This window comes from Castanea sativa, chromosome 2, assembly GCF_040712315.1.
Source record: "Castanea sativa cultivar Marrone di Chiusa Pesio chromosome 2, ASM4071231v1".
Classification (NCBI taxonomy): domain Eukaryota; kingdom Viridiplantae; phylum Streptophyta; class Magnoliopsida; order Fagales; family Fagaceae; genus Castanea; species Castanea sativa.
This window is the reverse complement of record NC_134014.1, coordinates 54444558-54561419: the sequence shown is the minus strand read 5'-3', so window position 1 is coordinate 54561419 and position 116862 is coordinate 54444558. Positions and strand designations below refer to the sequence as shown.

Sequence of the window (116862 nt, the reverse complement as noted above, 5' to 3'; positions counted from 1 at the left end):
TTTTAATTTAATTTTGTGTTTTGAATTACTAATCAGTACCCTTCTACGTGGATTGAACCTCAAACTAATCAATTTATTACTTCGCACCAGCTGCACACAACAGTAGTATTATTAAATTTGCAGTACATACAATTCCATACAATTTGCAGTACATACTAATCAAAGTCATTCAAACAAAATCAAAACACAAAACTATTGTAAGGAAAACCTAAATTCTAATTAAATTAAAGTCATAATCAAAGTCATTCAAACATATTTATATTTCTAATGAAAACCTAAATTCTAATTAAATTTAATTTGATCTTCAAAATGTAAGGAAGTTCTATAGTATAGATAAAATGAAAATTATTTAATTTTTGTTGACTTCTTCGAACATTGTCACATAATTTTAAAAGCACTTTAATTGTCCCATGACATTATAATCTGTGTGTGTGTGTGTGTGTGTGTGTGTGAGAGAGAGTTTTTTTTTTTTTAAGAATTATAGACAATATTAAATTATTTCAAGTTAAACTAAACATAATTCAATGTCATTTTGAATAAAACGACCAAACAAATTTCATCTTTTTTAAACTTCTATTTTGATTAGAACGTTTTTATTTATTTATTAAATAACCTGTATATATATTAAGTAGCTTTTCGCACCACACCAATTCACCAAACTTCAAAACACATGTTGATATTGAAACTTAACAAGACCCATCATTGGGCCATATGGCCAATGCTTTCAAGTTTCACCCACCCCTTTTCCCCTAATAAAGAGAGAAGAAAGATAGAAAGCAAAAAATAAATAAAAAGGAAAAGAGAAGGACCAACTCATTTGCAATGCCATCCCATGGCCCATGGGACTTTTAGGGCCCTGTTTGGATTGAAGGGGGAAAGAGGAGTAGTGTAGAGTTGGTTGAAAATAGATTAATTTTGGATCAACTCTACTCTCTCTCCCTCTCCCTCAATCCAAATGAACCATTAGGAAGCAACGGAATGAATGTTAGAAGAGACTTACATATAAAATTATGGTACTGCCTTCATTAATTTAAGTTTCTTTCCTTTTGTTTCTCAAAAGATAGTTTCTTTCCTTTTCTTTCTCTACCTCATTCCCACAAAGTCCAGAAAATTACCAAGCAATAAGAGGATAAAATACATCCAAGGAGAGAGCTAAAAATAGGTGTTGCAAAATACCAATCAGCAGTTGTTAGATAAATTTTGTTAAAACACTACATACTTCTGAAGATAAAAAGAAATTGAAAAGGAAATATAACAAAAATGTCACAAATTCCAATTTAATTAATAATGTGGCAAACAATTCATATGATCACATGTCGCATCTTAATATTAAGTATGTACAAGAAACTCCTGCCGACCATACCTCTAGAGAAAGAGATAAAGAGAACAGCCCAAGGATGATAACCAACACCAGCTTTTCAACTCTTGCTAACATACTTTGGACTTATTTGCAACAAATATATGAGGCTTGAATACAACTCAGGTCCAAAGCAACCAATTTCAGCAAGCCAGCAGGCAACATCATCAGATAAAATTGGATAATAACAAGAAACTACTGACCAGAGTTCCCCAACAGTCGCTCTACTGCTGCATGAACATTTCCAGCAGTGGCAATCAATGCCCGTATATTCTCTTGTGTGTCAAAGAAACCCATTTCTTGAAGCTGTGACAGCTGGGTGGCGTAGAGTTCTTCCGGTGGCGCTGGGAAGATGAACAGAATAAGTACCAAACAAATGTAAGCCACAAGATATCCATTAAGAAAAGGAATAAGAAAGAAAAGAAAAGACGGGGGAGTATAGTTACCGTTAGATCTGCTAGGAACAGCCAGGCTGCCAGCTCCGAGTCCACCAAACATGTTCATCATCATCTCCAATCCTACGTTGTTCAATGACCCTGTGAAAACATTAACAAACAACCCATTGTCAAAAATAAATAACTTGAGGGGGAAAGGGAAGAACAAATATTTTCCATCATAAATAATTTTTGCCATCTTTCCAGTGGTTTGACACAAAGGCCTTCCTCAAGAACATGACTAAAATAAAGCCCTCTATTACTGTTTTTACAATCCTCACCCACAGAAAAATCCTACAGATCCTCCAACACCCCCCCCCCCCCAACTAGCAAAAAAATGAACCAATTGCTTCTTACTATAAAGATATAGAACTTTCCACTCACTCAAGATTAATGTATAGAGATGCTTAGCTAAGAGCCACCCCATATAACTGAGAGCACCTATTGTACGCAGATGTCCCAACTCCCAAATGATGCAATCCAGCAATTATATGTTGGAGGTTTCTAACAGGAACCAACATCTAGAAGACATGCCCTTGCAGGCACTATGCTGCTAGATTTTACCAATGAAAATGATAGAAGATTGGCCAAAGAAGCAAACAGAAGTTCAAAGGTTTTTTTCTTAGACCAAATGTCAAAGATTGACTTGCATACCTGTACCTCCACCAGCAGTCTGACCCTGTTCCCTGCATTGTGCAACAAGTTAATAGAAGCTAAAGGAGAAACTAATGACAAGAACTAATCAGGAAAAGCAGTGTCACTATCACAAAGCGCAGCATGTACAATAATAGTTAATAGTTGTCAAAACGTGAATCGATTTTTGATTTTTTTTGTATCATGTATCGTAAGATACACAAACACTTGATAAAATTTATAAAAAATTATAGATATACATATATAAAGGATATATTTATTATAAATTTTGAATATATTCAACTAATACTAATTTATTCATCACCACTTATGTAATAATAAACAAGCTAACTAAATAAATCAAACTAGCATGTGTTTATAACATACACATTCAAATTGCTTAAATTCAAAAATGATAATATATTATAAATGACCCAAAAATAATAATTTATTTTCATCATATTGCCTAATCAACCCCATCTAAGTCAATACTATCATCATATTTATTATTTTGCAAACTTTTTTCTTCATTAAAATTTTCTTCATCGTCATTAACATTTACTATCTCTTCTTGTTCTTTTTATTTTAATAATTTTTTTTTAAAAAATTCTTCTTGGCATTCTAGTTTCTTGGACTAATAACAATAATGACAAAAATAAAAATAATTATATTGTCAATTAATATCTTATTCATAGTACAGAAAATAAATTGTAAGTGTGTATTGTGTAATCCAAATTTTGTAGGAGAAAGAGGAAAAAAAAAACTTATCAATTTGTTATTTTATTAGGCTAAATTAAGTAAACTAATAATTTTGTGTTAAAAACAAGTCTAACAACTTGTTAGATTCAAATATAAGTACAAATTTTAACAAAAAATCCTATTTTAAAGCATTTGTCTATGTATTGTACGATACGTACAATTTTACAATACAATACGATTCATACAATACACACACTGTATCGTACAATTCATGAGCACTTACAATACGCCGATAAAATAAGGAACTTTTTACACACGATACGATACATATCGTACAATATTGACAACTACTACAATTTTTAAAGAGAGAATCTTTAAATTCGGCAAGCTCCACAACTTTGCATAGTATGGAGCAATTAGAAAATAAAAAGAAAATTAGGAGAATTTTTCGAAGGTAATGAACTATCTATGCATATTTGAAGCACTTTTTTTTAATAAGTATATTTGAAGCACGTTTTAGAAGATCATATTCTTATGGCTTTGAGGATTGCCTTCAACTACTTTGTATCTTTTTTTCATATTTCTTAGATAATCCTAGCCATCATTGATTTTCCTTTTTAGGAGTTACCCATCTTGCACCCACCTTTTGGACTTTTTAAATGTTGTCGCTGATCTACAGAAAGGAAAACAGGCAAAGATTATGTCACCACTTACTGGGTTGACTGTTGCCGACCAAGCTGAGACATAAGAGCTTGTTGAAAAGTCAAGAGTTGCTGAGAGAGAGAGAGAGAGGCAGAGAGAGATCAACACAAATATAAGAAGAAAAAAAAAAACCAAGGAATTGACTTCAACTTATCACCAGAATGAATTTATATGCCAAATTACTGAAGTAAATAATACAAGAACTATTTCCCAAGTCAACCATCATTCATGCAAACCAAAACTTTTTATTGTAAGTAATAACTAGCAACTTTGAATGCATACCGACACTATACATAAACGTGTTCACTGTTCACAGAGATGAGCATATGACAATGTGTCTAGGAAGGGAACTGTTGGGTAGACATGTTTGCACAGCATGAGGGTGTGTGTCTGTGTATGCGTGTATGAGCAAGAAAGAAACTGTGCAAGGGCATGTGTCAACTGCTGAAGAACTTTATACTTATGTACCTGCATTGTTTCAGGAGAAGTTAACTGACGAAGAAATTCTGGGTTTTGCATCATTTCCCTTAGTTGAGAATTGGAATCAAGCATGCTGCGTAGCTGGGGATTGAGACCAAGAATCTGAAAGTTGAGTAATGTTAGAGACACAAGTTGACCTCAAGTACAACTTATACTTAATAAGTGAATTGTATAACATGCTGATGCAAATAATAATGTCTTTGGTGTTGATCTAGTAAGATCCTGAACTATATAATAATTAAATACCTGGTTCATATATTGAGGATTTGAAAGGAGGCTTTGCATCATCTGTGACATAGCTGGATTTTGCATCATCTGATTGACTAAAGTGGTATCCTGCATGGCACCAAACATGCCTTCAAGCCCTGGAAGACCAAGTCCACCTAAGCCAGCGGGTGTCTGAGATCTAGCATCCCCAGTAGGATTTGACCTCGTGGTGCTAGTTGGGGCACCTCCAGCTGCTAGTTTCACATAATCGAGTTAACTATTTATTGGTGACAATTTATTAACAATATTCTAGTTAACATCTTCAAACAGCAGAAAACAAATTAGAAGAAAGAAAAAAATCCTATTTTTAAGTCAGAAGAAGAAAAGATTTAGAGTACTTTTTATTGGTAAACTACACACGTACTGGTGGGCCACAACATGAGGGTACCCACCCTCCACCTTACTCTTACAAGGGGAAGAGATACCAATTGAGCTATAGCTCAAGGGCAACAAAAATATCTACAGTACTTTTATTTTATCAATAACCTTTAAGGGGCAGCAATTTAAATCACAAAGAAATTAGATTCTTAGAAACCATGTGACAATTCCCATTTTCCTTAGACATTGGTAACAAAATTGTCAAAGGGATAATTCAAAACAACATATTCAATTAGTACTGCGGATATTAGGGAATATCACTGAAGTTCAATTGAGCTATAGCTCAAGGGCAACAAAAATATCTACAGTACTTTTATTTTATCAATAACCTTTAAGGGGTAGCAATTTAAATCACAAAGAAATTAGATTCTTAGAAACCATGTGACAATTCCCATTTTCCTTAGACATTGGTAACAAATTTGTCAAAGGGATAATTCAAAACAACATATTCAATTAGTACTGTGGATATTAGGGAAAATCACTGAAGTTCATAGCTTTACAGAAAAGATACAAACATGTATCTTTTCCTCCTCTTTGTAGATCAGTTAAACTAAACTTCTGCATTGCATTAGGGTATGAAGTATTATCTGAAGGAAGAACAGAAGTTAATCTTATATGCTGCAACACTAAAATTACCCCAAAAGACGATAATAGCATCCAGAAGAAGAGCAGAAGTAAGAGAGTGAAATCTTACCAGCAGTAGCAGTCCAAGGATTTGGTAGTGGGTTAGTATTGGGAGCAGGAGAGCCAGTAGTTGTCTCAGAACTAGTGGTTGAGGGTGTAGTTGATGGATTTCTTGCTTGGTCCCCACCTTGGGTCCCTAAAAGAGCAGCAAATGGGTTTGCGTTATCATTTCCAGCATTCCCAGCCATTGTTGTGGCATTCAGGAATGGCTCTTGAACATTTTCATACATTCGCCTCAACATATTGAATCCCTCAGGAGAAGACTCAATATTGCTCATTGCTCTATCAGTATTGCGCATCATCTCACGCATGAGTTCTGGATTTCTTGCAGCTTCAAGTGTCTGACGAAGTGTGCTGGGATCATTAAGTATGTGTGCTAGCTCAGGGTTTCGATCAATGATTTCACGCATTTGAGGATTATTCATAATCAAGTTACGCATTACATCAGGGTTATTCATTAGGTTCTGAACAACAGGCATATTCATTATTTCTCTCATTATGTTAGGGTTCCGAGTCAACTGCTGTTGCACTTGTTCAAAATCTGGAAGCCCAGCTCCAAACAAACTGTTGCCACCAACACCACCACCATTGCCACCACCACCCATACCATTAATACCAAGTCCAGGAAATAGTGAAGCTCCAAAACCAGCTCCTCCTAACGCTTCACCTTCATTTGAACCAACACTTCTGGTATTACTTTGAGTGGTATTTGGAACTCCAGGATTGGTTCCACCAGCAGGATTGGATGCTGCAGCTGGAGAAAACCCGCGAACTAAGTGGACAGTGTGATCTGCCTCCAAACCTATAAACCACAGACAAAAAAGATGGTCAATATAACTAAACCTATCTCAAGAGCAAAAAACACTCAATGACCGGCAATTACATCTCCTTTTCATTTTAAATGGATATGATACACCTACATTTCCATTCGGGATACAATCAAATATGTCATATAAAACACCTGTGATTTACCCAAAATACTTAGCTAGCAAAGCTGAAAATCCAAACGGGCACATTTTCTTTTATTTTCTTTTCTTTTTTGAAAAAGAGAGCACTAGGAAATCTGATAAACGCCAGGTTACATGCAAGGCAGTTGCCTAAACACGGCTGAAAAAAAGCAAGCATGCTACTCCAAGGTGACAATAGGACATTGAATTCACAATCCTGAGGTTAAGTTGGTTAACCCACTGCCCAAACTAATGATCAAAACGACACCATGCTCGCTTGAGAATCATTCACATTACAAAAAAGCAACAACCAAGTCTCAGTCCCAAAATTTTGTGGATTGCTACGGAACCTCAACAGACTAATCGACACATGTATTCTTTTTTGCCATTCTATTCCATCCAAATCCATATTCTCTATTACCTCCTTAATTGACATTTTTTTTTACCACTTCTACTTATTTTTAGGTCTTCCCCCACCTTCCATCGTTCCTCGACTTTTATAGAATCATTCAACATTCTCATGAATATATAAATAAATAAACTAATATTCTAAAATAACATTTTATCTCTTTATAATCTAAACAACAAAAACATTCCATTTCCTAATGAGATCCATCTAGATGCTTCTAGAATCATCAAAAATAGCAAATTAACAATGAAGCATCGCATAATCATTCTTCGTTGCCCTAATATCATATCAAAGCTTGATTTCTACGAAACAAACCAAAAAAAAAAAAAATTTAAATCGAACCAAAAATTAACACTATTTAACTAATAAGCTAACCAAAAATAAATAAATATAAAATCTGAATTAGATATTAATAAATAAATAAAATAAATCGGAAATGAAATGAGTACCGTAGCTTCGAAGAGTTTGATCGTCCTTGAGGATCCGACCCTTGTAAATGAGCCTTTGTTGATCGGTCGGCGTATCGGATTTCTCAGCGAGAATGCTTTTGAAGGATCCAACGGAGGAATCAAGGCTAATCTGAACGGAAAACTTAGAACCGCTGGAGCAACGGATGTTGATATTGACTCCATCTCCGCCGCTGGATTCGTTCGCATCGTCCACAGCTCCATCACCTCCCATAGTTCTCTCCTCCACTCCTCACACTCTCTCTCAAATTCCAAAAAAAAAAAAATATTACAGATCTATGAGAGAGAGAAAGAGGAATTGGAAATTGAAACCCTAAAAATTGTTGTGGTATTGAATAGGAAGGAAGAGAAAGAAAGTGAAGAATGAGTAATTGTGAAAGAGAGAGAGAGAGAAGAAGTAAAAGTGGAAATGTAGGAATTTATTTTATATTCATGTGTTGTAATAAAGGTTGTGAGAATCGGAGGTGACTTGAGGCCACCTAAGCCGGGAAAGTATAAAGTGTTTGGTGTTTGTTTGAGAGAGAGAGAGAGAAAAGAATAAAGAGACCCACGAGCTGAGGGTGAGGCGCGACTTGTAACATATATATATCACAATCACACACACACTCTCCTGCTTCGGAGGGGATGTGTCTTTGAGACAAATAGGGTGGGTGCGTTGTCTTGTGAGAGAGGGTGAGAACGGTCTTCCCTATTTTTTTTTAGCTTCTGAACTTTTTAACTGTTTTTTTAGCTTCTGTGGCCTGTGGGCTTCTATTCTAGCACTCTCTTTTTGACACGTGTCACTTGTTTTTTTTTTCTCTTTCATTTTTTTTTTCATTTTTTTCTTTAAGACTAGGGTTGGCTGCACGTGCAAGTAACGTGCTGCCCCAGTAGTAAGAAAATTGATACAGATTTCGTATATGAAACCATGAATTTTGGTTCACTCAATTTAATTATATTAAAAAAGAAGTTTAAAAATACAAAAAAATATCATATTATTTTCACAATATCTTCATTTTTAAGATCTGAATAGATATTTTTTTATTTTATTTGAGAGAAATGCTACATTCATAACATTTTTAGAATAAATTCTAAATGACAAATTATTATTGGTTTTAAACTGATAACATTATTATTATTATTCTCAAAAAAATTATTTTTAGTTGTGGTTGGTCACAGTCTCATATTTTATTATTTTATTTCGACTTGTAAGAAATTGATACTTCAATATTTGTAAAAATATTGTGAAATTTGTTGTGTCGGTATAACAATATATATGCCAGCTTACATAAATATTTAAAAGGAAAAAAAAAACACTTACCGATTACTAGGGAACAAAAAACTTTAGGCATGGTAGAAATTAATGTTAAAATGTTGTGGACTTAGTATTTTTTTATTTGATCTATAAAAAACTGAGATGTCGACAATTGTGAAAATATTGTGATGATAATAAGTGTTATAGGATTTTCTCAAAATATTTATTTTCGGTTATGGTTAGTCACAGTCTCATACTTTATTATTTTATTTTGACTTGTAAAAAATTGGCACGTCAATAATTATGAAATTTGTTATGTTAGTATAACAATATATATGCCAGCTTACATAAATATTTCAAAGAAAAAAAACACAAACTGATTACTGGAAAAAATAAGAATAAAATAAAATAAAAAACTAAAAAAAACTTTAGGCACTGTAAGTTGAATAAACCAAAAGCACTATAGCTCCAGTACTATCCATCAATATTAGTTTACCTATGATTTGTTGTGAAATTAATGTTAAAATGTTGTAGATTAAGTATTTTTTTTTTATTTGATATATAAGAAATTGAGATCTCAACAATTATGAAAATATTGTGATAATAATAAGTGTTGTTATATTTTCTCAAAACATTTATTTTCAATTGTGGTCACAGTCTCATTTTTTTTTTTTCGACTTGTAAGAAATTGATACCAAAATAATTGTGAAAATATTGTGAAATTTGTTGTGTCAGTATAACAATATATATGCCAGTTTATATAAATATTTAAAAGAAAAAAAACACAAACTGATTACTGGGGAAAAAAAAACTTTAAGCACTGTAGAAATAAATGTTAAAATGTTGTGGACTTAGCATTTTTTTTATTTGATCTATAAGAAACTGAGATCTCAACAATTGTGAAAATATTGTGATAACAATAAGTGTTGTAACATTTTTTTAAACATTTGTTTTCAGTTGTGGTTGGCTATAGTCTCATATTTTATTATTTTATTTCGACTTGTAAGAAATTGACACGACAATAATTGTGAAAATATTGTAAACTTTATTGTGTCAGTATAACAATATATATGTCAGCTTACATCAATATTTTATAAAATAAAAAAAAAAAAAAACACAAACCGATTACTGGAAAAAAAAAAAAAACCAATCTCATATTTATTTTATTATTTTATTTCAACTTGTAAGAAATTGACACGTCAATAATTGTGAAAATATTGTGAAATTTGTTATGTCAATATAACAATATAAATGTCAACTCACATCAATATTTAAAAGGAAAAAAAAAACACATCGATTATTGGAAAAAAAAAAAAAACTGTTGCAGCTACAATGCTGCACAGTGTTTTGCACTAGATGCACAGTGCCAAAGCACTGCGCGCATTCGTGCTTTTATTGTATAGAAATATGATAAATAAAAACAAATCTAAGCCATGAAATTGGCAAATTCTTAGATTTGGTTAGTTTCAATATGTATTGTGCGTTTGCGAACCGATTAAAAATTAAAATTATTTTACTATTCAGCTTATTTTTTGCTACTATTCAGCTTATTTTTGCTACTATTCATTGGCTCCACTGCAATTTTTTGTATTATTCATGGGCCTCACTATACTATTTTAACTAACTTTTACCTTTATCTACGGTACTTTCAACAATAAATTTTCAGTTTTAGCAAAATAAGCGGTATCCAAACACACCTGTAATATACATTATTTGATCCCATGTATTATTTGATCCCATGTCAATGCCTACTTTGATTTTTTTTATTTTTTTATTGGTAATGGAATTCTATTCTACCTCAATCTAATTGTATATGTGTATAAAGTCATTTTTTGATATTTGAACTCCAATCCTTGTCTTCTACACCACTATGAACACTTATACTTCTAGAGTGATTATTAGACCAAGAGTGCGCGATAGGAATTTGAGCCACTTTCTAAATGTAGTATAGTTTAGCTAACACATTAATGACAAGGTATGTGCTCTTATTGAATCCCTGGACCTAGGCCTCATTGTGATCTTCTTCTTCTTCTTCTTCTTTTTTGATAAGAAAATAAAATTAAAAGATAAAAATGTAAACGCACAAAATGGCTCCGTGGACCAATGTTGTATAAGATCCAAAGGTTCCTATCAAGATGCGAAACAAGGAATCATTCATTGTGCTCTTTGGGGACATTTAACTAAACTACCCGTCCAACCCAAAATTGTCCAATACAACACAAATGGTTCCAAAAACTAATTATGTCAACAATGAATTATGAGGAGTGAAACCCAATGACATTTGGTTGAGTGTCATGTTTTTTTTTTGGTATGGAAACTCACTCTGTCCCAACTCACAAATGTTTATGCACATGACATTGCCTCACTAGTCATTGTTGTGGCATCATTCCTCTCCTAGTCATTATTATGACTATTGTCATCCCTTGTCCTCCCCTATTATGCATTGTGACCCGACTTGATATACACGAGCTTTGTTGAAGATTTTGAGATCCCAATCAAATCAAACAAAATTTTTGGTCTCCATTAGATCACATACTTGTCGACCTCGATGTCGCACCACATCAACATCATCAACGAGACAATATACAGAATCGACTAATCCAACTGTTGATTTAATCCTTATTGTGACAATTGTCGTCCCTTGTCCTCCCCTCTTATGCATTGTGGCCTGACTTTTTTTTTTTTTTTAGAATAGTTACCCGACTTGATATACAAGGGATTCAAATCCTCTAGATTTTATAGGATACTATATCAATAGATTTCTTTAAATCATAACTACACTTTAATGATTTAATGGTTTAGATTTTGTCATGTCAACATTCCACTAACAGTATTATTAAAATATAAAAATAATGGTACAAACAAAACAATTAAGATTATTGTTAGTGGAATGCTGACAAGACGGAATCTAGACCATTAAATCATTAAAGAATGGTTAAGATTTAAGGAAATCTATTTAGTAGAATACCCTAAAAAATCTAAAAGATCTGAATCTGATATACATGAGCTTTGTTGACGATTTTGAGATCCCAATCAAATCAAACAAAATTTGCAGTCTCCATTAGCTCACATACTCGTCGACCTCGATGTCACACCACATCAACATCATCAATGAGACAATATACATAATCCACTAATCCAACTGTTCATTTAACCTTTTTAGATTGATCAACAACTTGTAAGTTCTTGATTGACAATAATTGGAATTCCTTCAAATTCAATAGGATCAAATCCATTGGCAAGTGTCACTTTCTGCACCCACTAGTAGGATTGAATGCAGGGACAGACCCAGGTGGGTGCCCAAGGGGGCCCGGGCCACCCTGGGTCCAAAAAAAAAAAATTTGACTTGCCCCCCCCCCCTCGTACTTGTATCTTGGGCCCCCGTGAACCATTAACCCAGTGGACGACCCATATGAATCTTAATAAAAAAAAAGGAGTAAAACCAAAAAAATGTAAACCCAATGGCCTGAACAGAAAAATGAAAGAAAAAAATAAAATAAAATTTATAAAGGGAGAGTGCTAGACAGAGAAAGTGAGAGGCGAGAGAGACCTAGAGAGTAGAGACCAGTCGAGACTCGAGATAAAGAGAAATTGAGAGGCAAGAGAGACCCATCTTGCCATTGCCCACGCTGTGACGCTGCCACCACACAAGACCATCTCACTGCCCACGCCGCCACCACCAGACCCATCTTGCAGACTCAAACTCAAACGACCACTGGCCACAAGCCATAACACAACAAGACCTATCTACATGTTAGGAATGCTATAAGCATATGGATAATAATTGTTGTATTAAGATTTAGTTATTTAGTTAGTTAGTTAGTTAGTTAGTTACAATTCCGAGCATGTTAATCACATTTAGCATATATTGGCATTATTAATGCACATGTTAATCACATTTAACACATGTTGAAAATATTAATGCACATGGGGAATAATAGTTACAATAGGATAAAGCCATGTGGGCCAATGAGATTAGAGATAATCTCCTATAAATACATGATTGTAATCCAATATGAGATATCAATTGAAGAATAAACCAATTTCTAAGTGCATTAATGCATCTCCCTCTCTCTTTTCATCTCTCTTTCTCTATGGAGAGTGATTACCTCGAATTAAGTCAATTTCCCTACAATTCCTATCAATCCCCCTACAATTCATACACATCCCCATTAGGAACCTCTAGGTTCCTAACACTACATTTTGCCATCGGTTGCTCAATTTGCGCAGCCTAGCTTCATTGCTCTAGCCTTTACAGTTCACAGATCACACTCAATCATTTAATCTATCTTTCAAAACCTAATATAGTGTTTGTGAATCTCATAATTTGTGCTTGTAGTGTTTGTGTTTTTAGTTTTTACTGATGAGTGATGATGGTGATTGTGGATTGAATATATGAATTTGTGCTTGTGGTGTTTTTCTTTTTTGGCTTTTGGCTTTTGGCTTTGGGACTCTGTTTTTGTGAGTTGTGAGTCTTGTGATTTTCTGTGTATGTGATTCTCTCACTTATATTATATATAAAAGATCATAAGAGAGAGAGTAGAGTTTGTAGAAATTAGAAAATATATTAGTGTTTGACTGTTTGTTGTCTGGTAGTTGGGCAATAAAATTCGGACAAGTGACAGAAATAGGAATAGACTGAACAGTAATTCATCTTTCAAGGAATACAAATGGTAAAATTAGGAAAAGTATTTGTTGGTAGTGCATAATAAATTCATAGCGCATGTAGTGGGACTGGGTGAGTGACAGAAAAAAGAGATAAAGACAGACAAAAGACAAAGACAAATCATATAATATCCTAAATTGTCACACAAATTCAAGAAGATAAGAGTGATTCACTTGTATCTATTGTTAACTCATAATACTATAACTAGTAATTTGACATTAGATAAATTTATAAAATAGCGTTGAATTCCCTTTTTATAGATAATGTATTAAGAAACAACAGTATTTTGTGTCTTTTGTTTTTCTTGGTAGGTGATGATATCCTAATATATTAAGAAATAATGATTTTGATGTATTTGTCTTGGTTGATAGTTTGTTAATATTATATGGATGTGTATTTGAATTCTTTTTGAATTTTTTTTTCACTTATCTCCCACCCCAGCTTGAATCTTAATTCTGTCCCTGATTGAATGGAATATAAGAGAATATCCATTATATTTAATTATCATCATATTTATTAATGTAATGCCGATAAAATACATCTCATAAATAAAATTTTGGGTAAAATACTGATTTTATTGTATTAAAAAATGTAATGTATACGATAAAAAATGATATATTTATTTTATAAAAAGATAAACTTAATTCGTTTATAAAATCTAACCAAAATATAGTTAGGCACAAAAATAGAAAAGAAATTATTATTATTATTATTTTAAAATGGAAATTGACAGTGGGAGATGAGGTTTAAAATGCCAATGGTCACAGCCAACGGGTTGTGTAGCACTTAGGTCTTAAAGGAAGCATAGAAATGTCCCGCAATCAAACAACAGCAGTAGCACATAGCGCGCCATGATTCTCATATTCCCATGGCTATTACTCTATCCATGAGAAGCAACGTCAAAGGCAACGCCAATAGTGGCCTGTTATCTCGCCTCAAAGCTCTAATTAACGTAAGGGTCTCTCTCTCTCTGTCACTCTGCTTCTATCTTATGCATTGGTTTCTTTTACGCATTTCGTCGAACACTTGTACACCAATTGTTTCTTTCATTTTGATTGATGTTTCACTTGCAGAGATTCGACCACACGTTGGCTAAAGAGGGATTGGAAGCTCCGCTCTACCCAGAAATCGCTTCTGGTTCAGAGGCTCAACAAGGTTCATATTGTAATTCCACTTATAGAGCTTGACATGGCATGCATTTTAGTGCTAGCATTGTTTTTCACATTCTACTTTGTTTTTACTCAGATACGCAGCTTGTGATGTTTTAGTAATGCTTGGTTTCAATGATGAATTAGGCTATGTTGATATGTCGAAATGGAGAAAGGTAAATTCGAAGATATTGGGAATAACTAATTCGATGATTTCACTACCCACTTGGAATGTGTTGAACATTCTTAAGAGTAAAGGTAACTTTTTATTTCATAATTCATACTTCCATTTTTAGGTACTGCTTTTTTTACCATAAGTTTTGAGTATTGTTTCGATTCTGTATTAGATTTTAGCATTTGTGTTAGCTTCATTGGCGAATGAATAAATATCTAAATGTTAGTGATGCATTGATGCTTGACATGCGGCCTATAGACAGGAAAAATGCAATGCATAAAAGGGTAATTTCTGAGCAAAGTGGATTTTTGGACTATAAGCTTATTTTTGAAAGAACATTTATATTATTCAAAGGAAGAGTGGTTATTATATTCACTGGCCTTGGCATTGTGCTGGCCTTTTTGTCGGTGTTAGTTCGGTCAATTCCACTTCAATGTTATATAGCATGCTGCTTCTACCATATTTGTCTTGTTGTGTATGAATGTCTTTAACTAGATAGTTTCCTTATGACATGCAGGGTTTGAAACCTATCTAGTGGGAGGATGTGTGAGAGATTTACTACTAAATAGAACACCAAAAGATTTTGACGTGATCACCACAGCTAAACTTAAGCAGGTTTTGTGACACTGATTTGGTTCTTCCTGTGGTTACTATAGTAACAATGATGTGCATGTGTGATGACCTGCAAAGGTTTCTGGTGGTTTTGTAAATCTTATTACAGATCAAGAAGCAGTTTCATCGATCTTTTATTGTTGGACAACGATTTCCTATATGCATGGTACACATAAAAGGGACTGTAATTGAGGTTGGTTGGTGCATTTAGTGACTAAGTAAGATATATATATATATATATATATATATGCTTAGATATAATATTTTTCTATATGAATCTCTGATATATAATTTACTGGTGCATATATTCATTTACTGCTTTTATTTTATCTTAATGTCGTTGTTTATTTTGGGTGATTCTTTTGAAACAGGTATCCAGTTTTGATACAGTGGCAAAACATGATGAAGAAAAAGAAAATTTTCTTTCCTTGCAAATGCCAAAAGACTGTAATGAAAAAGACTTCATCCGCTGGAGAAACTCCATGTGTCGAGACTTCACTATTAACAGGCACGTTTTTTTTTAATAGAGTAATAAAATTATTTTATCTTGGTTTAAATGGATATTACCACACTAAACTATGTAATTGGATATGTACCTCAAACTTTAAAAAGATTCAATCAACACTTCACCTCCAAATCAGTGTCAAAGTTAATTAAATATGAAGGCAAATTTTGCAAAAAGATGCAAATGTTGTGTTAGTCATTGCCTCCACAAAACTATGTAATTGGATATGTACCTCAAACTTTAAAAAGTTTCAATCAACACTTCACCTCCAAATCAGTGTCAAAGTTAACTAAGAATGAAGGCAAATTTGGCAAAAAGGTGCAAATTTTGTGTTAGTCATTACCTCCACAAACCTCCATTTCCACCATGCTTATCTAGATGCATGCTAATCTAGATGTACAAGATTAGGGCTGATCAATCAACCACACCTGCACCCAACAAAACCCATCTGATATGGAGCCATCCAATCCAAAAGTGGACTTCAAAAGCTAGTTTGATTGGCGGCAGATTGGCACCAGTGAAATATGATCAGATTGGGTCAAGTATTAGGTTTCCTATATGTAAATCTGATAAACTGAACCTGGCCTGGGTGCTTTGCCTAGTACCTTGATTCGCTGGTCACTGTTGTGTTGCCACTCATCTCCTTGTCTTCACTTAGGGTGCCATAGTTCCTCACCCTCCCCTCTATGACTTGATCTTTTCATGAGCTTTGACAGGGATCTTGAGATCTCCATCTTTTTTCTTGCTTGCCCAGTGTGACACCACCCAGATCGTCAACATCAACAAGACAACCCACATGCTCGACCGATATAACCGTTGAATTAATCTTATTGGATCTGTTGACACCTGCTTGTCCATGATTGACAGGGTTTATAATATCTTCAAACCCGTGATCGGGTTGGTTGCCATGTTGACGATAAACGCAAGCCTTGCTATCATCCCTATACAAGATCTTAATTACAGACCCCCTTTCTGAAAAGAACTTAAGCATTTATGTCAAGGTTATTTAATACCATAGCATTTTTGTACTGGCATGTAAACCAGTTCATATTCCTCCTCTGAAATGTATCGGCTGTTATACTGGACAATTTTGGCTGTTTTGGCCGGTAAACATAATATGGTCCAATACAAAATTGTCAGTTTTTCGATAATTTTTTAAAACAAGGGACTGGCACTACAAGGTGCTGGCAGTTGTAATGACACTTGTGCACATCTGCAGTGGAGAGGAGAACATTTACAGCAAGCATGGGAGGGAAGAACTAAGCACAAAATTGAAAATAGCTGAACTAACACATGCAACGACCTTTTTGATAAGTTGATAGTTGGGGGAGGAGCGATTTGAACCCTAGACATTTCCGTTAAGAAATATTAGAAAGTGCCATTTGGGTTACAAAGCTCTTGGCACGCATGCAACAACCTGATCTACTAATAAATAGATGTTCAGTCAAGCAAAGATTTGAAAAAGAAAAGAAGTTAACACAGGGAAAGCCAAAGAAAGAATAGACTGAACAAACCAAGAGACAGAGAGAAATGTGAGATTTGATTGAATTTTTAAGTTTGATGGAGATGGTTACTGGTCCAAGATCTTGAAGAATTTGAAGCTATAGGTTCCAACTTCCAAACTGCACTGTCTTTATTCTTTTGAAGTTTGATGGAGATGGGAACTTAATTTAGTTTGTGGACCCGGTGAACTGAATAAATGCGTAATAAAGCCTTGGCTTTAGTTTTGGTTTATACTTTTTGGTTTTCAGCCATCATTTAAATTGAGTTCCCCCCCCCCCTAAATTGTGCTATTTCCAAAGATTATTTTTAAAACAATAAAATATAATTTTTGTTTCTAAATCAGTGCCCTTTATACCACAAAAATGAATATTCGTAATTATTATATAGATTTATATTATTTTCCTAAATTTGTTTATATTTATAATTTATGTACTAACCTAAATGTTCTTCGGTTATATAGAAATACTACTATGAGTGTGTACATATAGCAGTAATCTTGAAACAGTAAATCAGAATCAATCGGTACCAAAATATTTTGTTTTCTTGACCAAAACTTAAATAGCCTTCAGTGCGGTGTTGATAGCTTTGGTTTCCGTTGTTGTGTTGGTGACTGGACATAGCCTCACCAACACCCAGTTGGAAGCTTGGAACAACATAGATCCACAACCCAGTTGCTCATAACCACCACAAGCGTGACTCTTAAACCACACAATGATTGTCGTGCATTTAACCCAAATAGAGAAATGCCCACAGCCAAACCAAACCTGATTGCACCACACCATTATATGTATCGACAATCCTAAATCGGTACATTGATATCAACTGGTACAAAAATATTTTGTTTTCTTGACCAAACCAAAATGGCATTCGGTACAGTCTTGATAACTTTGGTTTTCATTGTTGTGTTGGTGGCTGAACACCCAGTGGGAAGCTTGGAACTACATAGATCCACAAACCAACTACTCAAAACCACCACAAGCATGACTCTTAAAGCAAAAAACAGTTGTGATGCGTTTAACTCAACCAAAACAAAGCCCACAACCAAACCAAACTTGATTCCATGCTCATCATAATATACATACTGGTAATCCTAAAATGGTACACTAGTATCAACCACTACTAAAATATTTTCTAAACCAAAACAATCTTCGATGCAGTTTTTGTCAATTTTTGTTTCTGGTGTTGTGTTGGTGACTGATCACAGCCTCACCAACATCCAACTTGAAGCTTGGAATTGCACAGATCCACGACCTAGCCACTCAAAACCACCACAGACACGACACTGAAACCATACAAAGAGCATGAGGAGTTTAACCAAGCACAACCAAGCGTAGGACCAAACTTGTTAAATTACCGATTGTCTCAAAAGCTTAAGCTATTGGGATATGGTAAATTTAATCATTTAACCACACAATTCTAATACTCCCCCTTACGTGTGGGTCGGAACTACCTTTTAATAGGTGAGAACCAACACGTAGATTTTGAATGGGAGGTAAAGTAGAGGAGACAAGGATCGAACTCACGATCTCATGCTTTAATACCATGTTAAATTACCGATTGTCCTAAAAACTTAAGCTATTAAGATATGGTTAATTTAATCATTTAACCAATATTTCTAACAAAACCAAACCCAATACACAGACATCATAATAGCCTCCCTTAAAATGCAACTTCTCCGCCCACGCTTAACAAATTGAAGACTCTAAGACTCACTAACATTCCAAATCAGTCAACCCAACGCAAATTAACTCAAAGCCCAACATCTATGTTGCCGACACAAACCCACTGCCAGTGTCGGTGTCAAAGATTTTGACTGCATTGTTTCAATGTTTGGGCACCTGGATAGATGTATGCGCAAATTTTGGCTCCAAACTGTTTGGAGCCTTAGGTTTCAACCCTAATAGGAAGATGACATGTGTCCTTGTAATCCAACCAACCAAGTGAGTCATGTGCATTGCATATGACATGGATACATTGTCTTCCTATTGGAGCTTGAAGCTCAAGGCTCCAAATATGTTTGGGGCCAAACTTTTTCCATTATGTATAGATTTGATATTGTACTTCTTGGCTTGTTCTGAGTTTAGGGTTTAGACGTTGGGTTCAAATTTTAAATTCTGGAATTGGTTATGGGTTTTTATTTAGATCCAACAATAGGGTTTCGGGCTTTGTCTTTTTTCAATTTCTTTGATTCCAAAGGGGTCTCCAGAGCTTCAACTATCAAATCTGAATCAAGATGAGGTTTCTTCTCCTTGTTCCTCTTCCTCCTCTTATTCTCAATTCACCAACAAGATTGGGGTTTTTAAAGCCAATGTCTTTTGGGCCTCTAAGAGGTTCAGATGGAGAAAATCCTATTTCTTTTGGGGAATTGGTAAAGATGGAAATGGCGAAGATTTGGAGTTAGGGTTAATGATTGGTGAGATGAGGGGATCAGTGGGGCAGTGGTGGAAATGAAGGCTTGTGAAGGCAATGGCACTGAGCTTGGGAGTGGAGGTGTGGATTTTTCTGTCTTTTTGCCAATTCTATTTTCACTTTTGACCTAGGTGGCAGGATGCTAATTGTCATAATTACTATAATTAAAATTTGGGGTGCTCATTGCAAGTACCCCCATAATTTAGGGTGGTAATATGCATTTATACCCCTTTTTTAAGTTACTTTGGTGGAAAATATTCTTTACTGTCAACTTATCAAAAAAAGAAAATGTTCTTTACGGTCCATGTGAGTAGGTTTTGGGTTCTGAAGCTTTTTCGCCCTCGTTGCTTATTTACTATGTGGCTTAAAATCTTAATTTGATATTGTGGAAGCAGCTTATTCTTTGACCCATTTGCCAAAAAAATCTATGATTACGCTAATGGAATGGTGGACTTAAGTTCCTTGAAGGTGACTCTTCTTTTGCTTTGTTAATACAAGACAAGTTTCAGTTTATATTAATTTATTTCAAAATTTTCGTTTGAATGTTACTTAGTTTTGATATTGTTGGACACAGCTGCGAACGTTGATCCCTGCTCAATTGTCATTCAGAGAGGATTGTGGTATATGTTTATTTCATTAATTTTCTGTAAACTCTTTTATCATCATGATATTTGGAGCCATTGGCTGAATCTGTTATCAAACTATATGAATCTGACCGATTATATGCAATCCATCATGCAGCAAGAATTTTGCGTGGCTTAAGAATTGCTGCTCGTTTGGGCTTGTCATTATCAAAGGACACTGAGACCGCAATTCATGATCTTTCTTCATCTGTTCAGAGTTTAGGCAAGGTAGTTGCCAAGGATTTAAATGAGATCACTTTCCTCAATGAATTATACAACAACAACAACAACAAAGCCTTTGTCCCTAATTTTTGAGGTTCGGCTATGGATTCTTAACAGATTAGGGTCGGCCACATGTATTCTAGTAAGGGACTCCCCAACAAGTATTCGTAATGGATCCATTCATAATAGAGTGATTAAAATTTATGTTGGCTGTCAATCTATTGCTACCCTCCTTTTCCTGGGCATGGGACTGGCTATGAACAAAATATATGACACTATCCCCAATGAATTATGTCATTAAAAAATTATTGGGTGTTTTTGGCATTTCTTAGTACCTTCTCCCTTTCTTGTTAACCACCTTTTATTGTTCTTATTTTTTAAATTCACTGTTTCACAAAACTTATATGTGCGTGTGTGTGTGTGTGTGGGTGGGTGTTTCTCATAAGAACTACTTTATTATTTTAGCTCTTTAGATTTCCAAGCAAATGTAATTTAAGTTATCAACTTCATCCTATTCCTTACTAAAATAACATTGTTTATATATTCAGTCAAGGATAATGATGGAGTTGAACTATATGTTTTCTTATGGAGCCGCTGAACCTTCTCTCTGCTTGCTTCAGAGATTTAATCTGCTTGAAATTCTTCTTCCATTTCATGTAAGTGATTTTCCAGTATCTGACTCACAAAATCTTAATGTTTTCATTCAGAGATTATATCTGATATGATGTTTGAATTACAGGCAGCATACCTTCAAGAGGCTAAGCAATCTTCTAAGCGTCCAATTATGTTGATGGTAAGATTACCTTTACAAGGAAGTAGTAAAGCAATCTATGCATTATTTATTATTAGTTAGTGATAAACATGCAACTATGGTATGGAATGTAGGAATGAACATGATTAAATCATGGAATTATTTAATGTCATGAAGTTAGACAGGAAGTAATGGATATACTGGGAGATTACCAAAGGCACAATATTGAGTTAAGAGGAAAGCAATGTTTGTTGAGAAATATAAAAGGATCTTCCATTCGAAATTTTTGTATTGATTCTAGAATTTTGTAAGTAATTGAAAATTCCTATCTGAGATGTAGGAATAATTTGGAACTTTTGTTAACAAGCAGAGAGAGAGAGAAAGAGAGAGATGTAACAAAAGCTGTTACAAAACTTAGGTATCAAAGAACAACAACCAAGCCTTAGAGTCTGTTTGGGATTCGCTTATTTTGCTGAAACATAAATTTTTTTGTTGAAAGTACTGTAAATAAATATAAAAGTTAGCTGAAATAGTATAATGAGACTCATGTATAGTATCAAAAAGTGTAATGGGACTCATGAATAGTAGCAAAAATAAGCTGAATAGTAAAATAAGGTGGCAAAAATAATCTTTGCCAAATAGACACTCTGTCCTAAATTCTTTAGGGTTGGCTACAAAACTTGCTTATCACCAAAAAAAAAAAAAGAAAAAAAAAGAAGAAGAATCTGTTACAAGGTCATTGTAGGAACATAGTTTGTTTTGTTAAGTGTAACTGCATCTGCTTGCAAATGATCTGTTGAGAGTACGTTTGAGCTTAAAGTGGCTTATAATATGTCAAGCCAAGGCTGGCTCTAGGCCTAAGGCTCCATCTCTCCAAAGAATTTATAAAGGGTCCTAAGGCCTCCAGTTATATAAACAATAGACCCCCAAAATTCTACAAAAAAGGCCCAAAATTGTAGAACGATTATTTTTTTTTTTTAAGAAAGAAAATATAGGTGGATTTTGCATTCTTTCTCTGCCCCGAAGAAGGCCCTCAAAATATTGAGCCAATAAAAATCTAACTCAATTTAAACCCTAAACTGTTTCACCAATAAAAATTGTTATGAATGTGCCGAATAATCATTGATAATCTATTTTCCTACCAACTTGTAAAAGAGATATTAATAAAACCTAAATACTAAAACTTAATTAGCAATTTTGCATCTCAAAGAACAATAAGAATGGTTTTCAAACCAAAAAAAATATACACAATACATAATATAGAATAAGTAAGGGCCTCACAGTGAGGGTTATTACAGGATTCTACTTGGCAATGGTGACCAATCTTTCCCTTGGAAGAGCATATGGAAATCAAAGATTCCATCTAGAGTTGCTTTCTTTAGCTGGACTGCTGCTTTGGGGAAAATCTTGACAATTCACAATTTATGGAAAAAGAAAATGTTGCTTTTGGATTGGTGCTATATGTGTGAATGAAATGGGGAATCGGTTAATCACCTTTTATTGCATTGCCCTGTTGCTACAGAATTATGGGCTCTGGTTTTGGGTTTATTTGGAGTTTATTGGGTGATGCCGAAGACTTTTGTGGATTTATTAGCTTCTTGGCCAGGTTGCTTTAGATGCTATTGGAATGGACTTTTGTGGATGGCTGCTTGACATTGTTTGATGTGGTGCATATAGAGGGAGGGGGACAATAGGAGCTTTGAGGACACGGAGAGGACTATGCCTGCCCTTAAATTATTTTTCCCTCTTATTGGATCGGGTGTCAGTCATACATAGTCATTCTTTATGTTCTGTTATTGATTTATTAGATTCATGTAATTTGCATGAGTGATTGTATGGTCCCCGCTGTATACTCTTTGTATACGGGGTGACTATTTTTTATATCAATAAAGATTGCATTACTTATAAAAAAATATAGAATAAATAATATCTAATTGATATTCAATATTAAAAACTGCACTAAAATTATCGCCTTAGGCCTCAAAATATACTGAACTGATCCTGTGTCAAGCACATATTTTTTTTTTGTTTTTCTAATTTTTCATGGTCTTACTTTCTTAATATTTTCTCTTCATTTTTTTGGACAGAAGCTTTTCTCACATTTGGATAATTTCGTTACTTGTGATCGACCTTCTGACTGCAGCCTGTGGTAAGCCAATGATTTATTTCCTCTGTTATAAGGATAAACATAATATATCATGAAAGGATCATCATAAACTTGATTAGTGGACATAGTTGCTAGACTTCTTGAGTTTTCTTTAATTTGAGGAAATTTGAATCATTGTGTTCAAATATGTTTTCAGTTCAACCTTTAAAAAGTCACAGTTAATGATACATCGAATAATGTGATTTGATTGATTCTTCAAACCCACTTAGTGGGAACATCAAAGCGAAATGAACTGATGGAGGGCTAAGTGTGGGGGTTTGGGTCTGGTAAGGAAGTAATATGTGATGGTGAAGAAGTTGATCAAGCTCTGGTAGAGATTTCAGTACCACCCTGTAGTACAATCTTTAGCTGACATTATAAGCTATATTAGTTTGGCATCAGATACTTCCTCAACATTTTGGAAACCTGTGTCCTGTAATCATATGTTACCAATAAAGGTCTTGCCTCTTCATATGTATAGCAAACATCCGACCTTCGTGAATGACTCTGCAACTGATAGGTCCACTAAGCAGATCTTTTCAAGAGGGTTTCTGGCTTCCTGTCAAATGTTTTTATTTCCCATTTCAATCATAGATGCATGATGAGAAACTCATTTATCACCTTGCTGTAGATAGCTGGAGGTTTATATGTTTTTGAATCTTTGCAATCATGGTTTTAATTTGATGTCATATTTTGTGTATGGGACAGGGTTGGACTGTTGGCTTTTCACTTGGCATTAGTAAATAATCCTCAAGAAGCTATTGTGATTTGGGCATTTGCTTCTGCTCTGTACCATGGAAACTGGGAGGAAGGTGTCAAATTTGCTAAAGAACATGCTGAAATGCATGTTGATTTTGTACCTGAGATCTTGGGGTCCTCTAACATTAAATCGGATGAAGAACTTGCTAAAGAAGTTACTTTGTTAGCATCTTTGGTCCAAGATTCCATGTCTACTTTGGCTGAGACAGAAAGTCTATTCAAATCAATGTCCAGATACCCATTCTCTCCATGCTCTGGTTTTGTAAGTACATTTCTCTTTGTAATCCACATTGCTAATAACCTTAACAGCATATTTAACCAAAGAATAAATGTTCAAAATGTTACGTCACTCATTTGTGGTTATTTTAATCAACATTGTAGGGTGCCCTTGTGGCACATCTGGGTTAAAATTTTGACTGCAGAAACTACTATATTGATCTGCCAATTCTTCAGATAAAAAGGGACAAAAACATAGGGCTGCAACCTGGGTGATCTAGTCTGTGTTATATAATGATTGCGACTCAAATCATGCTTTTCACTCTTGAAATCTAATCCAATCCAATATGACCCCAACCTTATCTGAATTATCAATATACAAACCTCATCTTGAGGTAGGTTGATATATTAGGTTAAAATTAAATCAAATTCAAATTTGAGCCTGACCTTGATAGTTTCAAATGTGCCAAATGTAATGTGCAGGGTCCACCTGTTCATCTACACAAAGCCAAAGGCCCTGTGTGTATATGGGGCTCATTTGACTGGTTTGCACTGATGTTCACAACTGTTGCTAGCAGTCCTTATGCCTTAACTCTATGCCCAGATATCATGTTATGTGAAGAACAGTGCTCAGACAAATTATTGAATGGGCAAGCTCAAACTATTAAAATACAAATTGAGTGGGCAAGCTCACAACATAGTTTGACCATGAACCTCAACCTAATCTGGCCCAAATTTTGACCTTATCTTTAATTATTGGTACACTGGAGATTTCCACTGCAGCACTGTGATTGGTTAGGCATGTTACCCAGTTATGTCTCACTATTTCCTGCTAGAGAGGATCGCTGTCCAATGATTTACTTATTCCCATGGTTTCTTGTAGTTAACATATGTATATTACTTGAATATAGTTCATATATGCACCTGATCTGATAAAAAAAGTGGTTCTTTAGGTATTTATTTCGAACAAAGTGGAGAAAGATGTTTTGGAAATTTTCCAAGTGCTCGTGGATGATATTGAGTCCTATAATAATGGAAGAGAGTTTTTTGAGATTGATTACCACTTGCTTGGGAAGGGAAATCTGCATGAGGCAAGATTTGTTCTCAGCAAGATTATTTTGGAAACTATGAGTGGTGAAGTTGTTAATGAAGAGAGGAAGGTTGTCAAGGAGGGGAGAACTGAGGTGCAGCCAGATATCTCTGAGGAGAATTGTGATCTGGAGCTTTCAGATCTCATGAAGCTTGCGTTAAAGGATAGAAATCGTAAACTTGGCCTATCGACATCTGATCCTGAAGTAAAGCAAACGGTGGTGAAGAAACAGAAGTTGGTGGAGAAACTCAGTTGTCCTGAGCAGCTGGGGGCTACAATGAATTCAGGGGTGTTTGAGAAAGTGAATTTCCATAAGATGGCTAAGAAACACAACAAAATAATTGAGACGTCTTGGTTACCCCAAGAAGAAACAAAGATGATGCAAGGCATAATTTTGGAGAAGGAAAATTATCATTTACAAGAGCAGCAGGTTAATTTGGAAATGCAAGAGGGTGTTGAGAATGACAAGTACAAGAATAATGAGAGGCATTTGAAGACATTAGAGAAGGTGAAGCATCGGTTATCACAAGATGAGGTAACTAAGAAGCATGTGAAAAATGTAGTTGATGAGTGTAGTTCCAGTCAGGAGGCAAAGCTTAAGCATAGAAAGGTGTTAGAGAAGAAAGAGTTACATTTCTCACCCCAAGAGGTGGTCAGGGAGAAACATGATGAAGAACTAGTTAAGGAGAAAGGCAGTCGACCTCTACTGTCAAGCCTTTTCAAGTGAATCGTCATTGTATGTTGTAAAATCACTTGCCAGTTTGGGACAGCATTACCAAAGCTATAATTGACAGGCACGAGGCATCCTTCCACCTCTCTCTATGATTTCTTTGCAGTTGTACATTAGAATCATTAGAGCTGATAGAAGTATGGTCTTATTTACTAAAGGTTATACTCATTGTAAGATTATGCTCAATTTTTTTTTATCGGATTAGTAATCAATTTTGATTTCTTGAGATCATGAGTAGTATCAGCATTTGGTTCAATATGTTGACTTGATTAGGTTTGTCATAATGCCGTACCTATTTTATTTCGATTATGTTTCAGGAAAGTTGGTAGCACCAATGACTGATGTAAATTAGCTCTTCAGCATCGTCGCGTGTCCTTAACTTTTCATGTTTTCTTCATCTTTTTCTTCTCTTCATATCAAGTGTAAATGAACTTTTCGCCAGGTCTATTCAGATCAATCGCATTATAATTGTTGCTAATTTTCTGAGAGAACCAAAATTTTCACCATATTAGAGGCCAAAATTAGGGATATAAATGAAAGTAATTTAGAGTTTGGGGTCATTTCTATAAGCATGCAGTTTGCCACTTTGTGTAATGATTTTGGTTTTGGCAAAAATTATTTTTGTCAATTTATTTTTCTATTTAGCTTATTTTTGTTACTATTTATGGCCCCACTGCACTTTTGGTATTGTTTATAGGTCTCACTGTACTATTTTAGCTAACTTTTACTTTTATTTACAATATTTTCGATAAAAAATTTTCAATTTTAACAAAATAAATAAATCACAAACAAACCCTTAGCATATACAAATAGAATGGTCCAGATTATTCTGACCCTTTATCTTTATCCAGATAATTTTATTTAAAAAATAAATAAGGTGTATCAGACGGAAAATGAATTAAAGTATTAAACAATTTAAACTATGGGCCATGGTCCTTGAAACTAGTCGGGCTTAAACAAATGGTTTTGACTAATAAGTCATTGACTTTCCCGAGGCTTGTGAGTGGGGCTCACAGGCTGTGAGAGGCAGGCCCGCACCATGGAGCGGGGACAGGAGACAGTTCTTGATATAAGAGGGCACGCTCCTTCAAAGTTCAAGCTAGTTCAATACCTTTTTAAGGTTCTTGGCCTTTGTCTTAGGAAAGAAAACAATTTTATCAACCTTGGTGATGTTTCATGTTTTCTTTAAGGCTCCATCAAAGGCTAAAATCACATTAGCAAATGTATGATCTGATCTCTATTGTTTTATCTCCAAAGATTAAAATCACATTAGCAGATCTATGATCTCTGTTTTCAAGTGAGCCGAGGGCCTAGTGATGAAGGAATAAAGATAAAATACTTGATTATTTAAATATTAAAAAGTTTGATTTATGTTTGTAGAGAAGAAAAATTCCTAACCTATGAGTGGGAAGGCATAATTTCTCTACACTTAGAGTATTATGCTACCCACTGGAGACTATGCTTGTACAACTTAATACATGCCTCGGGTGGCCTTATATAGAGATCTTTGGAAACTAACGGACAAAAGGAAAAAGAGGTGTAAATGGTTAAAATACCATACTTTCAAAAAATACTGCACCAAACCTTGAAAAAAAAAGGTGAAAGTGTCTATAGAAGGATCGTGTTGTTAGAAAGAAATTATTGCACTAGACCTCAGAAAGGACTTATAGGTGTGCAAAGAGTAACATGTCATCTAGAAGAAACTATTGCACTAGACCTTGAATGAAGTTCTACGCCGGCAAAAGGTAACATATTGTTCAAAGCAACTATGCCACCAACCCTAGAAATTTAGTCGTCTACAATATTATTCCATAAATCCAAGACGGGCACAAAAGGTAAATCTAGGAAATATGATAAAATTATATGGTACAAGAAAATCATAATGGTCATTGATTAGTATGATATGAATTTCTAGTATTTTTCCTGCCAAATTTCCAATTTTTTGGGAGAAAAAGAAGATAATATCAACATTCAAGGAGGAGAAGGGCATTGTTGAAGGAACTTTTATTGTTGTCCGAGAAGATATAAGGTGTAAAGTTTGTTATGAAATTAGAATTGGCTTAATTTTTTTAATGGTCCTGGACCTTTCAGTCCATACCATAAATAAGTCACATATACACCATACTACATGTTCCTTGTTGTTGAGGTCATCACCCCGGGTGAGAGATTTTGTGACATTTCTAATTGGTTATCTTGTTTGTCTAATAATATATTTAACAATTGACATTTTGACTTGTATACATAATGAGTTAATTTTTGTGAAATTATTCAATATAATTGGAATACATTTTTTCTTTCCAGAAAGGTAAATCTTACACGTGAAATTTTTATTTATGTGAGAGAAATGTGTAATCTACTGGTATACTGAACAATTTTTGTTAGTTTTGATTACCAATAACCAGCCAATCAGTCGTTTCTGGTATTTATGTGAGGGAAACAATATTTAATGTTCCTGCAATGAAGGACACTCGTTATCAAAAACTAAAATTGTATTAAAAAAAAAAACTAAAATAAAATATATATACAAGAGTAGGTGTCATCATTCATGATGGGAAGAGAAGCGTAATAGTAACTGCAAATAGTGAGAGCATGCGATCAAAATCGGGAAAGAAATGGAAGTTGTTGCGATGAAGTGGGCCCTTTCTTTTGCAAAGCTTGGTTGATGCGTTTTATATTTTGGAAGATGTAAAAACCATAGGGCCTGTTTGGTCCTTATTTTCAAAAAGTTGTTTTAAAGGTGTTACGAGAAATTGTTCTCAAAAACAAATTTTTAGCGTTTACTGTTTTCCCAACCTACAAGGTTATTTGGCATTTGTATATATATATCTTAAAAAATAAAAGAAGACAACCTAGCCAAAATTAACAATAATGAACAGTGGCTTGAAATTGAGAACAAGAACATTCAGAAAGTTATTCCATCTCCATAGTGATTTTTGGAGAAAAGTTTTCTAAAATCAATTTTTAGAAAATAGGTGCCAATTGTTTTCTTTTTATGAAATTTTTAATAAAAAACTATAGGACCCCCCCCCTTTTTTTCCTATATTTCTATATTTCTAAATAAAAAACCGTTTTAAAAAATATTATACCAAACAAGCTCATAGTGTTTGCAATGCAAAATTTAGGGTCGGTTTGGATAGAACTTATTGTTGAAAACTGAAAACTGAAAACACTGTAGCAAAATAATTTTTAAATATGTGAATAGTGATGCAGGACCCATTTTTAATAAAAAATTGATGAAAAAGTACATGAACAGTGCGCGCACAGTGCCGCACAGTGTGCGCACTGCACACATGTCCCCTCTGCAGCAGAAACAAAAAAAAAAAAAATCAAAACGTGGACGCAGCAATAAGCTGCATCCAAACGCCCTCTTAGTCTCAAACTGGCTAAGCTTGTTAAACATTATTTACTCAACTAAAAGAGAATTAAGAGGCAAGCAAAAACGAAAAATCTCACATGTAGATACCTATATTAGTTTTTTTTTTTTGGAGGGGGGGGGGGGGGGAGGGGAAGACTAATATATTTAAAGAGGCTCCAAATTTTTGGGAACCATTACTTGGTGGTTACATTACAATCTTGATAAAAATAAATTCAGAATAACTATATTTTAAATCTTACAATAGAGGAAGAGTAACGAATTAAACTTTATAGTTTCAAAAGTAACTAATTAAACGTCAATTCATTTAAGTGGATTGTTTAAATTTTAGTATGAGCTAATAGTTTAACTTCTTCATTATTTATTTTGTTACTTTGAAACTATGGGATTTAATTTGTCATGTCCTTCAACTATAATATATTTAAAACCTATATTTTCTTATAAAAAGATAAAATGTAATATTAGTAATGACAATTTCAAAAAGTCAAACTAATCATGTTTAAGAATTTCCATAAATTTAATATTCTAAAAATCACAAAGGAAAAAATTAACAAACACCCTAGGAGGATCGATCTATGAAATATTATTACAATACGAATTCAATGCCATTCCAAATTATGTTTGAAGTCATTAACATTAATATCCTTAACAAGTGTTTGCAGGCACAACTCTACAAGAACTAAATCTATAATTGAAAAGTATCCACACACTCGAAATTATTGCAAAAGTCATGCTGTAATAACCAAAAACTGCACCAAACTCCTTAATTAGCATCTCATTGCTAGACTTTTAATTTAAACAACAACAATCCAAGTTGGGGATCGTGAAATTTATTAGCAAATCCAAGTGTGGAAAAATTTAAAAAAAAACAAAAAAACAAAAATTGAAAGGAGCGCATTTTAAACTTACCGTAAAAGGCAAAGTGTAGCAAAAGGGACCAATCATTATTCAATAGAAGATAAACTCAAAAGAAAAAAAAAATTAAAAAAAAAAGTAATCTTTGTCCAATATTTGAAATCAGATGCAGCAAACTCACACCCACATGCCTATACCAGACCCAGGTGACCGTTGCTGCGACAAACTGAGAAAGTACCATTTGACAAAAACCCTCTTCATCCAACGGTCATAATTCACTAGCCGTTGCATTTGAAAAAAGTAAAAGCGCCACGAGGGCTATTCCAGACAAATACCCATTATTTTCGTGTCTTTAGCTCTCTCTTTCTCTCTCTTTCTCTTTCTATATTTCATCTACCTTTTTTTTTCGTACATACATACATATATACATTCTTGCAAAGGCTCAGGCTTTAGAGTTTTTAGATGCTCTAAAGCTTCTGATTTTTTTTTTTGTCTTAGGCTTAGTGAGGGTTTGGTGTGTGATTGTCTCTTTCTTTCAGATAATCATAAGCAAAAATGGTTATTACTGATGAGAACAATCCTACTTTGAACAAACCCACAAATTTTCAAGGTAAACCCATTTGATTATCTGCTACAAAGTCTCAGATTTTGAATGATTTAACATTGAACATGGCTATAAAACACCAAGATCTGACCTGGGTTTTTGTTTTTTGAATGATATACAGTAGGAGGAGGGTTAGAGATGGGTAATAGAAAGTTCGGGCAGGAGATTAGGCACAACAGGAGGGCTTTAAGCGTCATTAATCAGAGTTTAGTGAGCAATCAAGCATACCCCATTGTTAATAAGAGAGGCTTGTCAGAGTAACTTCTTGATGCCATAAAGTTTAAATTTTTAATTTTTTCTTTTTGTGCATGCTTGTTCCTTTTTTTTTTTTTTTTTTGGGAATTGATTTTTGTTTATATTTTTTTCTTGTTTAGAAAACATCAATTCTTTGAAAAGAAACAGGCTGATCCAGTGCACCGACCAATTACGAGGTAAGAAATTTAAAACTTGGACCTTCAGACCTTAATTTCTTCAATTTTCTTATGTGGGTTTTTGGCTCCAAACAAAAGGTGTTACTTACTAGAAAGAAAAGAAATTCAAATTTTGAATTTCAGATCTTTGTTCCCTTTTAAAGAAAACAAACCCTCCAATTATAATGAACCAATAATCAAGATGAGACAGATATATGATCCAAACTCTTTTTTTCTTCATCCTCAGTTTTCTAATCATCCAAAAGGAAATTTTTTGAATTTTTATCAAAACTTGTCTTCAAATTCTTTGTGGTTAAATTTTGATCTGCTGTGTTATTTAGGAAATTTGCTGCACAAATTGCAAACACACAGCCACCTTGTCCCCAGGTATCACTACTCTCTCTCTCTCTCTCTCTCTCTCTGAGAGAAAACATGGATCCAAATTGTATATGTGCTCTATTTTGTTTTTGGTGGTGCTGAGATTGATTTTTTGGCTCTAACTATGAATAGGAAATTAAGAAGGCAAACCCATCAGCATCAACCTCAAATGGATTTGGAGATTTCATCTTTATAGATGAGGAACACAAGGCCCCTAAAGAAGACCACCCAGTGCCCATGTTTTTAGAACAACCAGAAGCAATGCCTAGTGAAACTGATGAGATGGTATCTTTGTGTGTGTGGGTTAACAGTTAATTGAAAATTATGTTAATCAATTTATAAGATTGTTGATCCACTGGTTAAATCTTTTAGGAGGAAGTTGAAATGGAGGATATAGTCGAAGAGCCCGTCATGGATATTGATAGCTGTGATGCAAAGAATCCACTAGCAGTTGTTGACTACATTGAAGATCTCTATGCCTACTACAGGAAAATGGAGGTAAATTGAACTTGATTTTAGCTTGTTACTGTTTCACTGACTAAACTTACATGTATAATAGTTTTCATAGTGTCTATCTTCTTCAATTTATAGGTGTTGTGTGTTTAGGGATCTAAACCTTTCTTCCTTTACCCTTAAACCTAATCCTTTTGGTATAAAATGTTTTCCCTACCACACACACACACAAATCTCTCCTACAAGTTCAATTTGAAATTCACATACTTTGTGTAAAGAAGTCTTAGAATACCCATAATGAGTGGTTTTGGATTCTTCTATCAATTGTAATTTAATAAAATTAGTGAAACTATCAAAGAAAACTCATTAGGTGCACACCTCACTTATTTTCCTTTTAAATTGCTAAATTATTGAATCACGTTCAGTTTAAAATATACATTTCTTTTATGTGTGTAACCTTGTGTAACATTGAAACTATTTGAAGATCCATAATAAAACGTTTTGAAATGGTACTATTATCATAAAAATGTAAAAGTGTGATCTTCCTAAAATGTTTTTTAGTTTGAATAAGAGGTGGCGTGGTTTTTTTAAAAGTAAAAAAAGAGATGGCACCAATTGTTTGTTTTAAGAAAAAGGGTGAGGTCTATATATAAAATCAAATTTCTGCTTTTGAAAAGTTTCATATATTGTAATACAACTCAAAAGGGAAAGGTCACCATCTATAGAATGGCAGGAATATGTAGTAAATTGTATTTTGCAAGCACATTAGATATGCGTGCGCGGGTTCATTAGGTATGCTCACACAGGTTCGTTAGATACGAGCTTGCAGGTTTGTTAGATACGCGCATTTGCGCGCCAATTACATGGTGTAAGGAGACCTCAATTTAAGTAGTTACTGATATGGCCTAAGCTATTATGGTTGTAACAACTCTGGCAATTTCATCATTTATTTTTGGTATTTTGAAATTTTTTTCATACTAATTAATTATGGTTTTCCATTATATATTTACCATATAAGGTTGTGATACTTATGTATTTTGAACAAATGGCAAGAATTTTTGCTTGGCTTAAGTTTTTGGTTGTTTTTTTCTCCCCTTCCTTTTCTCTTTGGTCTCAAATACTTATATAGTTCAATTTAATAAATTAAATTAGAGTTAGCATGTTTTTTAAACAAGAAGAAAAAGGAAATGGCACATTTTGAAAAGTTTCATATATACAACTCAAAAAGGAAAAGGTTACAATCTATTGTATAATAGAGGGAATATGTAGTGTGTATTTTGCGGGTACATTAGATATGCGCACGTGGGTTTATTAGTTATGTGCATTTGTGCGCACACACGGGTTTATTAGTTACCTGTATTTGCGTGCCAAGTACACGTAAGCAGACCTCAGTCTAAATATGGCCTAAGCTATTATGGTTGTAACAACTCAGCAACTGCAGCATTTATGTTAGGTATTTTGAAAGTTTTGTCATACTAGTTATTAGTTGTTTTCCACTATCTATTTGCTAATGATACCACTATATTTTGTACAAATGGCAAGTATTTTTGCTTGGCTTAAGTTTTCTGTTGGTTTTTTTTTCTTTTTTCTAAGCCTCAAATACTTGAAGTTGATTTTAACAAAAGTTTATTGTATGCTTACAATGGCAGTAACTAACAAGGAAACCATCAATTTTTACCTATGTTTGGTTACTGAACACCAGTATTTTATGCAGTGTTTTAGCTGTGTTTCACCAGACTATATGGCACAACAATTTGACATTAATGAGAGGATGAGAGCTATACTGATCGACTGGCTTATTGAGGTATGTACAATTTTCTCCTACTGAACCAATGTCTAAAATTTGGTTTTCTGGTTCAAATTGGATTTTTTCTTATTCTAGTGTCAAATTTGAGCAAGGTATTAATTGTTTGAATTTAACAGGTCCACGATAAGTTTGAACTCATGAAAGAGACGCTGTTCCTTACGGTTAATCTAATAGACAGATTTTTATCCAAGCAATCAGTAGTAAGAAAGAAACTTCAGTTGGTTGGCTTGGTTGCCATGCTCTTAGCATGCAAGTATGAGGAAGTTTCTGTTCCTGTAGTTGGGGATTTGATTCTTATATCAGATAAAGCGTACACAAGGAAGGAGGTTCTGGAAATGGTACTTTTCTTTGGTTGTGATTATGCCAACGCTATAAGATATATCTGATAACAAATTATTGACCCCTGCTCTTCATAAATCTCCAGGAAAGCTTGATGCTCAACACACTGCAGTTCAACATGTCGGTTCCAACCCCTTATGTTTTCATGCAAAGGTTCTTCAAGGCTGCTCAATCAGATAAAAAGGTTAGTACTTGGTACTCTTTTCAGTGAAAATTGTAGAGGCATGTTATTACTGCAAATGAGTATTGTGTACTTAAATTACAACTTTATGAAACAGATTGAGCAACTGTCGTTCTTCCTGATTGAGCTTTCACTAGTGGAGTATGAGATGCTTAAATTCCAACCATCTGTATTAGCAGCTGCTGCAGTCTATACTGCTCAATGTGCCCTTTACGGATTCAAGCAGTGGAATAAGACCTGTGAATGGCACACCAGCTACTCAGAAGATCAGCTTTCGTGAGTCTTTCTTACCATTTTAACTAAATGTATCCTAAGCGCTGTTAACTTAGGCTTCCAAATTAAATTCAACCATGTGTTGCATTGACCATAAACATGGTTGAATTTAATTGTCTTTATAGAAAGATGTGCCAAATGGTTGCATTGAGAAACCCTAAAATACAACATTTAAAGAACCATACCTAAGTTCCTCCTTAATTCATACATGCATTCAATTTTTTACTAATGGAGATTCATTTTGCTTTGCTTGCTCACAGAGAATGCTCAAGACTAATGGTAGGTTTCCACCAAAGGGCAGCAACAGGAAAACTCACAGGGGTACATAGGAAATACTGTACATCTAAGTTTGGCCATACTGCAAAACAGGAACCAGCTCATTTTCTTTTGGAGACCCAACTATAGCAGGCCATGTACAGTTACTAACAACATTACATGACTTTGGGTTGTGACTGGGTGGGGAATACTCATACAAGCAACTTGGGTTGCACTGGGGAGTTAATTTTCTAGATAAGCCTTCAGCCTTGGTTGTTAATTAACTGCCAGGGTTGTTTTCCTAAGTTCTAATTGAACATAATTCATTCTTTCCCCCTTTAAAATTGTACTTCTATTGTTGTTCCCTTTCAACAATAAATGTGATGACAATTTAAATGTTTCATTTCTCAATATTTTTAACATCTGGATGGCATAAGAAATTCATATCATTTCATTCCCTCTTTGTTCTTTGTGTTTAAAGCTTTCTGACTTGGTCGCAACAATAGAAATGGAAAATGAGAGAATTCAAAGAGACCTAAGGGTTGGAAAATGCTGCATTTCCGCTGCATTTAGTATTATCTGACATTTTCCATGGGGATTTGTTGGAATCTTATATCCTCCCTTGATCCTTGAACTAATCAAGGCCTATACAGCTCCTTTAGACCAACAAGCCATCGACTGCAAGCCAATGTGCTGTTCAATGAGCCACTCCCTCTAAAGAAATTCACCACCAACCCCCCGGCCTGGGAAAAGGACTTGGATTTAAAATGTTCATCTGGCAATGTCACCATAATACCTACAAGATCTAATATATTTGCCTCATCTTTAGTGTTTTGTCCTCAATGCTCTCAAATAGAGACATGTTTTAAGGGGTTGCCGATGGGCAAAAACTATTTGGACCATGTCACTTAGCCAATGACTATTATTATTCTTCATTGCAAAAGATTTAGTTACAGCCATCCCTAGGACTTTAAAACTATCCATGAGAAATCATATGGGACATTTGCTCTTCGGCTTTTCCATGCATATAGGTATAACAACAAATAATTGAGCTGAACTTTGGGCTGTTTGCAAAGGAGTAGCTATGGTTAGGCACTTAGGATACATGCATGTTAATTTAGAAGTTTACTCAAAATGGGTTTTATCTGTACTAACATCTTAGAACCTGACACATAAGATTGGTTCACTTTTGTAAACGTTGTATTACGCATAAATATCTCATGTATAAGATAGTTATTGCTAGAAAACTTGAAGCATGAAGGGTGGGCCTATTCTCCACCAAGCCCAGTATGATTGCACTTCTAAGTTCTAACCGTACACAATTGGCGAATGGAGAGCAAGGGATTTGTGGGCCAAGGTCCTCACTCGTATGCATGCCCCTTATGCTTTAGTGGATGGCTTTGATGGACACTAGGTCCAACATTTCAAGGGCTTGGGCTGCCGTGAGGAAAGGTTGGCTCAAGAATTTGTCTGTGCTCTATCAAAATTGGCTTGGGCCTGCCGATAAAAAAACCCAATGACCCTTTTGGCAGAGAAGATCATAACCTATGGTGATGAGGCTAGATAAACTGGTGATCGCCATGGTTAAGAGTATCCACAACAGTAGAGCTAAAATTTTAACAATTTAACTTTATAAAAAGTTATTTTACCTATTTTACCTACTTATTTAACAAAACATGCTGCAATAGTGGATCTATTTTAGCTTTCAACACAATAAAATAATATAAACATCACAATAAAATAATATATCTACTACAATAAAATAATATATCTCACTACCCAAAAAATATTCAACCACAATTTAATTAGAAAGGTGAATAATTTTTTTTTTATAGCTCTCAGCTACAGTGCTCATGTATTGATACATGAGCATTGTAGCACTTTAGCTAAATTTTTTTGCTTTACCTCCACTGCTACAGGAGGATTTTTTTTGTGTTTGAGTGAAGCTAAAATAGTTATATAGGTATTTAGCTCCACTACTGCAATTGCTCTTATATGGCTAAAAATTGAAGAATATTGGACCGTATGGACGATGCCACATGATTAAACATAGGCACATGTCATCGTCTTGATGAGCTCAATACACAGAATTGGGTAAATGATTTATTATAAAATCTCATATAATTAAATGAAGATACATATTACTATCTTGACGAGTTCAGTGCACATAATTAAACATGGACACATGTTACTATAGTAAAACGGCACATAATTAAATGCAAATATATGTTACCATCCAGACGAGTTCAGTACACATAATTAGATACATGTCACTGGCCAAGTTCGAATTGGTATCTGCAAACTCAGCAAGGCTTGTGACGCGGTACTGTAGAGCTGTCAAAAACATAGGAAAAGTTCTTTTTGAGTTGTGATTTTTTTGGCCTACCAAACCTAACGTCTTTATCGACCTTATTTGAACAGCCAGCACCCTAAAAAATTAATTAACTGGGGTGCAAGACAAGTAAACAAACCAAGTAAAGAAGACCAGTGTATCCAAATCTGAGAGGACGTAGTTTCCATTCCACCAACCACCAACCACCAACATCAAACAAAACATGTACATGTGTAAACTTTCAATGTACCTTGGCACCTGGCACTTGTCACTTTCAGTTCCCCACTTGGGATATAAATAATTGAGGCTTTGTTTAATAGTGTAGAAACAACTAAAATTGTTATTTAATACTATAACGCATATTTTTATATATTTTTTCACTCATATATATTTTCATAAAACTTAAACATTGTTATTAGAAATTTCTTACCAAACAGACTTTGAATATTATTTTCAAAATCTTCTCCATTTCCTTTTAAAGGTAAAGAGGGCTGCCTATTTCTTTTAAAGTGTCACCAAAATTTGAATTTTAAATGAGTTTTATATTTTCATAAAACTTAAACATTGTTATTAGAAATTTCTTACCAAACAGACTTTGAATATTATTTTCAAAATCTTCTCCATTTCCTTTTAAAGGTAAAGAGGGCTGCCTATTTCTTTTAAAGTGTCACCAAAATTTGAATTTTAAATGATATTATAGTTAATTTCTCAAAAACAAACGATATTATAGTTAAATAATAAATTTACTCTCTAACTTCATCATATTTTTAATTTAGTTTATTTGATTTTATTTTGAGTTCTTTAATTTTCATTTCATTTATTTTGAGTTCTTTAATTTGCTTTTGCATTTAAAGACAACTATACACGTGACACGTGTAGGACCTGGAGTAAATTGTAATCTCAAAACTGTAAAAAAATCTGGTCTTGGACAGCGGACTTCAAATCTTGCAGAGTAAGACTGTGGGAGATGAACGGTTGCGGCTCAGAAATTTTTTTTCGGGGTCATTTGGAAAGTTAAATTAAACAAAATTTAATAAAAAGAAAAATTAAATATATTTTATATCAAAATAAATAAATAAATATATTTAGTTATTGATAAAAAAAAGTCGCAAATATATAAAATGATATAATATCATTATATGAATTTTCATAGTTTGAAATCATTATATGATAATTTATTATCAATTATTATTATTTATTGTCAATATGGGTAGATATAACCATTTTATATTGTTGAGTTTGTATAATACTTTTATTTTATGCAGTTGTCACTATCTATTTATTATTATTTTTATAAAAATATTTTAAACTAAATGACAAAACTCATCTCACTTGTATTGTATAAATTATTTCTCATGAATTTCATCTCATCTCTATTCTCTATTTGACTATCTCGATATCTCTAATTTTAAGAGTAAAGAGTGAGTGTTTGTTAGTTGTGTGTATGTGTCTGATATGCGCATTATTATTATTTTTTTGTTATAAAATAATTGGTGTAAATTATGATGTGTGTTAATATATGCAGGAATCATAAAATACAAAGGGCTTGATACTTGCATGTGTATTGTTATCATGTTATAACAATTTTTAGTTATAAAGTTAGTGATTTGAGGAAAAAAATAGCAAAGTTAATATGTGATTGGGGTGAGCAAGATTTAAGCCACAGTGTGCAAAAATATTTTTAATGATAAATTAAACGGGTAAAAAAATATTATATATATAATATTTTTTTAATAAAAAGTCAGGGGTTTCATTTGAACCCCTGAAATACATTTAGCGCGGTCCATAGAGATGAAGGCTGGGTTTGGATAGCGTCCCATGGTGCGTCTGCGTTTTTTTGTGTGAGTCCTGTGCATTGTTCACGGGACCTACAAGTATGAATTTCAGCAAAATCAACTTTAAAACTAGGTCTTACGGGACTATTTACACATTTAAAAATTATTTTGCTACAATGTTTTTAGTTTTCAATAATAAGCAGTATCTAAACAGATTCGAAGAATAAATCAAGAAAAAAAAAATTAAAACAGCAAACCATTGAACCAGACAAGACTCAACAAAAGAGAGAGAGAGAGTCAAAAACTCATCTATAGATGCAAATCTTTTGAGACTCATTTGTAAAGCGGTGTAATTTATTAAGGATGAAGAAGAGACATTCTCACAGTAAATTCCACAGTACGGTTTTTCAAAGAGGATTAAGTAAAAATTTGATTTTTTTCATTTTTTTGTTGTTGAGATTATTGTTAAAATAATCTTGTGTTTATCGTTAGGTTGTTGATATATACAAAATTTGTCATTAGTAGGATTTTTTTTTTTTTGGTATTGGCACTAATAGGATTGTTTTCCTATTTAAATGAATGTAAATATTTTCTTATAAAATCAAATTAATACCATTTATAAATGTATATAAACATTTAACTGGGATGGGGGCCAGAATTTATCTTCTCTTTTAAAAAAAGTTTCAAATGGTATGGATAACTCTCTTATTCAATATATATCTACTGAATTTTAAAAAAATAAAAATTGGGGGCTCTGCCACTTTCCATGAAATCCACCAAACGTCGTTAGTTTGAAAAGTAAACTAATGGCAAGATTCAATAGAATTGAGTAAAAAAACAAATTAGAATTCAAAGATTTCAATATTCAATAATAAAAAAAAACTTAAAAAACTAAATAAAAACATATCAAAACTAATTATAATTTAACCCAATAATACATACTCCAGTATATTTAATAGATACAATATACCGTACAAATACAACACATTTCATATGATTCGTATCTAATATCCCCTTTAAATATCATACCAATATTCATTATTTCCACCAACCCCCAACTCTCTCTCTCTCCCTCTCTCTCTCTTTGTCTGAGATCTCAAATTCGAAACCAAGCACCATGGCTATGGCAACATCACCCCACACCCTCCTACTCAAAAACCCCAACCTCACACCTCTCAAAAACCCAAACTTTAACAACCCCATCACCACCACCAACACCAACACCCGTTTCAACCTCACTACCAAGCCCATATCAATCAAATGCGCCGCCACATCTCAAACCCAAACCCCAATCCAAGCTCCCCCACAGACCCAATCCCACCAAGATCGAGTCTTCAACTTTGCAGCTGGACCCGCTACTCTCCCAGAGAAAGTCCTCCTCAAGGCCCAATCGGAGCTCTACAACTGGCGTGGATCTGGTATGAGTGTCATGGAAATGAGTCATAGAGGCAAAGAATTCCTCTCTATTATCCAAAAGGCTGAGTCTGATCTCAGAACTCTTTTGAATATTTCTGATGATTACTCTGTTCTATTCCTCCAAGGTGGTGCCACCACACAATTTGCAGCTATACCTCTCAACCTTGTTAACCCAAACGACACTGTTGATTTCATTGTTACCGGGTCTTGGAGTGACAAGGCATTCAAGGAGGCTCAGAAGTACTCTAAACCAAGCATTATTTGGTCTGGGAAATCTGAAAAGTACACAAAGATTCCATCTTTTCATGATTTGGAGCAAAACCCAGATGCCAAATTCTTGCATATTTGTGCTAATGAAACCATTCATGGTGTTGAATACAAGGACTACCCAAGTCCCAAAAATGGTCTCTTGGTGGCGGATATGTCTTCAAATTTCTGCTCCAAGCCAGTAGATGTTTCTAAGTTTGGTCTCATATATGCTGGGGCCCAGAAGAATGTGGGGCCATCCGGGGTCACTATTGTGATCATCAAGAAAGATCTGATCGGGAATGCACAGGAGATCACTCCTGTTATGCTTGACTATAAGATCCATGCTGACAATAACTCACTCTATAATACACCACCTTGTTATGGGATTTACATGTGTGGTTTGGTGTTTGAGGATTTGTTGGATCAAGGAGGGTTGGTTGAGGTGGAGAAGAAGAACAAGAAGAAGGCTGAGATTCTGTACAATGCTATTGATGGGAGCAACGGGTTCTATAGGTGCCCTGTGGAGAAGTCTGTGAGGTCATTGATGAATGTGCCTTTCACTTTGGAGAAGTCAGAGTTGGAGGCTGAGTTTATTAAGGAAGCAGCTAAGGAGAATATGGTTCAGCTCAAGGGGCATAGGTCAGTTGGGGGTATGCGTGCTTCTATATATAATGCCATGCCTTTGGCTGGGGTTGAGAAATTGGTTGCTTTCATGAAGGATTTCCAGGCAAGGAATGCTTGATTTATATTAAAGATTGTAGCACCCTTTTCGTTTTTTTGGTGTTTTTGTAACATGTTTGTTGTTGAAGGTGGGTGGGTGGGCTAGCTGGTAGTTTTGAATTTTGATTGTATTGCAAGAATGATGACTGATAGTATTGGTGTTGATGTCCAGCAAGAGAAGTTTATTATTTAGTGGTTTAGGCGTTTTTAGATGATTCTGTCATGCGATTTGCAAATTCATAAGTGCATGACAGTTATGATTTGGTGATTGCCAAATCGGTTATATGGATATCTAGTTTTCAAGTTTTGATGTTCATTTCAATAAAGAAAGATCCTGTTCTTCATAGCTCCATCCTTGTTTTTGTTAGCATTTCAAGAATGTGAATGACCTCATTGTTCGTTCACAGGCAACAACCTCTTTTGGCATTTCTGCCACTTTTAGGTCTTCAATGACTCAGTTGTCTCTACATGCCAAGGTATGCCACTATGCCAGAATCAAAGTGTTATACCTGTTTCATATCAAAGTTTCAGATTTTTAATTTTGTCAATTGAGGTAAAGCTTAATAATTTTATGGAAAATGTCTACACACACGTGACACAGCTTGTTGCACACAAAAAACCTTTTGAATTGAAATCATGACTTGTCAATTCATAAACTGAAATTTGTACTTTGTATGTAATAGGACTGCCCTAATTTTATTCAGGGAAAACAGAGAGAGAAGAGAATCTTACAAGACTCGAAGTTTTAATATTGAAGATAAAAAGGGTTATTACTTATGACTTCTGATTTAACAGTTATACTTGATGAATCAAGGATATGGGTTATAAATTTTGTTAGATCATGGATGGGACCAATCCTGTAGTAACTTCGAAGGCTTTTGTTAGGATAACAATCTAACATGGTCATTTAATGATTAGGCACTATCTCTATAATGTAAGAATAGCATTTGAACTTACAGCCGTATAACTTTAATTGTTAATGTCGGAAGATTCTTTTAACTAGCAAAATGCAATATGCCATTCATTTGGACCATTAATCATCAACTGAGCAGAAGTTATATTTGACAAAGAAAATGGAACAATCCCCTTTTTTTCAGGCACTCTTTTGCTGACCAATTATTGTTCGGTAAAGCGTGGAACATACAGCATCAAGTAACAAGAGTGGAACAGACAGCATCAAGTAACAAGAGGTTCACATCAAAACCTGTAATAATCAATCAGGGCAGGGACCCAAGTGGGTGTTAATTAGATCCAAGCCCCCTCATCCTCGTTTTTTTGGTCACCAGATTCACCACACTGATTAATTTATATCACCAGCTTATGGTTGAGACGGTATCTAATGCACCCGTCCAATATAGAACGTGTCTCTCACAAGCATTATGTGAGCCCTCATTTTTCCAAGCTAAGGTTCTTGACCCAGCCTGCACATCAGTTCCCACTTCCCACTCTCTTGGAAGCCATAAATCACCAGCCTCTGAATCTTGACGAATCCACCGCAGGTACCAGCCAAAATTTTCAGATGAAATTTCAAATTGAAACTTAAATTGACTCCAAATATAAAGAAACTTTGTAGTATAAAATGGCACAAGCCTACTAGCTTTTGACGAAATTGGCTAATGTCATGACGTGTATGACTTAATACCATGAGCTCCATAACTTATCTTTCACCCACCAACCCACACCAACCCACAAGGCCATTCGTTGAATGATGCAAATCACGATGATGACAACAACAAAATAAGGCTCAAATAATACCTATAAAAAAAAAAGGGAAATAAATAAGTACTAGAAATTGCTATTGACCTTATTCCATCGGTATTGACAGAAACCTCACTGGAAAATGTAAAAATTACTAGAAATTGCTATTGACCTTATTCCATCGGTATTGACAGAATCCTCATTGGAAATTACCTTCTTGTTTCTCCATGATATAATTTTCACATATACTCTACATTGAATTGTGAAAAAGAAAAAAGAGACTGGGAAAAGAAAAAACAAAAACAAAAAAGGCTTGTGTGGCTGCATGCAACTCTTTTAGGAAGAGTAACTGAATACTGCTGAAATGTTTAACACTTTAGCCTCCCCCTTGATATTGAGGTATATCATTCTCTCTTTTAATCGTTCTTTACAATATCTGAACCTTTTTGTTGGGTCGCTAGATAACTTACTATGGACATAAGACAGAGTGACGAGATCGGTCAAATCAGCTTCTTTCATACCAGGAAAGAGAAGAGGGGATGCTAACCAATGTAGCGTTTTTGCAAAAAGAATACAAGATATACTGAGACCACGCCTGCGGCAAGCAGCCAACACCATTGCTGCTGAGTTGCAGTAGCAGATAATCCTCATGCAATAAAAGAATCCTTTTGACTTGTTTTCCACTCTTAAGAAAATGAGAATCTTGAGAAAAGAGAACCTGGATCCTGGACCGTCACTTGCTGGGCTTGGTGGAACATCTGTAGAGGCGCGGTATGCTTGTTGACACTTGTGAATCTGCATTTGCATGCAAAATGCAGTAATTAACAGATGGTTGAAGATGCTGTACTGAATCTCATTGCCTCTTTTAAGGAACAGTTTCTAATATATGCTTGAACACATCCTAGAATAATGAACTGAACTGCAATGCAGCATCATAGCTTGAAACCATGTCAGAAAAGACATACATGACTTCAAAAAGGTCAACAAATAGGTACTTGCCCATCTTATCTAAACGCACTTCTGAAGTTTTATGCAAGTTTTCTTCCAAGAAAACATAGTGGATTGACACGTTTGGAATGATTACTTGTACTGCTATTTTATGGCCCTAGGCTACCATCTTTGCCTGCTAGCTAGGCATTCAAATTAACATACTATGTTAAGGGGTAGCTTACCATGACTTATATCATTATGCAGAATAAAATAGAGACCATGACTTCAATCAGAATACCCAATAAAAATGGAGCATCTAATCCAAACTGAGAATTCTACCTCTTCAGGAATAAATTGAAGCAGCATTCCAATCACGAGTAGTAGAGCCTCCACTTCACCTGTTGTGGCAAAAATCATTATAATTAAAACTACCAAGTTTTCTGGTTTCACCAACATACATACTTCATCGGCAAAAGGAAATAAAATTCAAAAATTACTTTCGTGATTATAACAGCTAATCTTCAGTAGAGATACCTGTTTCAAGAAGCTTTAAGATAACATTTTTCAATACATCATATCTACCCCTTCCCTCTTTTGCAATCTTTTCATGTTGCGAAGCTCAGTCTTTAGCATGGCTTCCTGCACTCATTATGTTCAAACTTCTATTATAAACTAATGAGAAGCTCTGCTCCCCTCACCCCACTTCCGAATAAAGAAGAAAGAAGGCAAAATTGCATACAAAGACTTATAATATGAGTAGTCCTTGGGTTTGAGGCACATAGAAAACACTTTTTTTTTTTTTTCAACTTCCCTACATATATTCATAGACATTTAATAATCCTGTGCTTCCATTTTATCAACCTCACATTTTCATTTCAGCTGCACTAGTCTCATAAAAATGTTTCTTGGTAGCCAGAATTTCTTTGCTGTCCTTTAAATACACAAACAATTGAATCTGCAAAAATTTAGACAACTGTATACCTGTTGGCTATGGAGACGATTCTCACATTCAAGCTCTTCAATTTCCTCGTTATTGAAACAAAAATCAGAAACTAAACTGGGGGAAAAAAGAAGATTTAATTTAGATTTCATCTGACATACTTGAAGTGCTAAAATATGCCGTTGTAACTGTGCTAGCTCTTCCTCTCTCTGAGCTTGCTGCCTTGCCAAAAGCTGAATTTCAAGAGAAAAATCATCATCAACCAAAATTCTACTTGCATGCAATGCATGAAACAAATTAATCTAAAGATGTACCAATTAGCAAGCATCCATTCATATTAAAGAGAACTTTGTGTAGTTGATACTGAGTTTCACAAGAATTTGTCCATCTTCATTGGAGAACTATAGTGATACAATTTTTTTGAAAATAAAGGCTATTGTGATATCCATCAATACTCCAAAGCATAAACAACGGCTACTTGAACATTATCCAAAAAATCTTCAATTAACTAATGAATACAAAAGTTCATCAAGATATAAAGCCTAGGTGGAAGCCAGAAAGTTTTGAGGGAAAAAATTAAAGAACACAAGATTAGCATACAAATTGGTGACAAAATAAATAAATATTTCTAGTTTGTGTGGTTTTTATCTACACCAGCTCACTTATTCAGGCACTTACACCCTCTTAAATTTGTCCATCAGAGCTGGTTAAAACTTGATGCTCTATGATATAAATGGCTACTTGCTAAATTGGCATAATAAATGCATTTGGAGACTCAACAAAGTACATTTTAAATGAGAACAGATTTTTTGAGAGAAATGTTTATACCAGAATCTGCTGTTCTGTTGTAGAGTTGCTTAAATTTTGTGCATCCTGCTTTTGCATGGCTGATAATACCAGTTAGAGAAGGCTGAGATTCTTTAAAATGCTATTGATGGGAGCAATGGGTTCTATATGTGCCCTGTGGAGAAGTCTGTGAGGTCATTGATGAATGTGCCTTTCACTTTGGAGAAGTCAGAGTTGGAGGCTGAGTTTATTAAGGAAGCAGATAAGGAGAATATGGTTCAGCTCAAGGGGCATAGGTAAGTTTGGGGTATGCGTGCTTCTATATATAATGCCATGCCTTTGGCTGGGGTTGACAAATTGGTTGCTTTCATGAAGGATTTCCAGGCAAGGCATGCTTGATTTATATTAAAGATTGTAGCACCCTTTTCGTTTTTTGGTGTTTTTGTAACATGTTTGTTGTTGAAGGTGGGTGGATAGGGCTAGCTGGTAGTTTTGAATTTTGATTGTTTTGCAGGAATGATGAATGATGGTATTGGTGTTGATGTCCAGCAAGGGAATTTTATTATAGTGGTTTAGGCGTTTTTAGATGAGTCTGTCATTCAATTTGCAAATTCATAAGTGTATGACAGTTATGATTTGGTGATTGCCAAATTGGTTATATGGATATCTAGTTTTCAAGTTTTGACGTTCAATTCAATAAAGAAAGATCCTGTTCTTCATAGCTCCATCCTTGTTTTTGTTAGAATTTCAAGAATGTGAATGATCTCATTGTCCTTTCACATGCAAGAAGTTTCTTGCGACAACCTCTTTTCACATTTCTGCCACTTCTTAGGTCTTCAATGACTCAGTTGTCTCTATATGCCAAAATCAAAGTGTTATACTTGTTTCATATCAAAATTTCAGATTTTTAATTGTCAATTGAGGTAAAGTTTAATAATTTTATCGAAGATGTCTCTTACACTCACACTCACACACAAAGTACACCCAAAAAACCTTTTGAATTGAAAATAGACTTGTTTGTACAAAGACTGAATCCGAAGATGTGAATGAACTTTGTGAAAGGATAGAATCTTTGAGGAGAGAACTTTTGGGGGGAAAACAGACTAGGAATGCAGCAGAGGAGGCTTAGAAGCATCTTACAGTGGCATACTCAGAGGCAGATGCAAAAGCCCAAGAGCTCTCAGCAAAGCTTGCTGAAGGTCAGATTTTTATCTGTTCAAACTCTTTCATCTGTGTTATAAGACTTGTTTAATTATATAAGTTGGCAAACTGTGGAGCAGATATATATTTACATTTTTTTTAATACTAAAAATTCGCCCTCTATTTATTTTATTTATTTTTAAGAAATCAATTTATAAAACAGAGTGTCTACAATATATCTTTGAAACCAGTTTTGCTTCTTTTTAAAAAAAAAACATTTATGGTTGTAGAGTGGAGGCTGAGGACTGGTTTATTATTTTTATTTTTATTTTTTTGTGGGCATTTCGAAGGAAAAAATTTAGTAGTTTCATCTTTACAGTCATCTATGGGTGATTGAAGGCTCAAAATGAAGCATCTTATGGGCAGGATGTACAGAGAAAAATTGGATGAACTCAAATTACAATATGAAAGATTGAAGGTACCTTGTATCTTGTTGATTTTGGGCTGGGATCAATTGTCAGTATATTTATATTATTGTTCTTGTGTTAATTGGACACATAACTTGTAGGAAGATCATTATAAGTTTTATGATCTTGCAGATCGAATGATTGAGGAGAAGGACAAAGAAATCTCTAAACTTCTTGATGACAATAAGGATCTTCATCAATCTTTGAAATCAAAACCACCTGTCCGTTTCCTTCTTTTGTCTTCTTAAATATTTGTTGAATATTCCAGTACACAGGTATGAAGCCATTCCTGTAACCACTTGTCAGCACCTGTATTAGTTAAATATAAGTTGAAAGCTTTTCTCAATCTATAAAACACCAAACCCTTGGGGTAGCTGGTGAGGTCTTAGCATATCCCTTTTCTCTAACTGTTATTATCAGCTATGCAAAAGCAGGATGCACAGAATTTAAGCACTTCTGTAGCAGAATAGTAGATTCTGGTATAAACATTTCTCTCAAAAAATCCGTTCCCATTTAAAATGTACTTTCTTGAGTCTCCCAATGCATTTATTATGACAGTTTAGCAGGTAGCCAATTATATCAAAGATCTGCAAGTTTCAACTAGCTCTGATGGACAACTCTAAGTGCCTGATTAACTGAACTCTGTTGATAAAAACCCACACAAACTAGAAGTATTTATTTTGGCACCAGTTTGTATTTCTAATAATTTGTTCTTTGATTTTTTCCCCAAAAATTTAATGCTCTAACAAAAATTAACCAGCAATCCCATCCTCAGGCCTTTCAAAATTTTACGAGAAAAAACCATTTTATCAACTTAGGATCGGTTTGAGATCCACTTATTTTATTGAAACTGAAAACTTTTTGTTGAAAGTACTATAGATAAAGGTAAAAGTTAGTTGAAATAGTATAGTGAAACCCATAAATAGTACCAAAAAGTGCAGTACGTTCTCATTTAAAATGTACTTTCTTGAGTCTCCCAATGCATTTATTATGACAGTTTAGCAGGTAGCCAATTATATCAAAGATCTGCAAGTTTCAACTAGCTCTGATGGACAACTCTAAGTGCCTGATTAACTGAACTCTGTTGATAAAAACCCACACAAACTAGAAGTATTTATTTTGGCACCAGTTTGTATTTCTAATCATTTGTTCTTTTGATTTTTTCCCCAAAAATTTAATGCTCTAACAAAAATTAACCAGCACTCCCATCCTCAGGCCTCTCAAAATTTTACGAGAAAAAAACCATTTTATCAACTTAGGGTTTGTTTGAGATCCGCTTATTTTATTGAAACTGAAAACTTTTTGTTGAAAGTACTATAGATAAAGATAAAAGTTAGCTGAAATAGTATAGTGGGACCCATGAATAGTACTAAAAAAGTGCAGTAGGGCTAATGAATAGTAGCAAAAATAAGTGGAATAGTAAAATAAGTTGAGTTTTTTAAGCTGGAGCCAAACGCACACTTAGTTGATGGACATATTGATTTCAAAGTGAAACAAAAAAAATAAAAGGACAAAATTTACAATAAATTTAGTTGTAACTTAAGGGCCCGTCTATTTGAGTGGAAAATAGAGGAAGGAAAATAGGATGGAAAATACTGTTTTTCACTGTTCGTTAGAGGAAAGAAAATAGGAAAGAGAGAAAATCGATGAGAAAGTTTTCTCTCCGGGCCCACATTTTTTTTCCTTCCAAATCGGAAGGAAAATCTGGAGAGAAAAGTGTTATGGTAGTACTTTTAGGAAAATACCCTCTTCCCACCTTTTTTTTTCAACGGAATTTTTTTATCTTCTGTCCTTTTTTTTTTTTTTTCAACGTGACCTAGGATGTTTTTTTTCAACGTTATTATTATTTTTTAACGTGACTTGATCTATAAAAATAAAAATTTATATATATGATGTGATAAATTTTATATTATGTAATGAGTACAAATAAATCTATTTCTTACATATTATATAACAAGGGTATAATAATCAATTAATATAAATTATATTTTCCATCCTTCCCATTTTTTCTCCAACCGAACAAAAGAGTTTTCCACCCTCCCACTTTTCCACCTCTCCAACCGAACACACAAGAGAGAAAACTAAATATTTTCCATTCTCCCACAATTTTTCATCCTCCCACTTTTCCACTTCTCCAACCGAATGGACCCTCCACTCCTCCAACCGAACGGACCCTAAGGCTACAACTTCACTTAATTTTTTTTATTGAATGTGAATTTTGACAAATCCACTCTTGGATTATATTTTCTTACTTCTTAGTATATTTTCCATGCTTACAAAATTTCAAGAAAATTAAAGATCAATAGGTATGTCATCAATCATACGTTTAAATTTCAAATTTTATAATATAAAATTATATATAAAAAATAAGTTTGTAGATCGAATAATTACATCTAATTGACATGAAATTTGAAATGTGTATTAAAAATATAAACAATATGTAATTCAACAGTTAGATTTGTAAAACATATAATTATGTTAGTTTTTTTAATGAAAGTTGTAGCTTAAACATTCTTCCACGAAGGCACCACTGCTTCACTGCATGGGCTAGCCCACTTCACGCAGGTGACGAGTCGATGTTGTCACACGGATTGGTATGCCTCTTGGACTTCGGCGTCTCTCTCTCTGGCTTCTTTCTTTTCTTTGATCAATTTTGTTTCTCCAACAGTCCAACTCTGTTTAATATTTATTTTTACTGGAGCACTATTCTAACTTTGTTTGAGTGGGACAGTTGGATAGCTTGTGATGCTATGATTCAATATATATTTTTATACAAAAATTTAACAAAGAAAAAGCATAATCATGAATATAGTCAAGATTCAAAAAGCTTGTGTTGCTGTGACTTGTGCTACTGCAGCCAATTTATTGACCACTACAAGAGCCAAATAGAAAAAGTGTCCTATTTTGCACATTTAACCTTCAAATTTTCACACATTAGTTTTTTTTTTTTTTTTAAGAAACACACACAAACACACACATTAGTTAAACTAAAGCTGTGAAGATTTACATAATTACTATAGTAATCGTGTATATTGTAGCTTTCTATTCTAATATTTTAATTTTTTTTCTCACCTCTCCTACTCTCATCAGAATATCTCTTCCTCTGCCTCTTCCTTTTGTTCACTCTCACAAAAACCTGCAACCCAACTCCACCTATATCCAATCACATATCCTATCCAATTGCCACCACCATCAAAACCTGTTACAACAATAGAAAATCAACTCAAAATCAAACCATCAATGGAAAACCTATAACCCGAACAAAAACCCAAAATCAAAATCAAACTCAATGGAGAATGAGAGATTTTAGAGGAAAACGACATATCTCCATCAACAGAAAACCCATAAGCCCAAACCCAAACCTAGTGGAGAGAGAGATTTGAGAGGAGAGAGAGTGCAAAGGGTTGAGAGGAAGGAGAAGAGAAACTTGATAAGTTATGATGGATGCTAAACGAGAGAGAGAGAGAGATGACAAAAGTGGTTTTAAAGAATATAATGAACATGGAAGGTAGGATAAATGATCTGATGTTGGTGTTTTGTAATAGTAACTATGCAAAATAGAAAAAAAAGGTTTTTATACTAAAATAGAAGAAAAATTTAGACAAACTAGTGTGAATACTCTAAAGTGAGGGATTGAGGGAGCAACTCTAACAATTTGAAAGAAAAAAAAAAGAAAGAAAGAATGAGAAAATGTAATGTATGGGTGGGTAGTCAATAGTGCATTGATTATTTTTTAGTACATTGAAATTTTAATCTATATATATAATAATAGGCGAAGTTGAGAGAAACTAAATTAGAATTCCAAATTAGAGTTCTAATTTTGCGTCATGTGTCCTAAATTATTTATTTTTAAAGAGTTTTATTTCTTAATTTTAGAATCAAATGTGGGACTACATCATAAATATTCATCCAAGTGAGTTATTAAGTACAAAAACTAAAGAGTCTAGAATAAATGAATCGTAAAAAAAAAAGTGCTTCACAATAATTAAAAAAAGAGAGGATAATTTACATTTTATACCTAATAAGATCCTTACAAAATTTTCTAAAGAGTTAATAAAATATAAAAAAAACTATCAATAGTATTTAAATTATATATATATGAATTATATTATACATCTTATTGTATATATTTAAGTGTATCTATATATATGTATAGGATTACAAGCTAGTAATAAATAATTGGCAAACCTTCCAATTTTTTTAACTAAATTCTCATACGTGATAAAACACAAATTGTGTTATTTTTAAAGTAGAATTAAATGAGTAACGAAATGGATATTATAAAATTTACTACAGAATCTTTACAATTTGATGTGTCATCAATTAAAAAAAATGATTCACATATTTATTTATTATGCTTTTAATTTACCAATCACATTCATTATGACATCAATTTATAAAAGTTATGTAGTAAAATTTGTAGAATCCTTATTTTTTTTTTCAATTAAATTCAATATAGCTATATTGGTGAATTTAATTGCACAAATTTAATACCCCTTTTTTCTTTTTTGTCTACTTCTCGCATTAATTCATGTACTTATTATTTACCTTGTGTGATTGAATATGTCCATATCTCAAATCTACTTCTCTTGCTAATTTATTTTAAAAGAGTGTCTCATTCTACTTTGATAGATAATTACGTTGCAATGCCTTTTTTTAATACACGATAGAATTCTACTCTAGCCTAATCTAAGTATAAATGTGTGTGAAACTCTCTCCTGGAGACTTGAACTCCGGCTCTTGTCCTCCACACCTCACAAGACATTGCAATGCCTTTAATAAAAAATTATTCTATGCCTTTTCTTTGGTTGCTAATTTATTAATTTTGTGTAGAGTATAGGTAAAGGTTTTACGCAAGATTATAATTAGTTGAGTGCTTTGTTGGGGGCAATTTTCTTCATAATGGTTTTTCTTGGAGTGTTCTTCAATATTGCCGTTTCCCATTGATTTTATGCAATTAGTGACACATTATTTTACATGCAATTATGTTTTGGAAATTGATGTAATTGGATTAATTGTAATGGCTGACTAATATTGAACTTTTGACATATTTGTTGGAAGAGAAGTGTTATATCCACAATTTTTTCACAATTTTTTAATAATAAATCTTAAGTAATAAGTTGTTAGTAGTTCTAATTTAAAATCACTACTGAAATTATTTTTTTTATCGGCCAATAATAGTAGATAATAATCTTCACTTAGAATTTGTTGTGAAAGTGTTCTGAACATATTATTAGTTGAAAACATCATATGTGCTAATTTAGGGTCTGTTTGATTGGTTAATTTGAGTAATGTTGTTTGGGTGTTTTTGATATACGTGTAGGTGAAAAAGTGTGTTAAAATATGTGTAAAGATGTTTAAAATGTGTTAGAATTAATCTACCAATCAATTTTTACCACTTTACTATTTAATTTTTGATTTGTAATTTTTAAAAATATTTTTATTTAACGGTTCAGATTAAATCTGCCTTTAAAAGCACTTGCATCGATCCAATTCCAAAACACTTTACTTTTTTTTTTTTTTTGAGAATCCAAAACACTTTACTTTTCAAGGCACAATTCCCGGTCTGTTGGCGGGTCCCAATTACGCGTTTGTTGAAAATACACGGAAAGAATCAATGAACCTTACCTTCATGCGTTGAATGTGCAAGTTGATGCTTTGTGTTCCCTCCTGCTTTTATCATTGTTGCTGTTGTCCTTAACATCACAATTCTTGTATTGTTTCCAAATACTGAGAGCTTGTATCTAACTAATCGTAGCACCAATCCAAAGATGGCGGAGACTGTCATTATTAGTGCTGTGCTAGGCAAGCTAATTCCAGTTGCTACTGAGCAGATCAGCCTTGTTTGGGGGTTCGAGGAGCAGCTGAGAGAACTTCAACACTCATTGACCACGATTCGAGCTGTGCTGACTGATGCGGAGAGAAGGCAAGTGAAGGAAGAGCGTGTGAAGCTTTGGATGCGGAGGCTTAAAGACGCTGCTTATGATGTTGATGATGTGCTGGACGAGTTTGCTTATGAGATTCTCCGACGAAAGATAGAGATCCGAAACCAAATGATGAGAAAGGTATTCTTCTCCTTTTCATTTTCAAACCCTATTGCATTCCGAATCAACATGGCCAACAAAATTAAGGCTATGCTCAAATCTTTGAAAAAGATTAATGATAATGCAAAAGAATTTGGATTTGATAGCGCGGGATCAATAGATGCAAATCCTGAGGTTATTCCAAACCGAGAGACAGACTCCTGTCTTGAGGATTCAGAGATTGTAGGAATGGGAGATCATGTCTCAAAAATAGTAAACTTGGTGCTTAATGCAACCAATGAGCAGCTGTCAGTCATTCCTATAGTGGGAATGCCAGGTTTGGGGAAGACATCTTTAGCAAAACTCGTGTATAATCATGAGCTAGTGCAGAGGAATTTTGATAAAACAATATGGATATGTGTCTCCGATGAATTTGATGATAAGAAGATTTTGAGAGAGATTCTTGAATCCCTTACCCAGAACTCATGTGCGTTGCAAACGAAGGATGCAATACTCCTAAGCCTAAAAAAAGAGTTGCAAGGAAAAAGATATTTTCTCGTTCTTGATGATGTTTGGAATGAAGATCACGCGAAATGGGATACTTTAAGAAATTGTTTGTTAGGAATTAATTCATCTGCAGGAAACAATATTATTGTAACAACTCGTAGCGATACTGTGGCGAAGATCATGAAGACAATTCATCAGCATCACTTGGAAAAGCTCTCTGACGATGAATGTTGGTCCATAATCAAGAAAAGAATATCTACAAAAGAAAGAATTCCACTAAGTCAAGATCTAGAGGATATTGGAAGGGAGATTGCTAAAAGATGTCAAGGGATTCCATTAGTTGCAAGGGTTTTAGGAGGGACAATGTCTAATAATATTGAGGACAGTGAATGGTTGGCAATTCAAAACAGTGAGGTTTGGAGTTCCTTGAATGGTGAAAATGAAATCTTATCAACACTAAAATTAAGCTTCAATCATCTTTCACCATCTCTAAAAAGTTGTTTTGCATATTGTGCGATATTTCCTAAAGATTATGCAATGGAAAAGGAAGAACTAATTCAACATTGGATGGCTGAAGGGTTCCTTCAACCATCGCAAGGAAATTCTTTTGAGATGGAAGACATTGGTAACAAGTATTTTGATATTTTGTTGGCAAATTCCTTATTCCAAGATATAACAAGGGATGATTTTGGTGATATAATAAGTTGTAAGATGCATGATCTTGTACATGATCTTGCCCTCTCAATTTCAAAATGGGAAACCTTGCATTTAGGGGGCAATGTGGGGGATGACATTGACATGTCTCATATTCGGCGTTTATCTTTTCTATCCAATGTCTGGACAACACCAACAATCCCACTATCTAGAGATGGCATGGGTAGATTGCGCACAGTATTTTGGATTTGTAGTAATTTTGAAGACAAGTTATTGGACTTAAAATTTGTACGTGGTCTAACATTATCTTCGAGACATCAGGAAAAGCTTTTCAAGTCAATTTGTGAGCTTAGACATTTAAGGCTTCTTCGCATCAAGGGGACCGACATCAGTGCAATACCCAATTCTATTACCAAGCTCTACAACTTACAAACTCTAGCAATTAAGAATTGTCCTTATCTAAGAAAGCTTCCAAAAAATCTAAGAAATTTGACTAACTTGAGACATATTAAAATTAGTCAAGCGCACATAAAACAAATGCCAATCAATTTGGGGCAGTTGACTTGCCTTCAAACATTGCCTTTTTTTGTCATCGGTCAGGAAACTGGTTATCGAATTGAAGAACTTGGATGCTTAAGCCAGCTCAGAGGAGGATTAAAAATCTTCAATTTGGAGCATGTGAGAGATAAAGAAGAAGCTAAAGCAGCAAATTTAGTGGGAAAGACGAGATTACACAAGCTGGAATTCCATTGGAGTCATGAAAGAGTAGGCAACAACAATGATGAGGATGTATTGGAAGGCCTTCAACCTCACCCACTTTTGAAAAGCTTAAAGATAACAAATTTTAGTGGTGAGAAGTTCCCTTTGTGGATATTAGCGGGTGATAACAATGGTGGTGGTTTGTTTCTTTTTAACCATCTGTTGGAAATCAGTTTAGTAGATTGTAATAAATGCCAAAAAATTCCTACACTTGGGCACTTACCATGTCTCAAGTTTCTTCAAATAGGGGGAATGAATAATGTGACATGTATAGGAGCAGAATTTTACGACAGTTATAGTGGTGTGGGATCAAGTACTAGTAGAGGTGGCAGCGGTAGAAATGCCTTGTTCCCAGCCTTGGAAAGGCTTGATTTGTAGAGAATGCCCAATCTAGTGGAATGGAATGACGCGATGGACCCAACAACAACGGGAATGGTGTTTCCTCGCCTTGAGGAGTTTATCATTAAACAATGTAAAAAACTAAAAAGTGCTCCATGTCATTTTCCTTCTCTTAAGAAATTAGATATTAAGGATATTTGCGGTACGACATTCAAAAACATTATCAGCAAACTTACCACTCTTGTGTCCCTTGATATGTATAATATTTCCGAACTTGATTGTCTGCCAGAGCATTTATGGTGAAATAATACTATGAGTCTAATGTCTTTGAGTATAGAAGTTTGTGCTGATTTGGTGTCCATCTTGCCGCATGAGGATGATGTATGTGCGCCTCGCATGTCTCTCCAATCGCTTTATATTTTTGGATGTGACAAATTGAGTCATTTGCCAGACACACTGCAAACCCTCAATTCCCTTGAGAAATTTGAAGTAAGCCTGTGTCCCAATGTGATGCATTTTCCAAGTCTACAAGGTGTGGCACCCCTTCGAATTCTACGGATATTATGTCATGTTGAAGTTTTCCCGTCTGGGCTGCAATCCTGTACATCTCTTTCGGAATTGGATATATTGATATGTCCTAATCTGAAATTAATTCCAGATATGCCAGAATTACATTCTCTTATCCGATTAGGTATCTGGGATTGCCCTAATCTGATATCAATTGGAGATCTACGAGGATTGCATTCTCTTAACCACTTAGTAATTTCCCATTGCCTAAAGTTGAGCCATCTACCGGATGGCTTAGACTGCCTCACCCGCTTGAAGTATTTGAAGATTGGTGAGCTTTGCGAGGAGCTGGATGTTTCCACGATTCTCTGTTCCATCCAACACCAACACTTGCAGACATCCCTTGAAGAACTAGAATTGCTTGGGTGCGATAAACTCAATGCTCCTCCGGACGAAATTCTACGCTTCACCGGCCTCAAACATCTGAGATTGCAGGGATGTCCATCATGGAGAACTTTTGTTAAAAGGCTTAAACGTCGCATGCCTCATCTTGAAGTGCCGTTTCGGTGGTGACGATGGCGAGATGAGCAGTAAGTTTACTCATACCTTATTATATCCTCTTCTACTCTCTTCTCAACAATCTCACTTCTGATTTAAATCAACCTAACCTAAGATTATATTCCATTTCGTTTACCCAAATTTGTTTGACGTGTAGGCATTGGTGATATTATCATGTCATATCTATTATGTTCTGCTGGAAGAATAATCAATTAAATAATCCACTCTCAGCTAATGGAAGTTCATTATATACCTGAATAGTTTTCTCAAATCTATCTTCCCTCTCACTTTGACAATTTTTTTTTCCTTTAGAAACAAACACACACACATACACAGGGGGAGAGGGATAGGTTTTAAAACAAAGGGCACACCACAAAGTCCACTCAAATACTATGATAAATTTGAAGGGAGGATCATCTTTTACTTAACAAAACAAGAAGAAAAATTGTTAGCTATAGTTTTTTTATAAAATTATTTTGCCATGATTAGTGTTGGTAATGGGTTCAACTAATGTTTTGTGATTTGATTATACCAATCATTCATTGGCATACATTAAGCTTTTTCCCATTGAAGATCCAACTAATTAAATTGAGAATTTGAGATTTTAAGAGACATATAAAGTGTGGGACTTTTTCAAGTCAATGGAAGAAACTGCTTTTCTTTTGCTTCATTTTAGAGTGATACTTGCATTTGGAGTAGAAATTTCTTCACATTGGGTTCAAATTTTGAAATACTTGTTTGGCATATTGTGGAGATTTGATTTGAAATTTACATCAACAAAAAAATTCACCAAACTTTCTGAATATTAATTCCTGGCCATATATAATTTATAATGGTGAACACATGAATCTTTTGTGTTTGCCTGGTTCTATGTTGTTGCATTGTTTCTCATATTAGATAGTTATTCAAAATCATCATTGACCATTGCATAGTATTACACTTCTTACATAGTTGAAATATCTTTTTAGCAGTTATAGAGTTAAAAGTAATTTTAACTGTTATTAATGGTGCTAATATCTGCTCAGGTAGAAAAAGGAAGGCTGGACTCAAGACCTGCATAGAGTACTTACGATTCTGAAAGGCTGATTCAATGCTCACCATATAATGAAAACTACAGATTTATTCCAGTTGTCCCAATTGAAAGGAAGGATTTACCAAGGGAAAAGAGCCCAAATGGTCCAAGATTTTCCACATTTAATAAAAATAGAAAGTTATGTCGTCCAAATGATAGCATCTTGAAGTTTACGCAATATCATACAAATCCATTGGTAAGTCAATCCGAAACAAACTTCCTATACTTTCTCTTGTTTTGATTGTTTGAATTAACAGGTCCATGATAAGTTAGAAGTCATGAAGGAGACATTATTCCTTATGGTTAATTTAATTGACAGATTTTTATCCAAGCAATCAGTAGTAAGGAAGAAACTTCAGTTGGTTGGCTTGGTTTCCTTGCTCTTAGCATGCAAGTATGAGGAGGTTTCTATTTTTGTAGTTGGGGATTTGATTCTTATATCAGATAAAGCGTACACAAGGAAGAGGTTCTGGAAATGGTACTTTTCTTTGGTTGTGATTATGCCAACGCTATAAGATATATCTTATAATAAATTATTGACCTCCTGCTCTTCATAAATCTGCAGGCATTCAAGGAGGGAAAAGTACTCAAAACCAAGCCTTATTTGGTCTGGGAAATCTAGAAAACACGCAAAGATTCCATCTTTTCATGATTTGGAGCAAAACACAGATGCCAAATTCTTGCATATTTGTGCTAATGAAACCATTCAGGGTATGGAATACAAGGACTACCCAAGTCCTAAAAATGGTATCTTGGTGGCTGATATGTCCTCAAATTTCAGTTCCAAGCCAGTGGATGTGTCTAAGTTTGGTTTCATATATGCTGGAGCCCAGAAGAATGTGGGGCCATCTAGAGTCACCATTGTGATCATCAAGAAAGATCTGATTGGGAATGATGGGATTTACATGTGTGGGTTGGCGTTTGAGGATTTGTTGGATCAAGGAGGGTTGGTTGTGGTGGAGAAGAAGAACAAGAAGAAAACTGAGATTCTGTACAATGCTTACAACGGGAGCAATGGGTTCTATAGGTGCCCTGTGGAGAAGTCTATGAGGTCATTGATGAATGTGCCTTTCACTTTGGAGAAGTCAGGGTTGGAGATTGAGTTTATTAAGGAAGCGGCTAAGGAGAATATGGTTCAGCACAAGCAGCATAAGTCAGTTGGGGGTGCATCTATATACAATGCTAAGCCATTGACTGGGGTTGAGAAATCGGTTGCTTTCATGAAGGATTGCCAGGCAAGGTATGCTTGATTTATATTAAAGATTGAAGCACCCTTTTCTTTTTCTTTTTTGTTGTTTTTGTAACATGTTTGTTATTGAAGGTGGGTGGGTGGTGCTAGCTGGTAGTTTTGATTGTATTGCAAGAATGATGAATGACAGTATTGAGTTGATGTCCAGCAGGAGAAGTTTATTATAGTGGTTTAGGCTTTTTTAGATGATTCTGTCATGCAATTTGCAAATTCATAAGTTCATGAGAGTTATGGTTTGGTGATTGCCAAATTGTTTATATGGATATCTAGTTTTCAAGTTTAGATGTTCAATTCAATAAGGAAAGATCCTGTTCTTCATAGCTCCATCCTTATTTTTGTTAGCATTTCAAGAATGTGAATGATCTCATTGTTCGTTCACACACAAGAAGTTTCTTGCGACAGCCTCTTTTGGCATTTCTGCCACTTCTTAGGTCTTCAATGACTCTGTTGTCTCTATACGCAGAATCAAAGTGTTATACCTGTTTGATATCAAAATTTCAGATTTTTAATTTTGTCAATTGAGATATCAAATTTTATGAATTGTTTCAATTTGAAGCATACGTTCATCACTATTATTCAATTCCATTTTAGGCAATAAGAGCGTTTGCATCAGTGTAGCTATTTTAATATATCAACAAACATATAGCTAAAGGCTCAAAAAAATTCACGCATCAGTCTCAATATTTAATCCCACAATTTTAACATGGGAATGTACCATCGCCAGACCTGGTGATGCTTTTTCACTCGCTAGACAAAAAAAATCAAACCACATTTATTTTTCTCTTTCTTTCTTTCTCTCTCTTCACTCACTCTTTGCCTCTCTCTCGGCTCAATGTAGTTTTGGAGCTCTCGAGTTCGTGCAAATTTTAGCAAGAGGAGGTGGTCGATCTCACTAGTGCAGAGAAGGAGATTTTTGGACTGCAGAGATTGACCCACAGACTCGTATGATGCCTTTCTCTCTCTCTCTCTTCCCAAATTTTATTGATTTTAGCAAGGAGGAGATGGTCTGCAGCTTGTGGGTTTTTGTCTATGGGTGTGTGTTTGGTGGACTGCGGACAAGTGGTGTGGGTGTGCTGCAGAGACTTAGAAAGAAGAGATGGGTTATCGTTGTTTTGGGGATATGAAGGAAACAGGTATGTTTGGAGGAGTTTGTTAGAAGTGGTGGACTTGCATCTTTTAATTTTTCTTTTTTGATGACTGATTATTGGCTTTGAGTGGTATATTTTATAATCTCTGTAATCCTTGTTGGTATTTTTTAATTTTGAGAGTTGTTGAGGGCTCTTTTGGTAACTGAATTTCTGGGTTTTGGTTGGAAATTCTTGCTTGCTTTGTGAAGTTTTTGAATTTTGAGTTGTTGGGTAGTTTTAATTGTTGGGTTTATCAATTCTGAATTTTGAGTTGTTGGGTAGCTTTGTGAAGCTTCTGAGTTTTGAGTTGTTAGGTAGTTTTAATTGATGAGTTTATTAGTTCTGAATTTGAATTGTTGGGTAGCTTTGTGAAGTTTCTGAAGTTTGATTTGTTGGGTAGCTTTGTGAAGTTTCTGAAGTTTGATTTGTTGGGTAGCTTTGTGAAGTTTCTGAACCAACAACAACATTCTAGCCTTTATCCAACACTTAAAAATCAAATATCGTTGCTTGTAAATAGGAATATATTTGAGAAGAAACCAGTTTTAGGAGCCACTACCGATTTGTATATCTAGAATTAATTATCAGAAGAACCTTGTTAGCCAACAGCTATACAGGAGCTTCCCTACACCATCTCCCTTCGTTCCTAACAGAGGGTTAGATAATAAAGTCTGTTAGGTGTCGAATTGAATTAGAAATTTGGTGGGTGTTGGATCAATAAAAGAAGCTTTTCCATTTTTAGTAACAGACCTGGGATTGAATCCAATGTACACTAAGAAATCTTGAAAAGTAAGATGGGTGTGTGGGTTTGTATGTTTGTAGAGGTGTTGGTGAATTGGTTCTCATCCTCATCCAGTACTCACCAATTAGAAGCATTACTAGTTGCAACCTGGAAATAAATCATACTACATTACCCATTAACTTCAATTGGGTTTGTGGGTTTGTATGTTTGTGCTTTTATTTTCTCTTTTTTGATGACTAGGTTTAAGATGAACTCAGCTTTAATGTTTGATTTTTTTCAAAAAATAAAAAGGTATCAAGATTGCACACAAAGATCATAAAAGTTGAGAGAAAAATTTGTATGTGCATTATATTGAATTAATTTAGTTACAAGAGGCTCTGTTCTTATAGATGAGAATCAGAGGTAAGAAAGAGAGAATGACATCTAGTAACTATATCCACTAATCTAGTAACTAACTTCATCTAAGCTTTATACATGTCTTTTAGTGTCATTACAAGAGAACAACCTGTAGTTTAAACAGAATGTCTTCTTCTTCATTCTGCAGTAACTTCAATTCTGAAGCAGCTTCAATTGTTGATTTGTTATAAACTTCTTTAGTTAAACTTCAACAAGGCTTTAATGTTTGGTTGTATTTATGTCCTCTACTAATTTGCCTATCCTTGTGATCCTTTTGCTGCTGTATTTAAAGTTGATTTGCCTAACTTCTCATCATATTGCTGCTTTTTATGTTATTGTTATTAAGGAATGGATTCGCAAATGCGTGGTGATTGTAACTTCACACAGCTCTTAGAAGAGGGGTCTATCATGAAAACTGAATTTATGATGGACTCTCCACAAGATGAAGTGCATACCCAACAGTCTCCACATGAAGTTCAAATGGAATCCATTACTAGGAAGACACAAAGGGGTGGTAATTTTGGTCTAGGAGAAGACTGTCTCAATGTGTCAGCATGGCTTAATACTTCATTAGATGCAGTGCAAGGGAATGAACAAAAGCACAAAACATATTGGAATAGAGTTTGGGAGTACTTCAATAAAGAGAAGACATTTACATCTACTCGTTAATGCAAACTCTCCAATGAATCGTTGGTCAACAATTCAACTCCAAACAAATAAGTTTGTTGGGATCTTAGCTTCAATTGAGATGGCTAATCCAAGTGGTGTGAATGAGCAAAACAAGGTAAAAAATTGTTGCTCAAAGTAGTGCAATGCATTAATGCACCATTACTGTCTATTCGCTAATCCAATTTTTATTTGTCAATTTTTCAGATTATTAAGGCAAAGGAAGCGTATATAAAGGTCCAAGTTGTTCCATTCAAATTTGATCATTGTTGGAATATCTTGAGGCATCAACCAAAATGGTTGGAACTTGTGGCGAAGCCTCAGAAGCCTCAAACAATAAGAAGATCAACTGCAACATCTTCTCCTTCTACTCTGGAATCAATACATCTTGGGGAAGATGAGGTCTCCCATGCTTCCTTTGTAGACTTGGAAAGACCACCTGGTAGGAAGGCTGAAAAGGAACCATTAAATAAATGATAAAGTAATGATAGTTTGATTTTGAATCTTGAAGGGATAGTGAATGACATGGCAGAAAAAAAGAGCAAAAAATATGATGAGAAAAATGATGTTCATGAGAGGGCATATTCTCAAACTCAAGAACTCATAGAGATTTAAGAAAATGAAGCATCAAGAAAAAACTTGTCAGACTTTGCTAGTTTTATAAACTAATCATTCTTTTAATTTCTTATTGTTGTTTTGTTTTGTTTGTATATATTTATTGACATTGCAAAGGAAAATTAAAGGTGATACTATACGTTTTGAAATGTAAACTATGTAAAATTATTTGTTGGGTGGTTGGGGTGCTAGAGACATCGACATAAAATTATTTGCACACACAATACACACAAAAACCTTTTGAATTGAAATCATGACTTGTCAGTTCAAAAACTGAAATGTGTAGTTTGTGTAATAAGACTGCCCTAATTTTATTCAATGAAAACAGAAAGTAGAGAATCTAACAAGACTTGACGTCTTAATATTGAAGATAAAGATGGTTATTACTTATGACTTATAATTTAATAGCTATACACTTGATGAACCAAGGATATGTGTTATAAATTTCGTTAGATGGGACCAATCATGTGGTAACTTTGAAGGCTTTTGTTATCTCAACATGGTCATTGAATAATTTAGGCACTATTTCTGTAATGTAAGAATAACATCTAAACTTTACAGTCGTTTGTAACTTGAAGTGTTGATGTCGGAAGATTTCTTTAACTTGCAAAATGCAATATGCCATTCATTTGGACCATTAACAGAGCAGAAGTTAATTTAACAAACAAAAACCAGTGGAACAATCTCCTTTTTTTCACGCACTCTTTTACTGACCAATTATTGTCCGGTAAGCATGGAACAGACAGCATCAAGTAATAAGTTGTTTACATCAAAACCAGTAATAATTAATTAGGGCAGGGACCAAAGTGTCTGTTAACTAGATCCAAGCCCCCCTCATGCTATTTTAATCACCAGATTCACCAGTGTGATCAATTTATATGAGACGGTATGTGATGCGCGTGTCCTATAGAAAGGGTCTCTCACAAGCATGTGGACCCTAATTTTTCATTATGGATAGCTAAGGCTCGTGACCCAGGCTACATGTTAGTTTCCACTCTCTTGGAAGCCATAATCACCGCCCTCCAATTCTTAACGAGTCCACCGCAGGTACCAGCCAAAGATTTCAGGGAATTTTAAAATTGAAAGTTGAAACTTATAATGACTCTAAATATAAATAAACTTTGTAGTATAAATGGCTCAAGCCTACTAGCTTTTGACGAAATTGGCTAATGTCATGACGTGTATGACTTAATACCATGAGCTCCGTAACTTATCTTTCACCCACCAACCCACGAGGCCATTCGTTGAATGATACAAATCACAATGATGACAACAATAAAAGAAGACTCAAATAATAACTATAAAAAAAAGGGGTCAACTAAATAAGTACATGAATTGTAAAAATTTCTAGAAATTGCTATTGACCTTATTCCATTGGTATTGACAGAAACCTCGTTGGAAATTGCCTTCTTGTTTCTCCATGATATAATTCTCACATATACTATACATTGAATTGTAAAAAAGAAAAAAGAGATTGGGAAAAAAGAAAATAAATAAATAAAAAAGGGCTTGTGTGGCTGCATGCAAGTCTTCCAGGAAGAGTAACTGAATACTGCCAAAATGTTTCTCCTCCCTCTTGATATTGAGGTATATCATTCTCTCTTTTAATCGTTCGTTACAATATCCGAACCTTTTCATGAACCAATGTAGTGTTTTTACAAAAAGAATACAAGATAAACTGAGACCACACCTGCGGTGAGCAGCCAACACCATTGCTGCTGATTTTCAGTAGCAGATAATCCTCATACAATAAAAGAATCCTTTGACTTATTATCCACTTTTAAGAAAATGAGAATCTTGAGAAAAGAGAACGGGATCCTGGACCATCGCTAGCCGGGCTTGGTGGAACATCTGTAGAGGCACGGTATGCTTGTTGACACTTGTGAATCTGCATTTGCATGCAACATGCAGTAAGTAACAGATGGTTGCAGATATTGTACTGAACCTCATTGCCACTTTTCAGAGAGCAATTTCTAATATATGATTAAACACATCCTAGAATAATGTACTGAGCTGCAACGCAGCATCACAGCTTGAAACCATGTCAGAAAAGGCATACATGACTTCAAAAAGGTCAACAAATAGGTACTTACTCATCTTATCTAAATGCACTTCTGAAGTTTTATGCAATTTTCTTCCAAGGAAACATAGTGGATTGACAGGTTTGGAATGATTACTCATAATGCTATTTTATGGCCCTAGGCTACCATACAATGGGGCAGCTTACCATGACTTATTTCATTATGCAAAATAAGATAGAGACCATGACTTAAATCAGAATACCCTATAAAACTGGAGCATCTAATACAAATTGAGAATTTTACCTCTTCAGGACTAAATTGAAGCAACATTCCAATCACGGGTAGTAGCGCCTCCACTTCACCTGTTGTGGCAAAAATCATTATAATTAAAACTACCAAGTTTTCTAGCATCACCAACATACATACTTAATCGGCAAAAGTGAATAAAATTCAAAAGTTACTTTCGTGATTATAACAGTTTTTTCAAATATGTCATATCTACCCCTTCCCTCTTCTGCATTCTTTCCATGTTGCGAAGCTCAGTCTTCAGCATGGCTTCCTGTGCTCATTATGTTCAAACTTCTATTATAAACTAATGAGAAGCTCTACTCCCCTTCCCCACTTCTGAATATTGAAGAAAGAAGGCAAAATTGGACACAAAGACTTATAATATGAGTAGTCCTTGGGTTTGAGGCACATGGAAAACACTTTCTTTTTTTCAACTTCCCTACATATATTCATAGACATGTAATAATCCTGTACTTCCATTTTATCAACCTCACATTTTCATTTCAGTTGCACTAGTCTCATAAAAATGTTTCTTGGTAGCCAGCATTTCTTTGCTTTCATTTAAAAACACAAACAATTGAATCTGCAAAAATTCAGACAACTGTATACCTGTTGGCTATGGAGACGATTCTCACGTTCAAGCTCTTCAATTTCCTCCTGAATTGAAACGAAAATCAGAAACTAAACTGGGGGAAAAAAACCATTTAATTTAGATTTCATCTGACATACTTGAAGTGCTAAAATATGCCGTTGTGATTGTGCTAGCTCTTCCTCTCTCTGAGCTTGCTGCCTTGCCAAAAGCTGAATTTCAAAAGAAAAATCATCATCAACCAAAATTTTACTTGCATGCAATGCATGAAACAAATTATTCCAAAGATGTACCAGTTAGTAAGCATCCATTCATATTAAAGAGAACTTTGCGTAATTGATACGTGTTTCCCAGGAAATTGTCCATCTTCATTGGAGAACTATAGTGATATAGTTTCTTTTTTGAAAATAAAGGCTATTGTGATATCCATCATTATTCAAAAGCATAAACAACAGCTACTTGAACATTATCCACAAAATCTTCAATTAACTAATGAATACAAAAGATCATCAAGATATAAAGCCTAGGTGGAAGCAGGAAACTTTTGAGGGAAAATTTAAAGAACACAAGATTAGCATACTGTAGGGACATTGAGCCCAGTAATTTATGAAGGGTGGCCCAAGAATATCTTTTGGGCTAAAAGCCCCAATCCGAGGACATCCAATGATCTAAGGGTGTGTGAATGTTAACTCATAAAAAAAATACTAGGTAAAAAAAGCAAGTGTCTGAATAAATATGTCCGAGGAAGATTGTGTCCTCGGATAATGAAGCCGAGGTAATAGAAGGGAAGGTTTAATATCCCCCAAGCTATGTTATAGAAATTCCTATGGTTTAGGAAAGACACGGTACACGTGGAGGATAATAGAAATGGCGGTGGAATATCTAAGATAAAGCTGCTACCACCGCCCCCGCATTAAAGACTCTGCAACTGATATGTTGGCCGCATTAATGGAAAAATGGGACCTGAACATGAGGTTTGAAACTTGGCCCCAGTCTCCAGAAGACTTCTAAGAAAAATGGATGGGACAAGTATCTAAGCCAGCGTTATAACCATGAGGTGGAAGATGAGAAGGGGAGAAGGAGGAAGTATAAAAGAAAGAAGGGACCTTCGATAACAGGGGGGATAAAAAGAAAAGAAATAGAAGGAAGAGGAAATTATAGACTTGACTATTCTCAATTGTAATCAATCTAGCAGCAGTATTATAAATTATCCTCGGATTGTGTCCGAGGAGGAGCTTTCATACACATTCATATAAACAACTCCTTGTTTGTGCCTTAGGCCCGAAAAGCCCATCTTCCTTTGTTGTTTAAACATCTTTAGAACCTAGGTTTTAAGCTCACTTTCTACAAAATTAATTGTAAAAAAGGTCTTTTCAAGCCCTTTCCCTTCTAATTGTGGGTCAGAGGCTCGAACTGTGTCCTTACACATACAAACTGCCAACTGGTGACAAAATAAATAAATATTTCTAGTTTGTTTGATTCATACATGCTCACGTTTCAGGTGAGCAAGCTCTCCTTTTACACTTTCCACAGAAGCTCTAAACCGTGCTGCCTCACCAGTTGAAGCTGCATCCATCTCTGCAATCTTAGACTCTTTCTCTGCAATTGGCACCAGGTAATACGTCTTCAACACTTAGTCCAACTCATCATGTGAATTTTTTTAAGAAATTCAACGGCGCTAAGCTATAAAAATATGCTATTGAGTTAAAGAAATTACAATTTAAAACAAGCTATGCCCTATACTATTTCCGTTTTGTTGATACCCTTACACATGCATGCACGCAAGTGCACACACACCCCAAAAAAAAAATGTCATCCTAATTAGAAGAGTGTCATATTAGGAGCATTCGGTGGATCAGCTCATAGCATTATTTACGGGGATGTTATTTGACTGGTCTTGTTCTTGGGGATTCACTTCTACTGATTCCGTTCCTTTGTTCTTAGATTCCCTTCTTATTTGTACATAGTTTTCTTATTTGTATCTCTAGCAGTTTAGCAAGACGTTCATGGAACAAAGAAACAACTACAACCTCACCCCTATCTTATTGTTATAGGGAAGGAGGGGCCATTTGAGCTAGAGCGCATTGGCAGAACAAGAAAATAATTCACTACACTACCGCTTCTCTTTTACTGAACACGAGTCAATAATAGAATGAACCTCATTTGAATAACTCAACTCCTACCTGTAGTGAAGAAATAGTTTGGGTAGCTTTGCTTCTATCAGATAGTGCATCAGCAAGTTGAGCTTCCAAACTCTCCAAATTCTAAAAAGGAAACAGAGGACAGTTCTGAAGCTAAGGCACAAAATGTTGCATGGAGCAGTAAAGAAAAACAAAAAACTCTCAATGGTTTTTTTTTTTTGGATAACTAACAATAAAAGTTCTTTATGTTTAGCCATCTGAATGCAAATTTACCTTCTGATGTTTAGCAGAGAGCTCAGCTATTGAAGCTTGCCTTTTTTCATCTGCAGCTTGTAACAATCCCCGCATGTCTTCCAACATCTAAAATATAAGCAAGTTAAGACTCACTATTAATTCGCTTCATACAAGCAACAATTAAGACAGCAAAGGCATATCAATGCTAGAAAATTTTCAACATGGAAGAGCGAAACAATAATATATCAAATCAAGTCAAAGAGATACAAAAGCCGGTCAAAACACTTTGTTATGTATGGTGATTCAATTGTCATTAACAGAAGTTTCTTGTAAAGTCACCAAGAATTGTACGCTTGGTCAAAATATATTGATGCAATAAAATTAAATCTTAATACTGAAGCAGTATGTTTTATAAAGCACTTGAATATCTGAAGCATAAAATTGAGGTTATACCCTCAGAAGATCCATTATTTGGCCAAAACAAGAACAGTAACCAAGGTATACAAGCAGAACATCCATAAACAGCGTAGGTATCTCCATGTGCATGAACAAGCAGGGGATTCTATAAGCATCAAAGCAAAGTTTTGAAAGCCAAAAGCCAGCCTTGTCAAAGATCTGCATACCTGCTCCTTCTCCATTAATGACTGTTGCAAGGCCTCAAGAGCACTTTCTTTCGGTTCCAATGAACGCCGCAATTCCTCAATGGTGACTCGGAGTCTAGATTTCAATCATGAGAAGAATGAAAACAGGACTGTAAATATAAATTCTCAAATTTTGATACTGCTTTATGGAACTGCAGAAAGACTTGAGCTTATGGTACAAAACTTCGATTAATTTCCATTTACAAGACACTGTTTTTTTTTTTTAAGGAGTGGGGGTGGTTAACGGAAAAACAGATCTATGATGCAAAAAAAAAAAAAAATGATGCTATCGTTTCTCCCATCAAATATATCACCACACCCACACATGTACCCAACCCACCTGCAAAAATATACAAATATGCACAAGTTTCTCAACTTAATACATAGTTAGAGATTTTACTTATTGTTTGTACTCCTCAATTGTTGTCTCCTTGCATCCATTGCTTTTAATGCATCATTTGCTTGTTGCCGTGTCCGCTCCAGCTCTTGTTGCAATGCTGACTGTTGCGATGATGCTCGCTCAGCTGTTTCACTCACTTCACGAAACCGGACCTCAAGATCATCTTTTTCCTGAAATTGACAATCTCCAAATAACACTTGTCACGTAATTTCGGGCAAAATATGATTATTTCTTTTACTACTTTAAATTAAAGAAGAGGAATATAGTATTCAATGTAGTGCGTGTGTATATATATATTCTTTTAGCTGTTCTCTAAGTTCTTTGTTCATTTTTTTCAAGTGAGGCAACTTAGTGACAATTATTAGTTTCAGCTCAAATGCATTATTATAAAATCACCCATACATGTCACTCCAAAAATGGCCATGACAAAAATAAATAAATGCATGAACTGTAAATCCTCTATATCCGTTTACAATGGGTCTATCTGTTTTAATGAAATATTTACCACAAAACTATTCCAGGAAAAATAAAATACCATAGCAGATAGAGATACTTACACAAACCTAAATTTTTCACTGGCTACATCAAGGTAAGTAAAACCTCAATAAATTTCAATGGAAGATTTTTTTCTAGTAATATTTCCTGTCAAAGCATAAGGTTTTTTTACTTCTTTGAATTTTAAGTCTACAACAGGACCTTTGACAATATAAAAGTCCATCAAGGTTCCGTGAACCAGCATTTTACCAAATCAGGAGACACAAAGTGCACTGCCCATTAAAAAGGACAGGCACAAAAGCTGACACGCTCTAACAATAGCACCATTTCTATGGAAACTTTTGGAACTCACATAGGATATTTAATACAGACACCACAATAATATAATTATCTGAAAATATCACAGGAGATACGGTCCCCAAAAAGATGCAGTTTTAAGGGCAAAGTCTTATTAGAGGGCATTATTTCAAGGATGTGCTTTACTAAAGGCCTCTCAAAGATAATGTGTCTGAATATGGAAACCAGTCACAAGCATTCAAAAAGATACAAGCATTTCAAATGTGGGAAAAGCAGAGAAAATCAAAGAACTGGCTTAGAAGCTTAACATTTAACAATTAATGTGCGTCAGAACAAGTTCATCCTAAAACATGGCAAGATGAACAGTATCATGAGGTTGCAAACCAGGGCAGAAAGAACAAAAGGCAATTTACCTTTTGAACATCTTGTACCGTGGTTTTGCTCGTTTGTGAAGCCTGCTAAATTTTGAGTCAAGTACGGAGTACTTCTCTTCACGGTCTTTTATTTCTTGATCCAACTTCTGTTAAGCTATGTAATGAAATGATGCTATGCATTTAGACTAAGATAAAAGGTTCTATAAAGATGACTCTGTGACTTTGGTGAAAGATGAAACTACAAATTTTCTCTTTCGAAATGCCCACCAAAAAAAAAAAAAAAAAAAACAGTCCTCAGCCTCCACTCTGCAGCTATAATGTAGAGATTCTGTTTTATTAATTGATTACTTAAAAATAAATATATAGAGGATGAATTTCTAGTATATAAAAAAATGTAAATATATATCTCTTCCACAGTTTGCCAACTTATATACTTAAACAAATCTTGTAACACAGATGAAAGAGTTCGAACAGATAAAAATCTGACCTTCAGCCAGCTTTGCAGAGAGCTCTTGGGCTTTTGCATCTGCCTCTGAGTATGCCACTGTAAGATGCTTCAAAGCCTCCTCTGCTGCATTCCTAGTCTGTTTTTCCTCCAAAAGTTCTCTCTTCAAAGATTCTATCCTTTCACGAAGTTCTTTCACATCTTCAGATTCCTCACCTTCTGTCTCATTTGCCTTTGTCTGTTGATTAGACACACTACATTCTGATTGACTATTTTTCAAATCCTCAAATTGGGACTTCAAGAATTCATTCTGAAACTTCAGCTCGGTAATCATTTGAACGAACTGATCATGAGTATCATCCGAACTTGGGTTGACATCCTCAGGCAACCCATTTTCCACGGCAATATTTCCATTTGCTCACGTAATTTGTGTCAGGCAACTGTTTCTCAGATTTTAAATCATCAGAAGCATGACTTTCCAATTCCAGCACTCCAGCAGTATCACCTCCTTCCGCTTCCATCTATGCACTATTCAGTTTCACTCTTCTGTACACATCACCTGCAACATAAACACAACTTATGTAAAAGGAGCTAAACATTACGTAATCAAATATTATTGAAAAAAAAAAAAAAAAAAAGACTACTCATTGTACATAGAGGAATCATTTACAGAAGTGCTCGGAAAAAAGTACTACTTTTTATCAAATACCTGAACGACTTTATTTATTTATGACACTACTTTTTAATGAGACAATGTAGTGTTACAAAAAGAATACAAGATGTACTGAGATCACACTTGCTGCAAGCAATCAACATCATTGCAGAGCATATTAAAGTTAATTTATGCACCAATCACAAGTTAACAGGTGTTGATTTGGAAGTGAGAATAGGAGTGCCGGTGTCCTTAGCATTATTTCTTGGAGATTAGCTTAGTGGGCCCATCTTAACCCAATTGCAGTTGGTCGGCATTCATCACCAGTAGTGGGTTTTAGTAATGGGCTTAGGGCTATTTTTGTGTGCTGCATTGTGAGCCCAAATTGAATTAACTTGCACATGGGCTAATTTTAATGGATTTTGGGTTGATTTTGTTAATTTTTGAGGAACTTGTGATTTGTATTTTGATAGATTGATAGACCATAGGCGGGCCCATAGCTGTCCAAAGACCGCCCTCATTAGTCTCTTTACTCTTTACTTTTTAATATCACAATTATTATTCTCTTGTTTCCAAATACTGAGAGTGAGAGCTCGTTCTACTCTTTACTCTGTAACATCACAATTATATTATCTTCTACTCTCTTTTCAACAATCTCACTTCTGATTTAAATCAACCTAACCTAAGATTATATTCCATTTCGTTTCCCCAGATTTGTTTAATGTGTAGGGATTGGCCATATTAGCATGTCATATCTATTATGTTTCGCTGGAAGAATAATCAATTAAATAATCCACTCCAGCTAATGGAAGTTCGTTATAGAGCTAGTTAGTTTTCTCAAATCTATCTTCCCTCTCACTTTGTCAATTTTTTTTTCTTTTAGAAACAAACACACATACACAGGAGGAGAGAGATGGGTTTTAAAACAAAGGAACACCACAAAGTCAACTCATATACTATGATAAATTTGAAGGGAGGATCATCTGTTACTTAACAAAAAAAGAAAAAAAAAATGTTAGCTAAAGTTTTTTTTTTATAAAATTATTTTGCCATGATTAGTGTCGGTACTGGGTTCAACTAATATTTTGTGATTTGATCATACCAATCATTCATTGGCATACATTAAGCTTTTTCCCACTGAAAATCCAATTAATTAAATTGAGAATTTGAGATTTTAGGAGGCATTTAAAGTGTAGGACTTTTTCAAGTCAATGGAAGAAACTACTTTTCTTTTGCTTGATTTTAGAGTGATACTTGCATTTGTAGTAGATAGTTCTATACATCGGGTTCAAGTTTTGAAATACTTGTTTGGCTTTATACTCCTCCATACTGTGGAGATTTGAATTGAAATTTACATCAACAAAAAAAAATTCGCCAAATTTTCGGAATATTAATATCTGGCCACGTACAATTTGTAATGGTGAACACATGAATCTTTTGTGTTTGCCTGGTTCTATGTTGTTGCATTCTTCCGCGAAGGCACCACCGCTTCACTGCATCGCCTGGCCCACTTCACGCAGGTGACGAGTCGATGTTGTCCCACCGATTGGTATGCCTCTCGGACTTTGGCGTCTCTCTTTGTGGCTTCTTTCTTTTATTTGATCAATTTTGTTTCTCCATCTCTGTTTAATATTTATTTTTACTGGAGCACTATTCTAACTATGTTTGAGTGGGACAGTTTTTTTTTTTTTTTTTTTTATGGGAAGACTACAACTTTTATTAAGAAAATCAGATAAAAAATGAGAAGAGCTTATTCTAAAAAGTAAATAGTCTCTTCTATCCAATTCTAATAGTCCGTAATGGCTAGTGCATGCTTTGCTAATAATAGTGCAGGTCTATTGCCTTGCCTTTTCACGTGAGAAAAATCTATTCCATCTAAAAGCCCACAAGACATCTGAATACCCCGCACAACAGATGCTACATGGATGGTGGTGTAGTGGAACCACAGAGTGCATTGTAAACCACTATAGAATCTCCTTCAAAGATGAATTCTTGGACACCTACATCATGTGCAAATTCCAGCCCTACTTCAAACGCCTTAGCCTCCACTTCTAGGGACCCCAAAGGAGCGTTAAGCTTCCTGCTTAGAGTAGCGATAACTTGCCCATTTGAGTCCCTGATCATCACTCCCACACCAGCAGATTTTTTAGCCGAGAAGACTGCGCCGTGGACGTTAATTTTATATCTCGCCGTTGGAGGAGGAGACCACCCCACAGTCCGAGGCACCACTGGACTGGGTTCCGCCTGGATTGCTTCTTGAAACTACTGTAAATATTGACGAGACCACTGGAACAAAGCCGGAGCACTCTTCTTTCTTCCACCATGCCGAACTTCGTTTCGATTATTAGAGAAAAGCGGAGTGTGTTGTTATATAGAGAAAAGCGGGATCTCAATCCTATGTTGTTTTTAATAATGTTTATGTTTTTATTATGCACAGCGGCAAATAACAACAGCTGTGCCTGTGCCTGTGTCAGTGTCAGAGTGTGCCTTTATGACTACCTGCGTCTCTCTCCAAACTCGAAACTCGAAACTCCAACCTCAAACTTTTTTTTTTTTTTTTTGCCTTATGGCGCTGTTCCTGTGCTATATGCTTTGTTTCTCTCTTTGCTTCGTTTCGATTAAGCCTGAGCACTCCTGTAAATATTTTATCTTCTTAAATATTTGTTAAATATTCCAGTACACAGGTATGAAGCCATTCTTGTAACCACTTGTCAGCACTTGTATTAGTTAAATATAAGTTGAAAGCTTTTCTCAATCTATAAAACACCAAACCCATGGGGTAGCTAGTGAGGTCTTAGCATATCCTTTTTCTCTAACTGTTATTATCAGCTATGCAAAAGCAGGATACACAGAATTTAAGCACTTCTGCAGCAGAATAGCAGATTCTGGTATAAACATTTCTCTCAAAAAAAATTCGTTCTCATTTAAAAGGTACTTTCTTGAGTCTTCCAATACATTTATTATGACAGTTTAGCAGGTAGCCAACTATATCAGAGATCTGCAAGTTTCAACCAGCTTTGATGGACAAATTTAAGTGCCTGATTAACTGAACTCTATTGATAAAAAGCCACACAAACTAGAAATATTTATTTTGGCACCAGTTTGTATTTCTAATCATTTGTTCTTTGATTTTTTCCCCAAAAATTTAATGCTCTAACAAAAATTAACCAGCAATCCCATCTCAGGCCTCTCAAAATTTTACGAGAAAAAAACCATTTTATCAACTTAGGGTCTGTTTGGAATCCGCTTATTTTGCTGAAATTGAAATTTTTTTGCTGAAAGTACTATAGATAAAGATAAAAATTAGCTGAAATAGTATAGTGGAACTTATACATAGTACCAAAAAGTGTAATAGGGCTAATGAATAGTAGCAAAAATAAGTAGAATAGTAAAATAAGTTGGGTTTTTTAAGTTGGAGCCAAACGCACACTTAGTTGACAGACGTATTGATTTCAAAGTGAAACAAAAAAAATAAAAGGACAAGATTTGACAATAAATTTAGTTGTAACTTAAGGTTACAACTTCACTTAATATTTTTTTATTGAATGTGAATTTTGACAAATCCACTCTTGGATTATATTTTCTTACTTCTAAGTATATTTTCTATGCTTACAAAATTTCAAGAAAATTAAAAATCAATAGGTATGTCATCAATCATATGTTTAAATTTCAAATTTTATAATATAAAATTATACATAAAAAATAAGTTTGTAAATCGAATAATTACATCCGATTGATATGAAATTTGAAATGTGTATTAAGACTATAAATAACATGTAATTCAACAGTTAAATTTTCAAAACATATAATTATGCTAATTTTTTTAATAAAAGTTGTAGCTTAAACATTCTTCCATGAAGGCACCGAGCTGGTATATGCCGGGTGCAAGATATAATTTTCGGAAGGCACCACTGCTTCACTGCATCGCCTAGCCCACTTCACGCAGGTGACGAGTCGATGTTGTCTCACCGATTGGTATGCCTCTTGGACTTTGGCGGCTCTCTCTGTGGCTTCTTTCTTTTATTTGATCAATTTTGTTTCTCCAACAGTCCAACTCTGTTTAACATTTATTTTTACTGAAGCATTTTTCTAACTATGTTTGAGTGGGACAGTTGGATAGCTTGTGATGCTATGATTCAATATATATTTTTTTATACAAAAATTTAACAAAGAAAAAGCATAATCATGAATATAGTCAAGAGTCAAAAATGCTGTGACTTGTGCTACTGCAGCCAATTTATTGACCCCTACAAGAGCCAAAATAGAAAAAGTGTCATATTTTGCATATTTAACCTTCAAATTTTCACACATTAGTTAAATTAAAGTTGTGAAGATTTACATAATTACCATAGTAATCGCGTATATTGTAGCTTTCTATTCTAATATTTTTTTTTTCTCACCTCTCCTACTCTCATCAGAATATCTCTTTCGCTGCCTCTCCCTTTTGTTCACTCTCACAAAAACCTACAACCCAACTCCACCTATACCCAAACACATATCCTATCCAATTGCCACCACCATCAAAACCTGTTACAACAATGGAAAATCAACTCAAAATCAAACTATCAATGGAAAACCTATAGCCCGAACACAAACCCAAAATCAAAATCAAACTCAATGGAGAAAGAGAGATTTTGGAGGAAAACGACATATCTCCATCAACAGAAAACCCATAAGCCCTAACCCAAACCTAGTGGAGAGAGATTTGAGAGGAGAAAGAGTGCTAAGGGTTGAGAGGAAAGAGAAGAGAAACTTGATAAGTTATGATGGATGCTAAATGCGAGAGAGAGAGAGAGATGACAAAAGTGGTATTAAAGAATATAATGAACATGATTATTTAAATAAAATGGAAGGTAGGATAAATGATCTGATGTTGGTGTTTTGTAAAAGTAACTATGCAAAATAGAAAAAATAGGGTTTTATACTAAAATAGAAGAAAAATTTAGACAAACTAATGTGAATGCTCTAAAGTGAGGGATTGAGGGAGCAACTCTAACAATTTGAAAGAAAAAAGAAAGAAAGAAAGAATGAGATAATGTAATGTATGGGTGAGTAGTCAATAGTGCATTGATTATTTTTTAGTACATTGAAATTTTAATCTATATATATATAATAATAGGAGAAGCGGAGAGAAACTCAAATTATAATCCAAATCAGAGTTCTAATTTTGCGTCATGTGTCCTAAATTATTTATTTTTAAAGAGTTTTATTTCTTAATTTTAGAATCAAATGTGAGACTACATCATAAATATTCATCCAAGTGAATTATTAAGAACAAAAATTAAAGAGTCTAGAATAAATGAATCATAAAAAAAAAAGTGCTTCACAATAATTAAAAAAAAAAGGATAATTTACATTTTATACCTAATAAGATCCTTACAAAATTTTCTAAAGAGTTAATAAAATATAAAAAAAACTATCAATAGTATTTAAATTATATATATAGGAATTATATTATGCATATTATTGTATATATTTAAGTGTATCTATACATATACATAGGATTACAAGCTAGTAATAAATAATTGGCAAACCTTCCAATTTTTTAAACTAAATTCTCATACGTGATAAAACACAAATTGTGTTATTTTTAAAGTAGAATTAAATGAGTAACGAAATGGATATTATAAAATTTACTACAGAATCTTTACAATTTGATGTGTCATCAATTAAAAAAAATGATTCACATATTTATTTATTATGCTTTTAATTTACCAATCACATTCATTATGACATCAATTTATAAAAGTTATGTAGTAAAATTTGTAGAATCCTTATTTTTTTTTTCAATTAAATTCAATATAGCTATATTGGTGAATTTAATTGCACAAATTTAATACCCCTTTTTTCTTTTTTGTCTACTTCTCGCATTAATTCATGTACTTATTATATACCTTGTGTGATTGAATATGTCCATATCTCAAATCTACTTCTCTTGCTAATTTATTTTAAAAGAGTGTCACATTCTATTTTGATAGATAATTACGTTGCAATGCATTTTTTTGATAGAAGATAGAATTCTACTTTAACCTAATCTAAGTGTAAATGTGTGTGAAACTCCTTCCTAGAAACTTAAACTCCGACCCTTACCTCTCACACCCCACAAGATGTTGCAATGCCTTTAACAAAAAATTATTCTATGCATTTTCTTTGGTTGCTAATTTATTAATTTTGAGTAGAGTATAGGTAAAGGTTTTACGCAAGATTATAATTAGTTGAGTGCCTTGTTGGGTATAATTTTCTTCATAATGGTTTTTCTTGGAGTGTTCTTCATTGCCGTTTCCCATTGATTTTATGCAATTAGTGACACATTATTTTACATGCGATTATGTTTTGGAAATTGATGTAATTGGATTAATTGTACTAGTTGACTAATATTGATCTTTTGACATATTTGTTGGAAGAGAAGTGTTATGTTCACAACTTTTTCACAATACTTTATTAATAAATCTTAAATAATAAGTTGTTAGTAGTTTTAATTTAAAATTATTATTGAATTTATTATTTTTATTTGCCAATAATAGTAAATAACAATTGTAAGGACCAAAAATATATATAACAGTCTCCTGCTTTATTTACTCAAGATCCTTTTACAATACATTTGGTAGAGAGGGTTCAACAACAACAGTCCCCCATTCGTAGTCTCTTGATTCCTATTTATATTATTTTCTGCTTTCATCGTAGCCTTACACCTTGCAATCTGCGGTCCTTTTCCCATGACACTTGTCCGTCGGCAATGGAGCAAGATTCCACTTTGCATTCCGCACTGTTCAGGTCATGTCCACATTAATGCGACGGATAGAGGTGATGCTTGCTAATTAATGCGGCCAGAATGGTTGTTGCCGAGCATTTAATGCAACCTTCCAAATCAGCCTACTACATCCAGATATTTGTAACATGTCCCTTATGTAGTTATCGTCCACGCCACCTCATCTTCGGGCACACCCGGAGAGACCTCATCTTGCATACTAAATGTTGGCCTTCCTTTCTTTCGGTCCTCGGGTTCTTAGGTCCTCGGGTCCTCACAACAGCCCCTTTAATACTTGAGTTATTAATCATGAATTAATAACCAAGTTTTAACTTCTCATACACGCTTCTTACCCTTCTTATGTTTTCACACGTATAGACGTCTCTTCACTGCCCCATGATCCGCGTCTGGCGCCTCGTATCCCACGATGAGGCATTTATGGCGTCTGACGCTTCTTTTCCCGCGCACGTTCTACGGTTGGATGAGAAATGTACGGCTCAGATTTTGCTCTTAATTATGAGCGGGAAAGTTACCGCTCTTATTCTTTTACCTCATTACTTCCACTTCCCCCACCCCTATAAAAGCAACTTCTTACGCTGGATAAAGCTCATTTTGACATTTCGAAGGATTGAAAGAAAAGTGAGCTCCCGAGGACCATCCTTAAGCGATCTTCAGAGGTGTGTTCATTTTCCTTTCGTTTTTCTCTTCTTGCTTGCTTTTCTCCTCTTGTAGCGGGGGTTAATGGGTAGATACGCTAAGTTAGTGAATACAGATGAGGCGAAGGCCGCTTTTAAGGACCGATATCGGATCCCCAATGACGTAGATATTACGTATTGTGAGGAAGAAGATATTCCACTGGTGTCTCGGCCACCTGAATCCATTTTGATTCCGATGATTGCATTTATTGAGGGGGGTATGGAAATTCCTATGGGTAGAGTAACTAGGGATTTTCTAATAAATTATAGGCTTACCCCTTCGCAATGCTCCCTAAATGTCCTTAGAATCTTAGGATGCACGGATGCCCTTAATCGAAAACTGGGAACCAATCTGACCTGGCAGGATGTAAATTGGGTATATAACTGCCAAAAAGGGGACAGGACTAAATACTATATGAAGTGTAGAATCCCTTCTGTTAGGCTGATTTCCTGTTTACCCGATTCAAGCAAAGGGATGGATGAAGATTATCTCGTCATCTCGGGCAATTGGCATGACGGATTGCATTGTCCTACCCGAGAAGGGGTACCAGGTAGGGTTCCCGAGGACTAACCTAGCTCTTAGGATTAACCATATTCTTTTCTGTGCTTTACACCACACTATGTATTTGTTCTAATGCCTTCATTTATTATTGCAGACGATTACCATACCGCCCCGAATTTGTCTGCCGTGAACCGTGCCGATTTGAACAGGATTCTTCGGTCGGAGATATTCGTACATAGGGACGGACAGCTTCGAGCACCCCACATCATTCTCGGATACACTCCTTCTACTAAACGTTTCCAAAGCCCGAAGAACGTAATAAGAGCAAGAGATCTAAGGCTAGCTCAAATTGACGTTGCTGCCCCGGGATTCTTATTAGCCATACCTCCCCCTGCAGGAATTCAGGACGCACAACTCCCTGCCCCACTTGCCGCCCAACTGATCTATCCTCCTTTGGAGCAAGCTGCTAATCCTGTCGCTGAGGAAAGAGCTGCCACGCCCGAGCTCCCTCCTCCCGAGGTGACAGAGAAAGACTTTGAGGTGTTCTACCGCCCAGACGCTCCCTCCAGTTCCCAACCGTCAAGCAGCCAAATGGGTTTCCAAGAAAAAGAGCCCGACCTGCTGGCCCTACTACAAGCACATGCAGGCGGCTCTTCGCCAGCGGTGTCGGTTCCTCCTCGTCCCGTTACTCCAGCTGTTACTCAGGCACCTCCCTCGGAGGCGACAGATAAAAAACGCAAGAGGGGTCAGAGTAGCAAACATGTTATAGACATCGAAGAAGGGGAAAACCTCGACCCCTCTGTTAAAGATACCAGGGCTGCAAAGGCCCTTCCCAAGAAAATTGCTCCCACTGGTTCTTCGAAAGACCCCAGTGGTGAATCTACAAGGAAAGCATCAACCTGGCGGCCTAACTTCACCCTCAGCTCGGGCAGCCCTGTTTTGGATGACGCCAATCTGCGGGATCCGAAGAAGGGAAGCTCGAGCCTGGTGGCCGAGTGTCTGGAGAAGGCTCTATGCCTTCCCGAAGACATGGTAGAATTGCGGTCCTTCCGTAAGAGGGAAGTTTTCTTGTCTTTGAAGCAGGATGTAGCTAAGGTACTTTCGAAGTTTTTGCGCATTCCATATATGAGTTTAACTACCTATTATGACTAACCTTATTAACTTAAATATATCATAGGCGGTCCAGGCTTCATTCATGGCTGAGGAGTGGGTAGATCATTCACTGGATCTTGCCTGAAAAGCTGATCAGAATGCTGAGGCGGCAATGAAGGCACAAAAAGAAGCCGAACTGAACTTAAAAGAGACCCTCACTCACTTGTCTGAGGTAGAAAAAGCTCACAAGAATGCTGAGTCAGCCTTGAAAAGCTATGAGTCGCAAGCAAATCTTGCTCTTGAGGCCCAGAAACAGGCTCAAAGCAGGCTCGCCCTCACTGTTGTTGAGCTCAAACAAACAAAAGAACTGCTGGACAAGAAGGAGTAGGAGCAGGCTACTGCCGAGCAGGCGGCATATGATGCTGGGATGAAAAAAGCCTCTGACAGCTTAACTGACCAACTTAGAGGGGTCGCCAGAGCGTTCCATTCGGAGGTGTGAGGCCGCGCTTTGGATGCTGCGGGAGTAGATGCTGACGCAGTACTCCGTATTCCCGACAACATTTATTATCCCCCTGCATTGCGCTTAGCTCCTACTCCTCCAACGCCGACAAATGATCCTGAAGTGCCCACCCCTGCTTCTGTCCCTTCTGATGCCCCAGTCACAAAGGACCCTTCTCCCCCAGCTCAGCCCGTGGACGAAGTAACGGAGGGTGAATTGGCTGAAGAGCCAAAAAAGAAGAAAAAAGAAAAAGACCCAGAGAAAAGAAAAGACAAGCAACCTGTTGCTTAGTCCTTTCGTAGTTTTTTGCCTTATTTTTTTATTTTATTGTTTTTTTTTTTTTACGGATGTAAGGGGCCATATGATTGCCCCAGTTTTGTAACAGATATTTGTTAAGAAATTAATACTTAGCTCTTTTCTTCTGTTTCATATACAAGTCTTATTACAATGCGCTGCCATTTATTTGTCATTTTGTATGCATCCAGATAAAAGCTTACTTGAATTAACAATCATAATATCACTACGAAGTGGTTCATTATACTTGTGTCCTTAAGAAACACAAAAAGCTTATCCAGATAAAAGCTCACTTGAACTAACAATCATAACATCACTACAAAGTTGTTCATTAAACTTGTGATTTTAAGAAACACAAAAAGTTTGACCTGGGCACCATAATTTCACCACTTGACCTTTTTTGACGTTTGAAAAGGAAAGTTTGAGATTCAATATGCTACTGAGCGACAAGGCTTAATGATTTGTTTTATGTTAGTGCTTTAGATATTTGAGATTCCTTAGCTGTGATCTTGTTGGATTTACAACTCTTGGGTTATGGTCCGAGGAACCAAAGAAGAACAAAAATCAGTCTAGCACTTACATTTTGCCAACGGTTAACTTCTCTTAGACTTGTGGCCCATGGAGCCAAGTAAGAACTAAGGTCAGCCTAATGATTGTGTTTTTGCCAATGATTAGTTGCTCTTAGACTTGTGGCCCGAGGAGCCGAACAAGAACTAAGGTTAGTTTAACACTTGAATGTTCGCAAGTGATTAATTTCTCTTAGACTTGTGGCCCGAGGAGCCGAACAAGAACTAAGGTCAGTTTAACACTTGAATGTTCGCAAGTGATTAATTTCTCTTAGACTTGTGGCCCGAGGAGCCGAACAAGAACTAAGGTCAGTTTAACACTTGAATGTTCGCAAGTGATTAATTTCTCTTAGACTTGTGGCCCGAGGAGCCGAACAAGAACTAAGGTCAGTTTAACACTTGAATGTTTGCAAGTGATTAATTTCTCTTAGACTTGTGGCCCGAGGAGCCGAACAAGAACTAAGGTCAGTTTAACACTTGAATGTTTGCAAGTGATTAATTTCTCTTAGACTTGTGGCCCGAGGAGCCGAACAAGAACTAAGGTCAGTTTAACACTTGAATGTTTGCAAGTGATTAATTTCTCTTAGACTTGTGGCCCGAGGAGCCGAACAAGAACTAAGGTCAGTTTAACACTTGAATGTTTGCAAATGATGCAGAATTGATACGAATGGAAACCACGCACAAAAAGGAAACACTTTTCTTAATAATAATAACGTCGTAAGTTATTTACATTCCAAGGGCGAGGGATCACCCTTCCATCCAAATCTTCTAGACGATAAGCCCCTATTCCTGCTAATGAGGTAATTTTATATGGCCCCTCCCAATTAGGGCCCAACTTTCCCCAAGCAGGATTTCTTGCTACCCCCACTACCTTTCTTAGCACCAAATCACCTGGTACCAGTGGTCTGGATCTAACTCCCTTGTCGTATGTCTGCTTGAGTTTTTGCTGATAACTGCCCATTTTCACATTGGCTACTTCTCTCCTTTCCTCAATAGTATTCAAACAATCATACATCCTCTCATGATTGCTCGCTTCATCATATTGGTCGGACTTCAGGGTGGGAAAGCCCGATTCTAATGGTATTATAGCTTCCATTCCATACGTCATTGAAAAGGGAGTCTCACCTGTCGATCTTCGGGGTGTAGTGCGATAAGCCCATAATACATGAGGCAATTCTTCTACCCAGCCTCCTTTAGCATCATCCAATCGTTTCTTCAAACCTGCCAAGATGACTTTATTTGTTGCTTCGGCCTGACCATTTCCTTGAGGATAGGACGGTGTTGAATATCCATTTCTTATTCCCATTTCTGCGCAGTATCGCCGGAAAGCCTTGCTATCAAATTGAAGCCCATTATCAGAAATCAAAGTATGAGGGACTCCGAAGCGAGTTATAATATTTTTCCAGATAAACTTCTTCGCATCCACATCCCTAATATTGGCTAATGGCTCGGCCTCCACCCATTTCATGAAGTAATCTGTGCCGACAATGAGCCATCTCCTATTACCTGGTGCCCGAGGAAAAGGTCCGACGATATCTAAACCCCACTTAGCGAAGGGCCATGGGCTGGATAACGGGTTTAAGTTACCTCCTGGTTGATGTATGCTAGGCGCAAACCTTTGACACTGATCACATTTCTTGGCATAATCTTGAGAGGTTCTCTGCATGCTCGGCCACCAATACCCTTGGGTCATGGCTCTATGAGCTAGTGATCTTCCTCCAGTATGACTCCCACACAAACCTTCATGCAATTCTTCCAGCAGAGGTTCCACGGCTTCAGGATGTACGCAAAGCAGGTACGGCCCTGTGTAGGAACGTCTATAGAGTTTTTGCTCCTCTGATAGCCAGTATCGGGGAGCGCTTCTTCGTACCTTCTCGGCCACTGTTCTATCTTCAGGTAGTATTCCATGTTGCAAGAAAGCTACAATTGGGTCCATCCAACTTGGACCAACATGAACGCTGTGAATCCATACTGCCGAGATGCTGGTCAAGCTAGAGGACAGTAAATCCTCCACCATGACCATACGTGGTAATCTCGAACCCAATGAGGTGGCTAACATCGCTAATGAATCAGCATGAGAGTTATGTCCCCTTGGGACTTGCTGTACCTTGAAACTTTCAAACAAACCCAACACCCCTTGAACTCGCTTGAGATAGCTTTTCATTCGTTCATCTTTTGCCTCAAATTCTCCATTAACTTGCCCTACTACCAATCGGGAATCACAATACAACCTTACTACCCTTCCTCCCAAGTGTTTAACCATTTGGGCGCCCACCAAGAGAGCCTCGTACTCGGCCTCATTATTAGTGGCTGGGAATCCCAATCTCAAGGACTTTTCAATGACTAGCTTTTCAGGAGATATTAGCACGACTCCAACCCTGGCTCCCTTTCGATTTGACGCCCCATCCGTGTAGACTTCCCAAGGAGTGACGTTTTCCAACCCAATGGACATTACTGTCATCATTGTACCTTCGTGGTTAGTCTGACCTTCCGTGAACTCGGCCACGAAGTCGGCAAGGATTTGCCCTTTGATAGCCGTCCGGGGCATATACTTGATGTCATAGGCTCCCAGTTTGGTTCCCCACTTTGCTACACGACCCGTGTAATCCGACTTCCTCATGATAGCTTGTAAAGGCAGTTGAGTAAGTATTACTACGGTGTGAGCTTGGAAGTAATGGGGCAATTTCCTTGTCGCATGCACCACGGCTAGAAGCGCTTTTTCCACTGGACTGGGTTCCGCCTGGATTGCTTCTTGAAACTCCTATAAATATTGACGAGACCACTGGAACAAAGCCTGAGCACTCTTCTTTCTTCCACCATGCCGAACTTCGTTTCGATTAAACCACATATTTTATGAAAAAAAACGAAGCAAAGAGAGAAACAAAGCATATGGCACAGGAACAGCGCCATAAGGCAAAAAAAAAAAATGTTTGAGGTTGAGTTTCGACTTTCGAGTTTCGAGTTTGGAGAGAGACGCAGGTAGTCATAAAGGCACACTCTGACACTGACGCAGGCACAGGCACAGGCACAGGCACAGCTGTTGTTATTTGCCGCTGTGCATAATAAAAACATAAACATTATTAAAAACAACATAGGATTGAGATCCCGCTTTTCTCTATATAACAACACACTCTGTTTGAAATTGGAATTTGGAAAGGGGTACATGTAAGTGATGTAACTGTGTTTTATTTTTATGCCTCGCCGACCACTGTTAAGTTGTAAACGGAGAAACCAAAAACGACACAAAATGAATATGAACGGTATTATACAAAAACAAACAGAGTGTGTTGTTATATAGAGAAAAGCGGGATCTCAATCCTATGTTGTTTTTAATAATGTTTATGTTTTTATTATGCACAGCGGCAAATAACAACAGCTGTGCCTGTGCCTATGCCTGCGTCAGTGTCAGAGTGTGCCTTTATGACTACCTGCGTCTCTCTCCAAACTCGAAACTCGAAACTCCACCCCCTCAAACATTTTTTTTTTTTTTTGGCCTTATGGCGCTGTTCCTGTGCTATATGCTTTGTTTCTCTCTTTGCTTCGTTTCGATTAAGCCTGAGCACCCCTGTAAATATTTTATCTTCTTAAATATTTGTTAAATATTCCAGTACACAGGTATGAAGCCATTGTTGTAACCACTTGTCAGCACCTGTATTAGTTAAATATAAGTTGAAAGCTTTTCTCAATCTATAAAACACCAAACCCATGGGGTAGCTGGTGAGGTCTTAGCATATCCTTTTTCTCTAATTGTTATTATCAGCTATGCAAAAGCAGGATACACAGAATTTAAGCACTTCTGCAGCAGAATAGCAGATTCTGGTATAAACATTTCTCTAAAAAAAAATTCGTTCTCATTTAGAAGGTACTTTCTTGAGTCTCCCAATACATTTATTATGACAGTTTAGCATGTAGCCAATTATATCAGAGATCTGCAAGTTTCAACCAGCTTTGATGGACAAATTTAAGTGCCTGATTAACTGAACTCTATTGATAAAAAGCCACACAAACTAGAAATATTTATTTTGGTACCAGTTTGTATTTTTAATCATTTGTTCTTTGATTTTTTCCCCAAAAATTTAATGCTCTAACAAAAATTAACCAGCAATCCCATCCTCAGGCCTCTCAAAATTTTACGAGAAAAAAACCATTTTATCAACTTAGGGTCTGTTTGGAATCCGCTTATTTTGCTGAAACTGAAAATTTTTTGCTGAAAGTATTATAGATAAAGATAAAAATTAGCTGAAATAATATAATGAAACCTATGCATAGTACCAAAAAGTGCAATAGGGCTAATGGATAGTAGCAAAAATAAATAGAATAGTAAAATAAGTTGGGTTTTTTAAGTTGGAGCCAAACGCACACTTAGTTGACAGACGTATTGATTTCAAAGCGAAACAAAAAAAATAAAAAGACAAAATTTGACAATAAATTTAGTTGTAACTTAAGGTTACAACTTCACTTAATATTTTTTTATTGAATGTGAATTTTGACAAATCCACTCTTGGATTATATTTTCTTACTTCTAAGTATATTTTCTATGCTTACAAAATTTTAAGAAAATTAAAAATCAATAGGTATGTCATCAATCATATGTTTAAATTTCAAATTTTATAATATAAAATTATACATAAAAAATAAGTTTGTAAATCGAATAATTACATCCGATTGATATGAAATTTGAAATGTGTATTAAGACTATAAACAACATATAATTCAACAGTTAAATTTTCAAAACATATAATTATGTTAATTTTTTTAATAAAAGTTGGAGCTTAAACATTCTTCCACGAAGGCACCACTGCTTCACTGCATCGCCTAGCCCACTTCACGCAGGTGACGAGTCGATGTTGTCTCACCGATTGGTATGCCTCTTGGACTTTGGCGGCTCTCTCTGTGGCTTCTTTCTTTTATTTGATCAATTTTGTTTCTCCAACAGTCCAACTCTGTTTAATATTTATTTTTATTGGAGCACTTTTCTAACTATGTTTGAGTGGGACAGTTGGGTAGCTTGTGATGCTATGATTCAATATATATTTTTTTATACAAAAATTTAACAAAGAAAAAGCATAATCATGAATATAGTCAAGAGTCAAAAAGCTTGTGTTGCTGTGACTTGTGCTACTGCAGCCACTTTATTGACCCCTACAAGAGCCAAAATAGAAAAAGTGTCATATTTTGCACATTTAACCTTCAAATTTTCACACATTAGTTAAACTAAAGTTGTGAAGATTTACATAATTACCATAGTAATCGCGTATATTGTAGCTTTCTATTCTAATATATATATTTTTTTCTCACTCTCCTACTCTCATCAGAATATCTCTTCTGCTGCCTCTCCCTTTTGTTCACTCTCACAAAAACCTACAACCCAACTCCACCTATATCCAAACACATATCCTATCCAATTGCCACCACTATCAAAACCTGTTACAACAATGGAAAATCAACTCAAAATCAAACTATCAATGGAAAACCTATAGCCCGAACACAAACCCAAAATCAAAATCAAACTCAATGGAGAAAGAGAGATTCTGGAGGAAAACGACATATCTCCATCAACAGAAAACCCATAAGCCCTAACCCGAACCTAGTGGAGAGAGATTTGAGAGGAGAAAGAGTGCTAAGGGTTGAGAGGAAAGAGAAAAGAAACTTGATAAGTTATGATGGATGCTAAACGAGAGAGAGAGAGAGAGAGAGAGAGAGAGAGAGAGATGACAAAAGTGGTATTAAATAATATAATGAACATGATTATTTAAATAAAATGGAAGGTAGGATAAATGATCTGATGTTGGTGTTTTGTAAAAGTAACTATGCAAAATAGAAAAAATAGGTTTTTATACTAAAATAGAAGAAATATTTAGATAAACTAGTGTGAATGCTCTAAAGTGAGGGATTGAGGGAGCAACTCTAACAATTTGAAAGAAAAAAGAAAGAAAGAAAGAATGAGATAATGTAATGTATGGGTGAGTAGTCAATAGTGCATTGATTATTTTTTAGTACATTGAAATTTTAATCTATATATATAATAATAGCAGAAGCTGAGAGAAACTCAAATTAGAATCCAAATTAGAGTTCTTATTTTGCGTCATGTGTCCTAAATTATTTATTTTTAAAGAGTTTTATTTCTTAATTTTAGAATCAAATGTGGGACTACATCATAAATATTCATCCAAGTGAGTTATTAAGAACAAAAATTAAAGAGTCTAGAATAAATGAATCATAAAAAAAAAAGTGCTTCACAATAACTAAAAAAAAAATAGACAATTTACATTTTACACCTAATAAGATCCTTATAAAATTTTCTAAAGAGTTAATAAAATATAAAAAAGACTATCAATAGTATTTAAATTATATATATAGGAATTATATTATGTATCTTATTGTATATATTTAAGTATCTCTATGCATATGCATAGGATTACAAGCTAGTAATAAATAATTGGCAAACCTTCCAATTTTTTTAACTAAATTCTCATACGTGATAAAACACAAATTGTGTTATTTTTAAAGTAGAATTAAATGAGTAACGAAATGGATATTATAAAATTTACTACATAATCTTTACAATTTGATGTGTCATCAATTGAAAAAAATGATTCACATATTTATTTATTATGCTTTTAATTTACTAATCACATTCATTACAACATCAATTTATAAAAGTTATGCAGTAAAATTTGTAGAATCCTTATATTTTTTTTTCAATTAAATTCAATATAGCTATATTGGTGAATTTAATTGCACAAATTTAATACTCCTTTATTCTTTTTTGTCTACTTCTCGCATTAATTCATGTACTTATTATATACCTTGTGTGATTGAATATGTCCATATCTCAAATCTACTTCTCTTGCTAATTTATTTTAAAAGAGTGTCACATTCTATTTTGATAGATAATTACGTTGCAATGCATTTTTTTTATAGAAGATAGAATTCTACTCTAACCTAATCTAAGTATAAATGTGTGTGAAACTCATTCCTAAAAACTTAAACTCCAACCCTTACCCCTCACACCCCACAAGATGTTGCAATGCCTTTAACAAAAAATTATTCTATGCATTTTCTTTGGTTGCTAATTTATTAATTTTGAGTAGAGTATAGGTAAAGGTTTTACCCAAGATTATAATTAGTTGAGTGCCTTGTTGGGTATAATTTTCTTCATAATGGTTTTTATTTAACGGTTCAGATTGAATCTGCCTTTGAAAGTAATTGCATCAATCCAATTCCAAAACACTTTACTTTTGAAAAGGCACAATTTCCGGTCTGTTCGCGAGTCCCAATTACACGTTTGTTGAAAATACACCGAAAGAATCAATGAACCTTACCTTCATGCGTTGAATGTGCAAGTTGATGCTTTGTGTTCCCTCCTGCTTTTATCATTGTTGCTGTTGTCCTTAACATCACAATTCTTGTATTGTTTCCAAATACTGAGAGCTTGTATCTAACTAACCGTAGCACCAATCCAAAGATGGCGGAGACTGTCATTATTAGTGCTGTGCTAGGCAAGCTAATTCCAGTTGCTACTGAGCAGATCAGCCTTGTTTGGGGGTTCGAGGAGCAGCTGAAAGAACTTCAAGACTCATTGACAACGATTCGAGCTGTGCTGACTGATGCGGAGAGAAGGCAAGTGAAAGAAGAGCGTGTGAAGCTTTGGATGCGGAGGCTTAAAGACGCTGCTTATGATGTTGATGATGTGCTGGACGAGTTTGCTTATGAGATTCTCCGACGAAAGATAGAGATCCGAAACCAAATGATGAGAAAGGTATTCTTCTTCTTTTCATTTTCAAACCCTATTGCATTCCGAATCAACATGGCCAACAAAATTAAGGCTATGCTCAAATCTTTGAAAAAGATTAATGATAATGCAAAAGAATTTGGATTTGCTAGCGCGGGATCAATAGATGCAAATCCTGAGGTTATTCCAAACCGAGAGACAGACTCCTCTCTTGAGGATTCAGAGATTGTAGGAATGGGAGATCATGTCTCAAAAATAGTTAACTTGGTGCTTAATGCAACCAATGAGCAGCTGTCAGTCATTCCTATAGTGGGAATGCCAGGTTTGGGGAAGACATCTTTAGCAAAACTCGTGTATAATCATGAGCTAGTGCAGAGGAATTTTGATAAAACAATATGGATATGTGTCTCCGATGATTTTGATGATAAGAAGATTTTGAGAGAGATTCTTGAATCCCTTACCCAGGACTCATGTGCGTTGCATCCGAAGGATGCAATACTCCAAAGCCTAAAAAAAGAGTTGCAAGAAAAAAGATATTTTCTCGTTCTTGATGATGTTTGGAATGAAGATCATGCGAAATGGGATACTTTAAGAAGTTGTTTGTTAGGAATTAATTCATCTGCAGGAAACAATATTATTGTAACAACTCGTAGTGATATTGTGGCAAATATCATGAAGACAATTCATCAGTATCACTTGGAAAAGCTCTCAGACGATGAATGTTGGTCCATAATCAAGAAAAGAGTATTTACAAATGAAAGAATTCCACCAAGTCAAGATCTAGAGGATATTGGAAGGGAGATTGCTAAAAGATGTCGAGGGATTCCATTAGTTGCAAGGGTTTTAGGAGGGACAATGTCTAATAATATTGAGGAAAGTGAATGGTTGGCAATTCAAAAAAGTGAGGTTTGGAGTTCCTTGAATGGTGAAAATGAAATCTTATCAACACTAAAATTAAGCTTCAATCATCTTTCACCATCTCTAAAAAATTGTTTTGCATATTGTGCGATATTTCCTAAAGATTATGAAATGGTAAAGGAAGAACTAATTCAACATTGGATGGCTAAAGGGTTCCTTCAACCATCACAAGGAAATTCTTTTGAGATGGAAGACATTGGTAACAAGTATTTTGATATTTTGTTAGCAAATTCCTTATTCCAAGATATAAAAAGGGATGATTTTGGTGATATAATAAGTTGTAAGATGCATGATCTTGTACACGATCTTGCCCTCTCAATTTCAAAATGGGAAACCTTGCATTTAGGGGGCAATGTGGGGGATGACATTGACATATCTCATATTCGGCATTTATCTTCTATATTCAAGTACCGGACAACACCATCGATCCCACTATCTAGAGATGGCATGGGTAGATTGCACACAATATTTTTGATTCGTACTAATCTTAGAGACAAGTTATTGGACTTCAAATTTGTACGTGGTCTAACATCATCTTGGATAAGTAGGAAAGAGTTCAAGTCAATTTGTGAGCTTAGACATTTAAGGCTTCTTCAAGTCCAAAACCCCGACATCAGTGCAATACCCAATTCTATTACCAAGCTCTACAACTTACAAACTCTAGCAATTAAGAATTGTCCTTATCTAAGAAAGCTTCCAAAAAATCTAAGAAATTTGACTAACTTGAGACATGTTAAAATTAGTCAAGCGGACATAAAACAAATGCCAATCAATTTGGGGCAGTTGACTTGCCTTCAAACATTGCCTTTCTTTTTCATCGGTCAGGAAACTGGTCATCGAATTGAAGAACTTGGATGCTTAAGCCAGCTCAGAGGAGGATTAAAAATCTTCAATTTGGAGCATGTGAGAGATAAAGAAGAAGCTAAAGCAGCAAATTTAGTGGGAAAGACGAGATTACACAAGCTGGAATTCCATTGGAGTCATGAAAGAGTAGGCAACAACAATGATGAGGATGTATTGGAAGGCCTTCAACCTCACCCACATTTGAAAAGCTTAAAGATAGAAAATTTTAGTGGTGAGAAGTTCCCTTTGTGGATATTAGCGGGTGATAACAATGGTGGTGGTTTGTTTCTTTTTAACCATCTGTTGGAAATCAGTTTAGTAGATTGTAATAAATGCCAAAAAATTCCTACACTTGGGCACTTACCATGTCTCAAGTTTCTTCAAATAGGGGGAATGAATAATGTGACATGTATAGGAGCAGAATTTTACGACAGTTATAGTGGTGTGGGATCAAGTACTAGTAGAGGTGGCAGCGGTAGAAATGCCTTGTTCCCAGCTTTGGAAAGGCTTGATTTGCAGAGAATGCCCAATCTAGTGGAATGGAAGGACACGATGGACCCAACAACAACGAGAATGGTGTTTCCTCGCCTTGAGAAGTTAACCATTAAACAATGTGAAAAACTGAAAAGTGCTCCATGTCATTTTCCGTCTCTTAAGAAATTAGATATTAAGGAAACTTGCGGTACGACATTCAAAAACATTATCAGCAAACTTACCACTCTTGTGTCCCTTGATATGTATCGTATTTCCGAACTTGATTGTCTGCCAGAGCATTTATGGCAAAATAATACTATGAGTCTAATGTCTATAAAGATAGACGATTGTGCTGATTTGGTGTCCATCTTGCTGCCGCATGAGGATGATCTATGTGCGCCTCGCATGTCTCTCCAATCACTTTATATTTCTGGATGTAGGAAATTGAGTCATTTGCCAAACACACTGCAAACCCTCAATTCCCTTGAGAAATTTGAAGTAATCGAGTGTTACAATGTGATGTATCTTCCAAGTCTACAAGGTGTGGCACCCCTTCGAATTCTACGGATATTATGTCATGTTGAAGTTTTCCCGTCTGGGCTGCAATCCTGTACATCTCTTTCGGAATTGGATATATTGATATGTCCTAATCTGAAATTAATTCCAGATATGCCAGAATTACATTCTCTTATCCGATTAGGTATCTGGGATTGCCCTAATCTGATATCAATTGGAGATCTACGAGGATTGCATTCTCTTAACCACTTACGAATTACCCATTGCCCAAAGTTGAGCCATCTACCGGATGGCTTAGACTGCCTCACCCGCTTGAAGCATTTATGGATTGGTCGGCTTTGCGAGGAGCTGGATGTTTCCACGATTCTCCAACACCAACACTTGCAGACATCCCTTGAAGAACTACAATTGTATGGGTGCGATAAACTCAATACTCCTCCGGACGAAATTCTACACTTCACCGGCCTCGAACATCTGACAATACATGGATGTCCATCATGGAGAACTTTTGTTAAAAGGCTTAAACGTCGCATGCCTCATCTTGAAGTGCCGTTTCGGTGGTGACGATGGCGAGATGAGCAGTAAGTTTACTCATACCTTATTATATCCTCTTCTACTCTCTTCTCAACAATCTCACTTCTGATTTAAATCAACCTAACCTAAGATTATATTCCATTTCGTTTACCCAAATTTGTTTTTTTTTTTTTTTTGGTTGCCCACAGTGTATCCTCAAAGCTTTCAACCAGAGACTAATCACTGTTCACGACGGGTGGCCATGATAACGAAATCGCTGGGAGTTTGTTTTGAAAGTCTGTTCGGACTTAACTAGGAGCTCCTACCAAACCCCAGACTTTGGTACTGTTCAACCACTTGGCCAACCCCACTGGGTTTACCCAAATTTGTTTGACATGTAGGCATTGGTGATATTATCATGTCATATCTATTATGTTCTGCTGGAAGAATAATCAATTAAATAATCCACTCTCAGCTAATGGAAGTTCATTATATACCTGAATAGTTTTCTCAAATCTATCTTCCCTCTCACTTTGACAAATTTTTTTTTTCTTTAGAAACAAACACACACATACACAGGGGGAGAGGGATAGGTTTTAAAACAAAGGGCACACCACAAAGTCCACTCAAATACTATGATAAATTTGAAGGGAGGATCATCTTTTACTTAACAAAACAAGAAGAAAAATTGTTAGCTATAGTTTTTTTATAAAATTATTTTGCCATGATTAGTGTTGGTAATGGGTTCAACTAATGTTTTGTGATTTGATTATACCAATCATTCATTGGCATACATTAAGCTTTTTCCCATTGAAAGTCCAACTAATTAAATTGAGAATTTGAGATTTTAAGAGGCATTTAAAGTGTAGGACTTTTTCAAGTCAATGGAAGAAACTACTTTTCTTTTGCTTGATTTTAGAGTGATACTTGGAGTAGAAATTTCTTCACATCGGGTTCAAATTTTGAAATACTTGTTTTCATATTGTGGAGATTTGATTTGAAATTTACATTAAAAAAAAAAAAAATTCACCAAATTTTCTGAATGTTAATTCCTGGCCATATACAATTTATAATGGTGAACACATGAATCTTTTGTGTTTGCCTGGTTCTATGTTGTTGCATTGTTTCTCATATTAGAAAGTTATTCAAAATCATCATTGATCATTGCATAGTATTACACTTTGTACATAGTTGAAATATCTCTTTAGCAGTTCTAGAGTTAAAATTAATTTAAACTGTTATTAATGGTGCTAATATCTGCTCAAGTAGAAAAAGGAAGGCTGGACTCAAGACCTGCATACAGTACTTACGATTGCGAAAGGCTGATGCAATGCTCACCATATAATGGAAACTACAGATTTATTATTCCTCCAGTTGTCCCGATTGAAAGGAAGGATTCACCAAGGGAAAAGAGCCCAAATGGTCCAAGATTTTCCACATTTAATAAATATAGAAAGTTATGTCATCCAACTGATAGCATCTTGAAGTTTATGCAATATCATACAAATCCATTGGTAAGTCAATCCGAAACAAACTTCCTATACTTTCTCTTGTTTGATTGTTTGAATTAACAGGTCCATGATAAGTTTGAAGTCATGAATGAGACATTGTTCCTTACGGTTAATTTAATTGACAGATTTTTATCCAAGCAATCAGTAGTAAGGAAGAAACTTCAGTTGGTTGGCTTGGTTTCCTTGCTCTTAGCATGCAAGTATGAGGAGGTTTCTGTTTCTGTAGTTGGGGATTTGATTCGTATATCAGATAAAGCGTACACAAGGAAGAGGTTCTTGAAATGGTACTTTTCTTTGGTTGTGATTTTGCCAACGCTATAAGATATATCTTATAATAAATTATTGACCTCCTGCTCTTCATAAATCTGCAGGTATTCAAGGAGGGAAAAGTACTCAAAACCAAGCCTTATTTGGTCTGGGAAATCTGGAAAACACACAAAGATTCCATCTTTTCATGATTTGGAGCAAAACACAGATGCCAAATTCTTGCATATTTGTGCTAATGAAACCATTCAGGGTGTGGAATACAAGGACTACCCAAGTCCTAAAAATGGTAACTTGGTGGCTGATATGTCCTCAAATTTCAGTTCCAAGCCAGTGGATGTGTCTAAGTTTGGTTTCATATATGCTGGAGCCCAGAAGAATGTGGGGCCATCTAGAGTCACCATTGTGATCATCAAGAAAGATCTGATTGGGAATGATGGGATTTACATGTGTGGGTTGGCGTATGAGGATTTGTTGGATCAACGAGGGTTGGTTGAGGTGGAGAAGAAGAACAAGAAGAAAGCTGAGATTCTGTGCAATGCTTACAATGGGAGCATTGGGGTCTATAGGTGCCCTGGGGAGAAGTCGGTGAGGTCATTGATGAATGTGCCTTTCACTTTGGAGAAGTCAGGGCTGGAGATTGAGTTTATTAAGGAAGCAGCAATGGAGAATATGGTTCAGCTCAAGTGGCAAAAGTCAGTTGGGGTATGCGTGCTTCTATGTACAATGCTATGCCGTTGGCTGGCTTTGAGAAATCGGTTGCTTTCATGAAGGATTTCTGGGCAAGGTATGCTTGATTTATATTAAAGATTGAAGCACCCTTTTATTTATCTTTTTTGGTAATTTTGTAGCATGTTTGTAATTGAAGGTGGGTGGGTGGTGCTAGCTGGTAGTTTTGATTGTATTGCAAGAATGATGAATGATAGTATTGGTTTTGATGTCCAGCAAGAGAAGTTTATTATAGTGGTTTAGGTGTTTTTAGATGATTCTGTCATGCAATTTGCAAATTCATAAGTGTATGACAGTTATGATTTGCCAAATTGGTTATATGGATATCTAATTTTCAAGTTTTGATGTTCAATTCAATAAAGAAAGATCTTGTTCTTCATAGCTCCATCCTTGTTTTTGTTAGCATTTCAAGAATTTGAATGATCTCCTTGTTTGTTCACATGCAAGAAGTTTCTTGCAACAACCTCTTTTGGCATTTCTGCCACTTCTAATTTCTTTGAAACCAATTCTGCTTCTTTTAAAATAAAATAAAAACATTTATAGCTATAGAGTGGAGGCTGAGGACTGGGCTTTTTTTTGGGGGGGGGCATTTCGAAAGAGAATTTGTAGTTTCATCTTTACAGTCATCTATGGGGGGATTGCAGGCTCAAAATGAAGCATCTTCTGGGCAGGATGTACAAAAAGAATTGGATGGGCTCAAATTATGATATGAAAGATTGAAGGTACCTTGTATCTTGTTGTTTTTGGGATTGGATTAATTGTCAGCATGTTTATATTGTTGCTCTTGTGTTAATTGGATACATAACTTGTAGGAAGATCATTCTAGGTTTCATGATCTTGAAGATCAAATGATTGAGGACAAGGACAAAGAAATCTCTAAACTTCTTGATGACAATAAGGATCTTCATCAATCTTTAGAGTCAAAACCACCTGTCCGTTTCCTTCTTTTGTCTTCTTAAATATTTGTTAAATTTCACTTGATACTTAACACTTTCCCATGACTTAGATTTAAATATTCTAGTACTTGGCTTGACAATGATTAATAATCTCAGGTTGATCACAATGGAAATCACTACACAGGTATGAAGCCATTCCTGTTACCACTTGTCAGCACCTGTATTAGTTAAATATAAGTTGAAAGCTTTTCTCAATCTATAAAAAACTAAACCCTTGGGGTAGTTGGTGAGGTCTTAACATATCCTTTTTCTCTAACTGGAATTATCAGTTATGCAAAAGCAGTATGCACAGAATTTAAGCACTTCTGCAGCAGAACCGTAGATTCTGGTATAAACATTTCTCTCAAAAAATCCATTCTCATTTAAAATGTACTTTGTTGAGTCTCCCAATGCATTTATTATGACATTTTAGCAGGTAGCCAATTATATCATTGAGCTGCAAGTTTCAACCAGCTCTGATGGAAAAATTTAAGTGCCTGATTAATTGAGCTCTGTTGATAAAAACCCACACAAACCAGAAATATTTATTTTGGCACCAGTTTGTATTTCTAATCATGTGTTCTTTGACTTTTCCCCCAAAACTTTATTGCTTGTAACTAGGCTTTATATCTTGATGAACTTTTGTATTCATTTGTTAATTGAAGTTTTTGTGGATAATGTTCAAGTAGTCTTATGCTTTTGAATAATGATCAATATCACAATAGCCTTTATCTTCATAAAAATTGTACCAATATAGCTTTTAAGAAAAAGTGTTTTCCATGTGCCTCAAAACCAAGTACTACTCATATTATAAGTCTTTGTGTGCAATTTTGCCTTCTTTCTTATTTATTCGGAAGTAGGGGATAATGAGTGCAGGAAGCCATGCTGAAGGCTGAGCTTCGCAACATGGAAAGAATGCAGAAGAGGGAAGGGTGGATATGAGGTATTTGAAATTTTTTTCTTAAAGCTTCTTGAAACAGGTATCTCTACTGAAGATTAGCTGTTGATGAAATGGAAGTACAGGACTATTACATGTCTTTAAATATATGTAGGGAAGTATTTTATAAAAAAAGTGTTTTCCATGTGTCTCAAAACCAAGTACTACTCATATTGTAAGTCTTTGTGTGCAATTTTGCATTCTTTCTTCTTTATTCGGAAGTGGGGGAAGGGGAGTAGAGCTTCTCATTAGTTTATAATAGAAATTTGAACATAATGAGTGCAGGAAGCCATGTTGAAGGCTGAGCTTCACAACATGGAAAGAATGTAGAAGAGGGAAGGGTAGATATGACGTACTTGAAAATTTTTATCTTAGAGCTTCTTGAACAGGTATCTCTACTGAAGATTAGCTGTTGATAAAATGGAAGTATAGGATTATTACATGTCTATGAATATATGTTGGGAAGTATTTTTAAAAAAAGTGCTTTCCATATGCCTCAAAACCAAGTACTACTCATGTTATAAGTCTTTTTGTGCAATTTTCCTTCTTTCTTCTTTATTTGGAAGTGGGGGGAGGGAAGCAAAGCTTCTCATTAGTTTATAATAGAAATTTGAACATAATGAGTGCAGGAAGCCATGCTGAAGTCTGAGCTTCACAACATGGAAAGAGTGCAGAAGAGGGAAGGGGTAGATATGACATATTTGAAAAATGTTATCTTAAAGCTTCTTGAAACAGGTATCTCTATTGAAGATTAACTGTTATAATCAGAAAAGTAAATTTTGAATTTTATTCCCTTTTGCCGAAGAAGTATGTGTTTTGGTAATGCCAGAAAACGTTGTAGTTTTATTATAATGATTTTTGCCACAACAGGTGAAGTGGACGCTCTACTACCCGTGATTGGAATGCTACTTCAATTTTGTCTTGAAGAGGTAGATGCTCCATTTTTATTGGGTATTCTGATTTAAGTCATGGTCTCTATTTTATTCTGCATAATGAAATAAGTCATGGTAAGCTGCCCCTTAACATTGAATGCCTGGCTAGCAGGCAATGATGGTAGCCTAGGGCCAAACCTGTCAGTCCACTATGTTTCCTTGGAAGAAAACTTGCATAAAACTTCAGAAGTGCATTTAGATCAGATGTGCAAATACCTATTCAAGTGATGATGCTGCATTGCAGCTCGGTACATTATGCTAGAATGTGTTCAAGCATATATTAGAAACTGCTCTCTCGAAAGTGGCAATGAGGTTCAGTACAGCATCTTCAACCATCTGTTAATTACTGCATGTTGCATGCAAATGCAGATTCACAAGTGTCAACAAGTTTGGTTTCATATATGCTGGAGCCCAGAAGAATGTGGGGCCATCTGGAGTCAGCATTGTGATCATCAAGAAAGATCTGATTGGGAATGATGGGATTTACATGTGTGGTTTGGCGTTTGAGGATTTGTTGGATCAAGGAGGGTTGGTTGAGGTGGAGAAGAAGAACAAGAAGAAAACTGAGATTCTGTACAGCTTACGACGGGAGCAATGGGTTCTATAGGTGCCCTGTGGAGAAGTCTGTGAGGTCATTGATGAATGTGCCTTTCACTTTGGAGAAGTCAGGGTTGGAGATTGAGTTTATTAAGGAAGCGGCTAAGGAGAATATGGTTCAGCACAAGCAGCATAAGTCAGTTGGGGGTGCATCTATATACAATGCTAAGCCATTGACTGGGGTTGAGAAATCGGTTGCTTTCATGAAGGATTTCCAGGCAAGGTATGCTTGATTTATATTAAAGATTGAAGCACCCTTTCTTTTTCCTTTTTGTTGTTTTTGTAACATGTTTGTTATTGAAGGTGGGTGGGTGGTGTTAGCTGGTAGTTTTGATTGTATTGCAAGAAGGATGAATGACAGTATTGAGTTGATGTCCAGCATGAGAAGTTTATTATAGTGGTTTAGGCTTTTTTAGATGATTCTGTCATGCAATTTGCAAATTCATAAGTTCATGAGAGTTATGGTTTGGTGATTGCCAAATTGTTTATATGGATATCTAGTTTTCAAGTTTAGATGTTCAATTCAATAAGGAAAGATCCTGTTCTTCATAGCTCCATCCTTATTTTTGTTAGCATTTCAAGAATGTGAATGATCTCATTGTTCGTTCACACACAAGAAGTTTCTTGCGACAGCCTCTTTTGGCATTTCTGCCACTTCTTAGGTCTTCAATGACTCTGTTGTCTCTATATGCAGAATCAAAGTGTTATACCTGTTTCATATCAAAATTTCAGATTTTTAATTTTGTCAATTGAGATATCAAATTTTATGAATTGTTTCAATTTGAAGCATACGTTCATCACTATTATTCAATTCCATTTTAGGCAATAAGAGCGTTTACATCGGTGTAGCTATTTTAATATATCAACAAACATATAGCTAAAGGCTCAAAAAAATTCACGCATCAGTCTCAATATTTAATCCCAAAATTTTAACATGGGAATGTACCCTCGCCAGACCTGGTGATGCTTTTTCACTCGCTAGACAAAAAAAATCAAACCACATTTATTTTTCTCTTTCTTTCTTTCTCTCTCTTCACTCACTCTTTGCCTCTCTCTCTCGGCTCAATGTAGTTTTGGAGCTCTCGAGTTCGTGCAAATTTTAGCAAGAGGAGGTGGTCGATCTCACCAGTGCAGAGAAGGAGATTTTTTGGACTGCAGAGATTGACCCACAGACTCGTATGATGCCTTTCTCTCTCTCTCTCTTCCCAAATTTTATTGATTTTAGCAAGGAGGAGATGGTCTGCAGCTTGTGGGTTTGTGCCGATGGGTGTGTGTTTGGTGGACTGCGGACAAGTGGTGTGGTTGTGCTGCAGAGACTTAGAAAGAAGAGATGGGTTATTGTTGTTTTGGGGATATGAAGGAAACAGGTATGTTTGGAGGAGTTTGTTAGAAGTGGTGGACTTGCATCTTTTAATTTTTCTTTTTTGATGACTGATTATTGGCTTTGAGTGGTATATTTTATAATCTCTGTAATCCTTGTTGGTATTTTTTAATTTTGAGAGTTGTTGAGGGCTCTTTTGGTAACTGAATTTCTGGGTTTTGGTTGGAAATTCTTGCTTGCTTTGTGAAGTTTTTGAATTTTGAGTTGTTGGGTAGTTTTAATTGTTGGGTTTATCAATTCTGAATTTTGAGTTGTTGGGTAGCTTTGTGAAGCTTCTGAGTTTTGAGTTGTTAGGTAGTTTTAATTGATGAGTTTATTAGTTCTGAATTTGAATTGTTGGGTAGCTTTGTGAAGTTTCTGAAGTTTGATTTGTTGGGTAGCTTTGTGAAGTTTCTGAACCAACAACAACATTCTAGCCTTTATCCAACACTTAAAAATCAAATATCGTTGCTTGTAAATAGGAATATATTTGAGAAGAAACCAGTTTTAGGAGCCACTACCGATTTGTATATCTAGAATTAATTATCAGAAGAACCTTGTTAGCCAACAGCTATACAGGAGCTTCCCTACACCATCTCCCTTCGTTCCTAACAGAGGGTTAGATAATAAAGTCTGTTAGGTGTTGAATTGAATTAGAAATTTGGTGGGTGTTGGATCAATAAAAGAAGCTTTTCCATTTTGAGTAACAGACCTGGGATTGAATCCAATGTACACTAAGAAATCTTGAAAAGTAAGATGGGTGTGTGGGTTTGTATGTTTGTAGAGGTGTTGGTGAATTGGTTCTCATCCTCATCCAGTACTCACCAATTAGAAGCATTACTAGTTGCAACCTGGAAATAAATCATACTACATTACCCATTAACTTCAATTGGGTTTGTGGGTTTGTATGTTTGTGCTTTTATTTTCTCTTTTTTGATGACTAGGTTTAAGATGAACTCAGCTTTAATGTTTGATTTTTTTTTCAAAATATAAAAAGGTATCAAGATTGCACACAAAGATCATAAAAGTTGAGAGAAAAATTTGTATGTGCATTATATTGAATTAATTTAGTTACAAGAGGCTCTGTTCTTATAGATGAGAATCAGAGGTAAGAAAGAGAGAATGACATCTAGTAACTATATCCACTAATCTAGTAACTAACTTCATCTAAGCTTTATACATGTCTTTTAGTGTCATTACAAGAGAACAACCTGTAGTTTAAACAGAATGTCTTCTTCTTCATTCTGCAGTAACTTCAATTCTGAAGCAGCTTCAATTGTTGATTTGTTATAAACTTCTTTAGTTAAACTTCAACAAGGCTTTAATGTTTGGTTGTATTTATGTCCTCTACTAATTTGCCTATCCTTGGATCCTTTTGCTGCTGTATTTAAAGTTGATTTGCCTAACTTCTCATCATATTGCTGCTTTTTATGTTATTGTTATTAAGGAATGGATTCGCAAATGCGTGGTGATTGTAACTTCACACAGCTCTTAGAAGAGGGGTCTATCATGAAAACTGAATTTATGATGGACTCTCCACAAGATGAAGTGCATACCCAACAGTCTCCACATGAAGTTCAAATGGAATCCATTACTAGGAAGACACAATGGGGTGGTAATTTTGGTCTAGGAGAAGACTGTCTCAATGTGTCAGCATGGCTTAATACTTCATTAGATGCAGTGCAAGGGAATGAACAAAAGCACAAAACATATTGGAATAGAGTTTGGGAGTACTTCAATAAAGAGAAGACATTTACATCTACTCGTAATGCAAACTCTCCAATGAATCGTTGGTCAACAATTCAACTCCAAACAAATAAGTTTGTTGGGATCTTAGCTTCAATTGAGATGGCTAATCCAAGTGGTGTGAATGAGCAAAACAAGGTAAAAAATTGTTGCTCAAAGTAGTGTCAATGCATTATTGCACCATTACTGTCTATTCACTAATCCAATTTTTATTTGTCAATTTTTCAGATTATTAAGGCAAAGGAAGCGTATATGAAGGTCCAAGTTGTTCCATTCAAATTTGATCATTGTTGGAATATCTTGAGGCATCAATTAAAATGGTTGGAACTTGTAGCGAAGCCTCAAACAATAAGAAGATCAACTGCAACATCTTCTCCTACTCTGGAATCAATACATCTAGGGAAGATGAGGTCTCCCATGCTTCCTTTGTAGACTTGGAAAGACCACCTGGTAGGAAGGCTGAAAAGGAACCATTAAATAAATGATAAAGTAATGATAGTTTGATTTTGAATCTTGAAGGGATACTGAATGACATGGCAGAAAACAAAGAGCAAAAAATATGATGAGAAAAATGATGTTCATGAGAGGGCATATTCCCAAACTCAAGAACTCATAGAGATTAAGAAAATGAAGCATCAAGAAAAAACTTGTCAGACTTCGCTAGTTTTATAAACTAATCATTCTTTTAATTTCTTATTCTTGTTTTGTTTTGTTTGTATATATTTATTGACATTGCAAAGGAAAAATAAAGGTGATACTATATGTTTTGAAATGTAAACTATGTAAAATTATTTGTTGGGTGGTTGGGGTGCTAGTGACATCGACATAAAATTATTTGCACACACAATACACACAAAAACCTTTTGAATTGAAATCATGACTTGTCAGTTCAAAAACTGATATGTGTAGTTTGTGTAATAAGACTGCCCTAATTTTATTCAATGAAAACAGAAAGTAGAGAATCTAACAAGACTTGACGACTTAATATTGAAGATTAAAATGGTTATTACTTATGACTTATAATTTAATAGCTATACACTTGATGAACCAAGGATATGTGTTGTAAATTTCGTTAGATGGGACCAATTATGTGGTAACTTTGAAGGCTTTTGTTATCTCAACATGGTCATTGAATAATTTAGGCACTATTTCTGTAATGTAAGAATAACATCTAAACTTTACAGTCGTTTGTAACTTGAAGTGTTGATGTCGGAAGATTTCTTTTAACTTGCAAAATGCAATATGCCATTCATTTGGACCATTAACAGAGCAGAAGTTAATTTAACAAACAAAAACCAGTGGAACAATCTCCTTTTTTTCACGCACTCTTTTACTGACCAATTATTGTCCCGTAAGCATGGAACAGACATCATCAAGTAATAAGTTGTTTACATCAAAACCAGTAATAATTAATTAGGGCAGGGACCAAATTGTGTGTTAACTGGATCCAAGCCCCCCTCATGCTATTTTAATCACCAGATTCACCAGTGTGCTCAATTTATATGAGACGGTATGTGATGCGCTTGTCCTATAGAAAGTCTCTCACAAGCATGTGGACCCTAATTTTTCATTATGGATAGCTAAGGCTCATGACCCAGGCTGCGTGTTAGTTTCCACTCTCTTGGAAGCCATAATCACCGCCCTCCAATTCTTAATGAGTCCACCGCAAGTACCAGCCAAAGATTTCAGGGAATTTTAAAATTGAAAGTTGAAACTTATAATGACTCTAAATATAAATAAACTTTGTAGTATAAATGGCTCAAGCCTACTAGCTTTTGACGAAATTGGCTAATGTCATCACGTGTATGACTTAATACCATGAGCTCCGTAACTTATCTTTCACCCACCAACCCAGGAGGCCATTCGTTGAAACAAATCACAATGATGACAACAATAAAAGAAGACTCAAATAATAACTATAAAAAAAAAGGGGTCAAATAAATAAGTACATGAATTGTAAAAATTTCTAGAAATTGCTATTGACCTTATTCCATTGGTAATTGACAGAAACCTCGTTGGAAATTGCCTTCTTGTTTCTCCATGATATAATTCTCACATATACTCTACATTGAATTGTAAAAAAGAAAAAAGAGACTGGGATAAAAGAAAATAAATAAATAAAAAAAGGGCTTGTGTGGCTGCATGCAACTCTTCCAGGAAGAGTAACTGAATACTGCCAAAATGTTTCTCCTCCCTCTTGATATTAAGGTATATCATTCTCTCTTCTAATCGTTCTTTACAATATCTGAACCTTTTCACGAACCAATGTAGTGTTTTGACAAAAAGAATACAAGTATACTGAGACCACACCTACAGTGAGCAGCCAACACCATTGCTGCTGAGTTGCAGATAATCCTCGTGCAATAAAAGAATACTTACTTATTATCCACTTTTAAGAAAATGAGAATCTTGAGAAAAGAGAACGGGATCCTGGACCATCGCTTGCTGGGCTTGGTGGAACATCTGTAGAGGCACGGTATGCTTGTTGACACTTGTGAATCTGCATTTGCATGCAACATGCAGTAAGTAACAGATGGTTGCAGATATTGTACTGAACCTCATTGCCACTTCAGAGAGCAATTTCTAATATATGCTTGAACACATCCTAGAATAATGTACTGAACTGCAATGCAGCATCACAGCTTGAAACCATGTCAAAAAAGACATACATGACTTCAAAAAGGTCAACAAATAGGTACTTGCTCATCTTATCTAAATGCACTTCTGAAGTTTTATGCAAGTTTCTTCCAAGGAAATATAGTGGATTGACAGGTTTGGAATGATTACTCATAATGCTTTTTTATGGCCCTAGGCTACCATCTTTGCCAGCTAGCCAGGCATTCATATTAACATACTATACTATGTTAAAGGGCAGCTTACCATGACTTATTTCATTATACAAAATAAAATAGAAACCGTGACTTAAACCAGAATGCCCTATAAAACTGGAGCATCTAATACAAACTGAGAATTTTACCTCTTCAGGACTAAATTGAAGCAGCATTCCAATCACAGGTAGTAGCACTTCCACTTCACCTGTTGTGGCAAAAATCATTATAATTATAATTACCAAGTTTTATGGCATCACCAACATACATACTTCATCAGCAAAAGTGAATAAAATTCAAAAATTACTTTCGTGATTATAACAGCTAATCTTCAGTAGAGATACCTGTTTCAAGAAGCTTTAAGATAACATTTTTCAGATACGTCATATCTACCCCTTCCCTCTTCTGCATTCTTTCCATGTTGCGAAGCTCAGTCTTCAGCATGGCTTCCTGCACTCATTATGTTCAAACTTCTATTATAAACTAATGAGAAGCTCTGCTCCCCTCCCCCCACTTCCGAATAAAGAAGAAGGCAAAATTGCACACATGGAAAACACTTTTTCTTTTTCTTTTTCAACTTCCCTACATATATTCATAGACATGTAATAATCCTGTACTTCCATTTTATCAACCTCACATTTTCATTTCAGCTGCACTAGTCTCATAAAAATGTTTCTTGGTAGCCAGCATTTCTTTGCTGTCATTAAATACACAAACAATTGAATCTGCAAAAATTCAGACAACTGTATACCTGTTGGCTATGGAGACGATTCTCACGTTCAAGCTCTTCAATTTCCTCCTGAATAATTGAAACGAAAATCAGAAACTAAACTGGGGAAAAAAACCACTTAATTTAGATTTCATCTGACATACTTGAAGTGCTAAAATATGCCGTTGTGATTGTGCTAGCTCTTCCTCTCTCTGAGCTTGCTGCCTTGCCAAAAGCTGAATTTCAAAAGAAAAATCACCATCAACCAAAATTCTACTTGCATGCAATGCATAAAACAAATTATTCCAAAGATGAACCAATTAGAAAGCATCCATTCATATTAAAGAGAACTTTGTGTATTTGATACGAGTTTCCCAGGAAATTGTCCATCTTCATTGGAGAACTATAGTGATACAGTTTTTTTTTTTTGGAGAATGTTAACCAGGACCGCTTGGTGCTGGTTAAGTGCAGAAAAGACCAAAAAAAATTGTCATAAAAAGTCAAAAAAATCTCAAATAGTACATATAAAGCTGAAAAAGTGACAAACTGTAAAAAAAGTGACAAACTGTAAAAAAAGTGACAAACTGTAAAAAAAGTCAAAAATTGTGTCAGAAAAAAAAAAGTAAAAAATTTTGTAGTTAACGGGCACCGTGCGGTGCACGTTAACACAACCCTTTTTTTTTTTTTAAACAAAGGCTATTGTGATATCCATCATTATTCAAAAGCATAAACAACAGCTACTTGAACATTATCCACAAAATCTTCAAGTAACTAATGAATACAAAAGTTCATCAAGATATAAAGCCTAGGTGGACGCAGGAAAGTTGTGAGGGAAAATGTAAAGAACACAAGATTAGCATACAAACTGGTGACAAAATAAATAAATATTTCTAGTTTGTGTGGACTTTATCTACACCAGCTCACTTCTTCAGGCACATAAATTTTTCCATCAGAGCTGGTTAAAAATTGCAGCTCTATGATATAATTGGCTACCTGCTAAATTGTCATAATAAATGCATTTGGAGACTCAACAAAGTACATTTTAAATGAGAACAGATTTTTTGAGAGATGTTTATACCAGAATCTGCTGTTCTGCTGCAGAAGTGCTTAAATTCTGTGCATCCTGCTTTTGCATAGCTGATAATACCAGTTAGAGAAAAAGGATATGTTAAAACTTCACCAGCTACCCCAAGGGTTAAATTTGTTATGATTGAGAAAAGCTTTCAACTTATATTTAACTAATACAGGTGCTGACAAGTGGTAGCAGGAATGGGTTCATACCTGTGTAGTGATTTCCATTGTGATCAACCTGAGATTATTAATCACATTGTCAGGCCAAGGACTAAAATATTAAAACCTAAGTCATGGGAAGTATTAAAAATATCAGGTGAAATTTAACAAATATTTTAAGAAGACAAAAGAACAAAACGGACAGGTGGTCTTGATTCTAAAGATTGATGAAGATCTTTATTGTCATCAAGAAGTTTATAGATTTCTTTGTCCTTCTCCTCAATCATTCGATCAGCAAGATCACGAAATGTATCATGCTCTTCCTACAAGTTATGCATCCAATTAACACAAGAACAAAAATATAAATATACTGACAATTAATCCAAGCCCAAATGCAACAAGATACAAGATATAAGGTACCTTCAATCTTTTATAACGTAATTTGAGCTCATCCAATTCTTTTTGTACATCCTGTCCAGACGATGCTTCATTTTGAGCCTTCAGTCCCTCACATCTGACTGTAAAATTAAGTATAACCTTTCTGAATACTTAACTGGTATCCATATTTCTATGGATTGAGAAAAGGAAGGAAAAGATGGTAAGAATCATCTTTATTCGACTTAGCATGGATGTCTTACTTCGCCATGTTTCTTCTATATTTTGAAGGTTCATTTCCCATGTTTCCTTATCTGATTGGTGGCTAGCATTAGCAGAATTCAGCTTTATTTCTAAGCTCTTGATCTGCTGCTTGGCATTGTCAAGGACCAACTCTCTGGAATAAATATGTAATTGAAGAGTCAAATCAGACTTCTTAGTACAAAAACCAAAATTCAATATATTTTAAGCAAAAAATACTGGTAAATTAAAATTTTCAAATGTGGGAGTTCTGAAACGAATATAACATATAAATTAATAAAAGTTCTAATCACAATAAAAGTAACAGCCTGACTAGCAACAACATGCATATCTTTCTCACACATCGTCTATTCATCATTTAACTCTGCTTGAGTCTGTGCTTAGTGTCATATATTTTGTTCACAGCAGGTCCCAAGCCCCAAAAAAGGAGGAGAGCTGAGGTAGGTTGACAGCTAATGTAAAATTTAGTCAGCTTTGGATCAATTGCTCATCATTTATTTCATGCTTTGGAAAATATTTTATACCAGCATTATCGGCAGATAAAGTAAGGAGAGTTTTATTTATTTATTTATATATAAGTAAACCAAACTGCAGGTAAAAAAGTAAGGAAAGTTTCCCATATCAAGAAATAAACTGAACTAATGGCCACACCAACCCCCCCCCCCCCCCCCAAAAAAAAATAGATCAGCTCAATAAAGCCTTCTATCCAATTCCATATAGAAGAAAAAAAGAAAAGAAAAAGAGAGAGCCGCCAAGACAGTATCAGCACCTTTCTTTGAGTTCTTTATCATGATTAGCCAAGGCATCCTGAAGATCTTGAAGGACCCTATCCCTTTCTGCAGATACAGATAATACTTCTTTTTCAGCCTCCTACAGGATCAACAAATGCCAGTGATTTTAACATATGTCTATAATGATCCAGTCTTTACTTCATATTATAAGATAAAGTATAACCATGTACTTTTAGTGCTTCCTCAAGAACTTTAAGCTGTTCAGAGTCTTTAGCTGCAGCTAGCTCTGCATCCTTCTTTTGGAGAAGTGCATGAGCACGAACCTTGTAGGAAGAAAATTCACTTTCAAGGCGGCTGATCTGCAAAGATTTATATTGAGGTCAGGCTATAAATAAGAAAATATTTAAAGCTATGAAGCTTCACAAAATTGAGCAGTAATTTCACAGGGTAGCTAAGCAAGAATACTATCATCAGCACACGTGTGTGACTATGTGTGTAATTTGTCTCTGGTGGGGAAAGGTTCCTGGTTTGCTGAACATACAACCCAAAACCACCAGTTTGATAACTAGGTGAACAATTTCCCAAGATGAGATCCAGGAATCCAATGCAAGAATAAAAGTTTCTGCCAGTATCTTTGTCCAAAAAATGTACATTGCCAACTCCTAACAAGAATAGAAGTAAAAAATGCCACTTATCAGAAGGTAGAGGGTGGGTGTATCACTATTTCAAGGCCCCAGTAAAAGAGACTGGTTTCTTTAAATTTTGTAAACCAATGCTAGTAACAAGTGCCTTCAGCCAGAAGATAATGGAAGTTGGATATGCAAGGAACTGTAGCACCAATATATAAATGGTGTAGAGCCATACTCCCAATGCATCAATACTTATTCTACTTCTGTTAAAGCACAATATCAATGAGACATACAACTATTGTCCTCTGGAACCGATGCTTATGATACAGGAATACTTTCCTGTATCATAAGCACCGGAATACTCTCCAGCAGTTGGCAGGCCAGAGCATACCCCAAAATCTGCATCGCATATGCAAATTTCAGGGAACTGTGACTCAAAGGCCAAGAGAAAGAGAACATGCCTTTAAGATTATATTTATTGGGCCCTCATCAGTCATCACAGACAAATAAAGGTAAAATGAAAAACATTTTGAACAATAAAGATGTAAAACATATCGTTATTCATTTCCTTACCTGCAGGATTGGAGCTATATTTCATCCTCTCTCTCTCACACACACACACTAAGAATGAGTTCAAAAATCATGGAGGGAAATAAGAATAAATTGATACCTCCTTTTTGGCAGCCACTAATTCTGCATCTTTAGCATTTAGGATCTGGGCTTGTGCAGAAACATCAGATTCCAGCTGACCTGCCCAATAAGAAAAGCATGAACATTCACTTCACATATATGAGTAATCTGATAATAGGAAAATAATGGATGCAAATATACTTCTCATTTTTGCAACTTCAATTTCAGCACGTATGCAATTACTCTCAGCAAGTTCCAGTTTAGTCTTAAGTGCCTGGGAGGCAGCTTCCCAGCTCACCTTTTCTTTGTCCTGAATAACAATATATGCCATATGAGCGTAGAAAAGAAATACATATGCATGTCTCTAGCTATATAAATGAGAAAGTTATAACAACTTCACAAAGTTTTGTCCTAAAATAAATAGTCATGTAGTATCCTTTCTTCTAATTCTTTTCATTTTAATGGAAGCCCACCCCATCCTAAAGAAGCACAAAGGGAAACCCAGAACTTGTGTTCAGCTAATAAATACTCCCTCCATCCTGTATTATTGGTCCTGTTGAGTAAATCCAACTACTCAACTTTTGAAAGGAACATAATTTAATCATTTTCTTTCAAAAGATACAAGTTTCCAAAATTACCCTCTTTATATAAACCTCAATATTGGAGGCTGTTTGGTAGCAATTCTAAAGAATTTATTTAAAAGTAAACCTTTTTATTTTTGGATGTTTTTAAAACAAAAATGTGTTTGCAAAAATTTATTATTATTAATTTTTTTTGAGAAATGCAAAACCAAAAAAACTTGTTTGGTAAAGAAGCCTCTAAAAAAAATTTATTGGTGCACAACCAGCAATAATCCAATACAAGAGCAACCATCCATGGAGAAGCATAACCCCACAAACCAGCAACACCTCCTCAAAGTCGCCATCACAATCCACCCATAAGAGCCACCATCCACAGTGGTACACAACCCCCCAATCCCACAAAAACCAATCAGCAAACCCCAAAATCCCACCTCCATCAAGGTCCAGATAGCAAAAACTCCAAGTGGATGCCATAATAACAAAAACAAGACCTTGTCGAACACCAGGGCAAGGTTTGTTGGGCATCGACAACTGGAGCCAACTATACTGTGCCGCCATTGAGAACACCAGAAAGCCGCCTCATGGAAACTACTGAACCAAATCAGCAACTATAACTAGACTGAGTTCATCTCAAGATGAATTGCACACATCCATCAGCAAAGCCAGTACACATGGCCATCACCGTATCCATACCTAATTCTCTTCCACACAGCCATTATCATCCAAGAGGCAGTGGCTAATGAAGGAGAGAGAGAGAGAGAGAGAGAGAGAGGGAGAGGGAGACCTAAAATTAACCATAAAAGCCACCTCCCCTTTTAGAAAACAAAAACCTAATCCTGAAAACATCTAAAAGGCGTTGTCTAAAAACCCAAATACACCAAAAAAACTTTTTTATGTGGGCCACAATATTTTTTTGTTTTTAAGTGGTGGAAACACATTTTAAATACTCTAACCAAACAAACTCTTGATTCTTCAATATTGTGTTCATTAACATTTCAAATATCAAAGACATTTTGGGCATCCCAAAAAGAAATAGAGACCAACAACATGGGCGGAAGGAATAATAATATTCACATCACAAAGACCATCAATGTCATTTGCAGAAGATAAATTTTACTCATTCTTAATGTTTGATTCATACATGCTCACGTTTCAGGTGAGCAAGCTCTCCCTTTATACTTTCCACAGAAGCTCTAAACCGCGCTGCCTCACCAGTTGAAGCTGCATCCATCTCTGCAATCTTAGACTCTTTCTCTGCAATTAGCACCTGGTAATATGTCTTCAACACTTAGTCCAACTCATCATGTGAATTTTTTTAAGAAATTCAACAGCACTAAGCCATAAAAATATGCTATTGAGTTAAAGAAATTACAATTTAAAACAAGCAATGCCCTATACTATTTCCATTTCGTTGATGCCCTCACACATGCATGCACGTAAGCGCGCACACCAAAAAAAAAATGTCATCCTAATTAGAAGAGTGTCATATTAGGAGCATTCGGTGGATCAGCTCATAGCATTATTTACAGGGATGTTGTTTGACTGGTCTTGTTCTTGGGGATTCATGTCTACTGATTCCGTTCCGTTGTTCTTAGATTCCCTTCTTATTTGTACATAGTTTTCTTTCTTTTGTGCTTTTGAATATATTTTTTTTAGCTACCTCATTCTTGTTGCATGAAGTAGCCTTTATGAATAAAATTTTTATTACCTATCAAAAAAAAAATTTGACTCATATCTTTAGCAGTTTAGCTAGACGTTCATGGAACAGAAAAACAACTACAACCTCATCCCTATCTTATTGTTATAGGGAAGGAGGGGCCATTTGAGCTAGAGCGCATTGGCAGAACAAGAAAATTATTCACTACACTGCCGCTTCTCTTTTACTCAACACGAGTCAATAATAGAATGAACCTCATTTGAATAACTCCTACCTGTAGTGAAGAAATAGTTTCAGTAGCTTTGCTTCTATCAGATAGTGCATCAGCAAGTTGAGCTTCCAAACTCTCCAAATTCTAAAGAAAAACAGAGGACAGTTCTGAAGCTAGGGCACAAAATGTTGCTTGGAGCAGTAAAGAAAAACAAAAAATTCTTGATGTTTTTTTTTTTTTGATAAGTAACAATAAAAGTTCTTAATGTTTAGCCATCTGAATGCAAATTTACCTTCTGATGTTTAGCAGAGAGCTCAGCTATTGAAGCTTGCCTTTTTTCACCTGCAGCTTGTAACAATCCCCGCATGTCTTCCAACATCTAAAATATAAGCAAGTTAAGATTCACTATTAATTCTCTTCATGCAAGCAACAATTAAGACAGCAAAGGCACATCAATGCTAGAAAATTTTCAACATGGAAGAGCGAAACAATAATATATCAAATCAAATCAAGTCAAAGAGATACAAAAGCCGGTCAAAACACTTTGTTATGTATGGTGATTCAATTGTCATTAACAGAAGTTTCTTGTTAAGTCACCAAGAATTGTATGCTTGGTCGAAATATATTGATGCAATAAAATTAAATCTTAAAATTGAGGCAGTATATTTTATAAAGCACTTGAACATCTGAAGCATAAAATTGAGGTTATACCCTCAGAAGATCCACTATTTGGCCAAAACAAGAACAGTAACCAAGGTATACAAGCATGACATCCATAAACAGGGTAGGTATCTCCACGTGCATGAACAAGCAGGGGATTCTATAAGCATCAAAGCAAAGTTTTGAAAGCCAAAAGCCAGCCTTGTTAAAGATCTGCATACCTGCTCCTTCTCCATTAGTGACTGTTGCAAGGCCTCAAGAGCACTATCTTTTGGTTCCACTGAACGCCGCAATTCCTCAATGGTGTCTCGGAGTCTAGATTTCAATCATGAGAAGAATGAAAACAGGACTGTAAATATAAATTCTCAAATTTTGATACTGCTTTATGGAACTGCGGAAAGACTTGAGCTTATGGTACAAAACTTCAAGTAATTTCCATTTACAAGAAACTTTTTTTTTGGAAGGAGTGGGGGTGGTTAGCGGAAAAACAGATCTATGATACAAAAAGAACAAATGATGCTATTGTTTCTCCCATCAAATATATCACCACACCCACACATGTACCCAACCCACCTGCAAAAATATACAAACATGCACAAGTTTCTCAATTTAATACATAGTTAGGGATTTTACTTATTGTTTGTACTCCTCAATTGTTGTCTCTCTGCATCCATTGCTTTTAATGCATCATTTGCTTGTTGCCGTGTTCGCTCCAGCTCTTGTTGCAATGCTGACTGTTGCGATGATGCTCGCTCAGCTGTTTCACTCACTTCACGAAACCGGACCTCAAGATCATCTTTTTCCTGAAATTGACAATCTCCAAATAACACTTGTCACTTAATTTCGGGCAAAATATGATTATTTCTTTTACTACTTTAAATAAAAGAAGAGGAATATAGTATTCAATGTAGTGTGTGTGTGTGTGTGTGTGTGTGTGTGTGTACATATATATTCTTTTAGCTTTTCTCTAACTTCTTTATTCATTTTTTTCAAGTGAGGCAACTTAGTGACAATTATCAGTTTCAGCTCAAATGCATTATTATAAAATCACCCATACATGTCACTCCAAAAATGGCCATGACAAAAATAAATAAATGCATGAACTCTAAATCCTCTATATCCGTTTACAATGGGTCACGTCTATCTGTTTTAATGAAATATTAACCACAAAACTATTCCAGGAAAAATAAAATTCCATAGCAGAGAGAGATACTTACACAAACCTAAATTTTTCACTGGCTACATCAAGGTAAGTAAAACCTCAATAAATTTCAATGGAAGATTTTTTTTTCTAGTAATATTTCCTGTCAAAGCATAAGGTTTTTTTACTTCTTTAAATTTTAAGTCTACAACAGGACCTTTGACAATATAAAAGTGCCCGTCAAGGTTCCGTGAACCAGCATTTTACCAAATCAGGAGACACAAAGTGCACTGCCCATTAAAAAGGACAGGCACAAAAGCTGACACGCTCTAACAATAGCACCATTTCTATGGAAACTTTTGGAACTCACATAGGATATTTAATACAGACACCACAATAATATAATTATCTGAAAATATCACAGGAGATTCGGTCCCCAAAAAGATGCAGTTTTAAGGGCAAAGTCATATTAGAGGGCATTATTTCAAGGATGTGCTTTACTACAGGCCTCTCAAAGATAATGTGTCTGAATATGGAAACCAGTCACAAGCATTCCAAATATGGGAAAAGCGGAGAAAATCAAAGAACTGGCTTAGAAGCTTAACATTTAACAATTAATGTGCGTCAGAACAAGTTCATCCTAAAACATGGCAAGATGAACAGTATCATGAAGTTGCAAACCAAGGCAGAAAGGCCAAAAGGCAATTTACCTTTTGAACATCTTGTATCCGTTGTTTTGCTCGTTTGTGAAGCCTGCTAAATTTTGAGTCAAGTTCGGAGTACTTCTCTTCACGGTCTTTTATTTCTTGATCCAACTTCTGTTGAGCTATGTAATGAAATGATGCTATGCATTCAGACTAAGATAAAAGGTTCTATAAAGATGACTCTGTGACTTTGGTGAAAGATGAAACTACAAATTTTCTCTTTCGAAATGCCCACCAAAAAAAATAAATAAATAAATAAACCAGTCCTCAGCCTCCACTCTACAGCTATAAATAAAAAAAATTTAAGATGCAGAACTGGCTTCAAAGATATAATGTAGAGATTCTGTTTTATTAATCGATTTCTTAAAAATAAATAAATAGAGGGTAAATTTCTAGTATTAAAAAAAATGCAAATATATATCTGCTCCACAGTTTGCAACTTATATACTTAAACAAATCTTATAACACAGATGAAAGAGTTCAAACAGATAAAAATCTGACCTTCAGCAAGCTTTACAGAGAGCTCTTGGGCTTTTGCATCTGCCTCTGAGTATGCCACTGTAAGATGCTTCAAAGCCTCCTCTGCTGCATTCCTAGTCTGTTTTTCCTCCAAAAGTTCTCTCTTCAAAGATTCTATCCTTTCATGAAGTTCTTTCACATCTTCAGATTCCCCACCTTCTGTCTCATTTGCCTTTGTCTGTTGATTAGACACACTACATTCTGATTGACTATTTTTCAAATCCTCAAATTGGGACTTCAAGAATTCATTCTGAAACTTCAGCTCGGTAACCATTTGAACGAACTGATCATGAGTATCATCCGAACTTGGGTTGACATCCTCAGTCAACCCATTTTCCACGGAAATATTTCCATTGCTCACGTAATTGGTGTCGGGCAGCTGTTTCTCAGATTTTAAATCATCAGAAGCATGACTTTCCAATTCCAGCACTCCAGCGGCATCACCTCCTTCCGCTTCCATCTATGCACTATTCAGTTTCACTCTTCTTTCCACATCACCTGCCACATAACACAACTTATAAAAGGAGCTCTTTTTTTTTATACAGGTAATGAATAATTTTATTAATAAAGAAGCCAACCCAAGTACATTGGGGATGTACTGTGGGGGCAAAAATCAAGAGCCAAAATTACAACGATCAAGTAAAATAGGAAACGAAAAACAAGAAAAATGCGACAAAGTCACACTCCAAGCAAGGAGACAGTAAGAAAAAAGACTTAATCTCTAGCAAGGACCACATCCCTCAAAACATCTAGCATTCCTTTCACTCCAAAGACACCACATCAAGCAATGCAACACAAGTCTCCAAAAGTCTATATTGCGATGTCGCCCGACCTTATTGAAAAAACAAAAACTACTCCATGCACATAGTACTGCACACAAAGAAGCCTAAAATATTACAAACAAGAGGAATCATTTACAGAAGTGTAAGAAGTAACTATTAGTAAAACCCTACGCACGAGACCAATCAGATAAAGATCAAAACAACAATGTGAGCAATTGTGTCCTCGAAAGTTTTGTGCTCTGAAAAAAGTACGGCGATTCCATTCCCTCCACACAATGTCCACATCAAACATAAAGGGACTAAGTTCCAAATATCCGAAGAATGTTTGCCAATTCAATTCCTCCAACCAAATAAAAGTTCAATGACATTTCGTACAACGTAACGATAGATGATCAACTGTCTCCCCACTAAACATCAATATTACACATAACACATCCAAGATGGTGCCGCGAAGTTATAACTCGTTACTACCTAAACGCAATCGAAGCTAAGCAAGACAAATAGACTAGTAAGAACCACACTACTACATCAATTTCGGACCGACTAGGAAATTTCAAACTAGAGTTATTACTGATACAAGCTCAAATTCACAAAATTATGATACAATTATGCCAAGCATCGATATACCACAAAATTCATAGGTTTGCGAATTTTAGTTGAGAATTTTTTTAAATGTCAGATCCGAGATTCAAAAATCACGAAAAATTAGAAACACTGAAAAATTATACTGATAAGTAAAATTAATTGGAATTGTGATAAAAATAAAGAGTAAGATTGAAGGGTTTGGCAATGAGTGTGTATGTACCTTTTTATAATGGGCAGTTTGGGGGGGGATCTATCAAATTTGGAGGGAGTGAGATCTTCGATTCGTCGGTGTTAGAATTGGAAATGGGAGACGACGTCGTTTTGGGGGGCCCTTGTACCTGCTGCTGCTGTGTTTTTTTTTTTTTTTTAACTAACAGAGAGAGTCAGGGCCAAGGGGAGAGAGAGACTGGCTGAGAAATCAAATGGTTCTGACTCCGGAATACGCCAGTTTTCCAAGGGTGTTTTAGTAATTTTATATGCTTCATTTTTTTTTTCTTTTTTCTTTTTGGGGCTCCATTTTAATTTAGTGCTTACTTTCTTTACCTTTTTTTGGGCCCAAAAGGGCCGAAGCAGGCTACTAGGCCCATTGCTCGTTCCCATTAGTGATGTATAATTTGAGGGTAATTTTAGGATCATAATTTTTGTCACAATTTGCTCACAGAACAAGTTGTGAGTGGTAGAGTAAAAGTGGTGAACTCACAATTTCATCATTCATGACTTGCTACATGAGCAAGTTATGCTCCTAGCATTACTCATAATTTTATGGCAAAATCTGTTTAGCTTTATTATATGATAGACCTGCATTATA

General features: G+C 35.3%; 12 protein-coding genes, 1 long non-coding RNA gene, 1 other non-coding gene and 2 pseudogenes across 40 annotated transcripts; 9 read left to right on the top strand and 7 right to left on the bottom strand.

Annotated features, from left to right (window-relative positions):
• Positions 1-1252: 1252 nt before the first annotated feature.
• On the bottom strand, positions 1253-8008 carry LOC142624202 (ubiquitin domain-containing protein DSK2b-like). 4 transcript variants are annotated; one of them, XM_075797740.1, is made up of 8 exons: positions 7440-8008; positions 5645-6436; positions 4552-4763; positions 4294-4407; positions 3838-3896; positions 2446-2477; positions 1804-1893; positions 1253-1701 (listed from the first exon to the last, which is right to left on the bottom strand). In XM_075797740.1, the coding sequence occupies exons 1-8, from the start codon at positions 7669-7671 to the stop codon at positions 1553-1555; spliced, it is 1680 nt and encodes a 559-aa protein (XP_075653855.1). In that variant the 5' UTR covers positions 7672-8008; the 3' UTR covers positions 1253-1552. The 4 variants fall into 4 exon arrangements, with proteins under 4 accessions (XP_075653855.1, XP_075653854.1, XP_075653857.1 ...); XM_075797739.1 differs by having other exon boundaries at positions 4552-4766; positions 7440-8005; XM_075797742.1 differs by lacking the exon at positions 3838-3896.
• A 2753-nt stretch (positions 8009-10761) lies between these two features.
• LOC142626545 (small nucleolar RNA snoR2/U65) lies at positions 10762-10866 on the bottom strand. The gene has a single exon (XR_012842541.1). It is a non-coding gene; the product is annotated as a small nucleolar RNA snoR2/U65 (small nucleolar RNA).
• Positions 10867-14119: 3253 nt separating this feature from the next.
• On the top strand, positions 14120-26477 carry LOC142625786 (uncharacterized). 3 transcript variants are annotated; one of them, XM_075799506.1, is made up of 14 exons: positions 14120-14309; positions 14431-14512; positions 14653-14763; positions 15198-15295; positions 15402-15485; positions 15664-15800; positions 20105-20177; positions 20284-20329; positions 20451-20560; positions 21103-21210; positions 21294-21347; positions 23396-23454; positions 24160-24472; positions 25380-26477. In XM_075799506.1, exons 1-14 carry the CDS (start codon positions 14226-14228, stop codon positions 26241-26243), a joined length of 2223 nt encoding a protein of 740 aa, XP_075655621.1. In that variant the 5' UTR covers positions 14120-14225; the 3' UTR covers positions 26244-26477. The 3 variants fall into 3 exon arrangements, with proteins under 3 accessions (XP_075655621.1, XP_075655620.1, XP_075655622.1); XM_075799505.1 differs by having other exon boundaries at positions 23393-23454; XM_075799507.1 differs by having other exon boundaries at positions 14294-14309; positions 14603-14763; positions 23393-23454.
• Positions 26478-30903: 4426 nt separating this feature from the next.
• On the top strand, positions 30904-35443 carry LOC142623867 (G2/mitotic-specific cyclin-2-like). The gene is made up of 11 exons (XM_075797343.1): positions 30904-31084; positions 31200-31335; positions 31453-31509; positions 31830-31875; positions 31999-32151; positions 32239-32364; positions 34034-34123; positions 34243-34464; positions 34551-34649; positions 34744-34922; positions 35180-35443. Exons 1-11 carry the CDS (start codon positions 31030-31032, stop codon positions 35322-35324), a joined length of 1308 nt encoding a protein of 435 aa, XP_075653458.1. The 5' UTR covers positions 30904-31029; the 3' UTR covers positions 35325-35443.
• Positions 35444-40311: 4868 nt separating this feature from the next.
• LOC142625824 (phosphoserine aminotransferase 1, chloroplastic-like) lies at positions 40312-42012 on the top strand. Its single transcript, XM_075799547.1, has one exon. The coding sequence runs from the start codon at positions 40399-40401 to the stop codon at positions 41686-41688; it is 1290 nt and encodes a 429-aa protein (XP_075655662.1). The 5' UTR covers positions 40312-40398; the 3' UTR covers positions 41689-42012.
• Positions 42013-53302: 11290 nt separating this feature from the next.
• On the top strand, positions 53303-58502 carry LOC142625954 (putative disease resistance protein RGA3; annotated as a pseudogene).
• Positions 57979-62987, top strand: LOC142625543 (phosphoserine aminotransferase 1, chloroplastic-like). Its single transcript, XM_075799178.1, has 6 exons — positions 57979-57999; positions 58304-58524; positions 58612-59286; positions 60134-60428; positions 61904-62341; positions 62431-62987. The coding sequence occupies exons 1-4, from the start codon at positions 57979-57981 to the stop codon at positions 60189-60191; spliced, it is 975 nt and encodes a 324-aa protein (XP_075655293.1). The 3' UTR covers positions 60192-60428; positions 61904-62341; positions 62431-62987.
• LOC142625542 (uncharacterized) lies at positions 62240-62700 on the top strand. Its single transcript, XM_075799177.1, has 2 exons — positions 62240-62341; positions 62431-62700. The coding sequence occupies exons 1-2, from the start codon at positions 62240-62242 to the stop codon at positions 62698-62700; spliced, it is 372 nt and encodes a 123-aa protein (XP_075655292.1).
• A 1186-nt stretch (positions 62988-64173) lies between the features above and the next one.
• Positions 64174-65257, bottom strand: LOC142625981 (uncharacterized). Its single transcript, XR_012842435.1, has 2 exons — positions 65163-65257; positions 64174-64726 (listed from the first exon to the last, which is right to left on the bottom strand). It is a non-coding gene; the product is annotated as an uncharacterized LOC142625981 (long non-coding RNA).
• Positions 65258-65328: 71 nt separating this feature from the next.
• On the bottom strand, positions 65329-71316 carry LOC142625541 (protein GRIP-like; annotated as a pseudogene).
• A 9795-nt stretch (positions 71317-81111) lies between these two features.
• Positions 81112-82919, bottom strand: LOC142625540 (uncharacterized). The gene is made up of 2 exons (XM_075799176.1): positions 82542-82919; positions 81112-81171 (listed from the first exon to the last, which is right to left on the bottom strand). Exons 1-2 carry the CDS (start codon positions 82917-82919, stop codon positions 81112-81114), a joined length of 438 nt encoding a protein of 145 aa, XP_075655291.1.
• A 188-nt stretch (positions 82920-83107) lies between these two features.
• Positions 83108-89191, bottom strand: LOC142625539 (uncharacterized). The gene is made up of 5 exons (XM_075799175.1): positions 89137-89191; positions 87180-87235; positions 84787-84864; positions 83428-84572; positions 83108-83141 (listed from the first exon to the last, which is right to left on the bottom strand). The coding sequence occupies exons 1-5, from the start codon at positions 89189-89191 to the stop codon at positions 83108-83110; spliced, it is 1368 nt and encodes a 455-aa protein (XP_075655290.1).
• On the top strand, positions 89050-94892 carry LOC142624353 (putative disease resistance protein RGA3). The gene is made up of 4 exons (XM_075797883.1): positions 89050-92878; positions 94080-94324; positions 94447-94605; positions 94693-94892. Exon 1 carries the CDS (start codon positions 89280-89282, stop codon positions 92859-92861), a length of 3582 nt encoding a protein of 1193 aa, XP_075653998.1. The 5' UTR covers positions 89050-89279; the 3' UTR covers positions 92862-92878; positions 94080-94324; positions 94447-94605; positions 94693-94892.
• Positions 94893-95144: 252 nt separating this feature from the next.
• Positions 95145-102599, top strand: LOC142624354 (protein GRIP-like). 22 transcript variants are annotated; one of them, XM_075797890.1, is made up of 13 exons: positions 95145-95372; positions 95959-96036; positions 96127-96246; positions 96367-96394; positions 96540-96598; positions 97126-97229; positions 97472-97575; positions 97816-97921; positions 98057-98115; positions 98488-98938; positions 99787-100082; positions 101523-101959; positions 102050-102599. In XM_075797890.1, exons 11-13 carry the CDS (start codon positions 100046-100048, stop codon positions 102251-102253), a joined length of 678 nt encoding a protein of 225 aa, XP_075654005.1. In that variant the 5' UTR covers positions 95145-95372; positions 95959-96036; positions 96127-96246; positions 96367-96394; positions 96540-96598; positions 97126-97229; positions 97472-97575; positions 97816-97921; positions 98057-98115; positions 98488-98938; positions 99787-100045; the 3' UTR covers positions 102254-102599. The 22 variants fall into 22 exon arrangements, with proteins under 22 accessions (XP_075654005.1, XP_075654010.1, XP_075654012.1 ...); XM_075797895.1 differs by having other exon boundaries at positions 97110-97229; XM_075797897.1 differs by lacking the exon at positions 96540-96598.
• On the top strand, positions 98426-99043 carry LOC142625538 (phosphoserine aminotransferase 2, chloroplastic-like). Its single transcript, XM_075799174.1, has 4 exons — positions 98426-98430; positions 98488-98646; positions 98726-98938; positions 99019-99043. The coding sequence occupies exons 1-4, from the start codon at positions 98426-98428 to the stop codon at positions 99041-99043; spliced, it is 402 nt and encodes a 133-aa protein (XP_075655289.1).
• A 1176-nt stretch (positions 102600-103775) lies between the features above and the next one.
• On the bottom strand, positions 103776-116495 carry LOC142625823 (protein GRIP). The gene is made up of 22 exons (XM_075799546.1): positions 116275-116495; positions 114670-115185; positions 114175-114290; positions 112957-113126; positions 112545-112638; positions 111956-112042; positions 111727-111807; positions 110937-111062; positions 109416-109524; positions 109255-109334; positions 108186-108314; positions 107994-108094; positions 107227-107360; positions 107009-107106; positions 106792-106911; positions 106640-106667; positions 106437-106495; positions 105523-105594; positions 105401-105448; positions 104994-105099; positions 104799-104857; positions 103776-104321 (listed from the first exon to the last, which is right to left on the bottom strand). Exons 2-22 carry the CDS (start codon positions 115145-115147, stop codon positions 104214-104216), a joined length of 2403 nt encoding a protein of 800 aa, XP_075655661.1. The 5' UTR covers positions 115148-115185; positions 116275-116495; the 3' UTR covers positions 103776-104213.
• Positions 116496-116862: the final 367 nt, after the last annotated feature.

Excerpts from the sequence above, each read along its gene's own strand:
- LOC142625542 (XM_075799177.1), top strand. The coding sequence starts at position 62,240 with ATGAATCGTTGGTCAACAATTCAACTCCAAACAAATAAGTTTGTTGGG. Across the intron at positions 62,342-62,430 it reads GTGTGAATGAGCAAAACAAG|ATTATTAAGGCAAAGGAAGC; the intron begins GTAAAAAATTGT and ends TCAATTTTTCAG.
- LOC142625824 (XM_075799547.1), top strand. The coding sequence starts at position 40,399 with ATGGCTATGGCAACATCACCCCACACCCTCCTACTCAAAAACCCCAAC.
- LOC142623867 (XM_075797343.1), top strand. The coding sequence starts at position 31,030 with ATGGTTATTACTGATGAGAACAATCCTACTTTGAACAAACCCACAAAT. Across the intron at positions 34,650-34,743 it reads CTGCTCAATCAGATAAAAAG|ATTGAGCAACTGTCGTTCTT; the intron begins GTTAGTACTTGG and ends TTTATGAAACAG. Across the intron at positions 34,923-35,179 it reads TACTCAGAAGATCAGCTTTC|AGAATGCTCAAGACTAATGG; the intron begins GTGAGTCTTTCT and ends GCTTGCTCACAG.
- LOC142625540 (XM_075799176.1), bottom strand. The coding sequence starts at position 82,919 with ATGACGTATGGAATGGAAGCTATAATACCATTAGAATCGGGCTTTCCC. Across the intron at positions 81,172-82,541 it reads TGATCCCTCGCCCTTGGAAT|CCAATTCACCCTCCGTTACT; the intron begins GTAAATAACTTA and ends TTGGCTCTTCAG.
- LOC142624202 (XM_075797739.1), bottom strand. The coding sequence starts at position 7,671 with ATGGGAGGTGATGGAGCTGTGGACGATGCGAACGAATCCAGCGGCGGA. Across the intron at positions 6,437-7,439 it reads TCAAACTCTTCGAAGCTACG|GTTTGGAGGCAGATCACACT; the intron begins GTACTCATTTCA and ends TGTGGTTTATAG. Across the intron at positions 3,897-4,293 it reads CTTCTCCTGAAACAATGCAG|CAACTCTTGACTTTTCAACA; the intron begins GTACATAAGTAT and ends TCTCTCTCTCAG.
- LOC142624353 (XM_075797883.1), top strand. The coding sequence starts at position 89,280 with ATGGCGGAGACTGTCATTATTAGTGCTGTGCTAGGCAAGCTAATTCCA.
- LOC142625538 (XM_075799174.1), top strand. Across the intron at positions 98,647-98,725 it reads GATTTGTTGGATCAAGGAGG|GTGCCCTGTGGAGAAGTCTG; the intron begins GTTGGTTGAGGT and ends TGGGTTCTATAG. Across the intron at positions 98,939-99,018 it reads ATGAAGGATTTCCAGGCAAG|GTGGGTGGGTGGTGTTAGCT; the intron begins GTATGCTTGATT and ends TTGTTATTGAAG.
- LOC142624354 (XM_075797902.1), top strand. The coding sequence starts at position 100,046 with ATGGGTTATTGTTGTTTTGGGGATATGAAGGAAACAG. Across the intron at positions 100,083-101,522 it reads TGGGGATATGAAGGAAACAG|GAATGGATTCGCAAATGCGT; the intron begins GTATGTTTGGAG and ends ATTGTTATTAAG. Across the intron at positions 101,960-102,049 it reads GTGTGAATGAGCAAAACAAG|ATTATTAAGGCAAAGGAAGC; the intron begins GTAAAAAATTGT and ends TCAATTTTTCAG.
- LOC142625786 (XM_075799505.1), top strand. The coding sequence starts at position 14,226 with ATGGCTATTACTCTATCCATGAGAAGCAACGTCAAAGGCAACGCCAAT. Across the intron at positions 20,178-20,283 it reads TGGACTTAAGTTCCTTGAAG|CTGCGAACGTTGATCCCTGC; the intron begins GTGACTCTTCTT and ends TGTTGGACACAG. Across the intron at positions 21,348-23,392 it reads AGCGTCCAATTATGTTGATG|AAGCTTTTCTCACATTTGGA; the intron begins GTAAGATTACCT and ends TTTTTTGGACAG.
- LOC142625543 (XM_075799178.1), top strand. The coding sequence starts at position 57,979 with ATGGTGCTAATATCTGCTCAG. Across the intron at positions 58,000-58,303 it reads TGGTGCTAATATCTGCTCAG|GTCCATGATAAGTTAGAAGT; the intron begins GTAGAAAAAGGA and ends TTGAATTAACAG. Across the intron at positions 58,525-58,611 it reads AGGAAGAGGTTCTGGAAATG|GCATTCAAGGAGGGAAAAGT; the intron begins GTACTTTTCTTT and ends ATAAATCTGCAG.
- LOC142625823 (XM_075799546.1), bottom strand. The coding sequence starts at position 115,147 with ATGGAAGCGGAAGGAGGTGATGCCGCTGGAGTGCTGGAATTGGAAAGT. Across the intron at positions 109,525-110,936 it reads CTCACCTGAAACGTGAGCAT|GACAAAGAAAAGGTGAGCTG; the intron begins GTATGAATCAAA and ends ATTGTTATTCAG. Across the intron at positions 108,095-108,185 it reads TTCTTGAGGAAGCACTAAAA|GAGGCTGAAAAAGAAGTATT; the intron begins GTACATGGTTAT and ends TTGATCCTGTAG.
- LOC142625539 (XM_075799175.1), bottom strand. The coding sequence starts at position 89,191 with ATGATAAAAGCAGGAGGGAACACAAAGCATCAACTTGCACATTCAACG. Across the intron at positions 87,236-89,136 it reads TGCACATTCAACGCATGAAG|GTTTTGATAGTGGTGGCAAT; the intron begins GTAAGGTTCATT and ends TTGTTGTAACAG. Across the intron at positions 84,573-84,786 it reads GTGCCTTTATGACTACCTGC|GAGTTTCAAGAAGCAATCCA; the intron begins GTCTCTCTCCAA and ends CAATATTTATAG.